Source organism: Indicator indicator, chromosome 21 (assembly GCF_027791375.1).
Source record: "Indicator indicator isolate 239-I01 chromosome 21, UM_Iind_1.1, whole genome shotgun sequence".
NCBI classification, from domain to species: Eukaryota; Metazoa; Chordata; class Aves; order Piciformes; family Indicatoridae; genus Indicator; species Indicator indicator.
Genome location: NC_072030.1, coordinates 14,107,396 through 14,222,247, shown reverse-complemented (window position 1 = coordinate 14,222,247; position 114,852 = coordinate 14,107,396). Strand labels below are relative to the sequence as shown.

The 114,852-nt window shown below is 57.6% G+C and overlaps 6 protein-coding genes across 9 annotated transcripts; 1 reads left to right on the top strand and 5 right to left on the bottom strand.

The window, feature by feature from the left end:
• Positions 1-1,414: 1,414 nt before the first annotated feature.
• MTCH2 (mitochondrial carrier 2) lies at positions 1,415-5,813 on the bottom strand. 4 transcript variants are annotated; one of them, XM_054390660.1, is made up of 14 exons: positions 5,727-5,813; positions 5,200-5,284; positions 4,999-5,105; positions 4,815-4,841; positions 4,528-4,536; positions 4,362-4,415; positions 4,197-4,254; positions 4,019-4,070; positions 3,814-3,873; positions 3,223-3,316; positions 3,033-3,080; positions 2,656-2,723; positions 1,733-1,808; positions 1,415-1,606 (listed from the first exon to the last, which is right to left on the bottom strand). In XM_054390660.1, the coding sequence occupies exons 1-14, from the start codon at positions 5,811-5,813 to the stop codon at positions 1,520-1,522; spliced, it is 912 nt and encodes a 303-aa protein (XP_054246635.1). In that variant the 3' UTR covers positions 1,415-1,519. The 4 variants fall into 4 exon arrangements, with proteins under 4 accessions (XP_054246635.1, XP_054246634.1, XP_054246633.1 ...); XM_054390659.1 differs by lacking the exon at positions 4,528-4,536 and having other exon boundaries at positions 4,362-4,408; positions 4,811-4,841; XM_054390658.1 differs by lacking the exon at positions 4,528-4,536.
• Positions 5,814-5,838: 25 nt separating this feature from the next.
• Positions 5,839-11,564, bottom strand: AGBL2 (AGBL carboxypeptidase 2). The gene is made up of 13 exons (XM_054390432.1): positions 11,243-11,564; positions 10,964-11,110; positions 10,773-10,880; positions 10,542-10,692; positions 9,689-10,456; positions 9,009-9,162; positions 8,736-8,862; positions 8,356-8,453; positions 8,169-8,278; positions 8,024-8,090; positions 7,844-7,939; positions 7,215-7,472; positions 5,839-5,916 (listed from the first exon to the last, which is right to left on the bottom strand). Exons 1-13 carry the CDS (start codon positions 11,562-11,564, stop codon positions 5,839-5,841), a joined length of 2,484 nt encoding a protein of 827 aa, XP_054246407.1.
• A 245-nt stretch (positions 11,565-11,809) lies between these two features.
• FNBP4 (formin binding protein 4) lies at positions 11,810-26,076 on the bottom strand. The gene is made up of 16 exons (XM_054390643.1): positions 25,953-26,076; positions 25,623-25,703; positions 24,818-24,954; positions 24,013-24,214; positions 23,618-23,768; positions 23,410-23,530; positions 22,874-23,215; positions 21,740-21,950; positions 19,758-19,876; positions 17,086-17,190; positions 16,051-16,184; positions 14,752-14,939; positions 14,132-14,457; positions 12,743-13,261; positions 12,496-12,653; positions 11,810-11,996 (listed from the first exon to the last, which is right to left on the bottom strand). Exons 1-16 carry the CDS (start codon positions 26,074-26,076, stop codon positions 11,906-11,908), a joined length of 3,009 nt encoding a protein of 1,002 aa, XP_054246618.1. The 3' UTR covers positions 11,810-11,905.
• A 1,066-nt stretch (positions 26,077-27,142) lies between these two features.
• NUP160 (nucleoporin 160) lies at positions 27,143-72,370 on the bottom strand. The gene is made up of 35 exons (XM_054390640.1): positions 72,168-72,370; positions 71,778-71,988; positions 68,427-68,649; positions 67,452-67,530; positions 65,788-65,902; positions 63,996-64,154; positions 61,823-61,900; positions 61,037-61,134; positions 60,117-60,201; positions 59,491-59,559; positions 58,265-58,348; positions 56,507-56,677; positions 56,314-56,413; positions 52,679-52,844; positions 51,902-52,017; positions 51,211-51,371; positions 49,511-49,644; positions 49,118-49,188; positions 46,807-46,966; positions 46,134-46,203; positions 43,689-43,787; positions 42,786-42,905; positions 36,643-36,738; positions 36,360-36,454; positions 35,587-35,683; positions 35,391-35,496; positions 34,523-34,683; positions 33,761-33,821; positions 32,708-32,818; positions 31,638-31,761; positions 30,194-30,295; positions 29,156-29,297; positions 28,805-28,930; positions 27,741-27,845; positions 27,143-27,367 (listed from the first exon to the last, which is right to left on the bottom strand). Exons 1-35 carry the CDS (start codon positions 72,368-72,370, stop codon positions 27,281-27,283), a joined length of 4,185 nt encoding a protein of 1,394 aa, XP_054246615.1. The 3' UTR covers positions 27,143-27,280.
• Positions 72,371-77,504: 5,134 nt separating this feature from the next.
• PLEKHG3 (pleckstrin homology and RhoGEF domain containing G3) lies at positions 77,505-84,858 on the top strand. The gene is made up of 15 exons (XM_054390431.1): positions 77,505-77,786; positions 77,888-77,988; positions 78,087-78,156; positions 78,236-78,282; positions 78,373-78,523; positions 79,297-79,431; positions 80,158-80,340; positions 81,043-81,135; positions 81,241-81,327; positions 81,461-81,494; positions 81,585-81,692; positions 82,290-82,328; positions 82,454-82,461; positions 82,584-82,766; positions 83,278-84,858. The coding sequence occupies exons 1-15, from the start codon at positions 77,505-77,507 to the stop codon at positions 84,856-84,858; spliced, it is 3,102 nt and encodes a 1,033-aa protein (XP_054246406.1).
• Positions 84,859-86,313: 1,455 nt separating this feature from the next.
• Positions 86,314-113,859, bottom strand: SPTB (spectrin beta, erythrocytic). The gene is made up of 36 exons (XM_054390639.1): positions 113,832-113,859; positions 107,484-107,684; positions 106,397-106,548; positions 105,707-105,880; positions 105,513-105,604; positions 105,350-105,430; positions 105,129-105,244; positions 104,813-104,925; positions 103,894-104,081; positions 103,458-103,575; positions 102,213-102,371; positions 101,834-102,136; positions 100,953-101,103; positions 99,652-100,519; positions 99,431-99,568; positions 98,591-99,350; positions 98,303-98,505; positions 98,131-98,221; positions 97,913-98,059; positions 97,571-97,834; positions 97,154-97,369; positions 96,737-96,826; positions 96,356-96,631; positions 95,485-95,615; positions 94,994-95,198; positions 93,932-94,306; positions 93,144-93,388; positions 92,892-93,030; positions 92,724-92,808; positions 92,081-92,277; positions 91,853-91,977; positions 91,602-91,680; positions 88,117-88,286; positions 87,862-88,035; positions 87,740-87,782; positions 86,314-87,065 (listed from the first exon to the last, which is right to left on the bottom strand). Exons 2-36 carry the CDS (start codon positions 107,629-107,631, stop codon positions 86,901-86,903), a joined length of 6,981 nt encoding a protein of 2,326 aa, XP_054246614.1. The 5' UTR covers positions 107,632-107,684; positions 113,832-113,859; the 3' UTR covers positions 86,314-86,900.
• Between the last annotated feature and the right edge of the window lie 993 nt (positions 113,860-114,852).

The window sequence follows — 114,852 nt, the reverse complement described above, 5'->3', positions numbered from 1 at the left end:
GCTGTGCAGACCTCCCACTGGCTGTGACCCTCCACCCAGCTGTGCAGACCTCCCACTGGCTGTGTGACCCTCCACCCAGCTGTGCAGACCTCCCACTGGCTGTGACCCTCCATCCAGCTGTGCAGCCCTCCCACAGTGCAGCTGTACAAACATCCCAAGCTGTACCACCCCCCTGCCACCACCCTCCTTTCACAGCCCATCCTTGTCCCCACCACCAGCCACGTGTCTTCTCCAGGGCTGTGACACCACCAATGGTGGGAATCAATCCAACATCTGCCCCAGCTGGGCTAAAGCCCCAACAGGGAGGAAAGGAGAAGAAACTGAGGCACAAGATCCAGGCAGTGGTCACTGTGGGGACAGGAGGGATGTGACAATGTTTTGTGGGACTGATCCAGCTGGAGAAAAAGGGTTGAGAAAGAATAAGGGATATTAGGGATAAGAGGGATAGTGCTACAGGGGTTGGATCATGGAGGGAATGCTGGAGATGGTTAGTTGATGGAGTGGTGTGGTTGACAAGACTGAGGGATGGGATCTATCCAGAGGGACCAGGACACGCTGGAGGAGTGGGCTCAGGAGAACCTCATGAGGGTAAATAAAGCAAAGTACAAGGTCCTGCACTTGGCTCAGGGCAATCCTGGATATCAATCCAGGCTGGGGGATGATTGAGAGCAGCCCTGCAGAGGACTTGGGGGTGCAGGTGGGTGAGAAGCTGGACAGGAGCCAGCAATGGGCACTTGCAGCCCAGAAGGCCAATGGCAGCCTGAGCTGCACCAAAAGCAGCTTGGGGAGAGGGGATCCTGCCCCTCTGCTCTGCTCTGGTGAGACCTCACCTGGAGGACTGTGTCCAGCTCTAGAGGCCCCAACACAAGAAGGACAGGGACCTGCTGGAGTGGGTCCAGAGCAGGCCATGAGGATGATCAGAGAGCTGGAGCAGCTCTCCTATGGGGACAGGCTGGGAGAGCTGGGGCTGTTCAGCCTGGAGAAGTGAAGGCTCCAGGGAGACCTTTAGGCAGTATTTTGATATCTGAAGAGGACCTACAGGAAGGCTGGGGAGAGGCTGTTCAGAAGGGCCTCTGGGGATAGGACAAGGTGCAATGGTTTGAAACTAGAGCAGGGGAGATTTAGGTTGGACATCAGGAGGAAGTTCTTCACAGTGAGGGTGGTGAGGCACTGCAACAGGTTGCTGGAGATGTGGTGGAGACCCCATCACCAGTGCCATTCAGAGTCAAATTTGCTGGGGCCCTCTGGTTGGAGATGTCCTTGCTGACTGCAGGTGAGTTGGACAAGACAACCTTCAACAGTCCCTTCCAACCCAAACCAGTCTAGGATTCTATGATTCCACGAGATCAGTTCCACCCCATCCAGGAAGGCCCCAGCCCCGTGACAGACACTCTCAGACATCCACCTTCACCTCTCAGCATGAAATGATTTAAAAAACTGTAGTAGAAATCACCACACTCATGATTCTCTGCTTCTGGAGCCCTGCCTTGGCTTCATGATTGCCATCCCAGCTCCACCTTCAACGGAACCTCCTCTCTTCCCACACATATCGCTTCCCTGTGGGCACCTTGCGGAAAAAGAGGCTGTTCCCTCTGCTCATGTTGCCCTGGAAAGGAGAAGAGGACCATCACTGGTGAGTCAGAGCAGCCCCAAGCCCCAGCATGGCCCCCCCAGGGCTCCCACCCAGCTCTTTTCCCAGGTAACCCAGTGCTCCCCAGCTCCAGCCACTCACCTCCCTGTGCAGCTGGCTCCAGCAGTCCAGCCAGGAGGAGTAGGTGGGTGCGTAAGGAAGGAGACCCCCGGCCAGCCTGGGGAAGGGAGAGGAGATCCACAGGGAATTATTGCATAGAATCATGGAAGTATTTGGTTGGAAGAGACCTCCAAGATCATAGAGTGCAACCCTTCCCCCAGCACTGCCAGGGCACCACCAACCCATGGCCCTCAGCACCACATCTCCAGGGCTTTGAAACCCCTCCAGGGATGGGGACTGCACCACTGCCCTGGGCAGCCTGGGCCAGGCCTTGACAACCCTCAAAGGCAAAAAATTGTTCCTCGTGTTCAGCCTAAACCTCCCCTGGGGTAACTTGAGGCCATTTCCTCTTGTCCTGTCACTTGTCCCTTGGCAGAAGAGGCCAACCCCCACCTCATTCCAACCTCCTTTCCCCTCAGCCTCCTTTTCTCCAGGCTCAACACCCCCAGGACCCTCAGCTGCTCTTCACCATTCCTGTTCTCCAGACCCTTCTCCAGCTTTGTTGCCTTTCTCTGTCCCTGCTCCAGCCCCTCAATGTCCTTCTTGGAGTGAGTGGCCCAAAACTGAGCCCAGGATTCCTGGTGTGGCCTCAATAGTGCCACTCAATAGTGCCCCCCTCCAGGGGGGGAAATCCCTGTCCTAGTCCTTTTGGCCACTTCCACCCAGGACTCATCCCCTCTGCAGCTCCACTGAACCTCAGTGTGGCCCTTTCAAGGACATGCTGCCACCACCACACCACACACCCCCCTCAACAGAAGATCAACCCCAGAGTGGATTTGAAACTGCGCCACACAGGAGCTTGGGGAAGGCAGCTTCAGGAGCTGATCTGATGTGGAGGGACAGGGCTGCCACCCACACCTGCCCCAGCAGGGCAGGGAGGAAGAGGAGGAGGTTGTGACACTCACCCACAGTTATTGACGGCCATCAGGTTGGAGACCAACACAAAGGGGTAAGTCAGCATGCTGGCAAAGAACTGTGGGGGACAGCAGGGTGAGGTGGGCAGCAGCCCCCACAGGGATCCCCAAAATACCCTGCAGAGACACCCCATCTCCTTCTAGGCTCCACGGATGCAAGGTCATGGCTGTGAGCCCACTGGGTGCAGTGCTCCTTCCCCTGTGAGCTGATCCCTCTGGAGCCTTGGGCAGCACCCAGCTCCTCAGAACAGGCAGGATTATGGGAACACAGGAATTCCCAAAGGAAAAAGGAGTCATTTCCCTTCCCCCTCCCCATGGGGAGAATAAGTCCCACACACAGCTGCACCCACACCCACGGCTGTCCTCACCCCAGTGACTGCCTGTGAGTAGCTCTTCATCTCAGTCATGGTTGAGACCTGCAGGAGGACAAAAACCACCTTCAGCCCTGACACTTCCACCCTTGCACCGTCCCCTGAGCCTTTCCCATCCCTTACCACGACCTCTGTGCCACCCCCAGCCCTCCCAGGTCCCCCCAGGAGCTGGGCACGGAGCCCGTACCCCGTTCTCCAGGGCATATGTGTTGATGAGGTAGGCCAGCATGTTGCAGAGCCAGAGGGAAAGGATGTCCCCCAGGAGCCGCGGGATCAGGCCGCTGGAAGAGAGGAGGCAGAAGAAAGGTGAGCTGAAGGCAGAGCTTCATCAGGATCCAGCCATGCAGGGAGCCAGGGAACAGCTGCTTGGGAATGGGAGCGAGCAGCCTGTTGGGAACAGGAGCGAGCAGACTGTCTCTCCATGGCCAGGTGGTTCCAAGAGGACATAAGTGTTGAGGGGAGCTGCTGGAAGGACCCAAACCACCCCCAAGTGGTGCTCCTAAGGGAGAGTTCCTCTCCATCTTCACCCTGGTTTAATGTCCTCAGGCACTGGATGTCACCCACTCAAGGCAGGGTTGGTAGCTACAAGGTGGGGGCTTGCTCGATCCATGCTAGGAAGTTCCTTCAGAAGGGCAGAACAGGGGAACCGTGCACCCCAGGAGGACAGGGCAGAGTGGCTCCTGAGCCAGATGAGCCAGCAGGGCAGAGTTTTTGGGGAGATTCCACTGTACCCCCAACCCCAACTCCCCAGAAGCCCCCCAGGGCCATCAGCACTCACGCAAAGAATCCCAGGATGCCTTCTTCTCGGTAAATCGTGGTGAAGGCGCTTAGTGTCCCACTGGGCCAGGGAGGAAGAGGAGAGCGCTGTGGTCAGAGAGGATCCTACAGGCAGGAAGCACACCCCACCCCACCCCACCAGCCCTGGACCCATCACAATACCCTTAGACCCCCAACAGCACCCCCAGACCCCACCACCTCCATACCTGTACTTGGTCTCTCGGCCAATGAACTGCACCATGCAGCGCAGGGTGATCACTGCAGGCAGAGACAAGCAGCGTGGGGGTCAGGGTGGGGGGCGCAGGGACACCCCGGGGTGACAGGTGCCAGTCACCTGGGTCACCAGGCCTGTGTACCAGTTACAGGAGTGAGGAGGGCACCTACCATGAAAGGGGTGGGTGATGAGGGTGGCAGCAGAGCGAGCGACCATCTCTCTGGAGGTCTGGGGGAGAAAGGAAGCGTCAGGGGGAGCAGGTGACAGGGACATGGGTTGTGCCGAGCCCCTCTTCACCCCAGCACACTCAGCACCCTCCTCTTCCTTCTCCTCACCTCCTTGAGGACCTGCTCCAGTGAGGATACAGGCTCCTTCTTGCTGGCTCCTGGCTGGAAAGGGAAAGAGGCATCAAGCAGGGAAGAGCACCCCCAAGAAGCACCTCTGGCTCCAACCCCACCACCCAGAAAAGGATCTGTTGTCCCTCCCAGCCCCACCACAGACCCCTGAGTCCTGTGGTTCCCCCCGGGGCAGCACTTGATACTGGGATGCTGCTTTCCACAGCCGTGGGGAAGGAGAAGGAGAGAGAGAGAGAGAAGGAAAGTTGAAAGGGAGAAAGAAGGGAGAGAAATGGAGAAATGAAAGGGGAGAGGAATGGAAAGATGGAGGGAGAGAAATGGAGAAACGAAGTGGGAGAAGGGAAAAGAATAAAGAGATGGAGAAGGGAGAAAGAGAAGAGAAAGGAGTTAGAGTGGGAGGGAGGATTCCCTGGAGAATGGTCTCACACTTACCTCAGCCTGTTCAGCCTCCTGGTACCTCTGGAAAGGGAACGGCAGGGTTAGAGCAGCCACGGGAGACAGGGGAGGCCCTGCCAGTGCTGGAGCAGCCAGACACAGGGTGCCCACGTGCCCCGCTGCTGGCGGCAAAGCCCTGCCAGGGCCGGCGGCATTGTGAGTCCCCCCCCATCCCCGGTACCTGCAGCACTTTGCCGTGCACGATGGTGCCGATGGCACTGGAGCAGAGCCGAGGGGTGAGGCCCTTGAAGAGTCCTGCTCTTCCATCGACCTTCACGATGTGCTTGGCTGGGGACAGCGGTGACCTGTCACACCGGGCGGGCACCCCCCGAAAGCGGGGAACCCCCCCTTGGGCGGCGGGACCCCGGGGGGAGCAACTCACCATAAGCAAAGAGCCCTGGCAGTTGGTAGATCTGGCGCCCGAAGATGTTCCTGCCCAAGGTGGGGGGCAGCGGCTCATAGCCCACCTACGGCGAGGACAGGCACCCTGCAGCCGATACCGGGCCGGTGACACTCCCTCGAGCCCCCTGTTAGCGGGCCCGGTAACCCCCCCATGAGCACCCCGTTTCCACTCCTCCACCGACGGCAGGGACAGGCAACCCGCAGCCCATACCGGACCCAGTAACTCCCGCTGAGATTCCCCAATAGCAGCAGCGACAGGCAACCTACAGCCAGTACCGGGCCCGGTGACCCTCCCGCTCCACGAGCTCCCCGTTACGGGCCCGGTAACCCCACCCTGCCCCCGCAGCTCCCCGTGTCCAGCCCCTCCACCTAGGGCAGGGACATGCAGCCTGCCGCCGGTAGCGGGCCCGGTAACTGCCCCGGACCTCATCCACCGGGAGCAGGGGCGGGCAGCCCGCAGCCGGTAGCAGAGCCGGTAACCGCCCCGCTCTCCCGGCGCCTCCGTACCTGCACCAGCACCTTCACGTACATGAGCGGCTGCGACAGCACGGTGAGCCCCGAGCCCAGCAGCACCTGCGAGGCCGCGTCCGCCATGGCGAACCCCGGCGTAGCCCCGGCGTCACGGCACAGAAGGACACCGCCGCCGCCGCTTCCGCTTCCGGTCCAGCCCCGGGACTGCCGCCGGGCACGAGAACGGCTTCCGGCCACGGGGAGGACGGGCTCACCGAAGCACCGGGGAAACGAACGGGGGGGGGACACCGGGGGAACGGGGACTGAGGAGGAGCCGCGGGCTGAGGGGACAGAATGAGAGCAGAGGACAGGAGGGACTGAGGGGACAGCAGGGACTGAAGGGACAGCAGGGACTGAAGGGACAGCAGGGACTGAGGGGACAGGAGGGACTGAGGGGACAGGAGGGGCTGAGGGGACAGCAGGGACTGAAGGGACAGGAGGGACTGAGGGGACAGGAGGGACTGAAGGGACAGGAGGGGCTGAGGGGACAGCAGGGGCTGAGGGGACAGGAGGGGCTGAGGGGACAGCAGGGACTGAGGGGACAGCAGGGGCTGAGGGGACAGGAGGGGCTGAGGGGACAGCAGGGGCTGAGGGGACAGGAGGGACTGAGGGGACATCAGGGGCTGAGGGGACAGCAGGGACTGAGGGGACAGGAGGGGCTGAGGGGACTGAAGGGACAGGAGGGACTGAGGGGACATCAGGGGCTGAGGGGACATCAGGGGCTGAGGGGACAGGAGGGGCTGAGGGGACAGGAGGGGCTGAGGGGACAGCAGGGACTGAGGGGACAGCAGGGGCTGAGGGGACTGCAGGGGCTGAGGGGACAGCAGGGGCTGAGGGGACAGCAGGGGACAGGGCCTGAGTGACCACGGTGGCAGTGGGATCCGAGGTGACGCTTGGCAAGGGAGTGGTCACAGAATCACAGAATGTTAGGGGCTGGAAGGGACCTCGGGAGCTCCCCCAGTCCAACCCCCTGCCAGAGCAGCATCCCCCAGCGCAGGTCACACAGGTGACACACACACAGCACATCCAGCCAGGTCTTCATCTCCAGAGGCAGAGTCCACAACCCCCTGGGCAGCCTGGTCCAGGGCTCTGTCACCCTCACAGAAATAAATCTTCCTCCTGTTTCCATGGATCTTCCTTCCTATGCCTCAACTTCCACCACTGCCCCTTGTGCTGGCATTGGGCATCACCCAGCAGAGCCTGGCTCCCTCCTCTTGGCACTCACCCTGAGGGACAACCATGACAGTGGGACCTGAGGTGACACTGTGGCAAGGAAGTGATGTCATGGCGAGGAGGCTTCGGTGACCTCATGGTAACAGGACCTGAGGTACCACTGTGGCAGTGGGCCCCAAGGTGACACTATGATACTATATGATGGCATGGCGAGGAGGCCTCAGGTGACATCATGGTGACAGGACCTGATGCAACATGATGGCAGTGGCACCCGAGGTGGCACTGTGGCAAGGAGGCCTGAGCTGGTGTTACGGTGGCAGGCCCTGGTGCTGGGTGCTGGCCAGAGGGGCTGGGGTCCAAGGAGGAGCCCGATGGGGGCAGCACAATGACACCAGTGTCACCACACAAAGCCATGGCACCACCTTTAATCGTGGGCACAGGCACAGCAGCGTGGGGCCCTGGGTCGTGCTGCCCTGCCCAGATTGGTGAGGTGGGGACGTGCCTCATGCCAGTGGGCAGCGCCCTCATGCCCACTTTGCTGCCCACCCTGTCCTGCTTGGGCTGCTGGTGCTGTGTTCCGTGAGCAGTCACCAATGCCACCAGGGTGGCAGGTGCTCTGCGGAGGCTGACGGTGTGACATGGCACTGGTGCCACCAGCTGGCTGAGACCTTGCCCTGGCAGTGTGGTGGCCACGTCCTGCTCCAGCTGTGCTGGGAAGGGTGGCACTGGAGATGGCTCTGGGCTCCTCTCTCATGGCACTGCCTCTTCTCAGGGCACTGGGCAGAGCTGGCTGCTCGCGGGACCTAGGGGTCGCCAGCCTGGCCTAAGGGGTGACAGGAGAAGGGTTAGAGCCTCTTAGCTCCCTGATGGGGCAGCAGTGGGGACACGTGTCCCTGCAGGACTGTCCCCGGGCATGGGCCACGCGATGGGCCCAGGCTCACTGGGATGCTGGCACGGTTCCGGTAGCTGCTGTTTGCCCGGTGCAGAGCAGTCCTCGCTCTCCGGCTCTGCAGCCGCTTCCTCCTCTGTTGCTCCACCTGTGACAAAGTGGAGCTGGAACATCTGCACCCTCTGGAGCTTTGTTCCTCACATCCCAAAAGCTGCAGAACCCAGGACCTCACCGGCTGTGCCGGGTCGTGGGGATGAGCCAGGGGCCCGTCGGACACGGAGCTGTCGGAGCCGCTGGTGCTGCGTGGGAGGAAGATGATCACCTACAGCCCCCACCACTATCAGGGGCCTTGGTGGGACAGGGTGACCTGGATGTACCTAGACTCAAGCTCTGAAGTGGGGACATCACTCCAGCCACCACCAGACTCTGGCTCCCGGCCCAGGCGCTGCCGCAGCAGCGCATCCACCTCAGATAAGCACTGCTGGAGCTGCAGGATGGAGCCAGTGTCACCATAGCCCCTCGGTGGCACTGGCAGCATGGGGGGCATGGTGGTTGCAAGCTCACCTTGGCAGGGTCAGGGTCACAGAAGTCAAGCAGAGTGTCACAAAGGTGATAGCCCAGCGACTTGAGGTCCTGCACGGTGAAGTGCGAGTTCCTTCCACCTGGAGGGGAGAGGGAACAACAACATAAGCAGCTGTATGCCACCCTGGGGACCACCCAGCACTGTTACAGAACCACAGAACGGGTCGGCTCGGAAGGGATCTTAAAGATCATCCAGTCCCAACCTCCCTGCCATGGGCAGAGACACCTCCACCAGCCCAGGTTGCTCAAGGCCTCATCCAACATGGCCTTGAACATCTCCAGAGAGGAATCATCCACGACTTCCCTGGGCAACCTATTGCAGTATCCAGTTCCTGTCACCCCTGTCCGTGATGGCCTCTCACCCATGGTGGAGCCGCTGAAAGCCACCTCCATGGTGTAGCTGTTGGTGACCCCCAGGTGCCACATCACCACCCTGCCTGTCCCTGCTTTGCTCTTCTGCACCTTGAATTTGCAGCTGGGGAAGGAGAACTGTGGCGGGACGTGGGGTCAGGGCGGTGAGAGGGTTGTTCCCTCTCCCCAGCCCTGTGAAGGCACCGTGGTGGCACGCCGGGAAGCAGCCCGCGTTCCCCTGTGTCACCAGCTGGTGTCGCTGTCGCGCAGAGTCAGTGTCGCACCTTGTCGGGGGCGTTCTTGCTCAGCATCAAGGGGAAGAGGCGTGGGCACAGCCGCGCCCCGCTGCCACCCTCGCAGCCGTACATGAAGACGTTGTTCTTCCGGCTGTGCCCGTGGAAGTCACAGTACAGCACCACCTCCCGCTCCGCCAGCACCCTGTGCCCAGCAGGATTCATCCACTAGTGCCTCGATGGGACTGGCACCATCTTACCGGCTTCTTGTGCCCCCCCCCAAAGCCATGCCAACCCATGCTTATGGCAATGCTTTCCCCCACAGGGGTCCTGTTTGCCCACCAGCATCCAAAAACAGGTCCCCACGGGCGTCCACCCAACCCTTGTGTGCTCCTAAGGTGAGGGAAATGGGTCCTGCTGGTACCCACCTTGGCTACCCACCTGTGCCAAGCCATGCCAATGGCAACACTTCCCTCCACTGGGGTCCTATTTGCCCACCAGCATCTAAAAACTGGGCCCCAAAGGTGTGTCCCTCCCTAACCCTTGGGTGCTCCCAGGGTGGGGGAAACGGGTCCTGCTGGAACCCACCTTGGCTGCCAACCCACGGAAGTCACGGTACAGCACCACCTCCCACTCTGCCAGCACCCTGCACCCATCAGGATCCGTCCACCAGCGCCGTGGTGAGACTGGCACCATCCCACCGTCTCCTTGTGCCCTCCACCTCACCTCACCTCTCAACCATGGCCCGCAGGTGCCAGACGCCAGGGAAGGAGCCGCGGAGCGCTGTCCCATAAGCCCTGTTGGGATCGCCGCCCGCCAAGGAGCAGCGGGAGTTGCCCACCACCACCCCGTCGGGGTTGAGCATTGGCACCACCTTGAAGACAAAGAGGCGGCGCAGGAGCTGGGCATCGGGGTGAGCGCTGAGGAGGAAATCAAGGAAGCCCTGCATGGCCCAGGAGCCGCCGCTCTCGCCGGGGTGTGCACGGGCGCTCAGCACCACCGCCCGCTTGGGGGCCGCCGCGGCAGGGTGGGTGATGGTCAGCAGGTAGATTGGGTTGCCGGCCAGGCTGCGGCACAGCGCCCGCACCGCACAGTACCGCGAGCGCTCCGGGTCGGTCGCCAGCGCCCGCAGGTAGCGCCGCAGGTCGGAGTAGGTGTAAGGGTAGGAGTGGGCGAAGAAGCAGGTGTCAGCGTCGTGGGGGAAGCGTGACGACCAGGACAGGCAGAAGGGGGCCGGCTCCTGGCCGTCACCGCCCCGTTGGTAGCGGACGTGGTCCCCGACGCGGCGCCAGCCGATGCCGCGGGTCTGGGCGTCGCGCTGGGAGTAGAGCAGAGGGCGCAGGCCCCCGCCGTAGAGGCTCTTGGGCTTGGCCATGTTGGCGATGGTGAAGCGGTAGAGGGGGTCCCGCCGGGTGTTTTGCACGCGGAAGTAGAACCACTGGGTGTGTTTGGCGCTATAAAGGTCCGGCCGCAGCCGCAGCAGGTACTCGTAGGGTCCCCTGCGTGGTGGGGATCGGGCCACACTGTCTCCTGGCCTTGCCCCTGTCACCTTTTGTCCCTACCCCCCTCGAGCCCCTCACTTACACCTTGACGGCTTCCTGGAGGTTGCCGCTCTCGAAGCGAGATTCAAAGAGCAGCGTCGTATCCTGGGGCCCCTTCAAGGGGGCTGCAGGTGAGGAGAGGGGGCCCGGGGAACCCCCGACACGAGCACGGGTGAAGCAGGAGCCTTGGGGTGCTGCAGGAAACGTGGGGCTGAGTGATGGGGGTGAGGAGATGCTGAGGGGGCACCCATGGGTGTTGCCTGCTCCCTACTACCTGGGCTGAGGTGGTAGACGACAGTGCCCTGCTCTTCACTGAGGGCAGGTGGGGCCAGCTCGGGACCCATGGGCTGGCAGAACGGCTCCGGTTCAGGGGGCACCCACTCTGGTGGGGCAAAGATAGATGCTTGAGGCTGGGGTCTGGCACAAGGGTGAGGAAGGGGCACAGGGGCCAGTGCACTCCCTCACCGATGTGCTCCATGGTCTCTTTGATGACTTCACACTCAACAGGCCAGCGAGGAGCAGGCAGGGGGCCCCACGCTGAGGAGCAGCCAAAGAGAGCCTGCAGCTCCCCACCACACCATGCCGAGGGGACTGGGGTACCACGGATGGGGGCTGTGAGGGAACGAGGAGGGGATGGAGTGTCCCAGCAGAAGGGGATGGGGTGGGAACACCCCTAAATACACCCTCCCACCTCAACATGCCAGCACCAACCCCAGTGCCAGGGTGCAGCAGGGTGTCACTCACAGCTCAGCTCTTGCCTGGGATGCATTGGGCAGCCGGTGTGGGCAGTGCCTGTGCTGGCTGCCTTGGTGGGGTGCTGCTCAGAGGGGTCCCCCAGGAATATGGCATTCTTCTGGCCTTGGGGAGAGCACAGCTGCAACCCCAGCAGGTGTGGGGGACACAAGGGGACAAGTCCCCATGGGCAGGGCTCACCTCGGAAGTAGCCATAGTAATGCAGGTGGCTGCGCATGAAGCTGTCGTAGGGCTCAGGGACAAACCCTGTGCCAGCATCCCTCTGTTGTGTCACTTCCCCATCCCGGTCAGGGGGACACCCTGAGAACTCCATGATCCAGCAAGACGCTTCTCCAGTCCCAGCAACAAGCTGGGACGTGGTTGCTGGGTGACCAAATGTCAACAGGGAGGGACTGGGAAAGGAGCCAGAGGGATTTTATTCTCCTGGCAGACACCCAGTGCAGCAACTTGGCCAAGGCCACTCCCTGTCCCCAAAACCACCTCCCAGCCTCCTGTCACCATGGCAGGGACAAGGGACGATCCTGGATGAAGCAGACAGCAGGACCCAAACTGCTACAATTTATTGGACAACGGTCAAGAAGGGGGGTAGGGGGGGTAGGGGACTGTACATCTGTAAAAAAAGAAACCCAAGGGGAGGAAGGAGGCTGCTGAGCCTCAGGTGCTGGAGGCTGTTTTCCTGCGCTTCAGCCGCGCTCGCCAGTCCTCCGGCAGTGCCTCGAAGTTGGCGTTCCTCTCTGCCATGCCACTGTGGGGACAAAACAGGCTGTCAGCACCCAGCTGGAACAAGGTGACACTGCCCACTGCCCTCCTCTGCCTCCTGTGAGAGTTGGGGTTGTTCAGGCTGAAAAACAAAAGGCTCCAGAGAGACCTTCTGGTGGCCCTTCAGTAATTAAAGGAGGCCTCCAAGATGAGGACAGACTTTTGAGCAGGGCCTGCTGTGACAGGACAAGGGGTGATAGTTTGAAACTAAAAGAGGAAGATTTAGACTGAAGACAAGGGAAAAACGCTTGACACTGAGGGTGTTGAGGCCCTGTCCCACACTGCCTGGAGAGGTGGGAGATGCCCCATCCCTGGCAATCTGCTATGGCTGCTGATGTCCCTGTTGCCTGCAGGGAGTTGGACTAGGTGAGCTTTAAAGGTCCCTTCAACCCAAACCAGTCTGTGACTCTCTGAGATGTCCCCCTGAGGAGGAGCCAGGCAGGACACCACAGTGAAGCATCCCCATTGCTCCCCTTGCTCTGTACCTCATCAGCTGCTGCTGCTTCCACTCCTCAATGCGCCGCTGGGCTGTGGTCTCCCGATCCTCCTCACTGGAGCTGGAATTCTCCTCCTCATCCAGCTCTCTCTGGATACTCTGCCACTTCTTCACCAGTGACGGCATCTTCGTCTTCCCCTTCTTACCCTGTGCCAAGGTGGAAAGGCCACAGGGTGAGGGAAGCTGGAAGGGGAGGAGATGACACCCGGCCCACGGTGCCACAGCCCCCTCCTCACCTTGTCCTTCCGCCCCTTCCTTGGTTTCTCCTTCTCCGGCGGTGGCGGCGGGGCCTTGGGTGTGGGTGGTGGGGGTGTCTGGGGGGGCGGTGGAGGCGGCGGCTGCTCAGTGGTGGGCAGGGCTGCTCGTGCTGGGGCAGGAGGCATGGCAGTGGCAGGGAGGCTGCCGGGCACGGTGCACTCGGAGTAGCCGATGATGGAGGGTGCGGCAGGCGCCGTCACCCCCAGGTAACCGGACTGCAGCCCCAGCGCAGCAGCAGCGGCACCCGTGTGGCCCGGGGTGAGGCGGAGGTTGGGGCGGCCTTGGATCTCTGGCTGCAGGCGCTGGCGAGGTCTCAGAGAGCCCAGGGGCACAGCTTGGGGCTGGTATTTGCCGGTGGCCATCAGGGGCTGGCTGTAGATGACTGGGCAGCTGCCAATGGTGGCCGCTCGCTGCAGCACCCCCGGGCTCATCTCTGCAGCTTTTCGCTTCTGGGGCTTGGCAGAGAGCAGCGGGGTCGGGGTCGGCTCCATGGCAGCCTGAAAGGAAGGGACCTTAAGGACCTTGTCACATGAGGGAGGGTGGCACCGAGGGGATTTGGCACATGAGGGACAATGGTGCTTAGGGACTTGTCAGCAGCACACCCATGAAAGGCTGGAGTGGACCTGCTGGGAAGCAGCTCTATGGAGGACAAGTTGCCCACGAGCCAGCAATGCGTCCTTGTGGCTAAGAAGGCAAATGGTCTCCTGGGAGGCAAGAAAAAGAGTGTGGCCAGCAGGGCAAGGGAGGTTCTCCTCCCCCTCTACTCTGCCCTAGCAGGCCACAGCTGCAGTTCCAGGTCTAACTCTGGGCTCCCCAGTTCAACAGAGACAGGGAAATACTGGAGCATGCAGTGGAGGCTCTGAAGATGCTGAGGGGCCTGGAGCAGCTCTGTAAGGAGCAAAGGCTGAGAGCCCTGGGGCTGGTGAACCTGCAGAAGAGCAGCCCCAGAGGGGAGCTGAGCAATGCTCAGTAAAGATAAAGGATCTATGCAGGGTGGCCACAAGGCTGGGGCCAAACTCTTGCCAGTGGTGCCCAGGGACAAGGGGCAAAGGGCACAAACTGGAACTCAGGAAGTTCCAGAAACTTCTTTGGTGTAGGGTAGTGGAGGGCTGAAGCAGGGTGCCCAGAGAGGTTGTGGAGCCTCCTCTGGAGAGATTCCAAAGCCACCTGGGCATTGTGCTCCTGGGCAAGCTGTTGTGGGTGCCCTGCGTTAGCAGTGGGGTTGGACTGGATAATCACCAGAGGTCACTTCCAACCCCACCATGCTGGAATTGTGTGACATCCCTCCTGAGGTAGGCAGGATGTGGACCAAAGTCTGTCCAGCTGAACTGGTCAAGCCCTGGCCTCACTCGGCTGCTGCTACTCACCTGGGTGCTGCTGGTGGCTGGGCGCAGGAGAGGCTTCAGGGGAGCATCCTCCTCCGTTCCTGGTGCTGGTGGTTCCTCGCCCCCTTCATCTTCCATCTCCACTTCCTGGATCTCTCCATCTTCTCCGGGAGGCGGTGGTGGGGGTGGTGGAGGGGGCGGTGGGGGCGGGGGCGAGTCAGGGGGAGGCGGCGGCGGTGGAGGCATTTCCAAAGGCAAAGGAGGTTGGAGAACTGGCACAGAGGACTGGAGCAGAGTCCAAAATGGAGTGACCGGCATGAGAGACGTGGCAGGGACTTGGCCTGAGAAGGATTCTTTACATAGGGAGCCTGAAGAATACACATTGACACCGGCTTGAAAACCCAGCCTCTGGACTCTGCTGCCCGCTTCTGCCCACTGCCCACTCCCCAGGAGCGGGCAGGCAAAACTGAGGCCACAGCCTTAACCAGCAAGCCACAACACCTTCCTCACCACCCCCCTAAAAACAAGGAGGACAACTTGGGAGGCACCACATGCTGCTTTACTGTTTGGTGGGGCCCCATTTTCACACTGGGACCCTCCCCCAAAACCTCTCAGCAAGGCCAGAAACCCCTCAGCAAGCCTCTCTCCATTGGGGATGGTACCTGTGGAGGAGCGCTCGGCGGGTTCCTCGGCACGCTCTCCTTTGTCTTTGGGAGGTGGTTTGGGAGGTCCTTCATTTTTTCTCTCGCTACTTCGCTCTCCTCCCTCCTCCTCTTCATCCTCCCCGTCGGGGAACTCCCATTGGGACTCTCCTGAGCGCTCATTAACATAGAAATAGCGTCTATGCTCCCTAAATCACAAACAAGAGAAGGGGAGGGCTTTAGATTCCCTCCCCAGCCATCGACACACTCCAAGGTGGGTCTGCCCACGACAGCGCTGCGCTCTCGCAGGGGAACAAGACCCTTTCTGTGTGGTCTGGCTGCCACTTCCTCCCAAAAGCAACCAAAAATAACCAACGTTTTGAGGACAAGAGAGGCAAAAGGAGAGGCCCGAGCCGGCTTGCTCAAAGCTAAATTATTTTTTCTTTTTTTTTCTTTTTTTTTTTTTTTTTGTTTGTGGTTTTTTTTTTTTTGGTGCATTGCTGGCTGCCTGAAGGTTTTTCCCCCCCCCTCACCCTTGGTTGTGAAGGGGAGGGCTGAGAAAAGCAAGGCCGGTGTGGAGGGGACTTTCAGCTGCTGCCCTTTGCTGAAAAGTCACCCTTGGAGAAGGCGGCAGACGGGGCCCCGGGGCAGGGGGGAACAGCCCAATGGAGAGAAGTGGCTGCTCCCCTACCCCGTGGTGCGAGGAAGAGAGCTCTTGGGTGTCATAAACCACACACAACAGTGAATGCTAGAGAGAGGGAGCGGATCTGGGAGCTGAAAAACAAAAGAGCAAAAGATTTCAAAACACAGGAAACAACTGCCATCAAGGAAAAAAAAACATCAAATAAGAGAAAAGAAATGTTTGGGTCTGACCTGCTGGCAGGAGACAGAACTCTTGTTCTTCATTCCTTGGATGAGTTGAAGTTTGTCCTTTGTCAGAGCTGTTGGTCAGAAGAGTTGATCCAGAGATCCTGAAAAGTTCACAGAGCTCTCGCATGCGCGACCCCCCAGGCCCGCCCTCCACAGCGCTTGAGGACTCTCCAGAGCAGCAACCAGCTCTGTCCCATCAGGAATATCAGGCTCCTTCTCAAAAAACGCACTCCAGTTTAGCTCCTCCAGTTTGATGGGCTGGGCACCAAACTCTGCGTGTGGTTTGTTTTTTTTTATTTTTTTGTGTGTGTCTCCTCTGCCTGCCCAGCTAAGAGAAGCTGCTCTCGGTCGGTGGGAAACGGCGCCAGCGTCGTCGGGGGTGTTGTGATGGTCACAAATCATGGTTGAGATGTCAGAGATGAAAGGTGAGAAAGGGAGGAGAGCTCGTACCTGTCCCAGTGGCAGGACCAGCCTTTAGGGGTGGCGTTTATTTCGTATTGTTTTAGCTGTTCGGCTGCGTCTTGGAGTTTGCGTTTGAGGTAGATTCCATTGAGAGCACCTTCCCTCCAGTCTGCAATGCGCGTCTAGAGGGGCAACAAGCAGGGGAGGGAGGGAGGAGGAAGCCATTTGAAGCTCTCTAAGGGAAAAGGACCTGGCAGTCCTGGCAGGACAACAGAATGACCGTGAGTCAGCAATGTGCCCTCGTGGCCACAGAAGGCCAATGGTATCCTGGGGTACGTTCAAGAGTGTGGCCAGCGGATCGAGGGAAGTTCTTCTCCCCCTCTACTGTGCCCTGGTGAGGCTACAGCTAGAGTACTGGGTCCAGTTCTGGGCCACCCCAGTTGAAGGACAGGGACTTGCTGGAGAAGGTACAGCAAAGGGCTACAAAGATGCTGAGGGCCCTGCAGCATCTCTGTGATGAGGACAGACTGAGAGCCCTGGGGCTGTTTAGTCTGGAGAAGAGCAGCCTGAGGGGGGATCTCATCAATGCTGATCAATACTTCAAGGGTAGGTGTCAGCAGGATGGGACCAGGCTTTCTTCAGTGGTGCCCAGTGACAGGACAAGGGGTTACAGGCACCAACTGGAACATCTGAAGTTCCAGCTAAGCACAAGGACGAACTTCTTTAATTTAAGGGTGACAGAGCACTGGAACAGGCTGCCCAGAGGTGGTGGAGTCTCGATCTCTGGAGACATTCCAAACCCACCTGGACGTGTTCCTGTGTGACCGTCTCTAGGTGACCCTGCTCTGGCAGGGGGGTTGGACTCGATGATCTCCAGAGGTCCCTTCCAACCCCTACCATGCTGTGGTTCTGTGAAGGAGGCTTTTCAAAGCCATCCTCTCCTCCCCACCCCCTCTTTGCCCAAGGATGGGCCCTGCAGGAGGCCAGGCCAGGGGGTTCAGGCAGCACCGAGCAGGTATCAGCGCGGACAGGAGGTGATCCGTGCGGGACAGAGGCCGGAGCACAGGATGAAGGCTTGGTTACCTCTGTCTGCAACAGCAACATGTGGAAGTTGGAGATAGATTGTCTGTTGATGCCCAGGAACTCCAGTTTACTAGTCAGAGTGTTTGCCAGCTCTCCAATCTGAAACTGCCAGGGAGAAAGGGGGACAGTCAAGAGCCACCCACTGGCAGCATCGCCAGGGAGCCTACAGCCCCATGGCCAACAACTCAGGACCATCTGTGGCCCCTCAGGCTGATGGGGCTGGGATCTGTCACCCTCGACGTCTGTGCCTGCCACCCTCACTACTTCCTTGGGCTGGCAGGGGGACAGGATGAGAATCCCTCAGCAGGGGCAGGAGGTGCTGCTGGTGAACCCAAATTCCTCCAGTGAACACCACCTCCTTCACTGAACTCCCAATTTCTCCACATGGACCTTGCTCAGCACCAGCACAGGGGGGTACAGCCTCAATTTGCTTTGCAAACCCAGCTCTGCAGTTACAGCAGAGACACCTTCAGGGCAAGAAGCATTAAAATCCAACTGTCTTCCCAAAGGAAAAGAGCCAGGATGTAATTTCCAGCAAATGGTTGCTTTCAGCAGGAAAAGCCCAGGAGAGGGTCAGCAGCTCAGGATTTACTCCTGAGCAGAGAGGAAACTCCACGTTGTGATTAGAGCCAGCCCATGATGAGCACCCAAATTCATCCCGGGGAATGTGAGGACCCCCATGCTGATTCCCTTGACTAAAGGGATGCAGCTACAAGCCCAAAACAACCAAGAGCAGAAATAAGGTGGTCACCCATAAGCAGTATCACAACTGCTTTGAGGAGGGCTCTAAAATGTCTTTTTTTTTTTCCCTCCTTCATTCTTCAGAAGAGGCTTTGGAACGTCCCTGAAGCCAGCTGTCTCCAGAGAGGGCTGGACCAGACAGGCAAACAGCACAGGGAAATTAATTCCTGGCATTAAAGTGGCTCTAGAGAAGCCAAGCAACACTCTGCAGCAGAAGCCTCATCAGATCTTCTGCAAAGCAGAGAGCCAGCAGAAGAGAGATTACCCTGAAGTGATGAAGCCCACGGTGCTGATGACCCCCAGGAGCCAGCAACTCCTCCAACCAGCTCTAAAGGGATGGATCCTGCATGGAAAGCATCAGGCCACAGCCAGCATCGGGGAGAACACACAAGAAGGAGCAACACAAGAAGGACATGGATCTGTTGAAGAGGGTCCAGAGGCCACAAAGATGATCAGAGGGCTGGAGCACCTCTGCTGTGGGGAAAGCCTAAGGCAGTTGGGTCTGTCCAGTCTGGAGAAGAGAAGGTTCCAGGGAGACCTTCTGGTGGCCTTTCAGTACCTGAAGAGGGCTACAGGAGAGCTGAGGAGGGACTACTTATAAAGGCCTGTGTAAACAGGACAAGGGGCAGTGGTTGGAAACTAGGGCAAGGGAGATTTAGATTGAGCATCAGGAAGAAGTTCTTTACAGTGAGGGTAGTGAGGCACTGGAACAGGTTACCCAGAGAAGTTGGGGACACCTCATCCCTGACAGTGTTTGAGACCAGGCTTTATGCAACATGGTCTACTGGAAAGTGTCCTTGCCCATGGCAGAAGGTTGAAACTAGATGACATTTAAGGTCCCTTCCAACCCAAACCATTCTATGATTCTAGGAAAAGGGGACAGCAAAGGACTGAGTGCTCCTGTCACAGGGGCTTTGTCTGATTATTTGGAGTCAATTCAGTTAAAAAGTCAGAAAAGCCTCATGCAGAGGCTGCATTGAAGGAGGCTGGGTGGTCTGGGGCCATATCTCATCTCCAAACTCTGCCCAAGTTCTTCTGCAGAGGTGTTAATCCTTTCACAGGGATGGTATCAAAGTGCTTCCACACTGGGAAGGAAATCAGGGCCATGGTTCAGTGCTCACCACAAGTTTCCTCCAAGGTTCTACCACGAGCTGGTGATTCCCCATCCCTAAACCATCTGGCACAGGAAGGCCTCAATATTCCTTAAAGGAATGAAATCACTCCAGAGCCACATTTAAGGCTGTAGGAGATCTCAGGACAATGAGCAACCAGGGAATCTAGAGGACAAAGAGGAAAACTCTTCCCCACCACCATCACTTAGAGTGTGGAGGTCCAAGTGTGGCAGCTGCCACTCTGGGACAGTCACAGCCAGAAAGAGCAAATCAAGGCTCAAAAGAAGAAAAAATACAATCCAATGGAATTAAAAAAAAAAAAAAAAAATCAGCAGGATCCTGCAGAAATCCCCAATTTTCATCTTACGACATCAAAAAGGTTACAGAGTGATGGGTCCCAGCAGCCTCCAGAAACAGACAAGGAGGCTCCAACCTGGAAACAGGGCAAGTGACTGGACACGAGCCTGAGGATTGTGACATCAGTGACAAGTCATGACAAAAATGTTTGGTTTTTCTCTCATTCCCAGCCCTAAGCTCAGCTTTTACCCCCATTTTCATGGGATTCATGGGTTTTAAGCCCTTCCAAGCCCTTGCAGCCCAATCCTGCACATGCCAGGAAAATCCACTGGGACCTGAGCTTTAGAGCTCCACCAAGGGCATGGTGCCACCCATAAAGAGGACAAGGTCCCTCCATCTGGGCCAAACATTAAGGTGGCATCTCCCAGGAGCCAGCAGGTCCCCTCAGCACAGCTGGTGGCACAGTGAGTCGTGTCCCCAGCCACAGATGGTCCCCACCAACACGCCTCAGCATCTCCATACCTTTAGGTCCTGCTCCTCCTCTTCTATTTTTGGTGCCCCTTGAGTTTTTGTTTTCTCCTGGGGCTCCTCAGGCTCTATCTCTTTGTCTGAACTGGCATCAGTAGCTTCTGTGCTTGGTGCTGGAGAAGAAACAACAGGTTAACACTTGTCCCACCACCACACTGACTGAAGCCATCATGTCAGGGAGCCACAGTGGAATAGGGCAGGGAAGGAGCTGGAGCCTCATCCCAGCAGGAGTCTGGAACTGAGAGAAGGTCACTGCCTCTGTAGTTTGATGGTGAGGAACCTTCTAGACATGGGAAGTTGAGTTACAGCTGCTAAAGCACCAGGACAGGAAGGAGGGACAGGCTGAGGCACATGGGTTGAAGAAGCAGCAGGAGTTGGCAGTTGTTAAACTCCGGTAATTTGATGATTTGGCAGCAAAAAGTATCTGGGATGAAATCTGAGACAACTGGCAAAGACTGAGGAGCTCCCAAAAAGGTGTGGAGACTCCAAGATTTCATCCCAGCCACAGCACAATAGTGACTCAGTCAGTCCACAAATTCCTGACAGGAAAGTTTTGTGAGGAGCAAACTGGGGTAAGAACCCCCCCTTCCTGGTGTGTCCTCACAGCCAGGACAATTCCTCAGTCACCTTCCAGCAGAGGATACTCAACTTTGAAGACCTTATTTTAGACTAAGAGCTCCCCTTGGAAGCATGAAAACACTGCTGGAAGAGCTGGCTCCAGAGATGTTCCTCTCACAAACCTGCCAGGAGCAAGGGAAAACCCTCCTGGACTTCTGACACCAGTTACACCACCCAGATCATGCCTCTCTCTGGAGTTGGCACATTGGGATCACATCAATCCCACTTTGAGGAGGGCACCATCTCCTGCATCAGCAGGACACAGCCTGCTCCAGTCTCTGGGCACTTCGGTGCTGTTTTTTTCCTGAGAAAAGTGTTTTATTTTCTCCTGGGAGAAGTTTTTGGGGTTTTTTTCCTCCCTGTTAAGCCAGCTCCCAGCATTACCATGAGGCAGGGAAAGAGGTGTGGGATGCTCAAGGGATAGATCCTAGTGTTGACAACCAGGTTGTCTTCACAGTGAGGTCCTGCCTCAGGTTTCCTATGGAAATCATAAAAGTGTTTGGGTTGGAAAAGATCTCTAACTTCATCAAGTCCAACCATCAACCCAACACCACCATGGCCATTAAACCAAGTCCCCAGGTGCCATGAACACACATTTCTTGAACACCTCCAGGGATGGTGACTCTACCACCTCCCTGAGCAACAAGATTTTAAAGGTCTCTTCCAACTAAAATGCCCTGGGCAGCCTGGGACAGTGCCTTATAGTTCTTTCAGCAAAAATTTTCCCTCATGGCCAACCTAAACCTCCCTTGGGGCAACTTAAGGCTGTTCCCTCTTGTCTTGACACTTGTCCCTTGGGAGAAGAGACCAAACTCCACTTGGCTCCAACCTCCCTTCAGGGAGTTGCAGAGAGCCAGGAAGTCTCCTTTTAGTCTCCTTTTCTCCAGGGCTCAACAACCCCAGGTCCCTCAGCTGCTCTTCACTACACCTATTCTCCAGCTTCATTGCTCTTCTCTGGACACCCTCCAGCAAATCTGGTGACTGTCACCAGGCAGCTCAAAAAAGATTTAAGAAAGGAAGGTGACAGCTCCCCAGGTGCTGCAGTCAGGATGTGAAACATCCACAGGGACATGGAAGTGGTGCAGCTATTGTCACAGCTGTGTGCTGCTCATAAAGCAGCAACTCTAATCCCTCTCCTATTAAAATGTGGAATTTTAGCTCTTTCCCATTTATTCTCTTTAATTCTAGGACAAAAGGGGGAAATTAGCCAAGCATCATCTTCCTGAAGCTGACAGCTCTGCTGTAGGTGGCAGTCACCCTTTGGGGCACCACACACACACACGTATCTCACCCCCTGGGGGACACACCTCTCCAAACTCCCGCTGCTCCCTCCCAGTGGAACCAGTGCTCCCAGTTACCTGCTTCTGCTGCTTCTGGGCTCTCCCGGCCCGTTTTGCTGGAGCCTCTGCTGGCAGACTCGGGGCTGGCAGCTCCCACAAACAGCTTCCACTTGCCCCGTTTGGATGCCAGCCGGCGGCTCGAGTCCTGCGCGGCCGACTGGCTGCCGTCCGACAGGGGGCTGGAGCCCGACACGCTGCCATCGCCTTCCTCCAGGGCACGCAGCTCGGCCTGAGGGGACACCAGGGGCACTGCCACTTAGGGACCTGCCACGTGAGGCATGGGGGTGCTTGAGGACTTGCCAGCTGTGTCCCTGTGAAGGGTCAGGGATGGGCCTGCTGGGAAGCAGCTCCACAGAGAAGGAGCTGGTAGTGTTGGTAGACAAGCTGCCCATGAGCCGGCAATGTGCCACTGTGGCCAAGGACGCCAGTGGCCTCCTGGGGGGCAAGAAGAGTGAAGGCAGCAGGGCAAGGGAGGTTCTCCTCCACCTCTACTCTGCTTTATAGAGAGTCAGTTGGAGTCCTGAGTCTGGATCTGGGCTGCCTAGTTCAAAAGAGACTAGGAGCTACTGGAGAGAGTCCAGTGGAGGGCCTGGAGCATCTCTGAGAGGAGGAAAGGCTGAGAACCCTGGAACTGCTGAGCCTGGAGAAGAGCAGCCTGAGTGGGCATCATCTCAATACTCAGCAAGAGCTAAAGGACCTGCAGGGAGTGGCCAACAGGATGAAGACAGACTCTGCTCAGTGGTGCCCAGGGACAGGACAAGAAGCAGAGGGCACAAACTGGAAGGCAGGGGTTCCATCTGAAGATGAGGAGAAAGTTGTTTGGTGTGAGGGTGCTGGAGGCCTGGAGCAGGCTGCCCAGAGAGGTTGTGGAGTGTCCTTGTGTGGAGAGCTTCCAAAGCCCCCCTGGGCATTGTGCTGCTGGGCAAGCTGCTGTGGGTGCCCTGCTTCAGAGCAGGGGGCTTGGACTGGCTGAGCTCCAGAGGTCCCTTCCAACCCCACCGGTCTGTGAAGCTGATCAGCACCCAGACCTACAGGTAAGCCCATCACAGCTTTCCTTCTCAAAGGGAGTAGGACAGAGATGAAAACCACTGCTCCCAGTTTAATTCCTTGGTTGCATCCATAGCCTCACTTTGACAAGAACTTTCCCCTTACCTTCTTCCTCTCAAGCACCATCTCCAGCTCAAGGGTGTCCTGCTCCTCCTCCTCCTCAGCACTCTCCCCTGACTGCACCACGCTGCACAGCTCCTCCTGCACCGTGTCTTCCAGAGGATCCCTGCTGGGCTCTGGCTCTTCAGGAGCAGCTGGTGCTGCCTCCTCCCCTTTCACCTCCTCTTCTGGGGGTGGCTCAACCTCTTCCTTGCAGATCACCTTTCTCCTCCAGCGTTCCTCTTCCTCCTTTACCTGCTCAGGTAGGAGAGGTGCCAGGAGAGCTGCAGCCACCCCTTTCTTCTCCTCCTCACTGTTGGAGAGGGCTTGGACACCTTCATTCACCTCCTGCAGGCCAAGACACATGTCAGCATCCCAGCAGCAGCTCCCTACTCCTCACCCTAGCCCCAGTCCATCTCCAGAGAAAGAAAGAGACCTCTCTTCACGCTGTGAAGGGAGCAGAATGGCCCACCCAGTACCCAAAGAGATACCTTCAAGCCCCATGGCAAGCAGAACCCTGGTGCTTAGCATGTCCAACTGACCTTCTTCACCTCTCGCTTGGCCAGGCTGGCCCCACGGCCAACACCACCTGGGGAAATCCCCTTCTCCTGGGGGTACAGCTCAGTGGCAGCTGTGACAAAGCTACCATTGGCACTGGTGCTGCTGAGGAAAAGAGGGAAAAACGTGAGGGCTGGACTTGGGGAGGAAGGCCCAGTGCATTCCCTCATGGAGGTTAGAGGTCTCACCCACCTGTGCTGGTAGTGCTGCAGGCCCTGGACCTGTGTGGCCAGATACGGAGGCAGCTCCCAGGTCACCTCGTTGCTCTGGGTGTTCCAGTAATAGTAGCAGCCAGTGTTCTCGTCCCACACCTCCTGCCAGTCACCCATTTCCAGCTCCCCAACTGCCCAGGGGACAAGAACAAGCTGTCAACCACGGGACACACAGAGCTGGCATCCCACCACCAAGCAAGCTGGCTTCAACCCCCTTTCCCTGGTGTCAATCACTCGCATGGTGTCACCCTCCTCTCCCTAGTGTAAAGCACTTGTCCAGCGTCACCTCCTTTCCCCATTGCCACCCTCCTCAGCCCCTTTAGTGACCCAAGCAGGTGAGAGCAGCCCTCTGACAGGGCTGGGCAGGTCCCTCACCTCCAGCCAGTGAGCACTGTGTGTCATACTGCCATTCCTGTACCGGTGCTGAGCTCGCACCGTTGGCATTGCCACCAGAGGCCTGACTAGCGCCTGACTCCTTCGGCTCTGGGCGAGGAGGCGTGGGAGGGGGCACAGATGAGGAAGAGGAAGCAGTGGAAGGCTCGGTGGGCTGTGGGGGAGCTGTGATGGCATCGATCTCCTGTGAAAAACAACCTGATGTGAGGTTTGAACCCCAGGGGAGCGAAAAATCAGAATTGAATCATAGAATCATTTGGGATGGAAGAGACCTCCCAGATCACTGAATCTAACCTTCAACCCAGCACCACCATGGCCATTAAAACAGGCCCCACATCCCTTAAACACCTCCAGGAACACTGACTCTACCACTGCCCCAGGCAGCCTGTTCCAGTGCCTGACCACTCTTTCAACAAAGAAATTGCTCCTCATGTCCAGCCTAAATTTCAAGCCATTTCCTCTCACTCTATCATCTGATACTAAGGAGAAGAGACAAATCCCCACCTCACTCCAATTGCCTTTTAGAGAGTTACAAAGAACCAGAAGGTCACTTCTCCACCTCCCTCAGCTGCTCCTCACCAGATCTGTTCTCCACACCCTTCACCACATTAACTGCTCTTCTCTGCACCAACTCCAGCCCCCCCAATATCCTTCTTGGAGCAAGGAGCCCAAAACTGAGCCCAGGATTTAAGGTGTGGCCTCACCATGGCAGAGAACACAAAACTTCCCTCTCCTGGCTGTCCCCCTCCCTCCCACAGGGCACCCCCCTGCCCACAGCTGCTCGCACCGCCAGGAAGTTTGCCAGGGTGCTGTCAATGTCCGATGAGTTGCTGCCATTAGCATCTGCTGGCCGTGCCAACTTCTCTGGAGTCTCTCCCTCCTCTTCATCACTGTCTGCATAGGCACCAAGCAGGCACAGACCTCCTAGGAAGTAAGAAAAAAGCACCCTCAACAAGGGGGGAGCACCCACTGGGTGGTCCTGCTGTCAGCCCCACTCACCCACCCCAGCACCAGGATCCACCTCCCACAAATATTCAGAGGACAAACATTCCTTTTCCTCTTCCAAACATCCACAAGGATGTCCTAAGTCCCAAAAATCAGGGAAGGGAGCAGCCCAGTTGAAAAGCATTTAAAGGGAGTAATCATGTGAGCCCAGCAATCAGTAAGAAAATGGGCTTAAGTGGGATAATTATCTTACTCTAAACAATAAATACAATTAAAGAGAAAGAATCACACACACTTCCTCTGAAAATGATCACTCAAATAATTAAAATCACACCTAGCTAAAAACTACAAATGAACCCCCCCAATTATAATTCTACCCTATAAAGAAATCTCTTCAGGGTTAAGCACCCTCCTTTCAGAAAATAAAGCACTTAGAAGGGGGATAACCATCACTCTCCTCATAAAAAATATGAGGTACGCAGATGGGAACAACGCAACACCCTCCAAAACCCCACATTTAGGGCAAAGCCTCCATTTTTTCATGTACATCAACTAGTGGAGATCACTTCCCTCCTGGATATCAGGGGAAACAACCCGTAATTTATTTAGGGGGGGTGAGGAGAGAGATTTTCGATCGTTTCTCGTACCTGTCGGCTTAACAGCAGCGGGAGTGGGGGGCGGTGGGTTGGGAGCAGTGCGGGGGGGCTCGGCCACCGCTTCGGGTTCGTCTGCGAGGGAAAAGCCGTTAGAAACGGGGCGGGGGAAGCTGGGGCCGGGAAAGGCGGGGTGGAGGGTGCGGGGCAGAGCGCCGCACGGCACCCCCGCTTCCACCTTCCCCGGCTCCGGTAACCGCGATTAGGCCGCAACACTCTGACTAGGCCGCAACACCACGGCCAGGCCCCCGAACTAGGACTAGGCCGCGCCGCGCCCCACTAACAAAGCGCGGCCCTTCCTCCAAATCCGCATCCCACCGTTACCGGCTTCGGAACCCGAATCGGCTCCTTCTGTTTGACTTGTTGCCGTTTCATCTCGCCGGGGTCCGGGAGGGGAAAGCTGAAGGATGGGCCGGCGGCCCGGTGCGGAGCGGGATTTCTTGCCCATGGCGGCGGCGGGAGCGGCGCCTCCAGCGCTGAGGCCACGCCTGCCTTCTGGGGGGAAGGGGGGCGTGACTCTGCGTGTGACGTCACGGCGTAAAAGCATCACTGGCCTCGCCCCTCGGTGGGTTTAGCCCCGCCCATGGGAGGCATAGCTCGCGGTTAACTCCTGGCGTCCCCTCCTGCCCTCTCGGCCTCCAACCCCCCATCTTACCCTACAGGCCTGGGCTGCCCTATAGCATGTTGTTACCTCTTGAGCCTATTGTCCCATATCACCCTACAGACCCCGTTCCTGCCCCTTGGACTTAGAGAACTGTTCTGCCTCTCAAACCTACAGCCCCCAACTATAGCATGATGCTGCCCCTCAAGCCTATAGCATTACCCTGCCCTATTGTTTCATCTTGCCTTATAGCCCTCCAGCCTTCCCTTAAGCCTATAGCGAGATCCTGCCCTAGAGCTCTGTCTTGCCCTATAACCCCACACCCTGCCCTATACCCCCATCATACCCTAGTACTGCCCCATATAGCCCATCTTGCCCTCCAGCCTGGTCGTATGGCCCCGTTTTACCCTATAGGCCCCCTGACCTGCCCTAAAGCCCATCTTATCCTATAGCCTTTCCTGCCCCTCAAGCCTATTGCTCCATCCCCCCCTATAGCACAGCCCTCCAGGCTCTAGCTCCATCCTGCCATATGTCATCAGCCCCACAGAAAGGTACCACCCCTCAGCCACCATATAGCACAGCAATTGGTGTCCCTGGGCCCTACAGCTCCTTCCTGCCCTATAGAAGGGGCTGTACATGCAGAAACCCAGGGAAGAGAAGCCCTATACCCCCCCTCCCCTGCCCTGGGGGAGGAACAGCCAACCCAACACAGCCCTGTAACAACGCTTCCATTTTATTAAACTTCATCCAAAAACCACAATAAATAAAAGGCCCCAAAACCTGCCCCATCTGGGTCAGGCTAAAAGCATATGGGGAGCTGCCCCACATAGGCTGCATGCCAAGGCTCTGCTACCCTCCCCCTGCCCCCAAGGGGACAGGGACAGCAAGAGGATGTGGTGGCAGTGGATCCACCTCCCCAGAGTGGATCCTTATGGAAAATAAACCAGTAAAAACCAGCAGCAATGGCTGAGCTGGTGGCAGGAGGGGATGGTGTCAGCTCCCAGGGATGTCACCTGGAGCAGGAGCGGTGGCCAAGGCTGGCTGGGTGCTGCTAGTTGCGGCGGTACAAGTTGTCATGGGTGACCACATTAACCTTCTGCTGGTAGGCCTCCATCTTATCATTCAGCTTCTGATAAAGCTGGAGGAAAAGCGAAGCAGGTGTCAGAGAGTTCACATCCCACACATATCCCATTCCCATTATCCTCCATCTCAAGACATCTGGTGGCCGCGCTGAGCTTTGGCTGCTAGGCCTCTACCTTGTCAAGTCTGATCTTGAATGTCTTCAGGTCCCTTCCCTGGAGACATTCAAGGTCAAGCCTGATGGGGCCCTGAGCAACCTGATCTAGTTGGAGACATCCCTGCTGACTGGAGGGGGGTTGCACAAGATGACCTTCATAGGTCCCTTCCAATCCAGTGCATTCTTTGGTTCTGTGATTGTCACACAGCACCTTAAACTGCTCCCACCACCCTTGTCCCTTCCACAGGGTGTTTCCCATTCCAGCTGTACCTACCACGACATTGTAGTGGTTGGTGGTGCTCCCCTGCAGAGCCTGGAGCAGCTGGTCAATGGCAGTGTAGGGCAGCCACACCATGGGGGCCGTAGCAGAAAGCGGAAGCTGGAGGGGAGAGAAACACTTGTGGCCTTCTCCTGGCGGCAGAAATGCTCCCACCAGCAAGGAACAGCTCCCAACCACTGTGTCCCAACACCTCTCGGCCCCACTACAGGGTTTTCGCTTCTCCAGATTGAAGAGGAACCTCATGAAGGTCAAACAGAGCAAGTGAAAGGTCCTGCCCATGAGGAGGAACAAGCCCCTGCGCCAGTACAGGGGAGAGGTGACCTGCTGGGAAGCAGCTCCACAGAGCACCTGGCAGTGTGGACAAGCTGCTCACGAGCCAGCAATGTGCCCATGTGGCCACCAAGGCAAATGGTGTCCTGGAGAACATGAAGAAGAGTGTGGGCAGTAGGTCAAGGGAGGTTCCCCTCCACCTCTACTCTGCCCTAATCAGGCCACAGATGGAGTTCTGGGTCCAGTTTTGGGTTCCCCAGTTCAAGAGAGACTGGGAACTACTGGAGAGAGTCCAGGGGAGGCTCTGAAAGCCTCCAGGGGCCTGGAGCAGCTCTGTGAGTAGGAAAATCTGAGAACCCTGGGGATGCTGAGCCTGCAGAAGAGCAGCCCCAGAGGGGAGCTGAGCAATGCTAAGTAAGAGCTGTGGGGGGCAAGAGGTTGGGGCCAGACTTTGCTCAGTGGTGCTCAGGGACAGGCCAAGGGGCAGAGGGCACAAAGTGGAAGCCAGGAGGCTGCAGGTGAAGCTGAGGAGAAAGTTGTTTGGTGTGAGGGTGCTGGAGGCCTGGAGCAGGCTGGCCAGAGAGGTTGTGGAGTGTCCTTGTGTGGAGAGCTTCCAACCCCCCCTGGGCATTGTGCTGCTGGGCAAGCTGCTGTGGGTGCCCTGCTTCAGAGCTGGGGGCTTGGACTGGATGATCTCTAGAGGTTTTTTCCAACCCTCACTATACTGGAATTCTGTGATCTGACCCAGAGATGGTCTCTACTTCTTCCCAGGCTGCAGGTGAGCTCACCTCCATTCCAAAATAGCGATGTCCTTTGCCCAGCACAGCATCCACATACTCCAGGACCAAGTCCACTGCCTCTTCCAGCAGATTGTAATTCAGGTACAGACGCAGCAGCTCAGCAGCATCCACCTTCTGCAGGCAAAGAGGGAAACAGCAGTTTAGGAACACGTCAATGATGACAAGAGCCTGCTCTGAGCACAGTTAACAAGAAGAAACCATCTGGAACAGCTTCTGAGAGCTGAGAACAGGGAGGAGGGGAAGCTCACAAGGAGGTACACGTGGGAGCAAGGATGATCCAGCAGCTCTGGGGTTTTTTGGGCAGCAGGAGCCAAGTGGTGACCCTCTCCTTGTTCTTACCTTGTAGCTGTTGATGAGCCAGTTGGGCAGGGGGATGCCATGTGCCAAGAGCTTGTTGATGACACAGCATTGGTACAGACTGTTCTGGGATGGGTAACGCTCCAGGTAGGACGACAGCAGCCGCCAAGCTTCATCCGTGGCACTGCAAGGCAAGATGGCCCCTCAGAACCCCTGCCAGCAGAACCTGGCCCTGCCTGGGAGGCCACAGCACGCTCCAGGGGACGTGGCATGGGTTCAACATGTGGGCTCCAGGCCCAGTGTTCCCCTTGTGTCAGCAAGAGTGTGGCCAGCAGAACCAGAGAGGAGATTGTCCTCCTAGATTGGGCACTGGTGAGGGCACACCTCAAATCCTGGGGTCAGTTTTGGGCCCCTCACTCCAGGAGGACACTAAGGGGCTGGAGCAGTTCCAGAGAAGCTAATGAAGGGTCTGTAGAACAGGTCTGGTGAGGAGCAGCTGGGAACTGGGGTTGTCCAGAGTGGAGAAAAGGAGGCTGAGGGGAGACCTTCTGGCTCTGCAAATCCCTGAAAGGAGGTTGGAGCTAGGCAGAGGCTGGGCTCTTCTCCCAAGGCACAAGTGACAGGACAAGTGGAAATGGCCTCAAGTTGCCTCAGGGGAGGTTTAGGTTGGACATGAGGAACAATTTCCTGCCCTTGAGAGTTGTCAATGCCTGGCTCATGCTGCCTAGGGCAGTGGTGGAGTCCCCATTCCAGGTGAGGTTTCAAAGCCATGGAGATATGGTGCAGAGGGCCATGGTTCAGTGGTGACCTGGCAGTGCTGGATTAGTTGCTGGACTCAGTCTTAAAGGTCTTCTCCACCTTCAACAACTGATTTCATGTTTCAAAGCATTCTGTGCAGTCTGGGAAAGAGCATGGTGGCAGCACAGTGACAGTGTGGTGACAACTCTCCTGTTGTCCCAGTCCCACAGGCCTGCTCTAAGGGGATTTTATGAACCTGTGACCCTCTGGATTCCTGCAGGGAACCATCCACCCTCATGAAGAACATCTCCACTCTTCTCCCTACCTCACAGGAGGACCCACCTGCACTCCTTGGTGTTAACCAGTGATGAGAGTTGGTTTGCTGCGAGCCATTCCCAGGCCTCTGCCTGTGCTGCTTCCCCTCCCAGCTGCAGCTGGATGCACCTGCAAGAGACCATACAAAGGTGAGTCACCCTTTCCACCCACCCTGCCAGCATCAATCCCACTCCTCCCAGCACCATTCCCTAAAAAACAGATAGGAATCAGCTGGCTTGACAGGCTGCTGGAGTGCTTTCTGAGTGCCAGAAAGGAATTAATGATGTTCACAAGCTTCAGAAATGGAGTTTGGCTAAGAGATGGACTCTGTGATAGGAAGAGGTCACAGCAGAGCTCCTGGAGAATTCTGCATCTTCTGCAAGTGCAGAGGCAAATGAGAAGAATCCTGGAGTTGGAGATGAGGCACAAGAGCACATGGCTGGCACAAAGCTCAGACAGAAGAGCGGTGCTGTTTGGGAGCTGCTCAGCAGGCTTGGACAAATCCTCTGTAAGCAGCTCAGTGGGCATCAGCAGGGGCATTTCAAGAGCCAGCTCATCAGAGAGAGCTCCTGATCATGGCTGTGCCCAGGTCAGGGTCACCGGTATGCCCATGTGGCCCAAAAGGCCACAAGCATCCTGGCTTGGATCAGCAAGAGTGTGGCCAGCAGACCGGGGCAGGGATTGTTCCCCCTACACTGAGCACTGCTGAGGCCAAATCTCAAATCCTGGGTTCAAGTTTTGGGCCTCTCACTCCAAGAAGGACATTGAGGGGCTGGAGCAGGTCCAGAGAAGGGCAACAAAGCTGGGGAAGGGTCTGGAGGCTGAGGGAAGACCTTCTGGCCCCATGCAACTTCCTCAAAAGAGGTTGGAGCCAGGTGGGGGTTGGTTTCCTCTCCCAAGGAACAAATGACAGAACAAGAAACAAGAAACAGCCTCAAGTTGCCCCTGGGAAGGTTTAGGTTCAACATGAGGAATAATTTCCTGCCCTTGAGGGTTGTCAAAGCCTGGCCCAGGCTGCCCAGGGCAGTGGTGGAGTCCCCATCCCTGGTGAGGTTTCAAAGCCATGGAGATGTGGTGCTGAGGGCCATGGGTTGGTGGTGACCTGGCAGTGCTGGGTTAAGGACTGGACTCCCTGATCTTGGAGGTCTCTTCCAACCAACCAAAACAATTTTGTAATTCTCTGAATCTCAGACTGTCAGAGCAGCTCTTTCCCCTCAGACCAGGCACAAACCTCTCCTCCATCACTGCCTGCTCAGCAGCTCTCCTTTATTTTTCCTTGTCAGGTATGAGGAGCAAGTTCTCCCCTAAAAGCTCCCTGAACCAGCAGTACTGAGGCTGTGCACCGTGCGAGCAGAAACGTTGGGACAGGGCTGGCTTCTGACCATCTGGGCTCTGCTGAGGAGCATCACACAAGCAAATGTCCCTCCAGCCTTGTGTCACCCAGGGCCAGGAGCAGATGCTTGCCACCTACTTGAAGGTGAGTCCCTCAAAGACAGGTGTCAAGGACAGCTTGAAGGTCTGGCACAGGGTGATGGCGGTGTCGAAGAGGCCGGCCCGGATCAGGAGAGCAACCGTTTCTTCAGGGGTAGAGTTGCCTGCAGGGAATCACCACCAGGTAAGCACCTCCCCCACTCACAGCCCAGTGCTTACTGGTGCCTAACTGGTGCCTAACCCCACACAATTCAGCAGCAGACTGCACCATGCAAAACACCCCACTTCTTGCATGATGTGAAGCTTTCTTGGCCTCAGAAGCGCCTCAAAAGCACAGAAGTCATCCTTGGAGGGACTGCACAGAGCAGAAAAGTGACCCACAGACTGTCCCCAACCAGGCACCAGCTGGAGGGGGACATGGACACAGATGGCTCCTACTGCTGCTGTTCGGGAGAGCAGAGGGGACAGCCTTGGCAATGCCCACATGAACAGGGCCTCTGCTCTGCCAGCACAGGCAGGAGGTGAGATCAGACTGCAGCACACAGCTCCAGGTTGCCCTCAAACCAGTTCAGCCCTTTACTTACTGGGAAGTCATCTTCTCCTGATGGTTGGAAGTGAAAAACACACACTCAAGTTGCAGAACTTGTATCAGAGAGGAGCAGAGTATCTTTTAAGGGTCAGAGTTGGGGACTTGCAGCTCTCTGCACCCCAAGGAACAACTTGGACAAGCTCACACCATGTCATGAAGCAGGATTGTCCAGGATATCTGGGGGCAGTTTCCAGATGCCTTTTTCCAGTCCCATCTCCTAAGCTCAATCTCAGCCCCAGCCAGACCATTGCTACAGCTCAGCAAAGCCAAAAAAAAACCAAAAAACAAAAAACACAACCCCAAAACTTGTGAAATTCTCCTGTTTTGGTTCTTCAAAGCTGTTTGGCTTAGTGGCAATATTTCATGATAAGAAGGGGAACTGAACAGGCCCTGTAAGCTCCTGGGTCTGTTTCTGGGACAGAAGCAGAAGTCCTTATCTGAGCTATGAGTGGAAGTGATCTGATGAGTAAAAACCTTGGGGAGAGCAAGAAGAGGCTGTGTCACATCCACCCCTCTCTTACCTGCCACTGCTGCTGTCAACAGGTCATGCTGCACCAGGGTCAGCCGGATTCGCGCCAGCACACATTCCCTCTCCAGATCCTCCAGCTCCAGGATCTCAATTTGGTGAGAAGCTGTGACAGATGGACAAGGAGGGCCCTCAGGCTTTCCTAAAGGGCTCCTTGGGCTTTGGACAACATGTTGACACCCCTCTGCTGTCCTACAAGGAGTCACCTCTGTGAGAAGCAAAGGCTGAGAGCCTTGAGCCTGCAGAAGAGCAGCACCAGAGGGGAGCTGAGCAATGCTCAGCAAGAGCTAAAGGAGCTGTGGGGGGCAAGAGGCTGGGGCCAGACTCTGCTGAGTGGTGCCCAGGGCCAGGCCAAGGGGCAGAGGGCACAAAGTGGAAGCCAGGAGGCTGCAGGTGAAGCTGAGGAGAAAGTTGTTTGGTGTGAGGGTGCTGGAGGCCTGGAGCAGGCTGGCCAGAGAGGTTGTGGAGTGTCCTTGTGTGGAGAGCTTCCAACCCCCCCTGGGCATTGTGCTGCTGGGCAAGCTGCTGTGGGTGCCCTGCTGGAGCAGGGGGCTTGGACTGGCTGAGCTCCAGAGGTCCCTTCCAACCCCAACCATGCTGAGATTGGGGCATTCTGTACCACAGAGAGCACCAAAGGAGAGGTCAGGGTTTGCTGCCCCCTCCTTGCTTGTCCCTCCCCTATCAGAGTTGTAACTTCACATCTCAGTTCCAGGCAGATGCTACAAAAAAGTTATCCAGAAACAATTCAGTTTAAAAAGCCCTAACCACTTTTTCCCCCTTTTCTTCTGCTGTAACACTGAAGATGAGAGTCTAACCAGACCCCACCACCCCAGGCAGACACAGGCACAGCTCTTGGTTACATGGCAGGATACTGAAACCAGGAGACACCAACGCTGGGAGAACTGGGCACCTTAAATCCTCCAACTTATTGATCTGACAGAAGTCAGAGCTGCCCCAGGATCTCTCCCAGCTCACAGGGGAGCAGTAGAACTCTGAGACCAGGGGAGAGGCTGCTGTGACACGAGAAGCACCAGGACCGGGGACTCACTTGGAACAGCTGCACACTCCCCGTCGTGGCTTCTTTTTGGGGATGCTCCAGGACGTTCATACTTGAAGGTAAAAGGAGAAAGAGAGTTTAATTCCACCTGGACACAATGCCTCGAGCCCACACAGCCCCAGCTCCCTCTGTTCCAAGCCTCAATTTCAATCAGAGAAGCTACACAACACTCAGCAAGTTGAGGTTGCTCTTATCTCTGGCACTCTTATCTCAGGTTACTCTTCTCTCCACAGCACAGATCAGGCTATGGTCACCACCTCCCCACAAACCCATCTGAAACACAAACCAGGTCCCATTAATTCTCTTTTTGAACTCTTCAGGCTCCTCCAAATTTGCTTTGTTTGGTGATATATTCTTCCATCTTTCCACCAGCACCCTCCCCTGAGTTGTGCTGCTCCTATCCTGATCCTGCTCCAATAAAAGGGGGCAATGACATCACGGTGATGTACAGCACTGAGGTCTTTCTTGGCAAGACAGAGCTACAGAAGTTGGCCAAGAAGATGACAGCAGCAGGTTGAAAAGGTCAAAGCCTCTGCTCATCACCTCAGGAAGGTTTTTTGGAAGCTCCTTCCCAGAAGTAAAGCTCTAAGTGTCCCCAGAGTCACAGAATCAGATTGGTTTGGATCAGAAGGGACCTTAAAGATCATCTAAATTCCAACAACCCTGCCACAGGCAGGGACACCTCCTACTAGAGCAAGTTTCTCAAGGCCTCATCCAAGCCAGAGGCTTCTCAGGAAGCTCAGGGTTTCCTACCACAGCTCCAGGAGCTGGCTGCACTATCCAGGCGTACTCAGGGCGGATCAACCGGAGGCAGTTGAGAGCAGCAAGGAAACAGTTTCCCTGCTTCTGGAGCCCTCGGAGCGTCCGCACCTCCCGGCCCAGGCGCATGCCATACTCAAACATCACTGTGCCAGCTGGGGAGAGAGGGCACACATCAGCCAAGGAGAGCCAGGACAGGCCACCCTGCAGGGGACATGGTGTCAGAAAATCCCAGTCTGGTTTAGATTGAAGGGACCTTTAAAACTCATCTAGTCCAAAGCCCCTGCAATCAGCAGGAACATCCCCAACCAGAGCAGGTTGCTCAGAGCCCAAAACTACCTGACCTGCAATGCTGCCAGGGATGGGGCATCTCCCACCTCTCTGGGTACCCTGGGACAGGCTTTCACCACCCTCAGGGGCAGAAATCTCTCCCTTCAGTCTAATTCTCCCTCTTTTAGTTCCAAACCATCACCCCTTGTCCTGTCATGATAGGGCCTACTCAAAAGTCTGTTCCCATCTTATAGATCTCCTTTAATTACTGAAAGGCCACCAGAAGGTGTCCCTGGAGCCTTTTTCTTCTCCAGGCTGAACAACCCCAACTCTCTCAGCCTGGCCTCACAGCAGAGGGCTTCCAGCCCTCCCATCACTGCTGTGACCTCTGGCCCAGCTCCAACAGCTCCACGTCTCTGCTGTGCTGTGGACTCCAGAGCCAGCCCCAGCACTGCGGGTGGGGTCTCAGCAGAGGGGAGCAGAGGGACAGAGATCCCTCCCTGCCCCTGCTGCCCACAGTGCTGGGGATCAGGCCAGGAGATGGCTGACTCTCAGTGTCCCAGGTGTCAGCTGGTGCCAGCCCACGCCTCACCCTTGCGGTAGTTGTGGCGGTAGATGTGGAAGGCGTAGAGCAGCTCATAGTAGTTGTGGTTCATCAGGTCCACTGCCCGGGCGTGCGACTCGATGATCCCCACCACCTGTGGGGCACAGAAGCCCTCCCTGGGTCAACAACCCCTATTCCTGAGTGGGGTTGTGTCTCCTGGTTGCTCCCACTGCAGGCTGATTACCTCATTATGGAGGTTGATGTAGGGGAACTCCACCAGGTCCTGGAGCTGGGAGCGCTCGCAGAGAACCACCACTAGCTGGCGTAGACAGTCCAGCTGCCTGCAGAGAGAAGCACAACCCTTCTGGAGGGAACAAACCCATCTCCAGGACACAGCTTTTAAGCTGCTTTGTGACAAGCTCCATAGGTGGTTGGTTTTCCCCCCTTCCCCCCCCCCCTCTAGCTCAGAAAGAAGAAGCCCCTTCAGACATCTCCTGGGCTGGAACTGGAGCTCCTGGACAGCAGAGAGCCTCTGAAAAGGTCTCTGAGGAGGACAGAGTGCCTCCCTCAGCTCTATTTGGTTTAAGATGCTCCTCAGCCTGAACGAAAACGTGTTCCTAATTCTCCTCCAAACACCTATTCCAGACATTCCTCCTCTGCTGGGGTGAAATTTTATCTCCCCTAGATCATTTCCCAGCCAAAAATTCCACTCCTTTTATTTTTTTAAACTAAGCTAACTAGACTCCCAAAGCTTTCCAACATCTAACACAAGTCATCCTTCAGCCATTTTTTTTGGCCTCTTCCTTAAATCAGCTGCTTTGTTTCTTCCTCTGACACAGAAGCAGTGCCAGCTGTCCTCACCAAAATTAAGTCATCTTACTTTTGAAACACAACTTTTACAGGAGCTAAACCAGAACACAGCAGCCCTAAAGCATCATCTTCCTCTTGGTTGGATGGAGAAACTGATAGGTGGACCTCCAAGACAAGTGAGGATAAAGGCATAAAAGTGTCACCTACCTGCCTGGATCTGGGTTTTGTGTTAAGGCAACATATGCTTCATTGTTGTGCCCCAAATCCAAGTGATGTTTGAAGATACAAGTCCTCAAAGTTGCCTGAAAACACCAAAGAGCACAAAGTAGCAGGTTTGGAGTCATACAACCAAAGAAAAGTTCCCTTGAAGAAACATCTTGATGGAAAACCTGGTGGAGTGCAAGGTATTCCTGACCATGGCAGGGGGGGTTGGAACCAGATGATCTTTAAGGTCCCCTTCTAACTCAAATCTATGAAAGGTGTCCTGTACCTGGCTTCTCCAATCATCTGCTGATTCCATGATGGCCAAGGTGGCCAGCTGGATGACCAGCTCTGGCAAACCCACCATGTCCAACAAGCGCAGAACCTGGAAGAAGAAGTTGGGTTGGTCAGGAGGTTTTTTTCTGGTTTGTTTTCAAGAGCTGCTTCCACCCTAAGAGCAGTCAAAAGATTGTGATGATGTTTTTAAGCATTTTGAGTGAAAAAGGAAAGGTCTTGGTATGTTGCAAAGGTCTGAACCCAATCTCTGCATGTCAGGCCCAGGCTGCAGCTTTCATGGAAGGTTCATCTCCACACATCTGAGTTTTCTGAAACATTTTAAACCTGACAGTTCCAGAAAACCCCCTGTGACAGAGGTAAAATTATTCTGTCCCCAAGCACACATGAGCTGGAGACTAGAGAGCCTCTGAAAAGGTCTTCTCAGGAGGGCAGGCTCCGTCCCTCAGCACTATTTGGCAAGATGTTCCTCAGCTTCAAATTAAATGTGCTCTTATTTTTCCTCCCAATATCTAAGAGGGGAGAGGAAGAGAGAGAGAGAGAGAGAGAGAGGGGAGAGGAAGAGAGAGAGAGAGAGAGAGAGAGGGGAGAGGAAGAGAGAGAGAGAGAGAGAGGGGAGAGGAAGAGAGAGAGAGAGAGAGGGGAGAGGAAGAGAGAGAGAGAGAGAGAGAGGGGAGAGGAAGAGAGAGAGAGAGAGAGGGGAGAGGAAGAGAGAGAGAGAGAGAGGGGAGAGGAAGAGAGAGAGAGAGAGAGGGGAGAGGAAAAGAGAGAGAGAGAGAGAGAGGGGAGAGGAAGAGAGAGAGAGAGAGAGGGGAGAGGAAAGAGAGAGAGAGAGAGAGAGAGGAGAGGAAGAGAGAGAGAGAGGGGAGAGGAAGGGAGAGAGGAGAGGAGGGGAGAGGAAGGGAGAGAGGAGGAGAGAGGGAGAGGAGAGGAGAGAGGGAGAGAGGAGGGGAGAGGAGAAGGAGGAGGGAGGAGGAGAGGGAGAGAGGAGGAGGGGGAGGGAGAGAGGAGAGGGAGGAGGGAGAGAGGAAGGAGGAGAGGGGAGGAAGAGAGGGAGAGGAGAGGGGAGGGGAGAGAGGAGAGGGAGAGAGAGAGGGAGAGGGGAAGAGGAGGGAGGAGAGAGGGGAGGGGAGAGAGAGGAGGAGAGGGAGGGGAGAGGAGGAGAGGAGAGGGGGAGGGGAAGAGGGAGAGAGAGGAGGGGAGGGGAAGGGAGAGAGGAGAGGGGAGAGGAGGGAGGAGAGAGGAGAGGGGAGAGGAAGGAGGAGAGGAGAGGGGGAGAGGAGAGAGGAGAGAGAGGGGAGAGGAAGAGGAGAGGAGAGGAGGGGAGAGGAAGGAGAGAGGAGAGGGAGGAGGAGGGGAAGAGAGGAGAGGAGAGAGGAGGGGAGGGGGAAGGGAGGGAGAGGGAGGAGGGGGAGGGGAAGGAGGGAGAGAGGGAGGAGGGAGGGAGAGGGAGAGGAGGAGAGGGGAGAGGAAGAGGAGGAGGGAGAGGGAGGGGGAGGAGGGAGAGGAGGAGGGGAGAGAGGGAGGGGAGGAGAGGGAGGAGGAGAGGGGGAGGGAAGGAGGAGGGAGGGAGAGGGGGAGAGGAGGGAAGGAGAGGAGGGGGAGGGGAGAGGGAGGAGAGAGGGAGGGGGAGGAGGGGAGGAGAGGAGGGGAGGGGAGGAAGGGAGGAGGGGAGAGAGGAGGGGGAAGAGGAGGAGGGGAGGGAGAGGAGGAGAGGGGAGAGGAGGGGAGGAGGAGGAGAGAGGGGAGGGGGGAGGGAGAGAGGAGGGAGAGGGAGGGGAGGAAGGAGAGGGGAGGAGAGGGGAGAGGAGGAGGGAGAGGAGGAGGAGAGGAGGGGGAGGGGAGAGGAGAGAGGGAGAGAGGGGAGGGGAAGAGAGGAGAGGGAGAGGGGGAGGGGAGGAGGAGGGAGAGGAGGAGAGAGAGGGGAGGGGAGGAAGAGGAGAGAGGAGGGGGAGGGAAGGGAGAGGGAGAGGAGAGGGGGAGGGGGAGAGAGAGGAGGGAGGAGAGGGGAGAGGAGGGGAGAGGAGAGGGAGAGAGGGAGGGGAGAGGGAGAGGGGAGGAGGAGGGGAGGGGAAGGAGAGGAGGGAGGAGGGGAGGGGAAGAGAGGAGGGAGAGAGGAGGGGGGGGGGAAGAGGAGAGGGAGGAGAGGGGGAGGGGAGAGGAGAGGGAGAGAGAGGAGGGGGAGGGGAGGAGAGAGGAGAGGGAGGGAGAGAGGGGAGGGGAAGGGAGAGGAGGGAGAGGGAGGGGAGAGGGGAGGAGAGGGGGAGAGAGGAGGGGGGAGGAGGGGAGAGGAGGGAGAGGAGGAGGGAGGGGAGGGGGAAGAGGAGAGAGAGGGAGGAGAGGAGGGGAGGGGAGAGGAGGAGAGGGGAGAGGAGAGGGGAGGGAGGGGAAGGAGAGGAGGGGAGAGGGGAGGGGAGGGGGAGAGAGGAGAGGAGGGAGGAGGGGAGGGGAGAGAGGAGAGAGGAGGAGGGGGGAGGGGAGAGGGGAGAGGAGAGAGGGGGGAGGGGAGGAGAGAGGGAGGAGGGAGGAGAGGGGAGGGGAAGAGAGGGGGAGGAGAGGAGGGGAGGGGGAAGAGGAGGGAGAGGGGGGAGAAGGGGAGGGGAGGAGGAGAGGGGAGAGGGAGGGGAGAGAGGAGAGGGGGAGAGGGAGGGGGGAGGGGAGAGGAGAGAGGGAGGAGGAGGGGAGGAGGAGGAGGGAGGAGAGGAGGGGAGGGGGGAGGGAGGAGGAGAGAGGAGGAGGGAGGAGGGAGGGGGAAGGGAGGAGAGGAGAGGAGGGGGAGGGGAGGAGGAGGAGGGAGAGGAGAGAGGAGGGGAGGGGAAGAGGAGGAGGGAGAGGAGAGGGGAGGGGAGAGAGGAGGGGAGAGGGGGAGAGGGGAGGGAGAGAGGGAGGGGGAGGAGAGGGGAGGGAGGAGGGAAGAGGGAGGGAGAGAGAGGGGGAGGGAAGAGGAGGAGAGGAGGGGAGGGGAGGGGAGGAGAGGAGAGGAGGGAGGGGGAGGGGAGGAGAGGAGGAGAGGGAGGGGAGGGGGGAGGGAGAGGGAGGAGAGGAGGAGAGGGGAGGGGGAAGAGGAGGAGAGGGAGAGAGGAGGGGAGGAGGGAGAGAGGAGAGGGAGGAGAGGGGGGAGGGGAGAGGAGAGAGGAGGGAGAGGAGGGGAAGGGGAGGAGGAGGAGAGAGGGGAGGGAGGGGGAGGAGAGAGAGGGAGAGGAGGGGAGGGGAGGAGGGAGGGGAGAGAGGGAGGAGGGGAGGGGGGGAGGAGGGAGAGGAGGAGGGGGGAGAGGGAGAGGAGGGAGAGAGGAGGGGGAGGGGAAGGAGAGAGGGAGGAGAGGAGGGGGGGAGGGGAGAGAGAGGAGAGAGGAGGGAGAGGGGGAGGGGAGGAGAGAGAGGGAGGGAGGGGAGGGGAGAGAGAGGAGGGAGAGGAGGGGAGGGGGAGGAGAGAGGGGAGAAGGAGGGAGGGGAGGGGAGGAGGGAGAGGGAGGGAGGAGGGGGGGAGAGGAGAGGGAGGAGGAGGGGAGAGGAGGGGAGAGGAGAGGGGAGGGAAGAGGGGAGGAGGAGGGGGAGGGGAGAGGAGGAAGAGGGGAGGGAGGAGAGGGGAGGGAGGAGGGGAGGGGGGGAGGAGAGGAGAGAGGGGAGGGGAGGGAGGAGGAGAGGAGAGAGGGGAGGGGGAGAGGGGAGGAGAGAGAGGGGGGGGAGGGAGGAGAGGAGAGAGGGGGAGGGGAGAGGAGGGAGGAGAGAGGGAGGGGGAGGAGAGGGAGGAGGGGAGGGGGAGAGAGAGGAGAGGAGGGGAGGGGGAGGGGAGGAGAGGAGGGGGGGGAGAGGAGGAGGGAGGAGAGGGAGGGGGGAGGAGGGAGAGAGGGGAGGAGGGGGAGAGGAGGAGAGGGGGGAGGGGAGGAGAGGGGGAGGAGGGGGAGGGGGAAGAGGGAGGGAGGAGGGGAGGGGAGAGGAGGAGAGAGGGGGGGGGAAGAGGGAGGGAGAGGGAGGGGAGGGGGAGAGGAGGGGAGGAGGGGAGAGGGAGAGGGAGGGAGGGGAGGAGAGGGAGAGGGGGGGAGGGGAGGAGAGAGGAGAGGGGGAGGGGAGAGAGGGAGGAGGAGGGGAGGGGGAGAGGAGGGAGGAGGGGAGGGGAAGAGGAGGGAGGAGAGGGGAGGGGAGAGGGAGGGAGGAGAGGGGAGGGAAGAGGGAGAGGAGAGGGGGAGGGGAGGAGGGAGAGGAGAGGGGAGGGGAAGGAGGGAGGAGGGGAGAGGGGAGGGGAGGAGGAGAGGGGAGAGGGGAGGGGAGAGGAGAGAGGGGGGAGAGGGAGGGGAGAGAGAGGGGGAGGGGAGGAGAGAGGAGGGGGAGGGGAGGAGGAGAGGGAGGGGAGGGGAAGGAGGGGAGAGGGGGAGGGGGAGGAGGAGAGAGGGGGAGGGGAAGGGGAGGAGAGGAGAGGGGAGGGGGAGGAGGGAGGGGGGAGAGAGGGAGGGGAGGGAGGGGGGGGGGGAGGAGGAGGGGAGGGGAGGAGGGAAGAGAGGAGGGGAGGGGGGAGGGAGGGAGAGGAGAGAGGGGGAGGAGGGGGAGGAAGAGGAGAGGGGGAGGGGGAGGAGGAGAGGGGGGGAGGGGGAGGAGGAGAGGGGGAGGAGGGAGGGGAGAGGAGGAAGGAGGGAGGGGGAGGGGAGGAGAGAGGGGAGGGGGAGGGAGAGGGAGAGGAGGGGAGGGGAGAGGGGAGGAGAGGGAGGGGGAGAGGGAAGAGGAGAGGGAGGAGGAAGGAGGGAGGAGGGAGGGAAGAGGAGGAGGGGGAGAGGGAGGGAGGAGAGGGAGGGAAGGAGAGGAGGGGGAAGGAGGGAAGGAGGGGAGGGGAGAGGGAGGGAGGGAGGGGAGGGAAGGAGGGGAGGGAGGAGAGGGAGGAGAGGAGAGGGGGAGAGGAGGAGAGGAGGAGGGGAGAGGAAGGGGAGGAGGGGGGAGGAGGAAGAGAGGGAGGAGGGGGAGGGAAGGAGAGGGAGGGGAGAGGGAGGAGGAGGAGGGGAGAGGGGGAGAGGAGAGGGGGAGGAAGAGGAGGGGGAGGAGGGAGAGGAGAGGAGGGGGAGGAGGAGGAGGGAGGAGGAGAGGGGAGGAGAGGGGAGGAGGGAAGGAGGGAGAGGAGGAGGGAAGAGAGGAGGAGGGGAGAGGAGAGGGGGAGAGGAGGGGGAGGAAGAGGAGGAGGGGGAGGGAAGAGGGGAGAGAGGGGAGAGGAAGAGAGAGAGAGAGGGGAGAGGAAGAGAGAGAGAGGGGAGAGGAAGAGAGGAGAGAGGGGAGGAGGAAGAGAGAGAGAGGGGAGAGGAAGAGAGAGAGAGGGGAGAGGAAGAGAGAGAGAGGGGGAGAGGAAGAGAGAGAGAGGGGAGAGGAAGAGAGAGAGAGGGGAGAGGAAGAGAGAGAGAGAGAGGGGAGAGGAAGAGAGAGAGAGAGAGGGGAGAGGAAGAGAGAGAGAGAGGGGAGAGGAAGAGAGAGAGAGAGGGGAGAGGAAGAGAGAGAGGAGAGGGGAGAGGAAGAGAGAGAGAGGGGAGAGGAAGAGAGAGAGAGGGGAGAGGAAGAGAGAGAGAGGGGAGAGGAAGAGAGAGAGAGGGGAGAGGAAGAGAGAGAGAGAGGGGAGAGGAAGAGAGAGAGAGGGGAGAGGAAGAGAGAGAGAGGGGAGAGGAAGAAAAGTTCCTTTTCCATGGGCACCCAATCTTCATGTTTTCTGGAGTTGAAAAATCAGGGAAACCCTGACAATCAGCCCAGGTCTGAGCCTTCAGTCTGTCTGAACTGTGCTATTATGCAGAAAGATCTTATCTCACTTTAAAGACATTTAAATTAATTTGCCTCAAAGCTTCACTAACCTTCCCCTCAAGCAGTGCCTCACATCCAGCCTGGACATGTCTGGCTGCTGCCTCCAGCAGCTGGATCTCACTCTGCTTTTGTCTGCTGGATAACAAAATCCTCTGCTATTAAGGAACTAAGGAGGTGGAAAGTACCTGGCTTTCACACTCACCTCATCATCATCCCCTAAAGAAAGCTAACAGAGGTTTCACCACCCAAAAAAATAAGTGGTGTTTGAGTCTCAAAGTCACTTCCCCAAAAAGCCAGGGATGGAGCAGGAATTCCCTCTCCAAGCAGGGTCTGTGTGGAATGCCTTGGTGCCTGCTGGCCCAACCATACCTTGTTGTAGTACTGCAGGCGTGGGGTGGAGACCATCTCACCCTCCTCAGGTTGGATCAGCCTGTCCAAGAACTCCTCTCTTCCCACCTCTGAGGCAGCTTGGCGGAAACAATCCAAAGCCTGGAAGCAAAGAAAGCAGTTTGTGGGTGTCCTCAGGGGCCTGGCCCAGCCTGTTGGACTGGTGAGAGGAGAGCACTGCTCTCCCAGCTCCAGCACATGGCTGGTTCCAACCTAACAAGAACTTCCCCAAGAGCAGACCCCACCACGCTGCTCCAACCTCATTCTCTGCCCAAAGGATGAGGTGGATGTTTGCTGAAATGAGAAGGTTCCAGTGAGACCTTCTTGCTGTCTTTCAGTAATTAAAGGAGACCTACAAGACTGGGACAGACTTTTGAGCAGGGCCTGTGGGAGCTCACAATGGCTGCCTTGGCCCTGTGCCAGGAAGGTGCCTTGGGGACAACTGGGATTGGTCACTGCCATTTTGGGGAGAACTTCTTGTGGCCTTTCAGTAATTAAAGGTGACCTACAAGATTGGGAGAGACATCTGAGTAGGGCCTGTTGTGAAAGGACAAGAGGTGATGGTTTCAAAGTAACAGAGGAAGATCCAGACTGGAGAGAAGGGAGAGATTTCTGCCTCTGAGGGTGATGAGAGCCTGTCCCAGGCTGCCCAGAGAGGTGGGAGATGCCCTATCCCTGGCAGCACTGCAGGTCAGGTTTGGGGCTCTGAGCAACCTGCTCTGGTTGGGGATGTCCCTGCTGACTGCAAGGGGCCTTGGACTGCTTCAAAGGTCCCTTCAACCCAAAGTGGGCTAGGATTCTCTGAAACAAGGCTGACCCTATCTGTCACCCCTCCCCTCCCAGACTCCAGAGGGATGCAGTGCCGGAAGGAGACAAGGACCTTACCTTGTGGCCCTCACCCATGACCAGGTAGCAGCGGCCCATCATGAAGCAGCAGGAGCCCATGTTCACATGGCACCAGGGCTGCAGCAGGCGAATGTATTCCTGCAGGAGAGGAGGAAGAGGAGCAGCAGTTCAAGTCAGCCCTCACTCATGACCTGCAGGCAACCAGGCCCAGGTCTCTAACACCAAAGCACCATTTCAGTGGCCTCCTTAGCTGCTGAGCTCACACAAATCCTGCTCCTGGCAGCTCAAGGGCTGGTATCCCCAGCCTCAAAGTCCTTTTGGTGCACAGCTGGGAAGCCATTCCCAACGTGCTCCTGGGAAATGACCTGCTCTGAATGTAGTGTGTAAGAAGTGGTCATGGAGATGTTAGATAGAAGGTTGGACTTGATGATCTTAGAGGTCTCTTCTGACCTTAATGATTCTCTATGCCTCAGAAACCAGTGCCCAACACCTTTAAAAAAAAGATATGAGGCTTCTCTACAACCTTTGAACTGCGAAGGGAAGGTGACCTTGGTGTGCACAGAGCTCATGGATATATGCAGACCATGGGAGAACAGGGAAAACAGGTGTTAGAAGAGCAAAGAGAGGGAGAACAGCCATGGAAAAAAAGCATGGATTAGAGCAACAAACTGATGGGCAGGGGGTGGAGTGCTGACAGCACCAAGGATACCCTGTAAATAAAGCTGTAACATAGATGCTGGCCAAAACTCCAGGTTGATCCAACTCATCCTGGCCTTGTGCCTGCTGTCAGGATAACAGAAGGGCTGCAAAGTGTCATCACCTCTCAAAAAGCAATGATGAAAACTCAGGAAACTGGCAGCTCTTGTGCTTAAGAGAGCAGCGTTTGCTCCTCATGCTTGGAGAAGCAGAGATATTCCACCAGCAGAGCTCTGGGACTCAGCAGGAAAGGAGAAGCAGCCAGCACCTGGTGGTAAAGCCAAGATCTCACCAGCTGAGCAGCATCTTTGCACAGACCTAAACACCAACGCACAGACCCTGCCTAACCCAGCTTTGGGCCACTCTGAACCACGTGGTCGTTCCGAGCCACGTGGCAACAACATCCTGAGGCCGGATTCAGCTCTGGGATTAGGCAGGGACAGGAGATAAATCCCACCTCAGGTTTGCTCAACAGCTTGTCATACAGAATAAGCAACTAGGAGAGCTTTGGCCCTGCTCCCAGGCCAGTGCTTTGGGCATTAGGCCTTCCCCATGCTCGTTACCCCCAGGGTGCTGCCTGCATCTCTCCCCCACTATTTGGGTCACCCTTCTCGCTCTGAGTGGCAAATCTGGTGTTAGCTCCTGGAGGTTAATCCAAGTTTACATGATCGACTGGGATCAGTGAGCACAGCAGAAGGTGGATGGGAGGAGGAAAAGCCTTCTCCTGCTGAGATAAAAGTCCCTCCTATCTCCTGGAGGCAGGATGCAAGTGAGGTGAGAGCAATGCGAGGAAATGCACAGTGTGCTGGGGAGGAGACAGATGCCAGGAGGTAGAAAGATGCTGCCCAAACCATTTCCTGGCTCTAAAGCCCAGCAGAGCTGACATTCTTCTCAGCAGCAAGAGGAACACAAAGGAAATGAAATTCAGCCTCGAGGTGGAAAGGACTGTGAGGAGAAAAGGTTCTGCTAAGCAGAAGGAAAACAGCTCATTACCAACAGCCTGTGCCCCAAGGACTGCCATGGGTTGTGGGGGATAAAAGCTATCACGTGGAGCTGCAGATGAAAAATTGTGTGGTTCAGAAGTAGAGCACAGCAGCTACAAAGCCTCTGAAGAGCACAGGAAGAGGTGGTGGAGGAAGAGTGGCCTGAAAATGTGGCCAGCAGGACTAGGGCAGGGATTGTCCTCTTGTGCTTGGCACTGGTAAGGCTGAACATCAAATACTGGGGTGAGTTTTGGGCCCCTCACTCCAAGAAGGACATTGAGGAGCTAGAGCACGTGCACAGAAGGGCAACAAAGATGGTGAAAGGTTTAGAGCACAAGGAGAAGGGTCTGGAGAACAACTGAGGGACCAGGGGTTGTTCAGCCTGGAGAAAAGGAGGCTGAGGGGAGACCTTCTGGCTCTCTGCAACTCCCTGAAAAGAGACTGGAGCCAGCTAGGAGTCAGGGTCCTCTCCAAAGGAACAAGTGACAGAGCAAGAGGCAATGGCCTCAAGTTGCCCCAGGGGAGGTTTAGGTTGGACATGAGGAACAATTTCTTGCACTTGTCAGTTGCCAAGGCCTGGTCCAGGGTGCCCAGGGCAGTGGTGGAGTCCCCATCCCTGGAGGGGTTTCAGAGCCGTGGGGATGTGGTACTGAGGGACATGGTTCAGTGGTGACCTGGCAGTGCTGGGTTAAGGGTTGCACTGGATCATCCTGGAGGTCTTTTCTAACCAAACCAGTCCTGTGAGTCTCTGATCTTACAGACCATTTCCAACCAAAGCAATTCCATGATTGCAGGAAGGACTCACCTGTAGCTGGGTATACTGACAGCTTCCCATCAGGCACTCAGGGAAGAGGAATCCAGGATTGCTGGGCCATCTGAGCAGGAAAGTTAAGGAACAATCCCAAAAAAGAGAGCTCCCAGAGCTAGTCTAAAAAAAAAAAAAAAAAGCAGTCAGTATGCCTCTGGAGCTGGCTTTGTGGGAGGCAAGCAGAGAAGATTAAGCTGCTCTTTCTCCAAGTCATTATTCTGTAATAAGATTTATCCACATTAGAACAAAACCATCAGCACACCTAATCCAGAACTGCCCAAAATCTTTGCCACCCCTCCAAATCTCCTGGAGTCCCAAGGCAAAGTTGTTAGAGCTCTGGGGCTTAAAGTCAAACCCTCAAATCCTTCATTGTGCACCTAAACTGGAGGAGATTCTGTGAAATCTTCAAATACCCACAAATCCCATCAAGACCAACAACAGTTCCTGGGAGAGATTTGGCTTCAAAATCTGCGTGTGAAAAACATTGATTTTGGAAGCTCAGTGGTGAAGATGCCAAAATAAAATCCTCTGCTTGCCCCAACCCTCTTCACACAGCCCCACCAGTGCTCCCAGCCTCAACACTGGGATGTGTTAGATCATGTAGAAGCTCCTGAAACACCATGAAGTCCTCTGGTCACAGCCTGGTGAGTGGGGTTCCAGCCAAGGATACAGGAGAGGCAGAAAATCAGCCACGATGGCAGTAACCAGATGGGGCCAGTTCAAACTTGTTTCAGCCAAAGAGGTGTTTGGTTGCAAGAAGAGTCTGGAGATGATGTGTTTTCTGGCCACTTCCTGGAAAAACAGCTCCACAATTGTTTGAGGACTGGATACTGAAAAGACAAGTTAAAGGAAAACTGAAGGAGAGGGTCTGCAAGCAGCTGATCCAAAGTTTCACACCATGCTGCATCAGCAGCCCCAACAACAGAGATTTAAAGCAGAGCAACAGACACTGAAGACTCAGACTTGTTGGGTTTGGGTTTCTCCTGCTGTCTGGTGAAGTCAGAAAGAGCAGCAGGAGATCAAAGAGCCACAGACTGCATTGTTTATTAATCACCACTCAATTATAATAGCAAAAAAAAAACCAAACCCCACCAACAAAAAAACCCCACCAACAAAAAAAACCAACAAAGAGCTGTGCTCATTCTCTGGCTGTGCCATTCTCAACCTAGCCACAGGGTTTCCAGTGACAGGACAAGGGGCACAAACTGGAAGCCAACTGAAGCTGAGGAGAAAGTTGTTTGGTGTGAGGGTGCTGGAGGCCTGGAGCAGGCTGGCCAGAGAGGTTGTGGAGTGTCCTTGTGTGGAGAGCTTCCAACCCCCCCTGGGCATTGTGCTGCTGGGCAAGCTGCTGTGGGTGCCCTGCTGGAGCAGGGGGCTTGGACTGGCTGAGCTCCAGAGGTCCCTTCCAAGCCTACCACACTGGGATTCTGAAAGTGCTGATTTGGCTCTCTGGCTCAGGTCCAACACCTCCCTTCTCATTCCAACACACTGCTGTCCCCTCTGCTCACTGTTCTCAGCTGCCACCTCCTCACTATCTTCCCCACACACTTGACATATTTCTCCTGAAGCAGAGCAGCCAAACAGGACTTTCCTCACCAGCTGGCCAAGAAATAACCCACGACAGCAGCACACACAAAGGCTGTTTTCAGCTTTGCTTTCAGGCACTGACATTTACATGGGAGGCCCTCCTGAACCAAGACTCCGATTTGGGGAAGAGTTCAGGCTTTGGAGGTCACAGCCCTGCTTACAAAGAGCAGAGATGTCCCAAAGCCATCAAGGAGCAGAAGAAATCTCACTCTCCCCCAGCTCCTAGCCCTGCACTGCTGTCTATTTGTCATTGATTTTCTCAGCTCCCTCTGAAGTGTCTAGCCTTGAAGTACAAACTAGTCACAGCAGGCTCCTACCTGTGTGTTTTCTTCCTTTCCCTCCTCACCACCTCCCTTCTCTAACCACTTCAAGGTATTCATTCTCCTAATTAAGCTTTTATACCCTGCTCCATTAGGATTTCTGCCCCTAGACCAAAGTGTCCAACTTTGCAACAAGGTTTTTACATCATGAAGGAATCATCAGCTGCAATTTCTCCCCATTCAGGTCTGAACTGCAAAGTGCTGGCAGCACAAGGAGGTTTTGGAGATTTCCTGCATTCTCTCATTTTCCCAAGCTGCTGCTGCTCCTGCTTGTGGTGAGATAAAGGTGAAGCAGCAGGACACACCAGGGCTGTTCCACTACAGCCATGGTCATGTACAGCAGAGAGAGGTAGACCTGGCCAAGTTGGCTGAGTGAGGCCTTTCCTATGCTTCAAGGACTTCAAGGGGCTGGAGCAAAGTCCAGAGGAGGGCAAGGAAGGTGGTGAAAGGTCTGAAGCACAAAGAATCTGGAGAACTGAGAAACCTAGGATTGTTCAGACTGGAGAAAAGGAAGCTGAGGGGAGACCTCCTGGCTCTCTTACAACTCCCTCAAAGGAGGTTGAAGCTAGGTGGGGGTCAGGCTCTTCTCCCAGGTAATAAGTTATAGGATGAGAAGAAGCAACCTGAAGCTGCCACTGGGAAGGTTTAGGTTGGATATGAATAATTTCTTCTCCTTGAGGGTTGTCAAGGCCTGGCCCAGGCTGCCCAGGGCAGTGGTAGAGTCCCCATCCCTAGAGGGTGTTTCAAAGTTGTGGAGATGTGGTGCTGAGAAACATGGTTTGGTGGTGACCTGGCAGTGCAGGGTTAAGGGTTGGACTCCACGGATCTTTTCCAACCAAAATGATTCTATGATTCCATGACCTTAATGGTCTCTTCCCATCCTCCTCAGGATGAGGAGCAGAACCATGTCTCTGCTCAGAGTCCAATGCTGCAGGGCACTTTGTGGTGGTGGTGGTGATTTTTTGGTGGACAACCTGACAACCATCTCCACATTGGGGGAGTCATTCACCCTAGGGTGGCAGAGGGAGTGCCAGGGATACAAACCACAAGCTGATGAGCTGGGCAACATCTTACCTAGCTTATGGGGTGTAACAGCAGTGGTGTCTGCTAACTCCAACACAGAGAGATGCTGCAGATTAGACTCCCTGGAGAAGAAAAAGCCATCAGTGAAGAGACAACAAAACGCCTCCTGCTTTAATTGTGCTCATTGTTCAACTCCTACAGCTGCAGAAGGCAACAGCAGGGAACAGCCAGGCCTGGCAGGGTGGAATTAGCACAAGGCAGAGTCAGGTCAACACGAGGAAGGGAAAAGAAAAACCACAAAGGAAAAAAACCTTTCCCAGCACAACCTGACTCTTGGAGTGATATTCCCACAGCAACCAGCAGCTTTTCATGCCAGGGAGGATATTTCAGGTGGGTTCAGGAGGAAGCTACATTTAGAAGCAGAACAGGCAGGGTGGTACTTACAGCGTGTCGACGGGGACATCCGAGGCCAGGCACTGGCTCGCCCACCTGATCAGGTAGTAGGAGAGCAGGAGGGGAGAGGTGCGGTGCAGCAGGTCCTGCTGAGACTGGAAGAGTTGGCCCCCTCCCAAAACCATCTGCAAGTCAACCATAGAGGTTGGAACAGTGAGAGGCCAAGCCTGGAGTAACAGAGGTTGGCACAGTAGCCCCAGAGCAACAGCAGGACAAGGACAAGCAGAGAGGTTTGTACTGGACTTGGCTTGTCCCTCCTGCCAACACCAAGGTGGTCAACAGCCTGGTAGTTCACTCAGGTCATGCAGGGGACCAGCAGGACTCTTGCACACACCAGTATAATCCAGTCACAAATGAGAGTGTCACTTAGACCAGTCAGTTAACTGCTCTGGTGGCCCAGAGGCTGTGGGGATAGTTATCATTGAATCACAGACTGGTTTGGGTGGGAAGGGACCTTTAAAGGTCACCTAGTCTAGCAGCAGGGATATCTTCAACCAGAGCCCCAGACAACCTGACCTGGAATAGTTCCAGGAATGGGGCATCTCTCAGAGATAATTATCTCTGCTAAAAAGTTTGAATATGGAAAGTGTGGCTTGAATTCTTCTGTGTACTCTTGCTCCCATGGGTTGATAAACTGGGCCACCACTTAATAGACATCTTCATGCAAGGTGGTCAGAATGATGTCAGATGTGGAGGGTAGGAATTAGGGGTGGAGAGCAAAGCCCTGGGAATTGCTCTTCAGATTAGGTTGAGCTGATGAAAGAGTTTGACTTGACCAGTTGTAGAGTATGAAAAGTGAGTCAGATCTGTCTAGAAAAGGACTTGTGTAGGCAACTGATGTCCAGCCTCAGGCATGCAGTGTACTGGTGGCCTATTCTTGGCAGGGGAAGTCCCTGCTTACTGTAGCAGGGTTGGACTAAATGACCTCTAGAGGTCCCTTCCAACCCAGTGCATTCTAGGATTGTAGAATTCCCTCTCCATGAATTTCTCAGCCACTCCTTGCTGTGGACAATCTCTCTACAATCCTGAAGGAGGCTGAGGTGAAACCTTCTGGCTTCTCTTATAACTCCTTCAAAGGAGGTTGGAGCTAGGTGGGGGTCAGGCTCTTTCCCAGGTAACAAGTGATAAGACAAGAAGAAACAGCCTCGAGTTGCCCTAGGGGAGGTTTAGGTTGGACATGAGAAACAATTCATTGTCCCTGAGGGTAGTCAAGGCCTGGCCCAGGCTGCCCAGGGCAGTGGTGGAGTCCCTGTCCCTGGAGGGGTTTCAAAGCAGTGGAGATGTGGTGCTGAGGTACACGGTTTGATGGTGAGTGGCAGTACTGGGTTAAGGGTTGGACTTGATGATCTTTGAGATCACTTCCAACCAAAACAATTCCACACCGGTGCATGCACTGTGAGAAGGAAGGATGGGGAGCAGATGGAAGAGCTGTACGTGCCCAGGCAGGGGTGCACCAGGCAGCAGGCTGGAGAAGATCCCCTCCTCCCAGAAAAAGAGCTTCCTGGGTGCTCAGCATGGATAGAGGGAGCCAGGGTGTGAGCACATCGCTCTGGGATGACAAAAGAGGAGGCTCACCCAAGCCTGGGGCTACTCAAAGAGCTGCCAGTGTTTGTGGGAAAGAACAAAGCTCAGCCTAGCACCAGCAGAAGCCCAGATGCCAAAGTTCAAAGCACTTGGAGGGCTGTACTCACAGGATCTCCCAGCCTCAGCAAGAGCTGCTGGAGGATCAGCAGGTCCCGGCAGATGAGGAAGCGGATGGTGGCAATCTTACAGACCCCCCAGCACAGCACGCTGCCAGCCGTGCCGCTGCCGTACAGCTGGCTCAGGTTCAGCTGCAGGCTTAAGTGAGGAGCTGAAAGAGCATTAAAAAAAAAATAAATAAAAACAAATCACCCAGGTAAAAGAAAGGAACCAGAATAGGAACATTCATTGAGCAGCTACCTGCCCAACCCAAAAAGCCCTGCCAGGGAGCTTTCACAGAATCATAGAAGGGTAGGGGTTGGAAGGGAGTCCAAGCCCTCTGCCAAGGCAGGGTGACGTTAGAGAAGGTCACACAGGAACACATCCAGGTGGATTTGGAACGTCTCCAGAAATGGAGACTCCACCACCTCTCTGGACAGCCTATCCCAAGGCTCTGTCACCCTTAAAGAAGTTAACGTTTAGATGGAGCTTCTTATGTTCCAGTTTGTGTCCATTGGCCCTTGTCCACCGAACAAAGCCTGGTCCCATCCTCCTGACACCCACCCTTGAAGTATTGATCAGCATTGATGAGATCTCCCCTTCAGTCTGCTCTCCTCCAGACTAAAAAGCCCCAATTCCCTCAGTCTTTCCTCATCAGAGAGATGTTCCTGGCCCCTCAGCATCTTTTGCATCCCTTTTCACCTCTCTCCATGTCAGTGTCCATCTCATAGTCCATCTCTCGGATGAGCACCCCGATGGCATGGATGGGGTTCCTGATCTCCTGCAGTTTGCTGTGGATCTCCTCCAGCACGTTTTCCCTGCAACATGGGAGAAAAAAAAAATTAAAATAAATAAAAAGCAGCAATATGAAGGGTTTAACTCAAGAGGGCTCCCTCTCCTCCCTCACAAATCCTTCCTGGAAGGCAGTGATCAGCTTGGACATTCCTGATGGGAATCCTCTTCTGGCTTGGAGTTTGATGACAGTGCCTGCAGGCAGCAGGCTATTTATTCCACACCCTCAGGCAACCAGGAAATAGCAGTTGGATGGTTGGCATTCCACAGGGGAACGATTTCAGGAGGCAGGCACAGCAACCACATGCCTTGACCAAAGCTCTGACCTCTACCCAGCTTCTGCAGACTCATTTTCCATGCTCCAACGATCATCTAACAGGAATGTGTTGCTCTTCTGCTCTCTATTCATGTTGCAACCATCACCTAACAGGAATGTGTTGCTCTTCTCCTCTCTCTCTCACCTGAGAAGCCCCAAAAATGTCTTTTCTGGAAGGCCCCAAGCAACAGCAAAAGGAGCTGTGGAGGGAAAGCCCTGCTAACATCACCAATACCCAGGCTCCCCACCTCTGGAAAACTCTTCCTGCAGCACAGGGAGAGCCCACGCATCCCAACTCAGCTTTGATGTCAATCCAGGACGGCTCCAAGGCAATCCCTGCTCAGCCATCCCTACCAAAACCATCTCCTTACGTGTCATTAGCTATCAAGTCCTCCAGGATCTGCTCTGCAGCCTTTTCTGGAGGCTGGAGGCGGGAGCAGGCCATTTCCATGCTGAAGGCCATTTCCATGGAAATTGATTCCCCGATCAGGCGAAGGCACTGGACAAGACAGACAACATCACGAGACATCTCCAAATCTGGAATGAAAGAATCTAACTGTGGATTTACATGAAGATTTCAAAGCAAACCTGGCAGGACCATTCCAAAAACCAGTTTAGTTCAGCTTCTGGTTCAGCAGATTGGTCTCAAACTGACCCCTCCCTGACTATGAGGCCCAGGTAAAACTCAGCAGTTGAGAAGGACTTGGGTTTTGGTTTTTGGAAAGCACAAAATCATAGAATGGCTCAAGTTAGAAGGGACCTTAGAGATCATCTACTCCAACCTCCCCACCATGGGCAGGGACACCTCTCAACTAAACTTGGTTGCTCAAGGCCTCACCCAGTCTGGCCTTGAACACCCCCAGGGAGGAGGCATCCACAACCTCCCTGGGCAGCCTGTTCCAGAGTCCCATCACCCTTGTACTGAAGAACTTCTTCCTCACATCCAGTCTAACCCTGCTCTCCCTCAGCTTCAAACCACTCCCCCTTGTCCTGTCTCTAGACACCCTGTGGTGGGTGAGAAGTCCCTCTGCAGCCTTCCTGTAGGATCCCTTCAGGTATTGGAAGGCATCCACAAGGTCCCCCCAGTGTCTTCTCCAGGCTGACCAACCCCAGCTCCCTCAGCCTATCCTCACAGCAGAGGTGCTCCAGCCCTTGGATCATCTTTGTTGCCCTCCTCTGGACTTGCTCCAACAGCTCTGGGTCCTTCTTATACTGGGGACACCAGATGGAACAACAAATCCATGGTTTGGATGGGTGGATGCTTCACTGGGTTAAAAACTATGGGAATGAAGTTAACTCCAGCTGGTGACCAGTCACAAGAGGTCTTTATCAATGATCTGCACAAAGGGATCAAGGCACTCTCACTCAGTTTGCAGATGACACCAAGCTGTGAGGGACTCTTGGCATGCTGGAGGGTTGGAGGCTCTACAGAGGAGTGTGGCCAGGCTGGATCAATGGGAAGTCAATGAGATGAGGTTAAACACCACCAAGAGCTGGGTCCTGCACTTGGGTCACAACAACCCCATGAGGCTCCAGGCTTGGGGTACAGTGGCTGGGAAGTGCCTGTTGGAAAAGGACCTGGCAGGGGGTTGATGACAGCAGCTGAAGACGAGCCAGGGTGTACCAAGGTGGTCAACAAGGCCACCAGCATCCTGGCCTGGATCAGCAAGAGTGAGGCCAGCAGGAGCAGGGCAGGGATTGTCCCCCTGGACCCCAGTCCTAGGGTCAGTTTTGGGCCCCTCACTCCAAGAAGGACATTAAGAGGCTGGAGCAGGGCCAGAGAAGGGCAATGAAGCTGAGGAAGGGTCTGGAGAACAGGGCTGGGAAGGGGCAGCTAAGGGACCTGTGGTTGTTCAGCCTGAAAAAAAGGAGGCTGAGGGGAGACCTTCTGGCTCTCTGCAACTCCCTGAAAAGAAGCTGTAGCCAGGTGGGGCTTGGGCTCTTCTGCCAAGAAACAAGTGACAGGACAAGAGGGAATGACCACAAGTTGCCCCAGGGGAGGTTTAGGTTGGACATGAAGAGAAAACTTCCTTCATTGAAAGCTTCTCAAACACTGGATCAGACACTCCAAGGAGGTGGTTGAATCCCTATCCCTGGAAGTGTTTCAAAGGTGCAGAGGGACATGGTTTAGCACCAGACTGGGAAGAGTTAGAGAATGGTTGGACTGGATGATCTTAAAGGTCTTTTGTGACCAAAAGGATTTTGTGAAACCAATGAAATTCCCTTCAAGGGATCTTCTCCAGCCACAGGTTGGAAAGGAAATAATTAATGCAGAGTAAGAGCAAAAACATCCCCACAGCAAAGAGCTAAGATGGCTCAGCCCTGCCAGGCAGAAAATACTCTCCAGCAGCACCACCTCTAACAGCCCAGAGAGGATTTTCACCTTCTTAGAAGTGATCTGAGAAGGCAGCTCTGAGGGTTTAAGTCACTGCTTTGCAATGCAAGCCTTGAGATATCTGGGGTTGGTGGGGTTTGCTTTGTTTTGTTTTTAATTAAATCACATTTTTGGAAAGGTTTGAAAACAGCCAGAGCAGGAACTTCTGGCCTCCCAAACCCAGCCCAGGCCTCCAGCTTCCCTTTCCCTGGCAGCCAGAAATAACTTGGCCAAAATGATGATGATGATTTTACTTTAGAAAAACATCAAAATCATCCTCAGTGGAGCTGAGGTAACATTTTCCATTGCTTTTTTGCTCCTGAAACGTCATTCCAGGGCCAGCAAAGCCTAGAGGGCACTGTGGTGACAGCACGAACGACAGCTTAGCTGGGGATTGGCTTCCTGGAGACAAGAACCAAAACCCAGTCCTTCTCCACAGCTCACACCACAACATCCATACAAAAATATCCCACTAAGATCTCAGTTTGAAATGCTGAGGGTGTAAGGAGGGACACAAGTTTCCTGCTTGTCTGGAATCTTGGAGTTGCCTCCATCAGCAAGACACAGATTGGGGAATTTTAAGGAAGGGAAGAGCTTGTGCTGAGGTCTCGTGGCAAAGCTCAGCAAGCTCCCAGCAGAGAGAACGCTGAGCAAGGTTCATTTCAGAGATGTTCCACAGAATCCCAGCCTGATGGGAGCTGGAAAGGACCTCTGGAGCTCAGCCAGTCCAAGCCCCCTGCTCCAGCAGGGCACCCACAGCAGCTTGCCCAGCAGCACAATGCCCAGGGGGGGTTGCAAGCTCTCCACACAAGGACACTCCACAACCTCTCTGGCCAGCCTGCTCCAGGCCTCCAGCACCCTCACACCAAACAACTTTCTCCTCATCCTCAGGAAATGCAACCTCCTGGCTTCCACTTTGTGCCCTCTGCCCCTTGGCCTGGCCCTGGGCACCACTGAGCAGAGTCTGGCCCCAGCCTCTGGCCCGCCACAAGTACTTTAGCTCTTGCTGAGCATTGAGCAGATCTCCTTTGGGGCTGCTCTTCTGCAGGCTCAGCAGCCCCAGGGCTCTCAGCCTTTCCTCCTCAGAGATTTAATTCATTAACATTCTGCTCTCCTCACCAGCCCTGGCAACTGGTCAGCCCACTATGGAGCTCCAACCTGGCAGATCTCTCTCTCAGAGAACAGGCATGAAGAGGGCACTAATTTACTGCAGCCTGCACAGGTAAGTTTGTAAAGCCATGAGGGCAAAGGATTCAGCACAGGCTTTTGTCACTGAGCAAGCAAATTTTTAGGCTGGACATAAGGAAATATTTCCTTCTCCTTGAGGGTTATCAAGGCCTGGCCCAGGCTGCCCAGGGCAGTAGTGGAGTCCCTGTCTCTGGAGGGGTTTCAAAGCCATGGAGATGTGGTGCTGAGGGCCATGGTTTAGTGGTGCCCTGGCAGTTAAAGGTTGGACTCACAAGTCTTTAAGGTATTTTCCAAACAAAATGATTCCCATGATTCTAGCTATGGTGTGAGGAGAACCTTGAGACACCTGTATGGGAACTCCCATATTCCCCTGCCCACAGGGCTTCCACTGTTGGAAGCTGAAATGCTGCACATCAGGGAAGAGCTCCACACCCCCTCACTTACCATCAAAGATAGCAGCATCGTCCTCAGTCAGGAGGTGCTCATTGGAGAGGAGATAGAGGTGGTCCACCCAGGGACAGGGCATGAGGAAAGACAGAGAGCCCTAGAAAAGTGAAGAGAAAGCTCATCTTTGAGCTCCCCAAACCCACACCTCAGTCAGAAGAACTCTCCTCCCCAAGACCATCACTCAGCTGACCTTCTTTAGCAGGCAGACCATGCTGGTGTAAGGGTTCAAGAGCAGGGCCAGCGGCTGCGAGATTGCTTCTTGGTACTGAAGGCAGCAGGCATAGAACTTGGACCAGAACTCCACCTGCAGCTGCCAGAACTCCTCTGGTGAGCACTCATACTCTGTCACACTGCCCTGGAACTACAGCAAGCAAAGCAAGATGTCAGAAGAACACAGCAACCCAGAGAGGACAGGTTTTGTGAGCTGAAGGACATAGGGTTGTTGAGCTTGGGGAAAAGAAGGCTGAGGGGAGACCCTCTGGCTCTCTGCAACTCCCTCAAAGGAGGTAGGAGCCAGGTGGGGGTCAAGCTCTTATCCAAAGGAACAAGCAAGAGGACAAGAGGAAATGGTCTCAAGTTGCCCCAGGGGAGGTTTGAGTTGGACATGAGGAACAATTTCTTTTCTTTGAGGGTTGTCAGGGCTGCCAAGGCAGCAGTGGAGCCCTGTTTCCTGAAGAGGTTTCAAAGCTATGGAGATGTGGTGCTGAGGGCCATGGTTTAGTGGTGCCCAGGCAGTGCTGGGTTAAGGGTTGGACTCCATGATCTTAAAGCTCTTTCCCAATCTTAATGATTCTGTGATTCTCTGATCAATTGCAGCATTTATCCTATTGGCTGGTCCCTCACCAAGAGTGTCCCACCTTCACATGGTTGTGGTTTACAAACACCAATTTTCAGGCCTCTTCCCCACCACCTTCCTGTCACAACAAAGAATGAGGAAAGAAAATCCTCTTTCTACACAACCTCAGATAAAAAAAGCACCACCAGTGTCAAGAACAAGGGCAGCACTGCTCTTCTCCTTAAAAGGATCAAGCATGGTGACTGCTGGAGAGGACATAAAACTGTCCTCTCTAGTGAACTTTCTAGTCTAGGCTCAAGGATAAGCCACAACTGGAAGGTCTGCTGGCTTGGAGAACCAGGAAAATCTGGAAGAGGAGGATAACATGGGAGGAATTCAGACCCCCAGAAAGTCAGCAGCTGAGCTTTCAGGTAGGTGCTCCTAAGGAGATTATCTTCTGGTGTCCAAAATTGTGAGGAACAGCTGTGTGGTGGTGGCCAGCATTTAGAATCACAGAATCATAGAATCAGTCAGGGTTGGAAGGGACCACAAGGATCAATCCAGTTCCAACCCCCCAGCCATGGGCAGGGACACCTCACACTAGATCAGGCTGGCCAGAGCCTCATCCAGCCTGGCTGCAAAAACCTCCAGGGATGGGACCTCAACCACCTCCCTGGACAACCCATTCCAGGCTCTCACCACTCTCACAGGGAAGAACTTCTTCCTCATGTCCAGCCTGAATCTCCCCACTTCCAGCTTTATTCCATTCCCCCCAGTCCTGTCACTACCTGATAGCCTAAAAAGTCCCTCCCCAGCTTTCTTGTAGGCCCCATTCAGATACTGGAAGGGAGCAGGGAGCTTAGAATTGGCAGCATGTGATGTTCCAGCAGCAACACTCAGACAGCAGAACATGAAAGAACTCAAAAAAAAAAAAAGAAAAGGGAATGGAAAATTCAGGCAAGGAGGAGAAAAATTTGTACTGCAAATTAGAAGTGGAAGTTAAACAGAGTTATGTGAGATACAAAGTGATCCCGAGGCCTTGTTTTATCCCTTCTTTGGGGAGAAAATGGACAAAACAAAGCCTGGAGCCTTTTATCTCACATAACTTTGCTGAGCCATCATGACATACAAGGAACGGTAAGAACAAAACAGGGTGGTGGGAAAACATCTCACCTCACTTTCCACAGCCAAGGTAACCTCCTTTTTTAACTCATCCCATGTCAGATCCATGTGCCTCTCAGTTCCTTGAGAAAAGATCTGGAAAGAAGAAGAGGAAAACTTTACTTTAAAGCAAGAGTTGTGTCCCACTTCCTCCTGGGTGGATGGAGGAAGGCTCCTGGTAGGCAGAGCATGGAATTATGGAATCATTTTAGTTGGAAGAGACCTTTAAAATCTTGTTGCCCAGAGAGGTGGTGGAGTCACCATCCCTGGAGGCGTTCAAGAAATGTGTGGCCATGGCACCTGGGGACATGGTTTAGTGGCCATGGTGGTGTTAGGTTCACGGTTGGACTCATTGATCTTAGAGGGCTTTTCCAACCTAAACAACTCTAGGATTCTGTGAGTCCAACCCTTAAGCCAGCACTACCAGGGTACCACTAAACTACAGCCCTCTGCACCACATCTCCATGGCTTTGAAACCTCACCAGGAATGGAGACTCCACCACTGCCCTGGGCAGCCTGGGCCAGGCCTTGACAACCCTCAAGCGCAAGAAATTGTTCCTCATGTCCAACCTAAACCTTTCCTGGGGCAGCTTGAGGCCATTTCCTCTTATCCCATCACTTGTTCCTTGGGAGAAGAGCCTGACCCCCAACTGGCTCTAACCTCCTTTGAGGGAGTTGGAGAGCCAGAAGGTCTCCCCTCAGGCTCCTTTTCTCCAGGGTGAACAACCCCATATCCCTCAGCTGTTCCTTGCTTGTGCTCTAGCTCTAGGCTGCAAGGACAGAAGCACTGCACATAGCAGCTCTCTCTTGATCTTGGTCTCCACAAGGTCACAGCACATGGAAGCAAAATTATCAGAGCAGCAGAAGATTGTTTTGCCTTGCTCTGCCCTCAACAGCCCTGGAGAAGCCAGACCCAAGTGGGTAGATCCTGAGACACCAAACCACAGCAAGCTGAGAAGTCTGTTGGCCCAGCTAAAGCAGCAAGCAGTGAAAAACAAGCTCAGCAACTTCCTGTCCTAAAGGGAAAACATCATCTGGAAGCCACATTCTGCCTCCCACCACCAGCACACACCAGCTGAAGCACAGGAGAAACATCACTGACTTGCTCCAGTGACTACTGACAGGTCTTCAACAACCCAGTGCAAACTGAGGCCCACCATAAGCTCCAAGGAGTCCTGCTGCCTCACGTCTAAAGGGCCAGGAAGAAGTTGAGCTGCACCAATCAGCCTCTCACTAACCTGCAGAGCCTTCTGGATAGCTGCGTTGGTGAAGCGCCCGGGCATGAAGAGGTACTCCAGGTAGGTCTCCTGCAGAAAGATCTCAGTTTAAGGACACATGTCAAGAGAAGAGCATTCAAGACACTGCTTCAGGTCCTTCCTCCCATTCCCAAACTCATCCCCTTGCATCTGTGTTTCTTTCCACCTTCAGTTCACACCCACACCATGCTCTGACCTCTCCTGTTCACCCCTTCAGCAGCTTCCATCACAGAACATTGCTCCCCACACCACTCCAGCTCCTCTTTAGTCATGGCTGGTCTCAATGTTCTCTGTTGACTGACTGGAATTTCCCCTCATCCCTCAACTTCTGGTTTCATAACCATGCTGAGGGCTTTAATGATGTGGTAAAGCTGGTCTTCCTGAGGCTGAGGCTTGTCCTCTTTAATTTGGAGTCATTTTAAGAGTCTATCAATATCATTTCACAGAATCACTATGGTTGGAAAAGACCTTCAAGATCATCAACTCTAATCTACCAAAGCCATTACTACACCATATCCTTGAGCAAAAGTACACTTGAACTGTCTCCTAATGTTCTCCTGGGTAGAGAAGCTTCATCACTACTTGTTGGTACTTTATAGTAGGCTCACCCTGGGGTCCTGATCATGTCGAACTGTCACCTCCTCCTCAGGCAGAGGCTGCACAAAGACCTGGTTCCACTGCCCTGCCACATTTCTGGGAGAAAGGGGGAAAAAAAAAAAAAAAATCAAACCCAACAGTTTTGCATTGCAGAGGTTCCACACAGCATGCCCAGGAGCATTCACCTGAACCACACCTGCCACCTCCACCAGTAGTCATGGACTTTACAGCCACTATAGCACAGTTTAGGCTGGAAAAGACCTCAAAGATCACAGAGTCCAACCCTTAACCCAGCACTGCCAGGGCACCACTAAACCATGGCCCTCAGCACCACATCTCCATAGCTCTGAAACCCTTCTAGGAATGGGGACTCCACCACTGCCCTGGCCAGCCTGAGCCAGGCCTTAACAACTCTTTGGGATTAAGACATTTCTCTCCATGTCCAACATGAACCTCCCAGGCACAATTTCAGGCCACTGCCTCTTGTCCTGTCACTTGTTCCTTGGCAGAGAAGCCTGACCCCCACCTGGCTCCAACCTCCTTGCAGGGAGGTGCAGAGACCCAGAAGGTCTCCCCTCAGCCTCCCTTTCTCCAGGCTGAACAACCCCAGCTCCCTCAGCGGCTCTTCCCAGACCTGTTCTCCAGACCCTTCCCAAGCTTTGCTGCCCTGCTCTGGACCTGCTCCAGCTTCTCAATATCCTTCCTGGAGTGAGAGGCTCAAAACTGACCCCAGGATTCCAGGTGTGGCCTCACCAGTGCCCAGTCCAGGAGCACTGCAGGAAGACTCAGTTGTGCACAAGACCACAAGAAGAAGAGGCAATTCTCCAGCAAGTAAGAGCAAGCCAAGAGGCTCACTCAGGAGTTTTACCAAGCAACCCATGGAGCTGCTCCAGCCCTCACCCACCCAAGGCTGTCAAAGACAGGAACTCACTGCTCAAAGTTGATGTATTTCACAACCGTTTGGTTCTCCTCGTTGTGCCACAGTGCCCAGATCTCGGCCGAGGTTAAGGCAAAGTCAACAAGAGTCTCCTAGGAGAGGAAGTGCACAAATGCCCTCTCTTATCATCAGCTCAAGGACACCAGTGATGTGTGCACTCAACAGCAAAACATCCCCTCAGATCATCAACCAGGCTTTGGGAAGAGTTCTTTATTCCACTCACATCACAGAATGGGTTTGGGTTGGAAGGGACCTTAAAGATCATCCAGTTCCAACCCCCACCCCATGGGCAGGGACACCTCCCACCAGCCCAAGGCCTGATCTAATCTGGCCTTGAACACCTCCAGGGAAGGAACATCCACAACCTCCCTGGGTAACCTGTTCCAGGGTCTTCCCACTCTCATTGTAAGGAATTTCTTCCTAATCTCCAGTCTCAATCTGCTCTCACCCCTCCTTTTGTTACTACAAGCCCTTGCAAAAAGCCCCTCCCCAGCTTTCTTCTTGGCTCTTTTAAGCACTGAAAGGCCACCAGATCTCCCTGGAGCCTTCTCTTCTCCAGGCTGAACAGCCACAACTTTCTCAGCCTGTCCCCACAGAGGAGGTGCTCCAGCCCTCTGATCATCTTTGTGGCCTCCTCTGGACCCACTCCAGCAGGTTCATGTCCTTCTTGTGTTGCAGTGCTCCAGGTGAGGTCTCCCCACCCCAGACTTCTGATCCCTCAGAGGAATCTCCCACACTCTTTCTCTTGGTGGCTCTGGGGAAGCTGGGCCCCATGCTCACCTGGGAGGAGAAGAGGGAGGAAATGTGGTCCAGGCTGTAGCGGCTGCTCTCAGTGCTCACCAGCTGGAAGACACAAAACTACAAAGACATTTCATAAGGCATTTGCTAAGCAATACACTGGAATGTCTCTGGTGAAGGGTCTAGAAGGTAAGTACTGTGAGGAGGACAGGACTCTGAGGTATTTCTGCCTCAACCTGAAGGCTTTGCAGCTGTCTTTGAAAGACTAAATCAGGAACACCTTAAACCCAGCACTGCTGGGCACTGCAGTGACAGCACAGCAGGGGCAAGTGAGGAGATTGCAGTGGAAACCCCTCTGAACCTTCAGGCCATTTGTCAATCAAGCTCTGGCTGTTCTCAGCAGAGCAAGCAGAATACCAGTGGGACAGCAGAGTACCAGAATGGTTTTGCTTGGAGAAGACCTTGAAGATCATGCAGTCCAGCTGTTAACCCAGCACTGCCAGGGCACCACTAAACCATGGCCCTTGGCACCACATCTCCACAGCTCTGAAACCCTTCTCCAGGGATGAAAACTCCACCACTGCCTTGGGCAGCCTGGGTCAGACATGGACAACCCTCAAGGGCAACAAATTGTTCCTGATGTCCAACCTACAACTCTCCTGGGGCAACTAGAGGCCACTTCCTCTTGCCCTATCCCTTGCTCCTTGGGAAAAGAGACTGACCCCCACCTGGCTCCAGCCTCTTTTCAAGGAGTTGGAGAGAGCCAGAAGGTCTCCCTTCATCCTCCTTTTCCCCAGGTTGAACAACCCCACATCCCTCAGCTGTTCCTTACAGCACTTGTTCTCCAGACCCTTCACCAGAAGCCTGTATTCTATGTGAATCCTCAGGAGAAAAGCAGGGATAAGCTATCCAGCAGATGACACTGCTCTGGGCTTTCATTCCTCTCCTGCTAAATTTATTATTCCACCCAAGAAGCAGAAGTCAACATTTGGCAACCCACAGCAACGTGTCCAGATGCTCCCAGGAGCCCAGCACAAGCACACTATCTCTCTTTCCATGGTTTTTAGCTCCTTCTGGACCTTTCCTTTTCCCACGGCTCACATGTGCTTTCAAGATCCTCCAGGAACAGGAGGTGACCACGTGAACTAGGGCTCAGAGGTCAGCTCAATCACCCAGGGAATTCTCTTCTCAGGGCAAGGGCTTCTGTATCCTGCAGTGTTTTGAGAGCAAAAATGGTTATTCAGAGAGTTCTGCTCTCTCTAAATGCTCTGATGTGAATCTTCCTCCTACGTCAAAGAATCACCATGGTTGGAAGAGACCTTTAAGATCATTGAATCCAACTGTTCTCTAATTCTACCAAGGCTGGTGCTAAACTATGCCCCTCAGCACCACAGCTCTGTCTTCTGAACTGCTCCAGGGAGGGGGATTCTGCCATTTCCCTGTGAGTCTGTTCCAGTCTTTGAGAACCCTTTCACTGAAGAAGTTTCTTCTGCTGTCCAAAACTAAACTTCCCCTGGGGCAACTTGAGGCCATTTTCTTTTGTCCTGTAACTTGTTACCTGAGAGAAGAGACCAACCCTCACCTGGCCGTAACCTCATTCCAGGGAGTCATGGAGAGCCAGGTCTCCCACCTCAGCCTCCTTTTCTCCAGGCTCAACAACCCCAGGTTGCTCAGCTGCTCCTCACCAGACCTGTCCTTCAAACCCTTCACCAACTTCACTGCCCTTCTCTGGACCTGCTTCAGCAGGGATGGTTTGCAGGTCACACAACAGATGTGGGAATGTTCTCTTCTTCCACTCTTGTTTCTGCAGAGAGCATTCATCTGTCTCCCACTGACTCAACACAGCTGGGTTTAGTTTCATTGTTCATGGTGTGTGACACCAGGCGTCTCTCCTCCATCCTTTTCCACCTATCAAGGAAGTCCACGCAGGTCTTCATATAATGACTTAGGTTGGAAGGGACCTCAGAGGTCATCTGCTGCAACCTCCCCACCAGGGGCCCAGGGATACCTCTCAACTAGACTTGGTTTCTCAAGGCCTCATCCAGCCTGGCTTTGAACACCTCCAGGGAGGGTGCATCCACAAAGTCACCTTCGAGGAACAACTTCCGCATTCAATGTGAGTTTACAACTTTCTTGCCTTCCAGACCCAAATCCAAGGAGAAACAACCCATTTTCCCTGCAGCACTGGCGGTGAGGAAGCCCCAGCACTCCATACCTGTCCTCTCTTGGGTGCATGCATGTAGACACCCAGGTAAAGCCCCAGGGACTGGGAGAAGGCCAGTCGCAGGCGGTGGCCGGTCCCAGCTGCGAGCCGCAGGTCCCTGCTGACCGGTATGAACTCCAGAAGGTCTGCAACCATCAGGCACATCTGATCCTGCACAAAAGAAAGGCATCAGGAAAGTCTCAGGGCTGAGAATCTGCCCTCTTCCTCCATCCTTCCCCTTTTGGGCCCAGATCTTGCCCTAAAAAAAAAAAAAAAAAAAAAAATCATAGAATCCTAGACTGATTTAGGAAGGGACCTTAATGACCATCTGGTTCCACCCCTATCTGCCACAGGCAGGAACATCTCCTGCTAGACCAGGTTGCTCAAGGCCTCATCCAACCTGGCTTTGAACACTTCCAGGCTTGGAGACTCCACAACTTCCCTGTGCGACCTGTTCCAGTGTCTCACCAGCCTCCTGGGGAAGAATTTCTTCCTCATGCCTCATCTAAACCCAGTTTCTCCCAGTTTGAAGCCAACACCCCTCACACTATCACTACAAGAAGTCCCTCTTCAGCCCCCTTCAAATACTGGAAAGCTTCTCTAAGCTGCTCACCAGAGCAAGCAGACCACAAGTAGGACAGAGTAACAGAATGGTTTTGGTTGGAAGAGACCTTTAAGATCAAGTCCAACCTCCAAACTGCTCTAAACCTAAGTTCGCCCCAAGACAAGAGCATCCATGTCTGCCCCCAGACCCCTGTTCAGCACCTTCCCCACCTCACCTCACCCCTCCTACCAACACAGCAGCGCTGGGAGCCTAGGCAGAGAGGATCACAGGATGATTAAGGTTGGAAAGACCTCTAAGATCATCTTAATCCTTCCCCTCCCTCCCTCCCTCCTGCATTCCAGCGCCGCTGAGCCGTGAAGGCAGCGGTGCTGCTCCATCAGCTTTGCCACGGGTGGTTGGAGCAAGTGGCATGCAGCAAGCAGAGGCTTTTATTAACTTCCTGATGACAAGGAGCCATTCTTGTTAGCCCTGAAGCAGCAGAAAATCCATTTGGAGTGCTCCTCAGCCCTCCAAGCAGCTCCTGCTGCCTGCCACTCTGTCTGTAAATAACCTGCTGCTGCTTCTTGGCTCCACGCATGCAGCTTTGGTGCATCAAAGCCACTATTTGACTCCAAATGTGGTTACAAACACACCACAAAGAAGTTCTTGACACTGAAGGTGGTGAGACATTGGCTCAGGTTGACCATAGAGGTGGTAGACACCCCATCTCTGGGAAATATTCCAGGTTAGGGGGTTTCATAGAATCACAGAATGGTTTGGGTTGCAAGGGACCTTAAAGATTGTCTAGTTCCAACCCTCCTGCCATGGGCAAGGACACCTCCTGCTGCACCAAGCTGCTCAAGGTCCCATTCAGCCTGGTCTTAAACATTGGCAGGGATGAGGTGTCCACAACTTCTTTGGGCAACCTGGTCCAGAGTCTCACCACCCTCACTGTAAAGAGTTTCTTTCTAACGTCCCCCCTAACTCTCCCATGCTCCAGTTTCAAACCACTGCCCTTTGTCCTCACACCACAGGCCCTTATAAACAGTCCCTCTCCAGCTTTCCTGTAGGCCTCCTACAAAAAAGGAGTTGGAAGGGACCTTACAGACCACCTGGTTCCAACCCCCCTTTCCATAGGCAGGGACACCTCCAACCTCCACAAACTACCTTGAATCCCAGCCTCTGTCTCTTAGGACTCAAACTATCACCCCAGCAGCAACGGAAGAGGTTCCTCCTTCCAAAATTCAGGCTTCAACTCACTTTGTAGGACCACATCCGAAGTTTATGATCCTGGCAGAGGGCAAAGAGGAAGGCATCATGCTCCAGGCAGTGCACGGAGAGGCTGACAGGCAGGTCGGAGGGGCCACAGTCACCTCTGGGGACACAGAGTTTAACTCAACAGCTTCACAAAAAAAAACTAAGCATAGGCGGGACAGCTGAGGAAGAGGGGTTCTGTCACACTGTCTTGAAAAATAAAAGGGCAAGAGGAGAAGACAGCAACGTTTTGGGATTGTGTGGGTCAGCATGCAGAGGAGCCCAGCCACACCAGGAGCACACAGTTCTCCACTGCTTTTGGCTGAGCTGAAGAACATCCTCACCTTCCCCAGCCTAGTGCCTGCAGAAGGTGAGAGAAGGATCATAGAATCCCAGACTGGTTTGGGTTGATGGCACCTTTAAAGCTCATCTAATCCAACCTCCCTGCAGTCACCAGGGACAGCCCCAACCAGAGCAGGTTGCTCAGAGCCCCAAACAACCTGACCTGCAGTGGTGCCAGGAATGGGGCAGCTCCCACCTCTCTGGGCACCCTGGGACAGGCTCTCACCACCCTCAGGGGCAGAAATCTCTTCTTTCTCTTCAGACTAAATCTTCCTCTTTTAGTTCCAAATCATTACCCCTTCTCCTGTCACAACAGGCCCTGCTCAAACACCTGTTCCAAACTTTCTCCTCAGCCTCTTGAAGCATCAGAAGGCCACCAGGTCTCACTGGAGCTTTGTCTTCTCCAGTCTGAACAACTGCAACTCTCTCAGCCTGGTCTCACAGCAGAGGGCTTCCAGCCCTCCCAGCATTGCTGTGACCTCCTCTGGCCCTGTTCCAACAGGGAACTGTGCTGTGGACCCCAGAGCTGCCCCAGCACTGTAGGTGGGGTCTCAGCAGAGCACAGCAGAGAGGCAGAATCCCCTCCCTGCCCCTGCTGCCCACACTGCTGGGGATGAGCCCAGGACGTGATTGGCTTCTTAGCCAGCTCGTCTCCAGTTTTTCATCCCCCCAGCACCCCCACAGCCTTCTCTCCAGCCCTTCATCCCCCAGTCTGTATTGATACCAGAATTGCCCCAACCCATCTGCAGGACGTTGCACTTGGGTTCACAGAGATTCATTTCTTCAGCTTGTCCAGGATCCAGAGAGCAGGAAGGACCTGACCAGCCCCACTACTGATGGACAAAGCCATCCTGGGCATCAGGGAACACCTAAGGACCTCAAAATTAGGCTGTGAGCTCCATGATACCACAAAAACACCAACCAAACACCAAGCCATGTGTACACACAGAGCATCCACACCACCCACAGCAGTCAGGAACAGGCCTGACCTTTCTGAACAAGTCCAAGAACATCCCCAACTGTTGTAATCCTTAATCTGTGCTGGCCACCAGCCATATCCTGGGCAAATCCTGGGAGGCCAATTACTAGCTAGAAGCTATCCAGAGGCACAGAGACACACAACCAGCAGGACCTCATTAAGATGAGCTAATCCAATGTTCCAAGTCCCCACTTCTGCACCCTGACAGGCCCCATGACCCAGTTCACTTTTTTTTGGGGGGGGCAGGGTATTTCCAGAGCTTTGAACTTACCCCTCTCAACCTAGAAACCAGGTGAAGGAATTGAAAAAGATACAAATAGTGCCACTTCTGCCCCAACCAGACACTGACCTGATGGCAGTTGGCATCCAACCGGTCAGGAGACGCTGCATGACCGAGCTCTGCTTCAGCTCCACCACCGACACCGTTCCTTCCAAAACCAAAAGGAGATTAAAAAGGAGTTCTTGGTAAAAGAAGGCTTCACTGCCACAACCAGGGGCTTCAGGAAGGACAGATGAGAGCTTTTCATACAGTCATGGAACTGTTTTGGTTGGAAGAGACCTTGAAGGTCATCGAGTCAAACCATTCTCTAACTCTACCAAGGCTGCTGCTAATTCATGTCCCTCAGCACCACATCTCTGTGCTCTTCAAACACCTCCAGGGGTGAGGATTCAATCAAGATTGTTCCAGTGTTTGAGAACCATTCAGGGAAGAAGTTTCTTCTCATGGCCAACCTAAACCTCCCCTGGGGCAACTTGAGGCTGTTTCTTGTTGTCCTGTCACTTGTCCCTTGGGAGAAGAGTCCAACCTCCTTTCATGAAGTTGGAGACAGCCAGAAGGTCTCCCCTCAGCCTCCTTTCCTCCAGGCTCAACACCCCCAGGTCCTTCAGCTGCTCCTTACAAGACTTCCCCCTACAATCACAGAATCATTCAGGTTGGAAAAGCCCTTTGAGCTCATCAGGTCCAACTCTTCACCCAGCACTGCCAGGGCACCACCAAACCATGGCCCTCAGCACCACAGCTCCAGGGCTTTGAAACCCCTCCTGGGGTGGGGACTCCACCACTGCCCTGAACAGTGTGGGTCAGGCCTTGACAACCCTCCAGGGCATGAAATTGTTCTTCATGTCCAACCTAAACCTCCCCTGAGGCAACTTGAGGCCATTTGCTTGTGTCCTATTACTTCATATGCAGGGAATAACCAAATACGAGACAGACACACCCAAAAAAAAAAAAAAAACATCAAACTGAAATACAGTTCAGAGCTTGGAGGAGGATGATGTTACACTGTGTGGTGACATGATGACACAACCTGCTCCTTCTCCTTACCAGGTGCATCGTGAGGAGGCAGCTTAAGGACAAAGATCCCTCCAGATGCTGAGGGCAGAGCAAAGAGAGCTTCCCCCTCACTGCTCAGCCATGCTGCCGAGGCGACCGAGTTGGGGGCCAGCCCTGGCACGTTGGGGATGGTGCAGTAACTGGAAGGGTCTCTGAAGTCAATCTTGCCAAAATCTGTGAACACAGACTGCATTGGGCTCTCTGTGATCAGCTCCTGGTGGGAGGGAAACAGGAGAGAGAACAAATCAGGAGCACACAGAAGAACCCACATGACAGCTGAGGAACAGCAACTGCAACGCTGTTAGAACTATGGCATGGTGAGGACCTCTGGAGCTCAGCCAGTCCAAGCCCCCTGCTCCAGCAGGGCACCCACAGCAGCTTGCCCAGCAGCACAATGCCCAGGGGGGGTTGCAAGCTCTCCACACAAGGACACTCCACAACCTCTCTGGCCAGCCTGCTCCAGCCCTCCAGCACCCTCACACCAAACAACTTTCTCCTCAGCTTCACCTGCAACCTCCTGGCTTCCACTTTGTGCCCTCTGCCCCTTGGCCTGGCCTGGGCACCACTCAGCAGAGTCTGGCCCCAGCCTCTTGCCCCCCACAGCTCCTTTAGCTCTTGCTGAGCATTGCTCAGCTCCCCTCTGGGGCTGCTCTTCTGCAGGCTCACCAGCCCCAGGGCTCTCAGCCTTTGCTGCTCACAGAGCTGCTCCAGGCCCCTCAGCATCTCCAGAGCCTCCACTGGACTCCCTCCAGCAGTTCCCAGTCTCTCTTGAACTGGGGAGCCCAGAACTGGACACGATACTCCAGGTACAGCTTCACCAGCACAGAGTAGAGAGGAAGGACAACCTCCCTTGACCTGCTGGCCACCCTCTTCTTCATGCCCCCCAGGAGACTTCATTGGCCACGAGGGCACATTGCTGTCTCATGGATAGCTTCTTGTCCACCAGGACTCCAAGGTCCTTCTACATGGAGCTGCTTTCCAGTAGGTCAACCTCTAACCTGTCCTGGTGCACAGTGTTATTCCTTCCCAGGTGCAGGACTTTACACTTATTCTTGCTGAACCTCATTAGAATCTCCTCTTTATACCTGCTAAAAAAAGGTTTCTCTTGCACTACCTCTCCTCACCATGCTCCTGTTTGCCTCAGTCAACTCACAAATGCTGTTCTTCATGAGCAGAGAGAGGGAAGGGAGGTCAAAGCCTGCAGAACGTTTACTTGTGCCCTCCCTCAGGTACTGTCACACCCACAAAGGAGCCTTCAGCTCACAGCAAAATGCTGGTAGTCAGCCCTATGAAGAGCAACTCTGTGATAGCTCAGTGCTTATCCCTTGGGAGAACTCCCTGGAATTCCAAGAGCAAGAGAAAAAGCTCTCCAAGGGAAAGGGACCTGGTGAGCCAGGCCAGCCCAGGCAAAGCCACAGCAAAGAGGTAAATGTGACATAAATGTTGCCTAAGGTCCATCTTCTGCATGAAATAAAAAAAAAAAAAATCCACCCTGCTGTGTGCAGAGGGTGGAACCAAACACAGCCAGGCCTCCCTTCAAAACACTTAGTGCCACCTCCAAAGGGTACTTTGTCCTTGTTGTCACCAAGCCATGCCCCAGGACCACCAGCAGAGCCACCTCCAATCCTTGTTTCAGGTTATGTCACCAACCTCCATCTACATCACCCTGTTCACCCAGCTGAAACCCTCTTGGGGGCAGACGTTGCCAATCTGATGCCTGCAGCTTCTCCCTGCCTCAAGTGCTCCAGACCAAGGGGGAGATTTCCATCTTCCTGCTTCTACCCAAGCCTTGTCCCAGCAGCTTTTCCTTCCACAGACAGAAATACCCCACCCTGGATGAACACAGTGGCCAAGAATCAGACAACTTGGGAGTTTAGAACAGTTATAAAGAAAATAGACTAGAAAATTTGGAGAGTAAAAAAAAAAAAAAAAAAAACCACAAAGCACAGATTGCCCCAAAACTCAAGAGAGCCTGGAAGGGTCCAGCTGTGCCCCTCTGGAAATGATGGAGGGTTTCACCTTGGGGTACAGATCCTCACCCCAGAGGGCAAATCCCCCCGAGAGCTATGCCACGGATCAGTTGTTGGGGAGGGAGGCAGCTGGAAGGTAACTGCCCCACCCTGTCAGCAGCTCCAGGAGAGTACGAGCAGGAAAAACTTGTGGGTGAAGATAAAAATGGTTTAATAAGTGAAGGAAAGAGGAAGAAGCTGGAAATAAAACTAAACTAAAGGGTATCTGGAAGAAAACCAGCTCCATCCCAGCCAAAGCTGGCTGCTCAGTCACTCCCACCCCAAAATGGGATGGGTGAAAAGGGAAGGCAGAAGGAAAGAGAGGAAAATTTGGAGTCAGGATGAAAAAAAATGAATTGAAGAGTAAGTGAAGCACAGGCAAAAAAAGGGAGAAGAAAACGAAAGTAGGGACACAAAGGCTAGATAAATTGGCTCCTGAGCCAAAGGAATTTTCCCCAAAACCCTTCTTTTCCCCTCTAACTACTAAGCAGGATGGCAAGAACTATCCCTTTGATTAGCTGGAGTCACCTGCTTGGTTGTGCCCCTCCTAAACCACTGCACACTCCCAAATCTATTCACAAGAGGATGAGGGAGTGAGAAAGAGAAGTGACCTTGAGGCTGTGCAAGCACTGCTGAGCAAAAAGTAGATGATTAGTGAGTTATTAACAGTGTTTTGATCACAAATCCTAAACATGGCACCACATAGGAGCTACTGGCATGAAAATTAACTCTGTCCTTGCCAGGACTAGGCTCTATTCTCATTAAAATCAAGTATTCTCCCAGATAAAATTAACTGTTCAGGACAAACCCCACACTACAGCATACAAAATTCACTCTGTCTTGTTAAAAAGAACTCTCTTGGTCAAAGCTAACTCTGTCTCAGCTAAAATTAACTCTACTTTCATCAAAATTCACCCTATTTTCACCAAAATTAACCCTATCCTGGTCAAAATTAACTTTGCTTTCACCAAAGTTAATGCTGTTTTGGCCAAAATTAACAACACTCACTACAAAATTCACTCTCTCCCCACCAAAATGAACTGTCCTGGTCAAAATTAACTCTCTCCTGGTGAAAACTACCCCTGGCCCCATCTAAATTCACTCTGTCCCAACAAAAATTAACTGTCCTGCCCCAAATGATCACTGTCTCAGACAAAATTATCCCAGTCAAAAGCAGTACAGGTGAGAAGCAGCACTTTGTGGCCTTGCTAAGAAGCACACCAAGGCCCTTGCAGTTCCACAATGCACTCAGCAGCTTCACTTAGGGCTCCTGATGGGCAAGAGCAAGACCGGTGGCCGACACAGGCAGGGGACTGCTCGCTCCAGTACTCACACTGCGGTACATTCGGGCGGGATGCGGCAGGAACAGACGATGAACAGTCTGCCCCGTGATCAGGAGGATGACCAAGTGGCTCTGCAGCTCGCAGAAGTGCACACCCCCCGGGAGAAACGGACAGCCTCGGATGCAGAGGCGGACGGCGTTGTTGAGGAGGTTGACATCCAAAGATTCTTCCACCAGCTCCACAGTGTCTCCCGATGTGGTCCTGAGGGAGAAAAACGGGAGGGGTGTGTGAGGATGAAGGGCACAGCGGGGAAATGAATGGGCCGAGGAGGTGAGGGTGAAGCTAACGCAAGCATGAGGGGCCCGGGGACAGGCCTAGGGATGGAGGGAAACCCCGGGGCCCCCCTTCACCCCTAGGCCTGTCCCCGGGCCCACACTCACCATCGCACGAAGCGATTCCTGGTAACGGCAGCGACTTGCGCGCTCTCCTGGTAGCAAAACCCCCCAGCGCTGTCTCCGTAACGACCAGCGGGGAGCGGAGCCGTTCCGGGTGGGTTAAAAACTACCTCCTGAAGGCGTCTGGGTGGGGAACGAGCAACCGCATTAAGCTCTAGGCAGCTCCGTTCAGTCAAGGCCGCCGCCATCTTGGCTCCCACCTTCCCGCCGCGCCCGCGCGGTGCACCACGGGAAGAGAGAGGAGAGGCGAGGAGCGCGGAGGGGACCGCGGAGGATAGCGGGAGGGGAGCGGAGCGATGGGGCGGGGGCAGAGTGTTGAGGCGCCCCCTGGTGGGCGGGCGAGGGAGTGGCAAGAGGTGGGAAGAAGAGAGTTTGGGGAGGGTGATGGGGAAGTTTGGAGGGGTTGGGGAGAGGGGGTCTGGGGAGAAAGTCTAGGAAGGGGGCTTGGGGAGGGGGATATGGGGAGAAGGGAAAAAGGGAAAAAGTTTATAGGGAAAGGAGGCTTGGGGAGGGAGATGTGTGAAGGGGATATGGGGAGAGGGTCTGGAAACAGGGAATCTGGGAAGAGGGACAAGGGAAAGAATCCTGGGAGATGGGTCTAGGGAGGACATTGGGTAGGGGGTATAGAGAGGAGGATATGGGGAAGGAGATTTGGGGAGGGGAGTTTGGGGAGGGGGATTTGGGGAAGGAGGGTCTGGGGAGGGATGTTTGGGGAGAGTGGGGTGTGAGGAATGGAATATGGGGGGGGAAGCTTTGGGAGGGGATGTATAGGAAGAGTATATAGGGTAAAGGAAGTTTTGGGAAGGGGATATGGGGAGGGGATGTCTGGGGAGAGGGGAAGAGGAAGGGCTGTGGGGAGAGGGTGTAGGGACAGGGGGACTGGGGAGGAGGATGTGGGGAAGGGGTTTAGGGAGAGGATCCGGGAACAGGGAAGTCCTGGAAGGGGGTCTAGGAAGCAGATCTGAAGAGGTGGTCTGGGGAGAGGGGCACAGCATAGCCTATGTCTTAGGGAGCTGGAGCAGCCCCACGTGCCCCCCAGGCAGCATCCCCCACCCTGGGACACACTGGGCGCTGCCACCCACACTGCCAGCACCCACAGTCAGACATGCTACCTTCCCACACCTACCCAGCTAGGCACTGTCATGCCAGCACCCACAATGCCAGCCACCAGCACCCACCTGCTCCTCATACCTCAGCCTACTGAAGGTGCCAGCACCCACCTGCCTGGCACATGCTGGCATGCCAGTGAGTGTGATGGGGATCCCTGAGCCCCACCAGCCCAGTGATGCCACACAGTCCCGCCGTGATGCCATGAGAAGTGGATGCCAGGGGCAGCCAGCCTGGAACAATCCTGCCTTTGAGTGGGAGCCTGGTGCCAGCGGCACAAGGCACCCAGCCATCCGCTGGCAGAATGGCCCTATTCTGGGGGTGGCAGGTGCCATGGGGCACCAGGATGCCACACGTGGGCTGAAGGGCTGTAGTTCCACCCCCCGGTTTATTTGGGGGGAGCTCGAAGCACCTCAGGCTGCTCTGGGGGCTGGTGCCAGCCGTTTTGGGGGGCAGATGTGGTGACGAAGGGAACACTGGGGACATCCCTTTGCTCCAAGGGCAGGGTGTCACCCGCTGTGCCCTACGTCTGCCCTGTGGCAGTGGTACCCGGGGCGGGGGGTGCCCCCCGCTTGGTGGGAACCCACAGGGCGCCCATGTCCTCTCAGGGTGGGATCCTAAATGCCGCCAGTGGTTGGGGCAGGGTTTAGGGTCCCTTGGCTAGAGACCTGGAGGCGCCCGGGGCTGGAGCAGAGACCCCGCAGGGTGCCCCGGTGAGTGCAGGTTCCCCCATTCCGTGCCTCAGGGCACTCCGGGTCAGTGCCAGGGCCATGCTGGGACCGCACTGGGACAACATCCGTGCCCGGGCTTGTTGTGGGACCGTTCCGGTACCGCGTACGGGACAGCTCCGGGACAGTGGCTAGGACCGCATAGGGACCGTGGTCGGTACCGTGTCCGGGATACTCCGGGACTGTGCCCGGGACTGCACCGGGGCCGTGCCCGTTACGGCGTTCGGGACTGCACCGGTACCGCGTCCGGGAGCGGGCGGGGGACAGGGGCGATGTCGGAGCAGCCCGGGCGGGGCGGTGGCTGTCCCCGCCCCCGGGGCTCTCCCGCCGCTTCCTGCGGGCACGGTCGGGACGGGCCGGGGCGGCGGCGGCGGCGCTCGGTGAGTCTGGTCCCGGGGTGCGCCGGTGGGAATGGGACACGGCGGGAACGGAACCCGGGATTCCCCCGTGGGGATGGAACCGGGGGGCCCGGTGGGGAGGGGGTTGTCGATCCTAGCGGATCAGGATCCGGGGGGCCCGGTGGGTCAGGAGTCGGGGTCCCCCGAGATGCCCGGTACCGTGAGCGGTGGTGGCGTGGGAACCGTGGGTCCCGGTGGAACCGGCGCTGTGGGTCATGGGTGTGCCGGTGAAGCGGGATCCGTGGGGCCCGGTGGAGTGGGTGCCGTTGCGTCGCCGTGGGGCGGGAGCTGTGGGTCTCAGGGTGCTCGGTGCTGTCGGTGCCGGTGGGGCTGGCACCGTGTGTCTCGGTGGGGCACGAGCTGTGGGTCCCGTGGGACAGAAACTGTGGGTCCCATGAGGCAGAAGCTGTGAGTCCCAGTGGGGCAGAAGCTGTGGGTCCCATGAAGTGGGAGTTGTGGGTCCCAGTGGGGCAGGAGCCGTGGGTCTGGGAACTGGGGGTGCTGGGGGACACCCTGGGCAGGCAGCCACGGGGCTAAGGGGCAGCCCAGGGAAGGGGACGGAGGGAGTGGGGGTACGGGGCAGAGGCTGTGGCACACGGGGTGACCCCAGGGTGTGCGCCGGGGGGCTGGGATTGGGGGCGATCCTGCACCGGTATGGGGGTGCCCTGTGCCCCTCCGGTGGCATTTGGTGACTGCCAGCGCCACAGGCACTCAGAGACTTTGGCAGCCCCGCGGGGTCGATGCCACCATGTCCTGTGGACTCTGATCCAGCGTGGTGGCCGTTGCGGTGGTGTGGGGTCACCCTGCTGTGACATGGGGGGGACACCCTCATCGTGCCAAGCCCATGAGCAGGAGCAGCAACAACCAGCTTGTGCCCGTCGCTGGGCACCGTCGGTGCCAGCCGCTGCCGGGAGCGGCGGCCTTGTGCCCGAGCGAGCCATGGCAGCTGCGGGCTGGAGGCGGCTGCCACCTTCCCAGTTCCCAGGGCCTCTGGGAGCTCTGGAAAAGTGCTGGAAATGGTGAACATCCTTCCCATATATGGCTCTGCCGTGCTGGCTGTGCTCCGGCCGGCTGCCCGCTGCCGTGCCATGCCATGCCGTGCCATGTCGGGACCCTGGGAACGCGCCACGGGTTGTGACTTGTACCCCCATTTCCCGCTCTGGAATGTGCCACGGGCTTGGTGATCCCACGGTGGGGAGAAGATTCAACCTCTCTCTTGTTGGTTGGCACAACCGCAGCCCCTGCCTCAGTTTTCCCAGCGGGCACTGTGCCGGAGCCCACCGGGGGTGCACGGGGGGGAGGGGGCGTAGCCACTGAGGCGACTGGGAGCAGCGGGGTGAAGGGCACTCAGAGGTGGGATTTTGGAGGGGTCTGGCCGGCTGCGTGCCCACCGCGGCGGTGCTGGGGGATGGCTAAGAGGATAACCAGCCCCCCCTTCCCTCCCTCCTGCCACCCCGTGCCCGGGGGGGTGGGCTGCTGGTGGCGGGCGAGTGGCCACGGTCACGGTGACGTGGGGCCAGCGCCGTAATCCCGGCTCGCTGAGCGGATTAGGGTGGCCGGGGGCGGCCAGCGGGGACGAGCCACGGTGCCGAAAAAATCTCTGGCTGGGCATCACATGGGGGAGCCCCTGGGGTGCCAACCTCACCCCCATCCCCTCCCCTCCCCAGTGGTGGGTATGTGCCACCTGAGTGTCCCCTCTTGTCCCCTTGGTGATGAGTAGGGGACTCTGCTAGGGGTGGATGCTTGGGGGTCTGCTGGTTGGGATGGAGTTGGATGCCCCCCACCCAGTGCCAAGGTGCCCATGGGGCTCAGTCTCCTTGGACAGAGTCACTGTGGGACTGGGTGCCCCCACAGTGCCCAGGTGCCCATGGCACTTGGTCCCTTCAACCAGGGTGCCTACACGTCTGGGTGTCCCTGCCAGTGCCAAGGTGCCCATGGGGTTCAGTCCCCTTGGTGAGGGTCACTGTGAGTCTTGGTGCCCCAGTGCCAGTGTGGCCAGGGGGCTGGGTGCCCCCCCTGGTGCCAAGATGCTTTTGAGACTGGGTGCTCTTGGCCAAGGTGGCTGTGAGGCTGAGTGCTCTCCTAGTGCCAACCTGCTCAGGAGACCTGCATGGCTGTGGGGCAAAGCTAAAAAATTAGGGGGTGGGGGGGGTGCTGCTCCCCAAATCCCCCACAACTGGGGTGCCAAAGGGGTGTCCCAGCTGTGCCAACACATGGGTGCCCAGGCTTGTGGCACGGGTTGGGGGGGGAGGTCACCATAGTGGGATTTTAGGGGTGCCCTTGGCTTGCGCGGGAAAGCGGCAGGGAGGGCGGTGGCAGCGGCGGCAGTGAGCACGGCACAGCGGGCACGGGGAGGAGTCGACGGGAACCGGCCTGACCGGTTGGGTGCTGGCACCCCCAGTGCCGGGGGGCTTGGGTGGCAATGTGCCACCAGCACGTGGCCTGGCTGAAGGTCACCGTCCCTGTGGTCACTACTCTGGGATGAGCTGGCTCAGTGTCCTACCAGTGGTGGGGTGGCCGGGCCGCTTTGGCACTAATGGGTGGGTTTTGGGGTGCCCCGTCTGATTGGGTGGCACCGATAGGTTTCGGGGTGGCCCAGGAGGATTCTGGTGCCAGGGGGGAGCGGTTGGTGCCCGGAAGGGCGAGTCGTGGCTGAGCTCACCGGGAAGGTGTCCTGCGGGCGTGACAGTGACGCACGGCCCCGCTGCAGGGTGCCAGCTGGTGGAGGGCTTGGCACTGGTGCTGCTAGCGGCACTGGGGCACCTCCTCTAGCAGTTTGGTTCCTAGCTCCTGAGGTCCCATCAGATGGCACTGGGGTAAGGTGAGGGGGGTGAACCCCCAAATCCCAGAGTCCTCATAGATGGGGGACTTTGGTGGGTTGTGCCAATATCCAGCCATGCCCACCCACAGCTGGGCATTTTGGAGGTCGAGGGATGTTGGCATCCCCTGACCTCGAGGGTTTGGCACTGTGAACCCCCTGTCGCTGCCCAGCTTTTGGGGGGCGGGAGGTTTCTTGACACCCCTTAATTATGCCACTCTTTCCCCTGCAGACCCCACCCCGTGCCCCCCCAGTGCCAGGGGATGCCGGCATGCCGGTGCCCGCCTGCCTGCAGCTCCCTGCCCTGATCCCACTGCCAGAACCCGGCCGTGCCATGGAGGACTCAGCCAATACCAGGGCCGAGCCATGGGGTGAGGGGCTGCACAACAGCAACAACAACGCTTCCCCGGGGGTGTGGCCAGGTGCCCGCAGTGGGCATGGCCTGGCACCTTTCGGTGGCCCCACAGCTGAGCCCAGTTACCTGGGCCGGGTGGTCCTGGAGATCGTGGAGTCAGAGCGCACCTATGCCCGGGACCTGCGCAGCATAGTGGAGGTGAGTGCCAGGGGGGCACACACCCTCAGGTTGGGTTTGGGGGGAGGGGATGCCCACTTGGTTGTATTGGTGCCACTGATGCCAACCATGGTGCCTGGCAGGGTTACCTGGGCAAGATCATCGATGCAGAGGAGCCGCTGCTGCGGCCGGAGCAGGTCAGCGCCCTCTTTGGCAACATCGAGGACATCTACGAACTCAGCAGGTGGGTGCCCCTGTGCCACCCACCGGGGTGGGCACAGCTGGTGCCACCCTGTCCCTGCGGGGCTGCCATCACCCCATCCCCATTATCTCCCCTCCCAGCACCCTGCTGCAGAACCTGGAGAGCTGTGCCAGTGACCCTGTGGCTGTGGCTGTCTGCTTTGTCACCCGGGTAAGAGCGGGCACAATGGTGGGCATTAAGGGGGGCACAGGGCTGTGCCAGGCTCTCACCACACTCCCCATGCCTACAGAGTCAGGAGTTTGCCATCTATACCCAGTACTGCAACAACTACCCCAGGTGAGTTGGAGGGATGTGGTGGGCATGGAGGTGGGCAGAGGGGTGGGCACAGAGGTGGGCATGGGGGATGAGCACTCTCTGTGCTCACAGCTCGGTGGCAGCACTGGCAGAGTGCATGAGGAGCAAAGTGCAGGCGCGGTTCCTGCGAGAGTGCCAGGAGAGGCTGCGCCATGCGTTGCCCCTCGGGGCCTACTTGCTGAAGCCTGTCCAGAGGATCCTCAAGTACCATCTGCTGCTCCAGGTGAGCTGGTGCCCAGCATGGTGTGGGTACCTGGTGGGGTACTGGCACCCAGCATGGTACCATGGCACGGGTATGGGACAGAGTGTGAGTTCTCGTCACAGTTTAGGCTGCTGGTATGGCACAGGGGGCTGGCACAGCTAGGGCACCTGGCATGGCACATTTCCTGGTGCAGTCCAGGTACAAGGCCTAGTGTGGGTACCCAGTATGGCACAGTATGGGCATGTGGTATGATGTGAGCTCATGGCATGGTACAGGTGCTTGGCACAGCCTAGTGCACGGTATGGCAAAGGCACCCAGCATGGCACTTCTCCCTGGCACAACCTGTTTCCCCAGCATGGCATAAGTACTATTCCATTGTACAACCTTGTTCCCACGCATGGCAAAGGCATTCTTCCATGGCACAACCTAGTTCCATGCCATGGTATGAGCACCCTTCCCTGGCACAAGCACCTTCCCTTGGTGCAACCTGGTTCCCTGTCATGGCACAAGCACCCTTCTCTGGCCAAGCACCTTTCCCTGGCACATTCCAGTCCTCTAGTATTGCACATGCAGCCTTCCTTGTCACAAATGCCCTTCCCTGGCATAAACACCCTTCCCTGGCACAAGCACCCTTCCCTGGCACATCCCCGTCCCCTAGCCTGGCACCATCACCCTTCTTTGCCACAACAATCCCTCTCTTGCACCTCCCCCTCCCCCCTGGCATAGCACCACCCCACCACTGGGTGCTGCCAGCCTGGTTGGCAGCGCCATGGCACCATGCCCTTGGCTGGCAGGAGATCGCCAAGCACTTCGAGCACAAGTCAGGGGAGGACTACGAGGTGGTGCTGGAGGCCATCGACACCATGACCTGCGTGGCCTGGTACATCAACGACATGAAGCGCAAGCACGAGCATGCCATCCGCCAGCAGGTGGGCACCAGCCGGGCACCGAGCAGCCACCGCCCCGGCACAGGTGTCCAGCAGACACGTGGGACAGAAATGTGCCCTGGTGCCCTTGAAGGCCAGTGGGATCCTGGGGTGTGTCAAGAGGAGTGTGGCCAGCAGATCCAGGGAGGTTCTCCTTCCCCCTCGACTCTGCCCTGGTGTGACCTCACCTGGAATATTGCCTCCAGTTCTGGGCTCCCCAGTTCAGGAGGGACAGGGATCTGCTGGAGAGAGTCCAAGGGAGGGCTGTGAGGATGCTGAAGGGACTGGAGCACTGCCCTGGGAGGAGAGGCTGAGAGCCCTGGGGCTGTTTAGTCTGGAGAAGAGAAGGCTGAGAGGGGATCTGATCAATGTCTATCAATAGCTGAGGGCTGGGGGTCAGGAGGCAGGGGACAGGCTCTGCTCACTTGCACCCTGTGCTAGGACAAGGGGCAATGGAGAGAAACTCCAGCACAGGAGGTTCCACCTCCACATGAGGAGGAACTTCTTCAGTGTGAGGGTCACAGAGCACTGGAACAGGCTGCCCAGAGAGGTTGTGGAGTCTCCTTCTCTGGAGACTTTCAAGCCCTGTTCCTGTGTGACCTGTGCTGGATTCCATGCTCCTGCTCCAGCAGGGGGGTTGGACTCGATGACCTTTGGAGGTCCCTTCCAACCCCTAACAACCTGTGATCCTGTGATGCCTCCCCTTGATGTCACCTATCCTCCATGCAGGAGATCCAGTCCTTGCTGCTGGGTTGGAAGGGTCCGGATCTGACCAGTTACGGGGAGCTGGTGCTGGAGGGCACCTTCCGGGTACAGCGGGTACGGCACGAGCGCGCTGTCTTCCTCTTCGACAAGACCCTGCTCATCACCAAGCGCAGGGGGGACCACTACGTCTACAAGAGTCACATCCCAGTGGGTGCCAGGCACTGGGGATACTGGGAGGATGTGGGGGGACTGATGGCTGCTGGGGAAAAGGGTCCCAGGGTGGGTACCAGGGATGAGAGGGACATGGGGGGAATGGTGGGTGCTAGGGAAAAGGGTCCCAGGGTGGGTGCCAGGGATGATAGGGACAGAGAGGGCATGGGGGTCTGGTGGGTGCTGGAGAAAAAGGTCCCAGGGTGGGTGCCAGGAATGAGAAGGACTGGGAGGGCATGGGGGGAGTGATGGGTGCTAGCAAGAAGGGTCGAGGGAGAGAGGGAGATTGGGAGTTGCCAGGGTTTGGGCATACTGGGAGGGGATGGGGGGACTGGTGGTGTTGGGGAGAAGGGTTCAGAGTGGGTGCCAGGGATGAGGGAGATAGAGGTACCAGGGATGGGGGACCAGGGTGGTCTGGTGGGTGCTGGGGTTCTGATGGATGCTGGGGAAAGGGGGGCTGGTGGGTGCTCAAGATTTGGGGAGCCCAGTGGGAGCCAAGGATGGGGGTCTCATGGATGCTGAGGACATGGGGAGCGCAGTGTGTGCCAAGGATGGGGGTCTTGTGGGTGCTGAGGATGGGGAGCCCAGTGGGTGCCAAGGATGGGGGTCTCAATGGTGCTGGGGGTTTTGTGGGTGCTGGGGATGTGGGGAGCAGAGTGGGTGCTGTGGGGGGGTGTCTCTGACAGCCTCTTCCCCCAGTGCTCCTCGCTGATGCTGATCGAGAGCACGCGGGACTCGCTCTGCTTCAGCCTGGCACACTACAAGCATGGCAAGCAGCAGCACAACCTGCAGGTGAGGGGTGGAGGGCACAAGGTGGGGCAGGGTGGTGCCTTAGGGACCCCCACCTACCTGATGCCACCCTCCCCCTGCCCCATACCCTTCCTATCCCCTCCCCAGGCCAAGAGCGTGGAGGAGAAGCGCATCTGGACCCACCACATCAAGAGGCTCATCCTGGAGAACCACCATGCCATCATCCCCCAGAAGGTGAGGTCACAGGGGACAGGGCCACCACACTGGCACCAGTTCCCCACCTTGGATCCTGGCATGCTGAAGGGGGGGGATGGTAGCACCCCAATTTAAACCCCCCCCTCATCTGTCCATCCTCTCTCCACCCCAGGCTAAAGAAGCCATCCTGGAGATGGACCTGTTCTGTGAGTGCCACCACCTCGTGGCCCCAGCCCTGCCCTCACCTGTGCCCATCTTGCCCCTCAGTGTCACCACCCCCACCCCTGTGCCCACAGACCCCCCACGCCTGCCCCGCTGCAGCCCTGAGCGCCTGAAGAAGAGTTGGTCCTGCCAGCCCCTTGGTGACACCGTGCCTGAGCCGCGCCAGGGCCGCCGCCAGTCCGGTGAGAGCCACCTGTCTCTGGTACACCCCCCCACTGCCATCCCTTCCCCAGGACTGCATGGCACTGATGCCCACGGGGTGGTGGCACTGATGGGTGTCCCTGTCTCCAGTGTCCCTACCACTGCCATCCCTTCCCAGTGCTGGGTGGTACCAATTCCCACGGGGGGTGGTGGCACTGATGGGTGTCCCTGTCACTGGTGTCCCCACCACTGCCACCACCGTCCCTCCCCCAGGACTACTTGGCACCAATGCTCACAGGGTGGTGGCACTGGGTGATGGCACTGACAGGTGTCTCTGGCATCCCTATCACTGCCACCCATCACCATCCCTTCCGCAGGGCTGGGTGGCAGCGATGCCTGTGGGTGTGGTGGGCACTGGGTGGTGGCTCTGACAGGTGCCTCTGTCCCCACAGAGCCCTTCCAGTGCCGTGACCGTGCGGAGACACTGCCAGACCGGCTGCATGGGCACATGGGGTGCAGGCGGTCGGGTGGGGAGCTGGGACCCCAACTGGGGCAGGACACTGGGGATACTGGTGGGGTTGGGAGACGTGGGATGGCATCACCATCGCCCTATTTGGATGCCCAACTTCTCCCCACAGAGCCCACCAAGCAGATCCTGCAGCAACTGGGTGAGCAAGGTGAGCTGGCACTGCCACTGGCTCTGCTGGGGTAGGCACAGGGGTGACCAAGGACTGTAGGGGGGAGCATTTTTGGGGTGTTGCCTTCCCCCCTGACCTCCGCTTTTCTCTCTTCTGGTTGGCAGGGCTCAAGGTAAGGCCATGGGTACAAGGTGGGTTGGGGGTGCCCAGTGCCTCCCAGCTCTGGCACACTGCTTGCTGGGGGTGGGGGCACTGGGCACCGAGCCTGGCACTGCTCCCTCATCCCCCGAGCAGCATGCAGACAGTGATGGGGCTCTACTGGAGGTGGGGGACAACCCCCAGCATCCCCCAACCTGGGCAGTAGCTGAAGATGTGGTGGAAGAGGAAGAGGAGGAGGAGCAAGAAGTCTTGGGTGAGAACTGCCAGGAGGAGCTGCCCGGGCTCAGGGACCTGCTGGTGGAACCCCAGGAGGAGCAGGTACCTACCCACCTGCCCTGCCACCCCAAATCCCATGGAGGGCACCCAGTGCTACCCAGAGTATCCCCACATCACTCTGGGGCACCCACTATGACTCCTATGGCACCCAGAATCACTCCTGGGGCACTCCATGTTGGTCCCAGAGCACCTCACATCGCCCTGGGGCACCCAGTATCAGTCCCAGGGCACTCCACATCACTCTGGGGCACCCAGTATCACTGCCAGGGCACCCTACATCGTCCTGGGGCACCCAGTATCACTCCCAGAACACTCCACATCACCATGAGGCACTCAGTATCACCTCCAGGGTACCCTACATCACTCTAGGGCACCCAGTATCACTCCCAGGGCACCCCACATCACTCTTGGGGCACCCACATCTCTCTTGCTGCTCCTGGGGATGCCGTGGAGTCCTCAGCCATGGCTTGGCCAGGACTCGCCTCCAGCTTGGGAGAGGTCCTCTCCCAGCCCATGACACCCCCTGTGACACCCCACTTTTGCTCTCACCCAGGCTGGGGGGCACCTGCTGGCACCAGAGGGACCCAAGCGGCCGAGCAGTTGGGGGCCAGGGAGCTGTGAGAAGGTCAGTGCAGCCCCACAGCCCCCACCCGGGGGTGCCCAGGGACCCAGCGCCGGGGACCACCCTGAGGGGTCGAGGGCACCCGAAACCCCATCCTCAGCGGGCACCCCGGTGCTGCCCGCGGAGCCAGAGTGTGCCACGGAGGGGTTGAGCAGTGAGGAAGAGGAGGAGGAGGAAGAAGAGGAGGAAGAAGAAGAAGAAGGAGCTGCTGGCAGCATCTTGCCACCTTCGGTGCTGGACCAAGCCAGCGTCATTGCCGAGCGTTTCGGCGGGGGCAGCACCTTGTCCCGCCGCAGCAGCTTGGCACTGGCCAGCCGCAGCGGCAGCGCCCTCAGCTTGGACGGAATGTGCCCCACGGAGAGCGGGGAGCCCGGGGGGTCCCGCAGCACCGTCCCTTCTCCCGAACCCCTCGCTGGAGCTCGCCGGGAGTCGACGCTCTCCAGCCGGGACCGCTTGCTGCTGGAGAAGATCCGGAGCTACTACGGGCACGCCGAGCACCGCGATGCCAGCTTCAGCGTGCGCCGGCGAGAGAGCCTCTCCTTCATCCCCAAGGGGCTGGTGCGCAGCTCCGTCACTCGCCTCAACGCCCTCCCGCGCCCCCCGGCCACCCCAACTCACCCCCCCAGCCAACCGGCACCACTGGCATCCCCGGAGGCGTCACCGGATGAGCCGTGCCAGGAGAACGGGCTGCAGCCCGCCGAGCCGCTGCTCATCGTGGAAGAGGACGATGATGTGGCCACCAAGCCACCAAGCGGGACACCACCGCGGTTCCTCCTTACGCCCCCCCACCACCCTGGCACGAAAGTCTACCAGCTGGCACGGCAATACAGCCTCCGCATCAAGAGCCGCCGCGCCGGTGGGCACCGGCGCCCCCCACTGCAGTCTGAAGACGGGGACCCACACGTTGGCACCCCCTCGATGGCCGTGCCACACGACGGGGGACTGGTGGTGACCCCCTCCCCGCTTGACCCCCGCAGCCCTTCCAGTCCCGTCGGTGCCGAACCCTTCGCCTGGCCGGACGTGCGGGAGCTGCGCGCCCGTTTCGGCGCCCCCCGGCCGTCACCGGTGAGCCGCAGCCGGTCGGCACCTGAAGGGCCCTGCCGCGGCGGGCGCCCGGCCGAGAAGGAGCGAGGCGGCGGCCGGAGCCGGAGCGCCGAAGCTGGTGGAGGTCCTAGTGCCGCCCCTGAGCCGGCACCGGCGCGGCACGGCAGCGACGGGGCGCTGTGGGTGGCAGCGGAGGCTCCGCTGGGTCCGGGCCAACGAGTGGTGGTGTTAGAGAGGCTACCGGCGCCGGGGGACACCCCCGCCTACGTGCAGATCCGTTCGCCCACCACCCGGGAGAAGATCTGCTTGAAGGCTGTGGTGGAACGGTGCAAAGCCTACCAGGCTTCCGAGGAGTACCGGCGCCGGTGCCCTGAGCCCCACGAGGCCCCTGAGCCCCCCGAGCCCCCTCGGCATGGCCTGGTCAGGGACCTGCGGCAGAAATTTCAGACCCTCGATGCTGCCAGCTAGGTGGGACTGTGGGGAGGAGGGGTGCCCTATGGGTACCCAGGGGAAGGAGCACCTGTCATGGACCCCCAACTTGCCCAGGAGAAGGGGCACCACATGGACCTCCAGTTCAACCAGAAGCACCTCATGGACCCCCAACTTGCCCAGGAGCAGAGGCACCACACGGACCTCCAGTTTATCCAGGAGAAAGAGCAGCCTGTGGGCCTCAAATCTACTTGAAAGAAGGGGCAGCCCATGGACCCCCAGCTTGCCCAGGAGAAGGGGTACCTTGTGGACCTCAAGTACACTTCAAAGAAGCACCCTGTGGACCTCCAACCTGCCCAGAAGAAGGGCACCACATGGACCTCCATACTACCTGGAAGAAGGGTCAAGCCTTGGCCCTTCAACATGCCCAGGAAAAGGGGTACCCCATGGACCCTCAGCTCACCTAAGAGAAGGAGCACCCTGTGGATCTCCAGCTTCAATGGAAGAGGCACCCACAGACCCTCAACTTGTCCAGGAGAAGAGGTACCACATCGACCTCCATGCTACTTGGAAAAAGGGACAACCTCGGCCCTCCAACTTGCCCAGGAGAAGGGGCACCACATAAACCCCCAGGTCACTTAAGAGAAAGAGCACCCTGGGGACCTCCAACCCACCCAGAAGGAAGGGCATGCTCTGAGCCTCCAATTTACATGGAAGAAGGGGCACCCATGGACACCCAAGTTGCTTGGGAGAAGGTGCACTTTGGGGACCTCCAACTTGCCCAGGAGAAGGAGCACCCTGGGGCATCTGCACCTGCTTAGGAGAAGGGGCAACCCATGGACCTTCAGGTTACTTGGGAGAAGAAGCACCCTGGGGACCTCCAACCTGCCCAGACACAAGGGCTCCCCATGGACCCCCTTCCAGCCTACAGGAGAATGGACATCTTGGAGACTTCCAAGCTGACCAGGAGATGGGGTACCTCCCAGCAGGAGGAGGACCATGGAGAACCTCAACCTGCTCAGGAGAAGGAGCTCCTTGAGGACCTCCAACCTATCTGAAAGAAGGGAGCACCTCACAGACCCTACAGCCCCTCCACATACCAAGAAGAAGGGGCACCCCACGGACACCCCCTGTGCCCCCCACCCACCCCTGGTGGTGCCCATCATGGTGTCCAACTTCACTTTCACATCTTTATTAGAAAAAAAAACAAAACCCAAACTGAACCCAAAATTTCCTCTCTGGTCACCCATGTCCATGTCCCCCCCTCCCTGGGGTGTCCCCCCCACCCTAGTGGTGCTGGCATGGGATATGGGGAGGGGGGGCACAGGGTGGTGGGTGCTGGTGAGGAAGGTTGTGGCATTGGCCCCACCCCCATCCCCCCCTACCCCATACCCACATTCTTTGGTTGGTGCCCACGGGGGCTGTGGGGGTGCCCCCTCTGCACCCACATTTTGAGGTGGGGAGGAAGGGGGTGGGGGAGGGGTGTCTGAAGGGTTTTTTTTTGGAGAGGGGCACCGACAGCAGCCCCAGAGTGTGGGTGGGGGTGGGGTGTGGCAGGGGGATCACCCATTCACACGTGTGGCCAAGGAGGGCTGGAGACAGGGGTGCACACATGCGGGGGACACGCGTGGGCACACGTGTGCATGCAGCGGGCCAGGGGCTGTGCCATGGGTACCCCCCCTGCCCCTCAACCCTGAGCCCCCCACTGTTATTTTCTGGGGTGGGGCCACACAGACACACAGGAGGAGATCATGTTGGAGGTGTGCTCCCCTCCCTCCATGTATGCACAGCACCCCCTCCCCCCCAAACACGTCCATACGTGTGTGCCCACACACGTGTGCCATGGCGGGGTGAGGGGGTGCCCACGCGTGTGCCATGGGGGGGAGGCTGGATGCACACAGGCTGTGGCCAGGTTCCTCCTACCCCCTGGAGACCCAGCTGGAGGTGTAGGTCACACAGGTGGCATTGTACACGCGGGATGGGTCAGTGCCCACACGGGACAGGTCGGTGCCCACGTGGGACGGGTTGGTGCCCACACGGGACGGGTTGGTGCCCGTGCAGGACAGGTCCCCTCGTGGGGGTTATTTCTTTTTTGGGAAGAAGCTGAACCGTTTCTCTTTGTCCTTACGGGGCAGAGGGTGTTCTGGAGGTGCCAAGGTCAAGGGTAAACTCTGGGCCTTGCCCCAGTTGCCCTGGCACTCACTGATGGCAGCGCTCAGTCCCTGCAGCCAAGCATGGAGCTCCTCCTGTGTGGGCATGGCCGTGGGCATCGGGTTCAAAATCCAGGTTCTTCTGGAGCCCTCCCCTGTTGCCTTCCCAGCCACCCCCCTGCCCCACGTCTTCTCTGGTCATTCATGTCCCTCTGAGCAATGCCAGCTTGCCACCATGAACTCATGGCACAGCATGTCACCCTGGGCATCACCAGCTTCCCCGCCATGGCACCCCTGGCCACCCCATGGCCCTCTGGGCATTGCCAACCCTCCCACTGTGTGCTCATGGCCCACCTGGCTACACCACATGCCCCTGGGCACCATGTCCCAGTGGCACCTCTGGTCATCCCATGTACCTCTGGGACACCACCAGCTCCTCACTTCATGTTCTGATGACTCTCCATGGCACTACTGGCCACTACCATGTCCCCTGGGCACCACCAGTGCCCTCATGTCACCCCACGATGGCACCCACGGCCCCTTGGGCATTGCCAACCCCCCCACCATGGCATTCCTGGCTGCCCCATGTTCCCCTGGGCATCCTCTACATCCTCTGGGCACCACTGGCCACCCCATGTCCCCCTGGCTACTATCAGCCACTCTCTGCCCCCCTGGGCACTGCGGGCTGCTGCCACATCCCTCGGGCACCACCAACCACCCTCTGTCCCCTGGCCATCTCCAGCCTCCCCATATCCCCTCCCTGTCCTCACCTCATCCTTGCCGTGGAAGAGCCACTCGCTGCCATTGCTGAGCCTGGGGACAGAAGGCAGGGGGCAGTGAGGCTGTGCCACCCCACGCCGTGCCACCTCATGCCAATTCCAGCTCCCTTTACCTGAGTTTGAAGACATGCTTCTTCTTCTTGTAGCCGGCTGCCACCTCGCAGAGGGCATCCCGCAGCCCCAGGGGCTCCTCGCCGTGGCACGGCAAGCCCAGTGCCCGGCTCTTGGCATCCTTGAAGAAGGCCAACTGGCCCCCCCTCAGCACGCAGTACCTGGTGCTCCACGACCTGCCACCACAATGCCACCGTCAGCTCGCCCCCTTCCTGTGCCCAGGGTAGCCCTGCCAGTGCCACCGGCACCGTGCCTACCGGTTGGATGCCCGCTTGGTGGCCGCTTCCAGGTCGTGCTTGCGGCCGAGGTAGCCCTCGAGCTGGACGTTGCTGGTGCGGGCTGGCAGCGTGGCCGGTTCCTCCAGCTCGTCCCGGGGTGGCCTTGGGCTTGGTGACACCAGCTTCTCGTTGCCCACTGTCCGTGCCAGCTGCCGCAAAGCAACGGGGCCGTTACGAAGCGGCGACACCGCCCACCACCGAAAGCCACGCCTGGAAGGGCTGTGCCCTCCCATGCTGGCCTCTGCTTGTGGTCCCAGGTCCCCAGCGGGTCCCCCGAGCTGGTGGCTTAGCCAACTGGGGCAGGTCAGCCTCAGCTTTCATGGTCAGTGGCTCCACCAGCTCCAAGTGGTGGCTGTGGTCCTGCCCTGGCACCCACACCTGGGGCTCAGGGCGGTGCCAGGCAAGAAGCCCTGGGAGCTACCTTGCTGATGTCCCCTCCCCTGGTAGCATCTCCACGTCCCCAGTGGGTCTCCAAATTGGTGGCTTAGCCAGCTAGGGGGATGTCAACCCCAGCTTTCATTGTCAGCAACTCCACCAGCTCCAAGTGGTGGCTACTGGGAGGATCCCAGTGAGCAATTGGACCATGGCCCTGCCCTGATACCCACATCATGGGCTCAGGGTGGTGCCAGGGTTCCCCATCCCAGATGTGCAGCAATGGGATTGAGCCAGGCAAGAAATCCTGGGAGCTACCTCGGTAATGTCCCCACCCTGGGGTTCCAGGACAGTGAGGGGGAGAGGTTGGGGACCATGGTGCCCATCCAGGGGCAGCAGCTGGTACCACAGGAGGGGTACCTGGGGTGCCCTCCCACACTTCCTGCACCTAGGAGCAGTGGCTGTTGCCACCATGAGGAAGTCCTGCCGTGTGTCCTGCCAAGAGGGACACTGTCCCTGGCAGCCAGGAGATGACCATGTCCCCAAGCAGGCTGGCAGCGCTCTTGTCCCCACGTAGGAGGGGACAGGAGCCTTGGAGCCTCCTGTCCCCAAGCAGACAGAAGTGGCCATATCCTCAAGCAGGCACAGAGGGGTTCTTGTCCCCAAGAAGCCAGAAGATGCCCATGTCCCCAAGCAGGCAGAGAAGGACCCTGTCCCCAAGAAGCCAGAAGATGCTCATGTCCCCAAGCAGGCAGAGAAGGACCCTGTCCCCAAGAAGCCAGAAGATTCCCATGACCCCAAGCAGGCAGAGAGGGACCCTGTCCCCAAGAAGCCAGAAGATCCTCATGTCCCCAAGCAGGCAGAGAGGGACCCTGTCCCCAAGAAGCCAGAAGATTCCCATGACCCCAAGCAGGCAGAGAGGGACCCTGTCCCTGAGAAGCCAGAAGATGCCCATGTCCCCAAGCAGGCAGAGGGGGACCCTGTCCCCAAGAAGCCAGAAGATCCTCATGTCCCCAAGCAGGCAGAGAGGGACCCTGTCCCTGAGAAGCCAGAAGATGCCCATGTCCCCAAGCAGGCAGAGGGAGACCCTGTCCCCAAGAAGCCAGAAGATCCTCATGTCCCCAAGCAGGCAGAGAGGGACCCTGTCCCAGAGAAGCCAGAAGATGCCCATGACCCCAAGCAAGCAGAGAGGGACCCTGTCCCTGAGAAGCCAGAAGATGCCCATGTCCCCAAGCAGGCAGAGAGGGACCCTGTCCCTGAGAAGCCAGAAGATACCCATGACCCCAAGCAGGCAGAGAAGGACCCTGTCCCTGAGAAGCCAGAAGATGCCCATGTCCCCAAGCAGGCATAGGGAGACCCTGTCCCAGAGAAGCCAGAAGATGCCCATGACCCCAAGCAAGCAGAGAGGGACCCTGTCCCTGAGAAGCCAGAAGATGCTCATGACCCCAAGCAGGCAGAGAGGGACCCTGTCCCCAAGAAGCCAGAAGATGCTCATGACCCCAAGCAGGCATAGGGAGACCCTGTCCCCAAGAAGCCAGAAGATGCTCATGTCCCCAAGCAGGCAGAGAGGGACCCTGTCCCAGAGAAGCCAGAAGATGCCCATGACCCCAAGCAGTCATAGGGAGACCCTGTCCCCAAGAAGCCAGAAGATGCGATGCCCATGACCCCAAGCAAGCAGAGAGGGACCCTGTCCCTGAGAAGCCAGAAGATGCCCATGTCCCCAGGGTGGTAGAAATGGTCTCGTCCCTAAGTAGGTACTCAGGGATCCTATTCCCAGGAAGGCAAAAGTGATCTTGTCCCCAAGGAGCCAGGAGATGCCCATGTCCCCTGGCAGGTAGAGGAATACCCTGTCCCCAAAGAGACAGGAGATGCCCATGTCCCCAAGCAGGCAGAAGAGACAAAAAGAGTCCTTGTCCCCAGGCAAGCAGAATGACCAGAGGGCAGCCCTGTCCCAAAACAGGCAGGAGGAGCAGAGAGGCTGGCAGCAAGCATGAGGCGGCTGACAGAAGAAAAGTGACAATGCCCTGGAGTGACAATAGCCCAGAGGGTGACAATGCCATGCTGGGTAATGGTGTCCCATAGGATGCTGATGGCTTGTAGGGTTACAATGCCCCTTGGGGTGATGAAGCCACAGGGAGTAATGATGCCCCCACAGGATGGCAATGCCCCATGGGGTGATGATGTCTTGCAGGGTGACAGTGCCCCACGGGATGATGATGCCCCACACCGTGATGACATCTCTTGAGGTGACAGTGCCATATAGGGTGGTGATAGCCCGAAGGGTGCTGATTCCCAATGGGGTGACAATTCCCCACAGGGTGATGATGTCTTGAAAGGTGGCAGTGCCCCAAGGGGTGACAATACTCCACGGGGTGATGATGTCTTGCAAGTTGGCAGTGCCCCATATAGTGCTGATGCCTCCTGGGGTGACAGTGCCCCACGGACTGATGATGCTTTGCAGGGTGACAGCCCCAGGGGATGGAGATGCCCAGGAGATGGCAACACCGCAATGGCCACATGTGGTGTGTGACCAGCCAGGAGCTCCGTCACCACGTGCCATGGGCACCTCTGCCTGATGTCTCCTGTGTGCTGGGGCAGAGCCAACCCCATGCCCAGGGCTGGGTTGGACAAGTTGGGTACTGTGGCTCTGGTTGGTCCCCATGGGTTCCTCCGGGGACACGTTGCCTTGGTGACAGCAGAGAGTGGTGGCCAAGATCAGCCACGCTGGGATGGATGATCCAGCTCTGGATAGCACCCATGGGTGCTTGCCTCCACCAGCTTGCGCCAGCCTGGTCCTGGGATGCTCCAAGCCACTACAGGGACCTCCTGGCCATCCCAAGAGCTGGTGTGAAGGGGACAGTGCAGCACCCAGGTGCCCACCCAGCCACTTTGGGGTCATTAAGCATTTATTCAACACAAGGCAAGGAAGGAGGCAGGGGCTGGGGGTGCCAGGAGCTGTCCACATGCCAGGGTCAAGCTCAGGTCAAGGTGAAGGTGAAGGGTGAAGGCCACAATCACAGGGTCTGCCAGGAGCTGTGGGACATGCAGGGACACATTTCCAGGGAAAGACAAAGCTAAACTCAAGAACTGACCGGCTCTAGTCCATCGGTGGTGGGCGGAGAGGTATCTTGCGTGCTTGTGTCCTTCCTCTTCTCCTCTTCCTCGTCAGACCTGCAGCAGGAAGGCAACCAGCTCAGAGACCCCAAAAGAGCCTGAGGCCCTCGACCCAGCTGGGAAATGCAGCTGAGGTCCTTCTGGGACCTCCTAAGGGATGAAAACCCCGTCCGAGCATGGCTTGACCTCTTCACCTTCACAGATTCGCTGCTCTGCAGGTTTCTCTTACCTGGCCTCCAGCTGCCCATCCAGCTCCAGGTGGTAGTCGGGGCCCTGGGTGCGTGTCACCCCCTCCTGTGTCAGCCCCTCCTGCGTCACCCCCTCGCGCGGCGTCCGCCCGTCCAGGAGCTCCAACTGCCCGGGGAAGAAGGCGAAGGTGTTAGGGGCTTGCTGGGGGTGTGGGGTGGGGACACCAAAGAATGGGGACCAGCCATGCCCCATCCTGAGCCTTCCTCACCGTGGTCAGCTTCCTCAGGGCGGCGATGCGCTCCTCCCAGGTGGCCGAGGACTTCTCGAAGGCCTCGTGCCGCTTGAGGAGCTTCTCCACTGCGTCCACCGTCTGCCCATAGTCGCTGCTGGCCAGGTAGGGCTCCTGAGCCATGAGCCACGACTCGGCCACCGAAGCGTCCCGGGAGAACTGGCACACCTCAAGTACTGTGGGCAGGGATGGGCAGTGTCAGACCCCTGCCACCAGCACCACCACCAGCACCACCATCATCATCACCATCACTACCACCACTGCCACCGTTATCATCATCACCACCACCACCATTAACATCACCACCACCATCACCACCACTGCCACCACTACCTCCATCACCACCACCATTGCCACCATTACCATCACCACCATCACCACCACCACCATCAGCCTCACCATCATCATCACCAGCAGCACCACCATCATCATTACTAGCAGCACCACCATCACTGTCACCACTACCTCCATCACCACCACCATCATCATCACCATCACCACCATAATCACCACCACTATCAGCCTCACCACCATCATCACCACCACCATCAACATCACTACCAGCATCATCACCCCCACCACCATCACACCACCACCACCCAAGCTCCACCAGCACACTCACGGAGCCGCAGCCTCTCCCAGCGCTGCTCCCACGTTTCCATCATGGCTTTCCTCTTCTCCACCACCTCCACCAGCTTCTCCTTGATCTGTTACAAAAAATCCTCATGAGGTGTCCTTGGTGGCACCACGTCCCCCCCGGCCCTCATCCAGTCCCAGCTGCTGCCCTCACCTCAGGCGAGTCCTGATGCTTGCGCTGCAGCAGCTTCTTGCCCAGCTCGATGCAGGTGGTGAAGTTCTTGCCCCGGGCATCCACCTCTGCTCTGATGCCTTGGTGGTACTTCATGAGCAGCTCCACTGAGGAGACATCCCTGGAGACAGACGTTCTGCTGTCAGTGCTGCCATTGGTGCCAGGTTCCACCAAACAGTGCCAGGTGCCATCAAACAGTGCCAGGTGCCAGGTGCCCACCAGCCACGGCCATACCTGGGTTTCTCCTGCGTCTCAATCTGCCGGACGGTGCTCTCCATCCAGGAGAGCAGGTCCCGTGCCATGCTGAAGAAGCGATGCCTGTCAGCAGTGTCCACCAGCCGTGCCCGGCGCCCGCTGCAAGCCTCCAGCAGCTCCTGCAGGGCTCGGGCCACCTCCTGCTCCTGCTCCTGGATGCCAGCTGCCTTCTCCCCAGCGTAGGCAGTCTGCAGCCGTGATGCCGTGTCCCGAAACTGCTGGACCTGCCCAGTGCAGTCGGAGAACGTGGGGATAGAATTATGGAACTGGGGGATGGTTTGGGTTGGAAGAGACCTTTGAGATCATGGAGTCTCCAACCTTTAACCCAGCACTGCCAGGACACCACTAAACCATGGCCCTCAGCAGCACATCTCCACAGCTTTGAAAAGCCCTCCAGGAATGAGGGCTCTACCACTGCCCTGAACAGCCTCAAGGAGAAGAAATTGTTCCTCCCCATGTCTAACCTAAACCTTCCCTGGGGCAACTTGAAGCCATTCCCTCTTGTCCTGTCACTTGTTCCTTGGCAGAAGAGCCCAACTCCCAGCTGGCTCCAGCATCCTTGCAGGGAGAGAGCCAGAAGGGTCTCCCTCAGCCTCCTTCTCTCCAGGCTCAACAGCTCCAGGTCCCTCAGCTGCTCCTCCCCAGCCCTGTTCTCCAGACCCTTCCCCAGCTTCGTTGCCCTTCTCTGGACCTGCTCCAGCACCTCAGGATGCTGAGTGCTGGTGGTGCTGCCAGACTTCTCCACCAGCTCCATGGTGCATCCTCACCTGTGTCTCCAGCAGCTGCAGGTCCCTCTCAAAGGCGCTGTGCATGCGGTGGAAAGCCTCCACCGTGCCAACATCCTCGCCCAGGTCCTGGGGCAGCTCCTGGCGCCGGGCAGCGATGAGGGCCAGGAGCTCGGTGCCATCATAGAAGTACTTGTGGAGGTCGTGGGAGGCAGCGAGGAGCTGCATGCGGGTGTCTATCAGCTCCAGGAGGTCAGCCCAGCTCTCATTCAGGCCATCCTTCCACTCAGCCATGGTGGCTGCCTCTGAATGCCCTGCGTCGATCAGGTCCTCGATAGTCAAGTTGACGCGGTCCACGCGCTCCTGCCCCACGCTGCCTGTCTCCCGTGCAAACTCCCGGAACTTCTCCCTCAACAGCTTCATGGAGCAGGGGAAAAAAACCCAGTAAGAGAATCAGAGAGTTGTTTTGGTTGGAAAAGATGTCCCTAGAGGTGTTTAAGGAGAGCCTTTATGAAGCACTTAGTGCCATGGTCTGGTTGATTAGTTAGGGTTGGGTGATCGGTTGGACTTGATGATCTTGGAGGTCTCTTCCAACCTGGTTGATTCTGTGATTCTGTGACCTTTAAGATCATTGAGTCCAATCATTCTCCAATTCTACCAAGTCTGGTGCCAATCCATGTCCCTCTGCACTACATCTCTGTAGCTGTAAACACCTCAGAGGATGGGGATTCAACTGCCTCCCTGGGTAGCCTGTTCCAGGCTTTGACAGCCCTCAAGGAGAAGAAATTGTTCCTCATGTCCAACCTAAACCTTCTCTGGGGCAATTTGAGGCCATTTCCTTTTGTCCTCTTGCTCTTAGGGAGAAGAGAACAACTCCCACCAGGCTCCAACCCTCCTTTCAGGGAGCTGCAGAGAGCCAGAAGGTCTCCCCTCAGCCTCCTTTTCTCCAGGCTCAACATCCCCAGCTCCCTTGGCTGCTCATCACCAGCCCTGTCTCCAGACCCTTTCCCAGCTTCATTGCCCTTTTCTGGACCCACCTCAGGACCAGATGAGTTTGCCCCCCCGGCAAAAGAAACCCACCTACCCCAAATCCCCCTCACTCACCGTGACGTGATCCAGATCCTGCCCCATCTCCTGGGAGGAGGCGACCACATCGCGCTCAGCAATCCACTGCTCCAGGTCTTCCACCTCCCGCTTCAGCTGGAAGAGGCGGGACATGTTCTCCAGGCGCCGGCGGCGCTCCTCGGCCGCCTCCTTCAGCCCCGCGTAGTGCTTGTCCACCTGGCCCTGCAGCCGGATGATCTGCTCCCTGCGCGGCCCCGGCACACAGACACCCCAGTTCTCACCCGGCAAGAGATGGCCCTCACCCACCCATCTCACCAGCCTGGGGGTGGTGGCTCCTCATGCTTAAGGTCTCGCTTTGTGTTCCCTCCCGCCCCGTCCTGTATCCCCTCTCTGCCACCACCTCCCCGCTGTAGCCGTGGCAATGCCTCCCAACCAGGGCAGCAGCCAATGCTGTTGGAGCTCCAACCACCCACCCACCGCCATGGGGTCGCCCCAAGGGACAAGGGAGACGCGGGGGTGGTGGTACCTACCCCTCAGGGTGGCCAGCAGAGAGCAGCTGCTGAGCCCTCCCTGCCAACTCCTTGATGGTCTGGCCGTAGTCCTCGATGGACCGCTGCTGCCGGATGTGTCTCTTCAGCATCACCGAGCCGCTCTCCTCATCCTGTGCCACGGTAGACACCAGTACCCATCAGCACTGGCATGACCATGGCACAGGGACCATGGTTCAGCCCCAGTGCCCACCCTATGGGCATATCCAATGCAGTGGGGGAGCTCAGCACAGGGAGCATGGCATGGGGTGGGATGGCACAGCTTGGCACGTGATGGGGAGACATGGAATGGTGTAGCATGGGATGGGCTGCAGTGGTCAAGCATGGCACGGGATGGGAGGAGCTGTAATGGTGTGGCATAGGGTGGCAGGGATGGCATGGCATAGGATGAGCTGTAGTGGCACAGCATGGCATGAAAAGACCTATAATGGCATGGCATAGGAAGGCACAGCACGACCTGTAGTGGCATAGCACAGTGTGGCATAGATGGCATAACATGGCATGGTATGGTGTGGTATGACCTAGAATAGCACAGCACAGCATGGGATGACCTATAGCAGCATGGAATAGAGTGGTATGGGTTGCATTACATGGCATGGCTTTGGGCTGCATGGGTGGCATGGCATTGCATGGATAGCATAGGATTTTAGAGCATGGCATAGAATAGATGGGATGGGATGGCATGGGATAGATGGCATGGATGGCATAGGATGGTAGAGCATGGCATGGCATGACACACCATCTTACCAGATGACATTTAGCATCACCCACACCATAACCTAAGTTGATTTAGGGTGCCCCAGCCCCGAGCTCTGCCCAAACCCCAGGGGCACCATGAGGAGCCATCTCTCACCTTTGGCTTCTCCTCAGCTCCCATGAAGAGCTCCTGCTCGCTGACCCAGGCCTCGGCCTCACTGGCATCCTGGTAGTACTGCTGAGCCTCGCCAGCCTCCCTCAGCCGCTGCTGCCGGGCAGCCACCTCTGCCCGCAGGGCCTCCCACAGCTCCCGCAGCTCCTTCACCCTCTCCACCAGCTCCAGCCTTGCCTGGTCGCCACCAACCACCTCCTCGCCCCGGCTCAGCACCTCGGTCAGGCGTGGGGCATGACCTGCCAGCTCCTTCTGCAGCGTCTGCCAGTAGGGTGGGTGGTCACCATAGGGGTCACCCATGGTTTGGGTGGCCCCAAGGGACCAGCGGGGATGGTATTTGGGTGCTGATGTTGCACCAGGGCTCACCTCGTTCCTCTTGGTCAAGCGTTGCACACTTGGGAGGTCGGTGCCGTGCTCTGTTGACCTTGCCAGGGGCAGCCTTTCCTGTACCCAGAGCTGTGGGCAAGGGCACCTACTGAGCACCACATGGCACCCATGGGTGTCCCCCAGCACGCCAGACCCCACCACAGCAAGGATCATGGAATTGTCTGGGTTGGAGAAGACCTCTAAGATCATGGAGTCCAACCCTTCCCCCAGCACTACCAGGGCACCACCAAACCATGGCCCTCAGCAACACATCTCCAGGGCTTTGAAACCCTTCCAGGGATGGGGACTCCACCACAGCCCTGAGCAGCCTGGACCAGGCCTTGACAACTCTTGAGGGCAAGAAATTGTTCCTCAAGTCCAACCTAAACCTCCCCAGGTGCTCCCCTGGATACTCACCGCCTCATCCTCCAGATCCCTCTCAAGCTGGTACACAGCTTTGGCGGTCTCCAGCTCCTTCCTCCTCCTCTCCAGTGGCTCCAGCAGCTCAAGGAATCGCTGTCGGAGCCTCTGCTCCTGTCCTTCAGCATCTGGCACATCCCCAGCAGCTGGGGGTGCCTGACTCTCCAGCTCCTCCAACTCCTTCATCCATGTTCTCACTTGCTCTTCCAGTCTCTAAGTGGAGGAGAACCACACGAGGTGAGGAGCAGAGCCAGCTTGGTCATCCCCAAGCCACCAGCCCACCCTGTTTGGCGACATGACCCAGCACCTCTCACCCCAAACGTGGGATAGCGCAACCCTGCTCAAACCTCTGGCTGAGGTCCCACCACCCTTCTCCCCCCTGCAGCACTCTCCTGTCACAGTACCACCACTCACCGTCAACCTCTTCAGCAGCAGGTTGGTGGCGCTCAGGTCCTTGGCTTGCTCGGTGGCACGCAGCTCCTCCTCCGCCCGTCCCAGCAAGCTCTCCAGCTCTGCACAGCTCCGAGCGTAGAGCTCGGCGCGGCTGGCCTCGAAGAGCCTTTGCCCCTTCTCCTCGGCCGCCCGGCGCAGCCCATCCCAGCGCCCGCGCAGCTCTGCCAGCCGCTGCCTCACCACCGGCCCGTGCTGCGGCTTCCGGCTCGCCAGCTCCTGCCCCTCCTGCCGGCGACACCAAAGAGGTTGGTGGCCACCCACCCGTTGGCTCCACGCCACCCTCCCACCAGTGCCACCACCCACCGTCTCGATCTTCTCCAGCCAGCCCTGGGTGGGTGCCAGCTCAGCCATGAAGGCTTGGTGCTTCTGCCACTTGCCATGGAGGCCACGGGCACCACCGTAGGAGACGTCCTGCACGGTCAGCATCTTCTCATCTACCCAGGCATCGAGCTGAGGGCAAGAGATGTCAGAGCTTGCCTGGTGGGGACCCCCTGGTGCCACCAGCCATGCCACATTCCTACCTCCCGGCAGTTCTGCAGGAAGGTCTGCAGGTCGTGGTTGTCCTGCAGCAAACCTGCCGCTTCCTCCGCCTTGGCTGCGATGGCTCCGTGCCTGGTAGGGCAACCAAAGACGGTCACCAGCAGCTCTGCTACCCACATGCTGCCCACCCCACCTGCCCCTCACTGGACTCACCGCTCCTGGAGAGCCTGGCACTTCTCAGTGATCTTCTCAGCAAAGATGTTCCCCTCAGCCACCAGCTTGGTGCCAGAAGCCACCACCTCGGGGACTTTCTCGGCGCTGCTCTCCATGCCGGCACGGAAGTCCTGGAAGCGGCGCAGGGCAGCAGCCGAGCCCTCCAGCGTGGTGGGCAGCTCCAGGTGGGCCAACGTGTACTCCTGGGGGACACAACGAGGAGTAAGCACCATTCTGGGGCACCCACAAGCCAAGGACACCCCTCCAGCACCCACCTTGAGCACCCACCTGGTTGGTGAGGAGGATCTCTGCCTGCTTGGCATCCCGGAGGAACTCCTGGAAGCCCCGGCACTGGACCAAGAAGCGGTGACGGACATCTGCCATCTTGGCCAGGGCAGCCCACCCGGCTTCCACGCCGCCCAGGCGCTGCCGCAGCATCTCATACTCAGGGTCTTCCTGCTCTCCCAGGACCCTCTGCCCAGCTGCCACCAGGGCAGTGAAGGCATCCGTGTGCTCCTCCATGTCCCGCCGGGCAGCCTCGTGCTGCCGCAGCATCTCCTCCGCCTCAGCCAAAGAAGCTGGCACCTCATCGGTGGCTGCCACAGCTTTCTGAGCTCCAAAGAGCCAAGCTTGGAAGTCGTCCAGGTCCTGCAAGAAGCTCCGGAGCTGCCCAACTTCCCCCAAGGAGGCTGCTCGTTCCCCCAGGGCCTCCTGGAGCTCCCCCCAGGCAGCCACCGCTGCCTCCAGCCGCTCAGCTGCTTCTCTGGCCACCTCTGGCCGTTCCTCAGCCACTTGCTCAGCTTGGGAGCGCAGGGTGGCCAGACGGTCTTTGGTGACCTCCAGCTCCCGCTCGATGCCATAGAGCTTGCGTTGGGTGGCCAAGACGCCAGCCAGGTCACGGCCCAGCTCGGCAGTGGCTTCCACCACCTGGACTTTGCTCTTCAGCCACTGCCGGGTCTCCTCGCAATCCAGGCGGTAGTTGAGGAGCCTCAAGGCTGAGCCCACCGCTTGGCGACGCTCCGAAACCAGCTCCTTGAACTGCTCCCACCTGCAAGACAGAGATGAGTGACAGCAGGGACCAATGGCCCCAGTGTCACCCACTCACCCTGCTGTCACCTGCCACCCTACCTCTTGTTGAGCTGCTCCCGGCACTGCTGGACCTGCGGACTGCGGGGATGTCCACTTGCCACCAGCCCATCAGCTGCCTGGTTGATGGTGGCAATCTGGGAAGCCATGGTGGCCATCTCCTGCTCCAACCCATCCAACCTGTGGGGATGACCGGGCTGAGAATGGGCCATACCTGGAGATGTGGCATGGTAGCACCACCACCACCACCACCGAAACCTTACCTGTGCTGTGCTACATCCAGATCCTCCAGCGCCTGGGGGACCTCCAGCTGTCGCAGCCAGGTCTCCTTGGAGCCCATCCAGAGGTGACAAGCATCACTCTCCCCGAACACAGTGTAGAGGTCAAGGGCGTCCTGCAGCTGCCGGCCACGTCGCTCGGCCATGGCGGCCACCTCGGCATACAGCTGCCGTAGGGCCAGCAGCCGGTTCTGCGCCTCGGGGCCAGCACGCAGCTCCGGTGGGAAGCCCTCAGCTTGCTGGGCCAGCTTCTCCAGCTGCTCCTGAGCTGCTGCCAGCTCCTCCAGCAGCTCCCGGTGCTGCCTCAGCAGGACACGGGTATGGGATTCATCCTGCCCCAGCTCCTCATTGCCCGCTCTCCGGCGGGCATCCTGCAGCCCCTCTGTCAACTCCTCTGCTTCCACCTGGAACTGGAAGAAGCCCTCGGCTTCCTTCAAGCCCCGGCGGCGGAACGCTGCCAGTTCCTCCAGTTGTCCCCACAATGCCCTCACCGCTGCCCCCCGCTCCCGCAGCTGCTCAGTTGCCCGCCCCACTGCTGCCAGCCCCTCGCCCGTGGCCAGTGCCTGCTCCAACCGGGCACCCCGGCTCTGCAGCTCAGCTTCGAAGGCAGCGTGGCGGCGTTGGAGCAGCAACACGCTTGGTAGGTCCTTCCCAAAGTCCAAGGAGGAGTAGAGCTGCTCCTGCTCCTTGATCCAACTCTCAGCTTCATCCAGCTCCCACAGGCAGGTCCAGAGGGATCGGGATTGCTCCAGCAAAGCTCTTCTCCGGGCTGCCAGCGCCTGCAGCTCACGGCGGCACAGCTCAAGGTGGCTCACACGGTCTCGGATGACTTTGGGGTCACAAGGACGGTAGCCTGGATAAGGAGTGAGGTGGGCACCCATCAGCATGATGGCTTCCCTCAGCTCTGCCATGGTCTTGGCTCCCCTCATCCACCCCATGGTCATGGCTTCCCTTGGCAGTGATGTGGTCCTGGCTTCCCTTGGCAGTGACATGGTCCTGGCTTCCCTTGGCCATGCCATGGTCTTGGCTCCCCTTGGCCACCTCATGGTCATGGCTTCCCTCAGCTGTGCCATGGTCCTGGCTTCCCTTGGCCATACCATGGCCCTGGCTTCCCTTGGGCATGCCATGGTCCTGGCTCCCCTTGGCCATACCATGGTCCTGGCTTCCCTTGGCCGTGCCATGGTCCTGGCTTCCCTTGGCCATGCCGTGGTCCTGGCTCCCCTTGGCCCCATGGTGCAAGCTCCCCTTGGCCGTGCCATGGCGCTGGGCTATGCTGGCAGCCTCACCCTCGGCGTCGGCGAAGCGCAGGGCAGCAGTGCTGATGGCTCGTATCCTCTCAGTGTGAAGGGCCATGTCACGTTCCAGCAGCCGGTGGGTCTGCAGCAGCTCCTCTGCTTCCAGAAGGTGCTTCCCAGATTCAGGTGATGCCAATTGCACCTGCAAGAGAGACCCAGTTTTCATCTACTGCCAGCTCTGGCCAGTGACACCCACTGCTACCCAAAAGCTGCCATCAGCACTCAAGCATCTTATCCAGACCCTGCCCGCTGGCACCCAATGTCTGTGGCTCACTTTGACCTTGTGCAGCTGGTCCCAGCTGGTGGCTGCTGGCAGATGGCACCCACTGCTGCTCAAAACCTACCACCAGCATCCCAGCATCTCATCTACAAGTTCTCACCAACATCCTGCTTGGGGAGAACAGGGCACCCCACCCCTGGTGGCACCCAGCACTTGCAGTTCACCTTGTCGCTTGGATGTGGTGCTGAGGGATATGGTTTAGGGGTGAACCTTGTAGAGCAGGGTTCTTGGTTGGACTTGGTGATCCTGAGGGTCTTTTCCAACCTGAATGTTTCTGTGATTCTGTGACTTCATCCACTCAGTTCCAGATGGAGGATGCTGGCAGACAGCACCTACTGCTACCCAAAAGCACCCCTGCATCTCATCTACCTCCCCAGTGGAGTCCCACCATCGCCTTGCCTGGTGGGAGGACCAAGGCACCCCACCCAGGATGACATCCAATGCAGCTCACCTTGACCTCATCCATCCAGTCCCAGCTAGTGGGTACCCAAAAGCCACCACCAGCACCCCAGCATCTCACCTACCTGGGCAATAGCATCCTGGTGAGACCAAGGCACCCCACCCGCAGCGGTACTCAACACCCATGGCTCACCTTGACCTCATCCATCCAATCGATGCTGTGAAGCATCTCCTGGAAGAGGTGCTGCAGGGAGAGGTTCATCTCCAGGCGCTGGCGTCGAGCGGCCAGCAGCTCCAGGAGCTGCTCCCAGAGCCGCAGGATGTTGTCCTTGCGCCCATTGATGCGCTGGACGTCGTGGTAGCCCTCCAGCTCCAGCTCCCTCGCCACCGCCACGATGGCCTGCACCCGCTCCTTGTAGGCGGCCGTGTCCGTCTCGATGGCCTCGTGCTTCTTCTTGGCCGCCTCCACCGCCGACAAGTCCTGCCCAAAGTTGTCCTGCGCCGGCACAAAACCCACAGTGAGGCCCTGCTAGGGCATTCTGGTCCCCGAGGGCGGTCGGCCCTGGTCTCACCTGGGCCACCAGCCGTTGGTTCTCGCTCAGCCAGGCCTCCCTCATGGCCGCCTTGCGGTCAAAGCGCCGCGCCAGCTGCTCCAGCTTCTCCTGCCGGATCAGCTCATTGCGCAGTGCCAGCTCCCGCTCATGCTCTGCTTTCTCCAGCTGCTCCCAGGCCTGTGGGAAGGTGGCCACTGGATGAGGGTGGAGTCCCCATCCCATGTCCCACCACCCACCCGTCTCTTGTTCTGCTAGAGCGCCTCAGCGTGATCCATGGATGGAAGGGTGTGGATGGAGGATCTCAGCCTCACCCACGATAGAGACAACCTGATTCAGGATGGACCTGAACTGCCTTGGGAGATGGACCTCAACTGCTTTGGGAGATGGACCCAACCTGCCTTGGGATGGACCTCAACTGCCTTGGGAGGTGGACTTCAACTTCCTTGGGAGATGGACCTCAACTGCCTTAGGAGATGGACCCAACCTGCCTTGGGAGATGGACCTCAGCTGCTTTAGGAGATGGACCTAACCTGCCTTGGGATGGACTTGAACTGTCCTAGGGCCTGAATTGCTCCAGGAGACGGACCCAACCTGCCTTGCGATGGATTCAATAAGCCCCAGGACCTGATGTGCTAGACCTTGACTGCCCTAAAATGTATCAAATCTGACCCAGGAGATGGACAGAACTTGCCCTAAAATGTGACCTGTCCAAGGAAATGGACCTGACTTGCTTCAGGAGATGGACCTGAACTGCCCTTCAGATGGACCCAACCTGACCCATGATGAACCCAAACTGCCCTAAGGCTTGAACTGCCCCATGTGATGAACTCAGCTTGACCCAGGAGATGGACCCAGACTGCTCCAAGAAGGATCTAAACTGCCCTGGAATGAACCCAACCAGCCCTAAGACCTGACCTGTTGCAGGAGATGGAGTCAGCCTGTCCCAGGAGATGGACCTGAACTACTACAGGACCCAATCTGACCTGAATTGCCCTGAAATGGACTCAACTTGTCCTGGGAGATGGATCCAACCTCTCTTAAGACCTGCCCTGCTGCAGAAAATGAACCTGAACTGCCTTTCAGATGGACTCAACCCAACCCAAGGCAGACCTGTATTGCCCTGGGCAGACCCAACCTGCTCTGGGAGACTGAGCTTCCCAACCAGCCTGGGGAGCAAAGCCCAGAAGAGGCAGCTGCCCACAGGTCACCAGAGAAGGAGTCACTTGTCCCCATGGCACCAGGCTGCCAGGCCAAGCTGCATACCCGGTTGATGTCGGAGACCAGGCGGCCCTCGTGCGGGGTGTAGACACGCTGGTTGTTGGCTCTCATCCGCGACTGGATGGTGAAGAGCAGCACCTCCAGGTTGCCCTTCTCCTGAAACCTGCCCCAAAGAAACAGCTCAGCCCAGGGACACCCAAACCCCACCAGGATCAAGGAATTGGTTTTGGCAGGAAAAGCTCTTGAAGATCATGGAGTCCAACCCTTCCCCCAGCACTACCAGGGCACCACCAAGCCATAGCCCTCAGCACCACATCTCCAGGGCTTGGAAACCCCTCCAGGGATGGGGACTGCACCACTGCCCTGGGCAGCCTGGGACAGGTCTTGCCAACCCTCAAGAGCAAGAAATTGTTCCTCATGTCCAACCTAAACCTCCACAGCACTACGTGGACACGGGGTATGGGGGTTCAGGGGTGCTTACTTGGGGGGCTTCTCCACCGTGCGGTAGGTGCTGAAGGCTTGGAGCTGGTGCTGCACCCCGGCCAGCGAGTTGGCGAAGCTGCGGCTGTTGAGGGAGGCGATGGTCTGCTCGATCCAGGTCAGCAGCTCAGAGGCCAACCCCCCATAGCCCTCGATCATCCTCTCTGTCTCCTTGGCGTGCTCAATGACCTGCGGTGGGGCCGGTGGTGAGTGGTGGGTGTCAGCACCACAGCAGAACCCACCCCTGGCCACCTCAGTCATAGAATCCCAGCATGGCTGGGCTTGGAAGGGACCTCTGGAGCTCAGCCAGTCCAAGCCCCCTGCTCCAGCAGGGCACCCACAGCAGCTTGCCCAGCAGCACAATGCCCAGGGGGGGTTGGAAGCTCTCCACACAAGGACACTCCACAACCTCTCTGGCCAGCCTGCTCCAGGCCTCCAGCACCCTCACACCAAACAACTTTCTCCTCAGCTTCACCTGCAACCTCCTGGCTTCCACTTTGTGCCCTCTGCCCCTTGGTCTGTGCCTGGGCACCACTGAGCAGAGTCTGGCCCCAGCCTCTTGCCCCCCACAGCTCCTTTAGCTCTTGCTGAGCACTGCTCAGCTCCCCTCTGGGGCTGCTCTTCTGCAGGCTCACCAGCCCCAGGGCTCTCAGCCTTTGCTGCTCACAGAGCTGCTCCAGGCCCCTCAGAGTCTCCCCTAGACTCTCTCCAGCAGTTCCCAGTCTCTCTTGAACCAGGAAGCTCAGAACTGGACCCAGGACTGCAGCTGTGGCCTCACCAGGGCAGAATAAAGGGGAAGGAGAATCTCCCTGGACCTGCTGGTCACACTCTTCTTCGTGTCCCCCAGAAGACCATTGGCCTTCTTGGCCACTAGGGCACAAGGCTGGCTCATGGGCAACTTGATCAATGCCATCCATTACCTTGCCCAGGCGCCTGCCTTCCACCTCCAGTGCCTTCATCTTGGAGAAGTAGTGGTAGAAGGCCACCACGTAGGTGATGATGGACTTCTCATCAGGGTTCTCCGTGAACACATCTGCTCAGTGGAGTAAGAAGCATCAGTCCTGACCCTCCCCCTCTGTATCACCCCAGTGCCAGCAACCCACCACAGCTTCATCAGGTCCCTTCTTCGCTCCCACCCAGACCTGGGGTGGAAGCCATGTTCCTTCAGAGGTTCTGGGCACGTCCCAGTGTGCAGTGGGGTAACTGGGGCAGGAGGGTTGGCAGCAGCAGCCTCACCTTCGGGGTCAAGGAGTGGGGTGATGCCCAAGTGCCGCTCTGCCACGCTGAAGGCATGCTCCAGGTTGTGCCGGGCATTGGATTTGGTCAGGTTGTGGAAGTCAACCAGCTCAGGCCTGGGGACAGAGGGCGTGGCACAGTGGTGACATGCCCAGGGGACATCTCCTGGTGCTACCACCACCACCTCAGCACATCCTGCTGTCCACCACCCTGCCTCCTACCTATGCCTGTGGATGAGGGCGTTGAAGGCCAGCCCGTCCTTCCAGCTCGAGGTGAAGTTAGTGACATTCACGTGGGGGTAGCTGTGAGGGGCACAGGGTGGCACTGTCACACTCCAGGCACTCCTGGTGCCCAGCAGGGTGGGGTGTGGGTCCCAGCACCTACCCTGCTGTCTTCATCTGGCACCAGAGCAGCAGCGCGTCGCGGGCAGAGCGCGTCTCCCGGCCCTCCTGTGTCTGCACGATGATGTCCTGGATCTGGGGGCAGAAGGACAGCCCAGGGTTGGAAGAGGACATCCATGGAGGCAAGCTCCTGCTCAGGGAGGAGCCACGAGGTGCCCCTCATCTGCACAGCCCCACCTGGAAGCGGAGGATGATGGTCCAGATGAGGCCAAGGACGAGGCGGTGGTTGCCATCCACGATGTCGTGGGAGCCCATGTTCTCCAGGTGCACCCTCTGCTCCTTCAGGAACTGCAGCGCCTTGTCCACGTTCTCCAGGCAGTGGATCCGCATCCGGCCCTTGGTGGGCTTGGGCTGGGGCATGACAACGCTCAGCACTTTCCCCTCCTCCGTGCCAACCCCCACCCTGCCCAGGGATGACTCCACCGTGCCCCTGCTGCCACCTCAGCCCTGGCTGGTGGAGTCTTGGTCAACACCAAGGCCCCTGCTGCCACCTCGACAACGTTGGAGCCTTGGTTAACACTAAAGCAAACCAAGCTTTGGTGGAGCACCGGAGCTGGTGGGGCAGGGGATGGCGTGGGAAAACAAGGAATGGGAAGACGAGGATTGGGAAGACAAGGATTGGGAAGATAAGGATTGGGAAGACAAGGAATAGGCAGACAAGGAATGGGAAGACAGGGATTGTGAAGACAGGGAATGGGAAGACAAGGATTGGGAAGACAAGGAACAGGCAGACAAGGAATGGGAAGACAAGGAACAGGCAGACAAGGAATGGGAATATAAAGAATGAGAAGACAAGGAATAGGCAGACAAGGATTGGGAAGACAAGGAATGGGAAGGGTCCTAGGCTCTCCAGCATAAAAGTCCTACCAGAAGTTCTCCTGACAACACCTCCAGCAGCTTGATGAGCACCCTCCCATCCCGAAGGTCCATGTAGAGGTCGGAGATGCGGCAGGTGACGCGAGCCAGGTGCGAGTTCACCCACTTGGTGAAGGTTTTCTTCTGCACCGCCTCCCGCTCATCTACGAGTGAGACAGCAGGGCACAGGGTGAGTCACCACCGAGAGCAAGGACACAGAAACACAGAATCAAACAGGTTGGAAGAGACCTCCAAGATCATCGAGTCCAACCAACCACCCAACCCTAACTAACCAACCAGACCATGGCACTAAGTGCCTCATCCAGCCTCCTCTTAAGCACCTCCAGGGACGCCGACCCCATCACCTCCCTGGGCAGCCCATCCCAAAGGGCAATCTCTCTGTCTGTGCAGGACTTCTTTCTAAGCTCAAGCCTAAACTTCCCCCTGCATAGCTTGAGACTGTGTCCTCTTGTTCTGGTGCTGGTTACCTGGGAGAAGAAACCAACCCCCACCTGGCTACAACCTCCCTTCAGGTAGTTGTAGACAGCAAGAAGCTGTCTACAGGCTCCCCTGAGCCTCCTCTTCTCCAGGCTAAACAACCTCAGCTCCCTCATTTTCTCCTCATAGGGCTTTGTGCTCCAGACCCCTCCTCAGCCCTGTGCTCCAGACCCCTCCCCAGCCCTGTGCTCCAGACCCCTCCCCAGCCCTGTGCTCCAGACCCTTTCCCAGCTTTGTTGCCCTTCTCTGGACACCTTCCAACATCTCAACATCTTTCTTGTACTGAGGAGCCCAGAACTGAACACAGCACTCAAGGTGTGGTCTAACCAGTGCTGAGCACAGGGGCAGAATGACTTCCTTGCTCCTGCTGGCCACACCATTCCTGATCCAGGCCAGGATGCCATTGGCCTTCTTGGCCACCTGAGCACACTGCTGCCTCATGCCCAGCCTCCTGTCAACCAGTACCCCCAGGTCCCTTTCTGCCTGGCCACTCTCCAGCCGCTCTGTCCTCAGCCTGTAGCATTGCTTGGGGTTGTTGTGGCCCATGTGTAGAACCCCAGGAGAACTCCAGGAGAAGACCCAAGCAAGGTCCACCTCTGACCTGCCAGGGCTTTGATGCGGGAGCGCTCGAAGAGCCGCGCAGAGCTGTTGTCATTGTCCAGCTCATCGTCGGAGGCGTCCCAGCGCACGTTGATGCGGCTGTAGGGCTGCTGCAGCTCCAGCTGCTCGTAGTCGTTGGCCGAGGTCATGGTCCCCACGGTGTCCCCCAGCTGGGTGGCCCTTGGCTAGCGGGAAGAAGCCCCTGAAGGGACAGGAGGGAGGCTGTAGGCATCACCGTGGTGCTGGCGGCAGCTCGTCGGCCGTGCCGCGCGCAGGGGGATTTGCGGCTCAGCTTGGTGTCTTAAGCTGCTCAGAAGGATTTAGCCTTGACCCCACCCAGGTGTTGGGGGGCACCTGGGTGCTGCAGGCTCAGGGATCTGTCTCACTGGTGTGAAACCCTGGGCCAGGCCATGCCAGGCCACACCAAGGCATTCCAAGCCGTGCCCACAGCGATGCTTCCCCCTACAAGGGACCTCCTTGCCCACCAGTATCTGAAAACAGGTTCCCAAGAGTATGCCTCCAACCCTTGGGTGCTCCCAGGAGGTTACAGAAGGTGCTGCTGGCATCAGCCTCAGCTGCCAATGCGTGCCAAGCTGTGCCAACCCTTGCCAAGCCATGCCAATCCATGCCAACAGCAATACTTCCCCCCACAGGGGTCCTGCTTGCCAACAAAGATCCAATCCCAGGTCTCAAAGGCGTCCCCTCCCCAATCTTTTGGTGCTCCCAGGGTGAGGGAGGAGAGTGCTGCTGGCACACACCTCAGCTGCCAACCTGTGCCAAGCCTCGCCAACCCTTGCCAATGGTGATGCTTCTTCCCACGGGGGTCCTGCTTCCCCACTAGCACACAAAAACAGGTCCCCAAGGGTGTCCCTTCAACCTTTGGGTGTTCCCAGGGTAGGGAAAGTCAGTGCTGCTGGAACCCACCTTTGCTGCCAACATGTGCCAACCCATGCCATGCCAACAGCGATTCTTCCCCCCACAGGGCTCCTGCTTGCCTACCAGCATCCAAAAACAGCTCCCCAAATGTGTCTCCCCAACCCTTGGAGCACTCCCAGGAAGGGGTAAAAGGGTGCTGCCAACACCCACCTCAGCTGCCAAGCCATGCCAATCGGTGCCAAGCCATGCCACCAGCGATGCTTTCCCCCCATGAGGGTCCTGCTTGCCCACCAGCATCGAAAGCCAGGTCCCCAAGGGTGTCCCCTCACCCTTGGGTGCTCCCAGGAGGGTAAAGCGGGTGCTGCTGGCACCCACCTCACCGCCTTCGTCAGCACCCGGGGCCCAAAGCAGGTGACAGCTGCCAGCGAGGGGGGAGCCACCCACCCCCGGGGACATTTGAGACACAGATAGGACGTGGCCGGTATCTAAAAATGCCACCAAGCAGCTGTCGGAGACTGCTGGGGCCCCTGAGGGGTGTGGGGAGCTGGGTATAGAGGCACCCCAACCATAACTCCCCCTTGGCACCCTGGCACCTTGGCACCCTGGCACCTTGGCACCCCTCAGCCATGGGTGCTTGGCACAGCCCCAGGAAATCCCGGCTGTCCCCGGATCCCTGGTGTCCCCAGGAGCTGTGGCTGCCCCACGGGTATCCCAGGGACCCCCCCCCGGGGAACCCCCCGCAGGCAGCGGAGGTGTTATCAGGGCTGGCAGCGCTGGGCTGGGCTGGGCTCTGCGCCCTAATCGCGGGCACCCAGGCAGGGCTTTGGCTGCCAGCTCCTGCAGCCCGTAGGGGCCACAGCCTGTGTGTGAGCAAGGACAGGGAGAAGTGTGTCAGAGCCTGCAGGAGCACACATGGAATCATGGAACCGTGGAATGGTTTGGGTGGGAAGGGACCTCGGAAGCTCATCTCGTCCAAGCCCCCTGCAGTCAGCAGGGACAGCCCCAACAAGATGTTTAACGTCTCCAAGGATGGAGCCTCAACCACCACCTCCCAGGGTAAACCTATTCCAGTGTTCCACTACCTTCATAGGGAAGAACTTCTCCTAATGGCTAAATTATTTCCTAAAGTCCCAGCCTTCTCTCTAATGTCCAAAATTTCTCCCCAATGCCCAAAAACTTCTTCCTAACATCCAAACCTCTTTTTAAGGTACAAAAATCCTCCTTAATGTCCAAAAATTCTCCCTAATGTCCAAAAATTCTCCCTAATACCCCAGAATGTCTTCCTAACATCCAAAGCTCTTTTTAAGGTACAAAAATTCTCTCTAATGTCCACAACTCCTTCCTAATGCCAAAAAACTTCTTCCGAACATCCAAACCTCTTTTTAAGGTACAAAACTTCTCCCTAATGCCCAAAACTTCATCCTAAGATCCAAACTTCTTCCTAATGTCCAAGGAGCTGCGCCGCAGGAGAGGATATGGAGCTGCAGAGGAGAAAGTTTTCCAGAGAGGTGGAGGCACCTTCAGCAGGTTAGAGGATTGGCCTCAAGCTGAGTGGTGCAATTGACAGTCCTGAAGGACAGAAACCCATCCATCCAGAGGGACTTAGAGACGCCTGAGAAGTGGGCCCAGGTGAATCTCATGAGGTTCCATGTATGTGAGCAAGCACGTGGAGAATCAGGCCAGAGCACACATGTCAGCAAGGACATGCAGGAACATGCCAGAGCACACACATGTGAGCAGGGACGCGCAGGAGCATGCCAAAGCACACACATAGGTGGGCAAGGACATGCAGAAGCATGACAGAGTGTGCACGTGTGAGCAAGCACAGAGGGACATGTCAGAGCACACACACGTGAGCAAGGACATGCAGGAATGTGCCAGAGCACACACGTGTGAGCAGGAATGTACAGGACATGTAGAAGCATGTCAGAGCATGCCGGAGCACACACATGTGAGCAGCGACATGCAGAGGCATGCCAAACCATGCCAGAGCACACACGTGTGAAGAAGGGCATGCAGGAACATGCCAGAGCACAAACATGTGAGCAGGGACATGCAGGACCATGTCAGAGCACACACACATGAGCAGGGACAAACAGAGACGTGCAGGACCATGTCAGAGCACACACATGTGAGGAAGGACATGCAGGACCATGTCAGAGCACACACATGTGAGCAGGGACATGCAGGACCATGCCAGGGCACACACATGTGAGCAGGGACATGCAGGACCATGCCAGGGCACGCAGATGGAGCCAGGCCCCGCAGGAGTACACGCGCCATGACATGGAATCTCTGCCAGCACACTCCAGCAGGCACCCAGAGCATGTGCCCTGCAACAAAAGGACGTTGGGGATCCCAAACCTAGGGACACCCCAACAGCAGCAGGGGCTGCTCCAGGCACTGTGATCAGGCTGGATGTGTCGAGTAGGGTTGGGCCTCTGCAGCCTGCTGCAGCCAGGTGGGAAACCTGGGCTCCACCCCCCACCATCATCATCATCATCACAACCACCACAGTGGGGCAAGCACACTATCCAAGGAGGAGGGAGAGGAGAGAAGGGAGGGGAGGGAGGGAAGGGAGGGGAGGAAGGGGAGGGAGGGGAGGGAGAAGAGGGAGAGGAGGGAGAGAAGGGAGAAAAGGGAGGGGAGAGAGAGAGGAGGAAGGGGAGGGAGAAGAGGGAGAGGAGGGAGAAGAGGGATAAAAGGGAGAAGAAGGAGAGGAGGAAGGGGAGGGAGAAGAGGGAGAGGAGGGAGAGGAGGAGATGACGCTGAAGCAGGGCCCAAGGGAGCTGCCAATGTGCATTTGGCACGCGGGCACTCGCTGACCCTTTAAATCTCCCTCCGCCGTCACCGGCGCCTTCCGAGCAGCATTGGCTGGCACAGACATGCCTGGCACCTGCCACCCACCACCCGGGCATGGTCACTCTGGCCAGAGGGACCCTACTGGGAATACTGGGCATACTGGGAATACCAGCCTTGCCACCGTCGTCCTGCGGCCAGCCCAGTGTCGGGCTGGCAGCTCGACGCCGTGAATCAGCACTTCCCAGTGAGGGCCTGGCATGATGCCATCACCAAGGTCCCCCTCATGGGCACAATGATGTCCCCTCAGCACCCTAACAGCATCCAGGGCAGCAGTTTGCCACCCATGCCACCCCCCAGTTCAGCCCTCGCCACCACAGCATGCTGCCAAAACGCTGGAGCTCACCGGTGCCCCCTAAACCACCCCAGAATAGTCACTGTGCCACCTCTGCCTGCAGCCTGGCAGCTCTGTTGTCCACTGTGGCATCACCCAACAGCTCCCAGTGTGGCCACTTGGGAAGGGACAAGAGCCTGGGGACATCCCCACAGCCCCACTGCCAGCCTACCCGGCACATGGCCAGGGCTGGAAGCAGATGGTGCTGCTGGGGTACGGCTGTTGGGCACAGCACGAGGTGGGTTGGGGATGGCATGGCACAGTATGGGCATGGCATGCTATGGCATGGCACAGCGTGGTATGGCATGGAATGGTATGGTATGGCATGGCATGGCACAGCATGCCCCCATTCCAAGCCACGATCTCATTTTGGGTTCCCCCATGGCTGGACTCGGATGCCAGCCGTGCCAGGCCTGTCCCATGTCACCTCACCCGCCAGGCGGTGACATGCACACACGTGCTGCCCTCCACCTCCCCCCTGAACATTTTTGGCTATAAATAGACATCTCCCCCTGTGCCTGGCATGGACACAGCCCCCCCAGCCCGTGAACCTCCTCACTCAACCCCAAATCAGCAATTAGGACCCCAAAATCACAAGTTAGGGCCTTAAACCCACCAGTTAGAGCCCTAAAATCACAAGTTAGGGGTCTTAAAGCACCCAAAAGCTTCAAAATAGTCCTCCGTGTGTGGGGGGGGGGAGGGGTGCCAGCACCCACTGGTGTCCCCTTGGGATGTCACCCCCACAAAGGCTCCCTGGTGGCTTCACCCCCTGACTCCAGGAGGTGGGAAATGGGCCCTGGGTGGCCCTCAGTTTATTGTGGCAGTGAGCAAGAGGGGTGTGTGTGTGTGTGTGTCCCCTCCAGCCCATGGGCATCCTCCCACCATTGCCACACTGGGATGAGGAGGTGGCAGGGTCAGGGACACACACACGCACAGTAGCCAGAAAACTCTTCCCAGTACCTCCCAGTTGCTCAAAATTCACAGACAAAGCAAGCTGTGGGTGATACTCTCCCCACCCAGACCCACCACAGGGTCGCCCACCAGGTCACACCGACCTGTTTGGTAGGACTGGGAGTACACAGGATCCCCCCTACTTGCAGCTGTCCCCCCACCCCCAACTGAAGTGTCCCCAGGGTGTCCCCAGCACGTCACTGCTGCTCGACCGCTCCGTCCTTCCCAGTAACCACGGGGAGAGTAACACGGGGGACACGCAGGGACACTGAGTCCCCCACCCGGGGGGAGCAAAAAGGGGGCTCTGAGCACCCCTCTCCCCCCGGAGGGGTTCCCACCCCCGAACCAAACTTTGCTCCGTCCTTGCAGCACTCCCAGTGTCCCCAGGGTGGACGGTGTGTCCTGGTGTGTCCTCTCCCCAAACTCACTGTCCCCAGGACACGCGGTGTCCCGGTGCCCCCCACCCCCAGACCCGGTGTCCCCAGGGTGGGCCACATGTCCGGGTGTCCCTCCAAACCCGGTGTCCCCAGGTCAAGCAGTGTCCCGGTGCCAGCCCAGTCCCGATGTCCCTGGCACAGGCAGCGTCCCGGTGCCCCCGCAAACCCGGTGTTCTGCTGTCCCCCCAACTTTTCCCCAGGGAGCAGCACCTCTTGGTGCCCCCCTCCCCCCCCCCCCCAAATACTCGGTGTCCCCGGGGCGGGCAGTACGTCCTGGTGCCCGGCTTCTCGCCTCAGCCCCAGCCTGATCTCCCCCGGGACGTGCTATACGTCCCAGTATCCCCCCAAAACTCGTTGTTCCGGAGATGGGCAGTGTCCCGGTTCCTCGTCCCCCCCGTTTCCCCCCGCCAGACTCAGCGTCCCCGGGGCTGGCAGCTTGTCCCCGGGGACCAGCTCCTTCCGTTACCCTCCCTAAATCCGGTGTCCTGGCGGCGAGTACTATCCCAGTGTCTCCCCACTTCTCCCGATACCCTCCGGTGTGTCCCCCCCTCCCAGGGCGGCACATCCCTGGTACCCGCCGATTTGTCCCCACCAGGGCATCACTCTCCAGTGTCCTCCCTCCCAGGACGGTACATTCCCGGTACCCTCCGGTATGTCCCCGCTGCTACCCTCCGGTTTGTTCCCCGCCAGAGCAGCACATCCCCGGTACCCTCCGGTTTGTCTCCCGCCACAGCGGTACATCCCTGGTACCCTCCGGTCCCCCCCTCCCCCCCCCAACCAGGGCGGCACATCCCCGGCACCCTCCGGTATGTCCCCCCCTCGGTACGTCCCCCACAGGGCGGCACATCCCCGTTACCCTCCGGTAACACCCGGGGGCTGTCGCGTTTCTCACCTGCACGGGGCTGCGGGTGGAATAACGGTAACGGCAACGGGCCCGGGACCGGAGCCGGGACCGGAGCGGGGCGGGGGGAGCGCAACCGCCCTGTCCCGGGATATAAATAACATTATCTGGGCGCGCAGGGACATTCCTGCCCGGGGCCAACGGAGCTGCCCGGCCCAGATAGCCCCGTTCCCCCCCCCCCCGACACCCCCGGGAGGGACGGGCCCAGGCGGGCGGGGACGAGCTGCCCGCCCCGCAATGCAGCACAGCGGCCCCCCCCGGCCACCGCCGCCGGTACCGGGGAACACGGAAAGGCGCAGCCACCACCCGCTGCTACGGTGGATGGAGGGGTCGGGTGGTGTTGGGGGAAATCAGCCGGGAAGCAGTCGGTAATCTGGGTTGGACATGCCGGGTAGCCCCCGCGCTGAGCCCCCGGTAATTCGGGATGGCCCTGATGGCCTCTCCGGTGAGCCCCTCGTAACTTGGGTTGGCCCCATTGCAGCTGCCGGTAATTCGCTGGCTCCCTGGAGACCCCCCGGTAACTCGGCATGGACCCGCTGCTCCTCCCGGTGAGCCCCCGGTAATTTGAGCTGCCCCCCTCGCCCCCTCTGGTGAGCCTTCGGTAATTCGAGCTGGCTCCGTTGTCCCTCCCGGTGAGTCCCTGGTGACTCAGGCTGGACTCCTGCCCACCGGAGAGCCTCCGTTAACTCGGACTGGCCCCGTTGCTCCTCCTGGTGAGATCCCGGTAACTCGGGTTGGCCCCATTGTGCCCCCGGTAGCTCGGGCTGGAACCACTGCCCTGGTGAGCTGCCGGTAACTCGGGTTGGCCCCGTTACGCCCCGCTCCCCCCGTTAACCCGGGTAACCCTCCCCGGTAATTCGGTCTGGCCCCGTTGCTCCCCCACGCGGTGAGCCCCCCGGTAACCCGGGCTGCCCCCTGCTAGCCCAGGGCACGCCTTAGCTGGCACTGGATGGCCGCCAGTTAGCCACAGTTATGCCCATCTGGACCTAGGTACCCCCAATTAGCCCTGCTT

Excerpts from the sequence above, each read along its gene's own strand:
- SPTB (XM_054390639.1), bottom strand. The coding sequence starts at position 107,631 with ATGACCTCGGCCAACGACTACGAGCAGCTGGAGCTGCAGCAGCCCTAC. Across the intron at positions 105,431-105,512 it reads TGCCAGATGAAGACAGCAGG|CTACCCCCACGTGAATGTCA; the intron begins GTAGGTGCTGGG and ends TGCCCCTCACAG. Across the intron at positions 88,287-91,601 it reads CCACCGATGGACTAGAGCCG|CTGGCACGGACAGTGGGCAA; the intron begins GTCAGTTCTTGA and ends GCTTTGCGGCAG.
- NUP160 (XM_054390640.1), bottom strand. The coding sequence starts at position 72,370 with ATGGCGGCGGCCTTGACTGAACGGAGCTGCCTAGAGCTTAATGCGGTT. Across the intron at positions 35,684-36,359 it reads CAAAACCCAGATCCAGGCAG|GCAGCTGGACTGTCTACGCC; the intron begins GTAGGTGACACT and ends TTCTCTCTGCAG. Across the intron at positions 32,819-33,760 it reads GGAGTGTGCAGCTGTTCCAA|CTTCTCACCAAATTGAGATC; the intron begins GTGAGTCCCCGG and ends CATCTGTCACAG.
- MTCH2 (XM_054390660.1), bottom strand. The coding sequence starts at position 5,813 with ATGGCGGACGCGGCCTCGCAGGTGCTGCTGGGCTCGGGGCTCACCGTG. Across the intron at positions 5,106-5,199 it reads GCCAGGGCTCTTTGCTTATG|CCAAGCACATCGTGAAGGTC; the intron begins GTGAGTTGCTCC and ends CGCTGTCCCCAG. Across the intron at positions 1,809-2,655 it reads ATGGCCGTCAATAACTGTGG|GCTGGCCGGGGGTCTCCTTC; the intron begins GTGAGTGTCACA and ends TCCCTTCCCCAG.
- FNBP4 (XM_054390643.1), bottom strand. The coding sequence starts at position 26,076 with ATGGGCAAGAAATCCCGCTCCGCACCGGGCCGCCGGCCCATCCTTCAG. Across the intron at positions 17,191-19,757 it reads AGGAGGAGCAGGACCTAAAG|TTTCAGATTGGAGAGCTGGC; the intron begins GTATGGAGATGC and ends TCTCCCTGGCAG. Across the intron at positions 14,458-14,751 it reads CGCCGAGCGCTCCTCCACAG|GCTCCCTATGTAAAGAATCC; the intron begins GTACCATCCCCA and ends TGTATTCTTCAG.
- AGBL2 (XM_054390432.1), bottom strand. The coding sequence starts at position 11,564 with ATGGAGTTCTCAGGGTGTCCCCCTGACCGGGATGGGGAAGTGACACAA. Across the intron at positions 8,863-9,008 it reads GCAAGAACGCCCCCGACAAG|TTCTCCTTCCCCAGCTGCAA; the intron begins GTGCGACACTGA and ends GTCCCGCCACAG. Across the intron at positions 7,473-7,843 it reads GGAACCGTGCCAGCATCCCA|CACCAGCAGCCCAAGCAGGA; the intron begins GTGAGCCTGGGC and ends CACGGAACACAG.
- PLEKHG3 (XM_054390431.1), top strand. The coding sequence starts at position 77,505 with ATGCCGGTGCCCGCCTGCCTGCAGCTCCCTGCCCTGATCCCACTGCCA. Across the intron at positions 78,157-78,235 it reads CTGTCTGCTTTGTCACCCGG|AGTCAGGAGTTTGCCATCTA; the intron begins GTAAGAGCGGGC and ends CCATGCCTACAG. Across the intron at positions 80,341-81,042 it reads TCTACAAGAGTCACATCCCA|TGCTCCTCGCTGATGCTGAT; the intron begins GTGGGTGCCAGG and ends CTCTTCCCCCAG.